The sequence below is a fragment of the Magallana gigas genome, chromosome 8, assembly GCF_963853765.1.
Source record: "Magallana gigas chromosome 8, xbMagGiga1.1, whole genome shotgun sequence".
Lineage (NCBI taxonomy): Eukaryota > Metazoa > Mollusca > Bivalvia > Ostreida > Ostreidae > Magallana > Magallana gigas.
The window spans coordinates 21883933-21990853 of NC_088860.1; the positions used below are offsets into that span (position 1 = coordinate 21883933).

Sequence of the window (106921 nt, forward strand, 5' to 3'; positions counted from 1 at the left end):
AATACCGAATTTTCTATCTGATAAAAAGAGTATTAGATCAATTATTACTTTCCCATGAATCGCGAGAGATGACTTTCTTCTTTTTTTTTTAAAGTGAGAAAATGTTCTCTGTTTAAACACTGATAACAGAATTTTAACACAATGAGTATACTTTTGACTCCGTTTTCAGAGACAGTCCAACCTTCCATTATCTCTAGTTTATACGTAATATTGTAATATTTATCATTAAGAGTGTTGTAGTTTTCAAGTAGGTGTTCTCGTTTCTTATTTTAAGTAATCTTACAGATTTTAATGCATTCATTTCTATTAAAAGTGAGAAAATTTACATTAAGCCTAACATTAGAAAACTGCTAATCAAAGGAATCTGATGTTTTAAAAAAATCCCACAAATTGGAACAATGTGTACTCTTAGAATGTTAATTTCATATGCCTTAGAAGCACATGTACATTTATTTATCAAATGGTCCTTAGTGTATTACATAAAAGCGCGTATGGTGAAATTGTGTTAAGAGCAGTCGATTGTGTTTATAGTAAGTGAATGGAGTGTCATATATCTTTTAACGAAAAATAGAAATAAACGTGTTCTTCCATTGTTAATGTCTGATTATGAATTTTAAATCTTGATTATCTTGTGTATCTTGTTAATCTTGTTTATGAATTTTAATATCTTAAAGTATTTCCTTTCCAAAAGAAGTTTATAAATCAACTCTTGAAATATATATGATAAATGTAGTCGTTAGTTATAATTATGGCTTTCTTCATGCGATTCCCGTTGCCGACCATCGTCTGAATACTCTATGACACTAAACAAAACGTTTGAAAAAAGTGACAAACTGTATATAAGCGATATAAATATTATTTACAAAGAATTCGAAAATGCAGGTACAATTTTTCTAGGGAAAATTATATTTAAAATTAAGGCAGCATAGCTTTTGTAGGGTACTGTGTACAACTTCTTTTCTTTGAAGTACCATAAATTTTCCAAACTTGGACGATTAAGTATATTTGTGATTAATTTGCATACTCAGTAATTTTGAAGAAAAAAAAAACCCCGCTTATAAGCGCTCTCTCTCTCTCTCTCTCTCTCTCTCTCTCTCTCTCTCTCTCTCTCTCTCTCTCTCTCTCTCTCAACCCCGAATGTTGCAAGTGATCTGTTCCGTTTATATGTACAAATTCGTTCCTGTGGCAATGTAAGCAACATAATGAGGCATAATGTTGTCATGGTCATTTAATAACTGTAACTCCAAAGAAAGAATAGTTATTTATGTATGAATATATGTATTTATGTGTAATAAAGTATGGAATCAATAATAATATATAGAGTGCATGTAATTGAACAAAATATCAATTTTGATATCTGAATTCAATTTAAAAAGAATTGCTGACCTCTAACTCCGGTATCGATCCCATTTAGAGTATATAATGAAGTATTTTACCTTTTAATGTCATTTTAGAGGTCTGCATCAATGACTGATATTTTGGATTGTAAATTATGGTGTGTTTTTTTTTTCTCTTTTAATTGTATTGTTACAATATTTCGGTATCCATGTTATTATTGTACAGAAACGGTTCAGACGGAAATTCTGGCTGTAATCTGACTCAGGAAAAAAATCAGGAGAGAAAATCATCAATATTAATTTTTCAAATTATGATCATAATTTCTAACGCCAAGAAGAAAAAGTTAGACTGAAAATGAAGTGAAAATCGAGAAACCACAAATTCATTTCTGCCGATGGTTTATTAGGCACTCCTGTGGGAAAGAATTCATTATTCATGATAATTTTTGACAACTTTTATGAATTATTTGGTCTCGTATTTATGGCCATAAAGCCCAGTTATCAACCACAAACATTATCCAAAATGTATATTCACACAAACATGAAAACATTGGGTGCTAATCGCATCATACTGGAATACACGACAAATTAGTTATATAATAATCAACTTAGTTTTTCTTCCCAAATTTTTCATTGCTCATCTCGAATAACATTCGCTGTGTTTCTGATATTAATCACAACAGTGTCACTCCATTTACAGAAGTGAAAATGATATTATTACTCTCAGTTAATATGATTTAAATGTTGAGCGAATGGATGAAGAGGCGTGCATTTGGCGTCTTGTCACCATATAAAATTAAACCTGTTATGCGATACGTGTACAAATGAATGCGGAGTTTGCTTCATAAATCATTAATGTTAAACCTTGTCCAACAAAAAAAACCAAAACGAGATGCTCACTCGCTCGGATTTGCAAGTCAATCAATAGTTATTTATGTTGACGAATTGGTGGAAGAGTTTGATATGCGAGGCTAATGGCTGGGGTATATTAAAATAAACCATGTCATAATTGGCATATCAAAGTTACACAGACATTGCAACGTGTAATAAAGGAAATGCTGGCCATCATTATAAAACAATACTTCATTACTACAGGGTCCAGTTACCGGGCCTTTTTATGAATTTATTAGACATATTAGTCGCTGAACCATTATCTTTCATTATATTCTACTTAAAGCCACAGAGCGATATTTACATGTAATAAAAGCAGACATTTCTCTCATATTGAAGCAGTGTTTCGAGAAAGCTGGACTTACACACATGTTTAGGCAATTTGATCGTTAATATTTTATAAGATAATGATACGATCACACGAGGAGACCGACGTCATCTACTAAACGCCATCATCCCTTCAACACGAGTCAAACATCAATATCGTCAAAACGTAATATGTATTTATTACTATTACCTCAAAAGACATCAACCTTTAAAATTTATATGGCACTGCAATTGTACAACACAAAGCAAGAAATTCAAGTACATTTGAAGAAAAAATGGTATTTTTGTATTTTGTATTTTACTTTTATTCATTCATCATATGCAGGTCGGTTTTTTAAATGTCATGAAAATTTTAAGAAAAAAAAACAGCAGGATTATTTTGTACTTTATTAAGATGATGTTGTTATGCTTTTGGTATAGTACATGCGAGTTTATAATTATAAAATAACGAAAAACCTAGATTAAGTCAATAAAGAAATGATTTTTTTTTTCAGTATGATCACAGATTTGTTTCATTGAAAAATGCATTCATTAAAGTTTCTTTTTGTGTAAAAAAAAAGAAGAAGAAAGAATATAAATCCGGACGCTCTGTCCAACAGTCTTTATTGTCGGTTTATTAATAAAAGGAAACGATGTCATTTGTTAATAAAAATCGTAAAGAGTACAGTAAAGAATGCTCATTCATTTTCATTTAAACAATATCAAGACTTGGGCGGCAAAAATTGTCAGCAAGAAATAATAGATAAGCAATAATAATTGCCCCTTTGTTGAGGAGGCTGGATGGTAAAAAAAAAATGGCCATCAGATCTACCTAATATTTTGAGATATGATTTAGTTGAGCTATAAACTATTATTTAGTAAAGGAAAAATCCATATATTTTACCTTTTAAAATTTGGGTCTTTTTCTATATTTCAATATCGAGCTCTTTTTTTTAAAGAAGATCAATACAGTCTAAAACTGGTCACGACCATCGAACCCTTTTAAGGGAACCTAGTAATCCACATAAACATTCTTTATACAGATTAATCTACAATAAAATCCTCCATGTAAATGATGATTTTTGATAGTAAGAGTAGAAAACTAGGTTTTTCGCCTCTACATACCTTTATCAAGTTTGTAATTTGCCAAAAAATAGCAGTTTAAAAACAAGAACAAAAACTATAGAACAAGCTTGAGAACTTGATAAAGCCATATTTGTATACTAAGCATTAAAATACAATACTTTGAAACATGTTTTAAAGAACAAATGCTATTTTTAATTTACAGCTGTCTGACAAGAATAAAAAGATTTATTTTTTAAATACCAAGGGACGCTAGATGTTGTCTAGCTTTCAGCCTTAGATCCGCTATGCTAGAGTTTTTGTTTGACTTCAAGCTGGTGTCGTGCAAGGAAGCGTAATTTAGGGCGGCGGCGTAGTGGTGATGATAGAGGAGCAAAGGGTGGATAGGCTGGTGCGCATGACCAGGATTGTGAAGTGAGTAATATGGTAAAAATGGCGATATTGGCGGCAAGCGCTCCACTGGCTCGCGAATAGGAGGCATTGTGACGTAAGGGGTCATTCTACAGGCATCCAGTGGGGTACCTTGGGCTTGGATAAGTAATCCCGCTGCAAATAGGAAATACAATAGCTATTGGAAAAAAAATCAAATAAACTTTCCATGAGCTGAAATATAAAAAAAGATTTCTTGTATATAATTTATAGATCTATATTTTGAATGATTACCCGCGAGTTGAGCTTCCACACTTCAACAATTGATATCGGCTTCAAAGTTTGTATTGCAACAACGAATATCAAATAATGAATTGATTTCGCAATTAATCATAATCTGGCGAAGCATTGGGCCAATAATTGGCTATTGCGGAAATGTTTACTCTAAATATGCGGAGATCTGACAGAAATTATTAGGCGCGGAATCTGACGGGATATTCCTAATGAACTCAAATACGTTAATCTTCGGGCAGGCTATCTTTTTTATGTTTAACTAATTTGCACCCAGTTCTATTCACTTGCCTCTAATAAGACCAACGCAGACGACAACGAAACTTTCAATCGACGGCCATTCGCAGACGGATCAGAGGTCACGTGTTTTTTTTGAAAGAGAAAGGTTCGGGGTTTCGTTATACCATGTTTTTCCGCAATAGTTAAATATTTGCTGACGTCAATTTATCACCATGAGCACCATTCAAATTTGTAATACTGGTTTCCATTGTCAATAAGTCCCGGTTCTTCGTTTATTATTTGTTCATTGCCGCTTCCAATGAAATAAATTATACAGCCAATTTTCGGAACCGTCATATATCAAGAACCTCGTTTCGGCAAAAATAATTCAATTTCTCCAAATAAACTCTTTCTGTTGATATTTTGGTTTATCACTGCCAACAATTTGTAGTTAATAATTGTGTTTTTAGACGTTGGGTGATAATAATAAATCTCAATTTTATAAGAACAATGAAAACAAATCAAGAAATCAAGAGAGTTAAAAAGAGGCCTCAAAATTAATCGTTTGTGAAAGAAGAAGTCTCGGAAATGATTTTTTTTTTTGCAATCTGATACACATTCTTTTGTTATCCATTTCATTAAAACTTAACTGCGGGTTATTTTCCCTACATCAGGATCATCAGTTTGAATGGACATCTTTAGGACATCATTCAAATATTTTTTTTCTGAATTAAATGCAACTATATTTAGAAAGTGGGTCTATAGATATACAGTGTCCTTCTGTAGAGTGAAGTTTTCTTCAGCAATGTATAGTAATGATGTAGATAAATTCATCATTTAATAATAAGGTACATATCTTGTTTTGTACGAATACTAGTATACCATTTTAACGCGCATTTCTACTACAATTTTGGCGAATCATTTTTAGAAGGTAGATATTTTAAAGATGCATGTTACATATAACAGTTTTATAAAATTCTAAAGGAAAATTCATATGTAGACTGTGTCTTTTCTTGAACCCTTATTTGTTAAGATAAAGAGTAGACAATATTCATGTATATAGAGATCGAAACGCAATAGATGTTTGGCAATGGCGGATAGTGCATCACATAGGAATAATTTAACAACTTAAGATATACAAACAATTAAGAACAGCCCGTAAGCAGCAATTGAAACTGATCAAGCGCATTGGTCATTAAGACATCTTTAGATATGTCCATATCAGACAAAACCTCTGACTACCTTGTCGATTTCTAAGCAGTCCGAACACTTTGTTACCCCTTTTCACTTAATTCATCACATATTGAACGAATGAAGAAAGCCAATTGGCAAATTGATCAAATTAGCCCAAGAAAAGCTGTGCAAATTAGTATTGATTATATTAGCGTCACAAGTAAATCCTATTGAAACTATCTTCTCAATTAACGTGATTTGTACCCTATAATAATATAATCGCGATCCGAGACTTCTGAAATACAAGATGTCTTTTGGCTACTAATTTTGTGCGACATTTTCTCTAATTATTTGGACCCTCTATAATTTCCTACCTTTTTGCATTTGACTTTCTTGTTTTCTGCATTTCGCTCTTCTGTTCTGAAACCAAACCTGGAAAAATGCAAAAAAGAATTGTATTAATTTTTGGGGGGTCAGAACAATTTAATTGTAATGATTTTATTGACAAAACAATACACTGACGAAAACTGTAAATTCATAAAATTTGCTCGTATTTTCACATATGAAAGACAATTTGGTAAAAGAAAAAGTATGCTATTTTTGACAATTTTGTCAAAGAAAAAAATTCATTCTGTGGGGGGAAAAAATTCTATATACTGTTGACAATTTTGTTGAATATATTATTCTGTGGGAAAAAAAAAACTTTTACTGTCGATTTTGTGTAAAGAAAAACTATTCTGAGGAAAAATTTTATTTGCGCGAATACGAAATTCTTTTCTTTTCTTTTTTTTAAATCGTACGCTTTCTACAGGAGTACGACGAGTTCCAAACAGCACCAAGGTTCCAAAAGAAGAATTCAAACTACCATTCTCATATTTACTGTGCGTTAATCAAAGGGGATTTCTAATTTCTTCTTCATTGGTAAAATATTACATTTTCTATGATTTCCGACAATCATTATGTCGATTCAATTAAATAGACGCCTCTTTTCCATTCTTTCAGTTGGGAATCCCACACCGAGGATTTTCACCACCTAAATTATCTGAAACATACGAGAACCATTTCCTAACACAATGGAACTGATTAAAGCGATTAGATGAAGCTGTTAGAACGTCAGTAGCGACGGCTACTTTTTCACTTCATCTTCCGTTGACGTCCCGAAGGAGGGTTGCCCTCCATTTTAGAAAGGAATTTAAACTTGAATTACTTTCGCTATTTTAAATCAATGCTTGTTTTTTATCAAAGTAAATTAATTTACAATGAATTGTTGCATAACATATTTTTTTTTTCATCTTGGAAATGTATGGACTTAGAAGTGTGTCTGACTCCCTTGAAATTCTATATTATTTAATGTAGATAAAATATAGAATGAATAATTTATTACTTATCTGAAAACAATTTTTCGGCAGCGAAAAAAGCAAAAAGACCAAATAAAATCTATTAAAAGCAAATATTATTCGAAAGCCAAACTGGCGCAGTTCACTATTAAGAAAATCAGATGATAATTGAAAAAAAAAATAAAACGTAACTTAGAATCAATATTTGGTCCATACGCAGTTAAATCATGTGTACGTGCTTCAAGTAAACGAGATTGGCGGTTTCAAAAGGTTTCAAAAGGCTATTTTAAATTATGGCTAAAGAGATCATGTCTAAGATTTTAAGGTAGATCTGATGGTTAATTTGTTGATCATCCAACCTCCTTAAGAGAATTATATATTTTCCTAATACTAAGAATCGAATTTGTAATGTATGGTCCAATACATTTTATCGACGACTTTTAATCATACAAATTTTTTAAAATTATATGAATATAAGTAATAAGGAATCATTCTTTGAATATTATGAGGTGATCAAATACGGCCAGGGTAATCAAATCTATCACAGTCCTTCAGGCTTTATTGAGTTTGATCACTCCAGACCGTATTTGAGCACCTCATAATACACAAAGAATTATTCTTTATTCTTTGAATTTATTTCTAAAGATTGTACTTTAAGGTTATGAAGCGAAAATAACTTAGTAAATTTTTATTGAACGAAATCAGTAACCGTTTTAATGTTTACGTTTAATTTCTGGGGGGGGGGGGGTATACAAGACCCAAAAAATTAAAAATACTTGTTGGAGACGAGAGATATTTAGCTGTTTTGTGGACTTCAACAACCCCATTTTCTTCCACCATAATGTTGCCTTTTGCCATTGACGTTTTAAGACTGCAGCCACGTGACGCCTTTCAACCAATGACATTGCGTCATGTGTCTTTGATTGTGCTAGTAGATATTAGGGAAAATTATTATGATAGATTTTGGCATCCTGTCTTTAAAAACACCTCTCACACTTTTTAATTGCATTCTTTGATGAAGAAGTTTTAAAATGCTCTCATTCTGCAAATTCTTACTTATTCACTAGATATGACAAAACTGTCCACAATATACACGCTATTTATTTAAATAGTGCCTGTTTGGGATGGTAACAGTTGAATTTGACACCCTGAGTAAACCATTGTCAATCGCCGACTTGCATTTGAATTAAAAATTGGCATTAACCCACATGTAATGGCGTAAATAAATTCGATGAATATCATTTATCCAAAAACTACATGATAATTATAATTTGTTAAGCATACTAATTTATTGGATATCATCCTTTCTGTACCTTATCTTTAAACTTCTGAAAGTTTCAGACAAACTCAGGCCCTTAAACATTGAATCATTCTATCATGAAAGATATAGTCTCATAGCTGCGCTAGTGTGTGCATACAAATTAAATGTGTATACACACCGCTGCAGTTATGAGACTTCTAGTATATCTTTCAAAAAATAATGATTTAATGCTTATGTTTACATTTTTTTAACTCCTTGCCATGTCTGCAAATGTGACTTTTACCTTAATTAAGAATCCTTTTCTTTCCTAAGCATGTAAATGGAAGAGCCACTGCAACAGTTACAAGCATGAACTTTGATTTTCGCTTGTGACGTTCCATTTCACAGCGTTTAATAAAATTCGTAATTTTAATTTTAGTACTCTGTGTGTGTTACAGTGTTATAACTGCAGTAACTTTCCACCCACTTTACATGCAAAAAATATGTGGAATGTTAATATAGTGTTGTAACTCCAGTAGCTTTACACATACTTTACGTGCAAAATATGTGGAATGTAAATATACATGTAAAACGATATCTATAAACGTTGTATCTTTTTTTCTATCGACGCAGATTTTATTTAAGTTGGGAATTTTAAAAGACAAAACCCTTCTACTAAAGTAAAACAAAGGTATTCCACGTCAAAGGGTAATGATTTCACCATACAAAAATCTAACACAACTGTCTCCCAAGTGCAGTTTGTCAACATGTGCCGGTACTTTTTTTCTTTTCAAAAAAATAAAGAAAAGAGAAATCATCTATCTCATAAAAAGAAATATTTTTTAAAGTCAAATGCCCGTATTTGTTAATTTCAAAATAGATTTAAAAAAAAAATACACTTGGTCTACAGATAGATGTAGTAAACAATCGCATAGACTGATTAAAAGAGCTCGGCCTGACGGCATCTTCTCTCCTTGTGTTGACACTCTGACAGACATTTTTTGGTCTTTCCCTGCTCGGTGATGCCAACTCGGGAATTTCACCCATCGATTCTCTCCTCGTAAAAAAAGAGGTTAAAAACTAACATTTACTACGACGATCAATCTGCGCTTTAATTACCTTAATTAAACTTTTTTATCAAATATCTTTGAATGTCAATTCCGGAGACACGGCAGGGCAAGGATAAGGGTGAGGCGTTCAAAGTTATGTTATTCAATTAGGGATTTTGGGAACCAAAATTTCTCCGGGGAATTCCAGGCCTAACTTGATCGCTGGATTGAAAGATACAGATGACAATATATCTCAATAGAAAGTATTTTAGTGGCAGTATTTTAGGATTTTCCCGTTCGCTCAGTCAAAGTTTACAAATACGTTTCTAATTTGTGTGATGTCATGAGTCTGAAAATTTAACCTCACTTTGCTTGGTTTTATTTAACTCTTTATATTTCAATGTAGATGGCTTTTACTTTATAAAATTTCTTGCAGAATCTTTCAAAAGAATATTAATTCATCAAAAGCTGCGATACATTATTCGGCGCCTTCATCAAATTTATCCCCGCCTTTGTTTTCGATTAGAAAACATTCATTTCATTTCTTGTTTAAAGTAATTTGTTTTTATAATTGATTTATAAAAGTAATAATTTTTTTTAATTCATTTTTTTCTAAAATATTTTTTTTCATTTTAATCTATTTCTCAATGTTTTTTTATTAAATAGTCTAGTTACTTTTTTTTTATTTATTTTTTTTTTCATCCTTTAAGGTATTTTTTTTGGGGGGGGGGGGGGAAGCTTTCACTTGGAAAATCGTGGCACAAAGCATCTGTGTAGATCTTACTTGCACTCTGGCCTCCGATAATCCCAGTCTTTGGCTGAGTTCCTCTCTCATGAAAGCATCTGGATAATGAGTCTCATCAAAGAGTCTCTCCAGCTCGTTCAGTTGTTCCAGGGTAAAGTTCGTACGACTTCTCCTCTGTTTTAGCTTTGGGTGGTCCCTCTCTTCACCGGAACCGGAAGTTGCGTGTCGTTCAATCACAGCAGATTCTGGAATATCGGTTCATTTACATTAATCATTTAATATGACAACTTCATAACTTGTCCACATCACTTCGAGGTTTTTCAATCAAACATGAATTTTGATTTGATGCTCATCTAAATTGAGCTAAAAGAACAGTATGAATCGAACCCACAAACCGAGAAGAAATATTTCTTTCCTATGTCATAACCCGCTACAAAAACTTAGCGGGTTATGACATAGGAAAGAAATATTGTATGGAATAGCAGAACAAAGCTATGCAGCCATTCAAACAGGAAAGGTTCTGACCATTTGTTTGATGGCGGCGGTGTTTTTATTTTCAAATCTGCATTTTTGTTAAAAAGTACACCCCCCCCCCCCGATAAAAAAAAAGATTAGCTTCCAAATGCTATCATAGATAAGGTGCACACTTATGACACAATTACAACAGATTGTTTTTTTATTACACTTTTAATAATTATGCCATATCATTATTAATAACATTTGTTTACTTGTTTACTATATAGAATTTTTCCTTAATAGTCGAATTTCCTTAGTTGATATTGTTAAGAGAAAGAAAAAAAAAATTCCTAAATTTTGGGCTTTTCATATTTATAATAATCGGTCTGTCCACTTGGTCTTGAAATTATTTCCAATTACATGAAAATTGCTGCAAGAGTCGCAAATCCGTTCTTGTAATTTCCTAATTCTATAGAAAAATTGGCAAGAATTTAGTCGGTAAGTCTTATTTGAGTTGACGAAAATTAGCCAGCCTTCCGTCTTAAATTACTAACGATTCTTAAAATATGAGAATTACCGTCTCTTTCCCTTTATGCCAATGTCGATACCCTATACTTTAAAAATTATCCCCGAGGCTCAGCACATGCCAAAAGTGGAAGGTTTCTTTCTACATAGGCCATTTTCTTGGTTCCCAGTCGAAAGTTGTAAAATCACAATCATTCATAAGAATACCACAGTGATGATTTTTTAAAATTTTATCATTGAATATGTATCTTATTCAACTTTACAATTATGTGTAGAAATTTCATGCTATGAAATAAACATGTTAAAAATGGACAAAGTAAATATTAAGTTTACAAACTTGCATATATGACAAAAGATTAGATTTTGATGTACATGTATATATCATTTGGTTATTTAATTTAATTAAAAATCTAGATTAAATGAGATTTAATTTTATTTTATATCTTCCCTAAAAATACGGCTATTCATGCGCATTGCTTTGCTGATCACAAAAAACAAAATTATAGATTTTGATTCTAAATAAGACTTTGATCTAATTAATGAATTGAAATTTGGAGAAGTTAAATGACTGCCTTCTGCTAATCACAAACCGGATAACGAATGTATCAAAGAAATCCTTGGGTTACACAAGCGAGGACGTCTCATTTTCAATTATATGGTCTTTTTGCATATGGCGCTCTCTAACGCCATCAGAAACAAAATTCAAAGATAAATTGCCAGGAATTAGACTGAATGGAGACTAAATTATACCTTACTCTAATGAAAGTTCACGATACAAAATAACTTTGAATTAAGGAATGTTTTTGAGACATTACTTGAAATCTTCAAATTGTTATATAAATTATCATTATTTTTACCGTGTATCAAATTTTTTTCATCTGTGTTTAATTTTTTCAAGTTTTTATTGTTGAATATGCAACAAATAACCAAATGTGCTCGCCACTGCAACTTTCATCCATCTACATCTTAAAAGGAATACTATAAAAAATAAATATAGACGAAGAATTCGATTTCTATAAATAAATCAACGTTGATAAAACAAACATGGTCATAAATTTTGCAGAACACCCGCTTTGTACATGGTTTCATCATCACCAATTAGTCATATTATGTAAAATCATTATGTTATGTAAATCAGAATTGAATTGGAATTACAATTATTTAAATAACAGTAATCTGCGGAAATACAGAGTTCAACTAAATATTGGTTAAGCCACATGGGTTATATAATTCCACAGCAGCTCTTTTGCATATTTATTTTTGACTTTGATAGGTATTAATATTTATGAAATAGAGGGTCTAGGCAGCTACTCATAATCTTGATTAAAGGCATACAATATTAACTATTTAGTGACCCTTTGATGCATACACGTGTAGCAGTCTGCACCGGCGAGCAAATTAATTGCATCTTTGGTCGCAAGAGATGTTAAATTAGCAATAGCATTGAAAGTTAACCATTAATCTACAAGAGGTAGTTACAAAGCTTGTGATGATATTTAAATCCATTTTGAATAATTCAGTGATTAGCTTCTACCCTCTAGTGGATTTAGAAATTGAATTGGCAAATATAGGTAATTATCTTTCGTTAGCTAAGTTTAAGATACGATTGCATCCAAAAAACAATTTCTAAAGGAAAAAAAATATTACCTTGACTTTCTTTTTGAAGCTTAAGACATAAAATGTAAGAGGTAATAATTTAATGTAACGACTGTAGTTCCCCCCCCCCCTTCCACTGTATTGAGAGTTATGTCAACCGATATTCCGTAAATCCTTTGAAATATTTATTCGGAAATTGAAAGATTGTATATGTACTAATGATGTTGAAAAAAAAAATCAACAAAATAAATTATTGAGTGAGGTTAATATCACTCGAATGAGAATTGTTTTACTTCCTGAATATTAATGATAATGTTGAGCCTGAAAGGAGTATAGAGGGCAGAATGAACGGTAAGTCAGAGAGATAAGTGTCAAGTTGTAAGTTTTTATAATATAAAGTGATAATGTACGCATAACATTTACAATATGACAACTATTTCCCCCCGCGCAGTTAATCCAATATACAACGATGTAAATATGGAGGGTCTGTTGATCTGTTGTTTTTTTTTAAAGGAATTTTAAAATTATATATTTATCTTTAATCATTTTATCATGGCAATTTCATCAAGTGTCCATCAATGACATTGACATTCAATGACATGTCAAAAAGACAACAAAAATACAAAACGTTGCAATATAAGACAAAATGTCTCAACTCTTAGACATGTATTCTGTATACAAAATTTGTGGACTTTTCAAGTATACAGAATACAAATTATTGACTTAACATCTATAACATTTTAGAAAGTTTACAAAATTCAGACGTATTACTTTGAAAATTAATGTTTTAAATACGAATGTTCTGAATATCAAAGTTGTTCTTATTAGTGAATAGACACGTTGCTTTCGTTATTTGGAAAACAGATGTCGTTGAGCTATATTCGATGAAGCATTTGGTTATTGCCAAAAAATAAATATATACTTTTCTGCAAAAAATAATTTAAAAAAAAAACCCAAAAAAACAAAAAACAAAAATTGAAGAAATGAAAATAAAAACTAAACAATATATAAATCTCATGTGATATGATAAAAATAACCATGCACTACCTGACACCTTCTATAAGATAGTTTAGTTTTCTGTTGGATATTTAACTGAATTTTAGGAAGGAAAGAAACGTTTTTGTATTTCAAAGGCGATATTGCAAATAGAAGGAAAAAAGAGAAAGAATTCACTTACCGTTGTCCGAGTCCTCTGAGCAGTCGATGGTTTCCGTTTTGGGGGGTGAGCTGGGTTGTTGTGGGTCGTCGTTTTTCGAGGACCTAATCTCTGGGCTCTCACTCCTTTTTCGGATCCTCAGGTCGGTGGGTTCCGGTGAAGAGTCGAATTCTTCTTCTACCTTACAAGGTAAAGACCCCAACGACTCCGATAAATTTGTCACGCTGTCTTTAACAAAAGATTTTGACACGAATTCTGTTAATCCCTCCATCTTTCTGAAATTCTAACTGCCATATGCAGGGTTTGTCATCTAAGGTTGAATCCTCCTTAATGCTTATTTAATTTATCATTACAAACCTTTTTTTCAGTTTTATTTGTCTCATTCTAAAAGACGGCCTTGATTAATTTTTATACGGCAGTTTGTATTTTCCTTCAACGTTGCAGAAGCATTAGATTTCCGAGTTGCTGATTGGATACTATCGGATTTGGTCGGAACTTTAGGGGCGGTCTGAGAAAACATGTGATTTTATTTTGTGATCTAAAGACCGCCATTATACAAGTCATATTGCCTTCGCGGAGGGACTCATTGCATAGTGTGTAATGGTTCCTAAAACATTCATTGCATCTGTGTTTTGGTGGCATAAATGTATAATTCAACAATCTATCGTTTTGGTTAAAAGAAATATAACTTACGCGATGCTACAAATTCTAATGAATGCTGTCTTGCGTAATTTCGGTATGTCTAATTTAAAAACAGCCTATTGTAATTTCAGTATATTAGTTCAAAAAAGTCATTATAGTATTTGGTAAGCCTCATAATTGGTGTCAGTTCTTTGCATGTATGTAATATCCCTATCAAATAAGCTTCGTGACTGAAAAAAAGTGATGTAAAAAAAGACCACATATTACAATATTGACTTCACACAGAAAGATTATCAGAAAAGAAAAAATCTAATTAAGGTGACAGAACTACTGTATCCTAGCCGGTATACATGTACCTTGTGACAACATTACTCGAATCATTTAACAGTAAAGAGAGTCTTGTATAATAATGAAACAGTATATCTTTAATCTTTAATTGGAGCCATGAACTATATATTTAGATCCTAACATCATTTTATATATATATATATATATATATATATATATATATATATATATATATATATATATATATATATATATATATATATATATATATATATATATATATATATATATATATATATATATATAAAAATGTTTGGTGCCTGTCATCATGTGACATTAAAGATGCCATTTAATTTGAAACTGACATCATGTGACCTCTATGATACCAATGTTTAGGGTCTGACATCGAATGATATTTTATATATCAATGTACGGAATCTAACACCATTTGACATTTAAGATATCAAGGTTTGGGGCCAGGCATCCTGAGACGGTAGCTACATGTATTATTGAACAATTCAATGAATCAGTTTATTCTACAGTTGTGTGACAACACGAATATGGTACATGGATTTTGAATTTGTAAATGTCTTAAGCTAACTATCATTTGATGTACTCATTATGCTGGTTTGCTAAATGTCACAAGGTGTCACAAGTGTTGTAATGAACCAGATACCCACGGGTCACGTCGCTTACCTGAGGAAAACTATACAACTCGGACTAGACTCATGTAGACATCAAGCTTTACGATATCAAATACAAAAATTATAAATCGAACTCCATTGTGTCCCCTTTCTAATATTCCTTATTTGGATCATGTTTAAAAAATTCAGAACTTTCTTTGTACAGTAAATCTTGCTAACAAAAAGTCCTGGAGTAATGGGTTTTGAATTCTTTAAAACTGAAATTCATTATATCCATAAAAGATAGCATTAGAATATGAGATAAGGGGAGGGGGGTCCTTATAACTGTAAATCAATATTTTTCAATAAAATATAAAATGATGTCTAGAATTTTCTGAACTGGTATATCACTATGACTTTTTAACACACACAATATAAAATCCCATATGAGTTATTGCCCCCCCCCCCCAGTTTTTCCAGTGGTAATATCATTACAATTACATAGTAATTGTTATATACTAGTATAAAAATTATGTGTATATTATGTAAGGGACACATACCGAGGCAGCCCGGCCCCTTTTAGTATAGTAATAATTTTAATTGTACGTACAATTATTGGAAAATGATGCAAATTAAGGAAACAAGGAATAGTTCTATGCTTCCGTTGAATGATATGTAGCTACGATGCTCTCCTTGTAGCGATATCTGATTTCAATTTTTTAAATAAAAAATAAAAGTAGTCCTAAGACCGTCACCTGTGGAACATTAAAATATCAAAGTTTAAATTAGACAAAAGTTTAGAGTGTAAAATTACACGATTATTAATGTTCAAAATTATATATTTAAAAAAAAAACCCAAAACAAAAACAAAAAACCAAAAAATAAAAAAATCCCCAAAACTGTGTAATTTGTGGAATAACTGCACCTAGCTTTTAAATTTCGCTAAGAAAAAGTCTCTCAGGTTTTTTTTCACCTCAGCAGTGGCGTAGCTACCATGTATGCTTATATGCCTGAGCAAGCACATCGTTTGGGAAAAAAAGGAAGAAACTCAGTAAAACAATAAAGAAAAAAAATTAATTAAAAAGATAGACACGCAATGTGGTCTTACAGTACCATATTAAAGAAACAGTACACAATGCATGTACCTAATAAAGCAAAGATTTATTTTGCATTTGAACTTAGTTTTACACATCGTTTTAAATTTACCCCATAGAATATCACAGCTTTATTGAGATATTCATTACATGTACCATAAACTAGGTGAACATGAACTTAAGAATAAAAGCTTTGAGTGGGTCAAAAACAAACGTCAAAAGTTTTTTCTTCTTTTAGCTTTTAATAAGTTTTGTGATTTTATTTTATGCCTAAACTACACCCAAAACAATTTTATAATATATAAAATCTTATCGATTGAAGAACCAAGTTAAATGTTGATGTTCATGTTTTCCGGCTTAGTTGGAATCAGGCTTGGGTGAATTACATTGTAAAATAATGCATTACATTACCATTACTTCGTGAATTAGGGCATTAAATTACCATTACCATTACTTAATTTTCTTGAAGTAATGGATTACATTACCATTATATGAGTAAAGTAATGCATTACCATTACTTTGTGAAAAGTCAATCTTAGGTTTTAAAAAAGTACTTTTAAAAACTAAATAAAGAGTTTTTGAAAATATTTCATAAATAAAACATGCTTAAAATATTTACAGGTTCATGTTCATGTTCACTATCAGGTTCAAATTTAATGACTTATACAAGATTGCTGTTGCACTTGTAGTTCTCAAAGTAAGGTTGGTCCCGTAACATTTACACGCTAATGGCGGAGTTGACAATCTCTGTTATCTATGTCTCTGATTTTCGGAGTATGATTTTTAATGAAAGGAAGGGTTGTATCGTAATTCGTGTAGGTAATGCTCGAGTTTACACAAAAAAGTAGTAAGTGGCGAACGGATTTATTTTTACCTATTTGAAGGTGGCAGAGGACAGTTTTGTTGATACAATTCATTGTAGCCAAGGGATGCATGTCTTCGGAACTCTGTAACTAGAATTTCCTCAGTTCCCATTCAGCACAAATACCTTTAATTCACTCTTTATAAGGCCAATCACCAATTTCTGAAGAAAATTACTGATCAAAACCTGTAAAATTCTCTACATATCCTGGTTTTTATGAGATTTTGACCCTTTGCTAATTTTTCATGATTTTTCAGCTTTTTAGACCTCCCCCAGCATCAACCCTGCAGAGGGTTGCTGCAGGGTTGATATTCCGTACCGCGTGCATGTTGCACTATCACATGTCACAAACTTACCGGTGTATAGTTTACAATGTCCCATCCACCTACCTTTCTAGTTATTTTACCTCCCGTCTGTTACTTGTAATTTCACTGTGTAAAGTCAGCACAACAGTCATAGCCGCAGGTTTCGCATTTTACTTCTGATTCTCATGTACCTAACATAAGGGGCCTACATATTGCATACCAATTTCAACAAGAGACACCCCTCTAACTAATGATAATCATTAAAAATCATTTCATGAATTTTAGCAACACACATATAAGCCTTCAAGTACAGCAACTCTCAATTTTACAAAAATATTGACCGGGTACTTTATTCGAAACTCTCCCTTGCTACCTTAATTTTGCATGAATCGCAAATGAAGAAAATCGTGTCAGATAAGTCGGTCTTAAAAATCAAAATGGCGACCGTGACAAATCATTTTATTGTCAAAGTTCTTGGAATCTTATTGTAAAAAAAAATATTTCTAACGTCAGGTGCCTGTGTTTGTTATCGGTATACAAGTGTTCACTTTGTTTTTTAATTCATCAGTTTGAGAGTTTTCGGGGTTTTCATAAAACTTTTATTACGGATACCGCCGACATGTGGATTTTCCCTTGGATCACAAAATTGAATAAATCTAATGATTAAAATTATCTACTTTGATATAGTTGTATGATTTTCCCGGTTAGGAGTGATTTTTAAAATTTTTCCTTGGGTCTTATTTTACATAATATACCGTTGTGTCAATTTTCTACAATTATGAAGGAAGGGTTTGAATAAAATTTAGACAAAGTATCAGACAATTGCAAAAAAAGCCGAATTAACATAGATTGTAACAACTCATAAATTATGGAAGCATATTCGAGGAAATCCAGGACAATTACAAATTCAAACTTTCAAGACCCCGTCTTTCAGTACTCTCAGTAATTTGATTCAATATCTTATCCGACTGCCCTAGATACGTTTGCACATTTTACCCGCCTCGCTCATTTTCTTTTTCTTTACCTGAGTAATTCACTTCATTAATGAAAATACCCAACAACAAAATGTTCATCGACATGTATAATTAACAACAAAATAATTATTGTATTGATAAGGCTACAAGGAATTAGAAATCTTTAAAGAGTGTCAAAAAACTAACTAAAGCCACAGGGGCTTGGTTGTTGGATAGTGAATTTCCTAATTATTTGTTCCCGAAGAAAAAAATGATTAAAATTGGTAATCTTATGTGTATTTCTGTGTATTGCAATAAATAAATTCACTGAAATCCCCCGTTTCAGTCATGTTAAAAAAGTGTATTCATTGTACATTAAAAAAGTACTTTTTTAAAGTACATTGAATACACTTTTTTAACATGACTGAAACGGGGGATTTCAGTGAATTTATTTATTGCAATACACAGAAATACACATAATATTACCAATTTTAATCTTTTTTTCTTCGGAAACAAATAATTAGGAAATTCACTATCCAACAACCAAGCCCCTGTGACTAAAGCCAGTAAAGGCGATTTTATCGACTGTGAACTTGTACCAGGTCTTTTGGCCCTAACAAAATCTTTCTTTTGTTTTCCATATCAATATGGTGTGATAAGTATATCTTGGTATGATGTTTTATTTTATCAAAAATTGCTTTTCATTTAAATAATTAAACAGCTCTGTTAAACGGACATATCTTTGCTCAATGAGACCAAAAATTTGGTAGGGTGCGAATTGGAGCAGGTGCGAGTTGACCGAACCACACTATTGTGAATAGATACGTGTAAACAATGGAATTTATGACTGTAGATCATGTACCAGAGCAGTGAGTAACTAATACTAATAGTAGTTTTAAAAGTCCAGGCCAATATCATTATTATAAAGTGACAAACCTTCGATTTTTGCATTATGTGTAGTATTTCTTTTTTTTTTAATATGATGTTAAAGTAAAAGAGAACTTTATGAAAGATTAAACCTGCTTGTACGATGAATGCATTGAAGAAAACGAAAGTAGAATGTTTGTTATTTTAAAATTTCAATCTGACACACATAAAAAAAACTGCTGATGTCACCCTAAGTTGAATAACTGTAGAAATGTTGAAATTTTACTCTTCTATTCAATTCCATTACCTAGCTGTCCCCTCTCCCCCCCCCCTCTCTCTCTCTCTCTCTCTCTCTCTCTCTCTCTCTCTCTCTCTCTCTCTCTCTCTCTCCCGGGGTTACAACCCCCCATATCCTCCTTCCCTAATACACACTCTTTTAAAGTCTTTTCGCAGAAAGAATAGCTGTGTATGAGGAAATATTGAATGCTGCTTGGTTTCAAGGAGGAAAACTTAAGTTTAGTTTTCATCGTGCATAAGCTTTAACTTTCACTTTTCTGTAAAATACTTTATACTTACACCTTAATTTTCAGAATTTTTTGTTGGTATCGTTAATTTGTTTTTTGAAATTAAACACAGTAAACAAAATACAGATAATTTTTATAGAACATTTCAAAAGATTTTTTACCTTATTTTTACATCATTCAATGGGTGATCCTCGCCCTTGATTATGCTTTTATATGGCTTTATGATGAAATGAAGCTTTGTAGGTGTATGTAATAAGAACAAATAAAAGGTGTAACCTTATGACATTTTGCAAACGGAAATATTTTACATCCTCAGGCATATTTTTCTTATTTTTCAATGATTTTAAAGTACAAATCTACATTTTTAATCCTCAAAATAAATGGCAAAATTTGGTACATTTTCCAATGGAAAAATCCGGTTATTAATAAAATGGTGAAAATGGCGGGCAGCTACCAAAAGGGTACCCTCATTGTACGGATAACGCGTCCTACAGTTTTCAAGATAGGAAGTTGTTCTTTTGCAGATCAATTGTACATATGTCAGAGGTGTGCATATTGCTAGGATTTTGATTTCCGATAATTTATCGAAAAAACACTAGCTTTTGAACTTAGTCATTTTTTGGCAAAATATTGCATATATGGTACCCTCATTGTACGGATAACTCCTCCTACAGTTTTCAAGATAGGAAGATGTTCTTTTGCAGATCAATTGTCCTTATATTAGAGATGTGCATATTGCTAGAATTTTGATTTCCGATAATTTATTTAAAAAATACCAGCTTTTGAACTTATAGTCATTTTTTGGCAAAATATTGCATATAGGGTACCCTCATTGTACGGATAACTCCTCCTACAGTTTTCAAGATAGGAAGTTGTTCTTTTGCAGATTAATTGTACATATATCAGAGGTATGCATATTGCTAGGATTTTGATTTCTGATTATTTATGAAAAAAATACTAGCTTTTGAATTTAGTAATTTTTTGGCAAAATGTTGAATATAGGGTACTCCATTTCACTGGATATGGGTTGACATGGATTATGGATACAGTTCACATAAAAGAAAACCCGGTTTGCTGTCATATTGACAGCTTTTCACTTGTTATATAATGGGATGACCCTTTTTAAATAAATACTTTAAATGGTCCCTAAAAGAAACACATGGTAGATTTTTATGAAATTTTGCAGGAACGCTAGAGCTGGTGTGTATAACACATGGTTAAAAAATAAAGAGTTTTGCTATTGTAGTTTTTTATATGCGAAACAACTCGAGTCAGCCTCCTTAATAAATTCAATGCATTTTTTCTGCAGAATATTTTAATGCTTAAGTATCATTCACCTGAATATTTAACTGCGCTATATACATTAAAAATAGATTTATTTTACATTTATCAGTATATCTTAAAGGGGCATGGTCACTGTTTTGGTCAAAAAATATTTTCCAGATTTTAATGTTTACAATGCTGCAGTAAGGCATTTTTAATAGACCACCAAAATTTAAGTGCCATTTGTTGATTTATAACTTATAAGTGAGATACAGAGCTTACAATTCATTGCTATGTAAACAAAGCTTTTGTTTACATTTTGAACATTGAAGTAAGAACTCAGGTTTTAGACCAAAAATGAATGTTGTAAAGGTTAAGATCTGTTTATCTATGCTTAAAATGAATAAGAAGATGGAAAAATTACCTTGTAAAGAACTTTTACCGGTATATAGAACTAATGTAAACAAAAACAGGGCACGAGCCTTGTTTACATGGCAAAGTATTGTGAGCCTCGTATCTTTCTTATAACTTCACTACTGATTTTCCAATTTCATTTGGTCATTGCAAATGCATTCCTAAAGCATTGTTAATAATAATAATAATAAAAAAAAGAAGAATTTTACCAAAATCTTGACCATGCCCCTTTAATTATTAAAAGCAAGGAAATGAAAGCTATGAAAAAATATTTCAGGAAACAGTCAACATACTGCAACATCATGGAAGGAAGGCCCTGTAGAGCTGCCTGTTTTGACTGGGATTTCAGGGAGGTAGCTTTTACAGGACCAGCAAAAAGGGAAGGAATATATTATGAAAGACAAAAATTTATGACGATGGTTAAGGAGCTTAACTTTACCATCTATCCTTCAGAAAAAGAAGTTAGAGTAACCCGAAGTTTACCCAAACGAAACTTTATCAAGGAGTTAAAAAAATGTGAGTACAGAGTCAGTATAATGCTTAATTACAAGTTTTGTCTTTACGTTGACTTAATCCATATAGATATGGTGACATGAGTTGTAATACTTAATATGGGTACTCAATCTATTAATTAAAAATAGAACTTCCATCTGCTCCTCGGTTTCCGATATGTCGCATGACATGCATGTTCACGCAACATGTCGAAAACCGTACCAGGGGGCGGACGGAAGTTCTAATTTTAATTAGATTGCATGATGGGTACACTTTGTATTTCTAAAATAATTTATGCATTGCCTTTGGACCTGAGGCTGAAATTGCATGGAACGTGTCTTGATTGAGCTGATACGGAGTGTGATTTGTAAAAGGATTGCTCTGGTTTTATTGATATTTGAGGGCAACAGTTTTCATGGATTCAGTGAAAACAACAGTTTTCGAGTACAATGTATACTTTAATTTGTGGCTAATCAAAATATCATGAGATATATACTGCACCTCAATGAATATTTGATTTCGTTGACCATCTCAGCAACGACATCCACAACAATTACCACAGCTAGGCAATATCTATGAATTGGTGATAGTGTACACCATTGATGTATATACATTTATTATATATAAGTCATGTTTTGAATTATTTTCTTTCTGACAACAAGAGACAAAAATTATACTTGTATTATAAATGTTTGTATTAGCAAAAGACATTGGTGGCTTTAAAAGCTTGTTCTTTTTTTAGGTAAATCCAGCGTTTTTCCAACAGAGTAATTTTTTTAACCAGTCAATCAGACTATTATGAGTTTGTGACAATTGCTCAGTGGTAAAAGCACTGAAGATATGTATCACAAAATCCGGATTGTAAGACACTATTCTTAGTCAAGACAAGATTTTTCACTCCTAGCTGTTTCATGAATCTAGCTCTCATTGTTAAACATCTTTGAAACTTTTTTTTTGTAGTTAAAAATCTGTGTGTGTCAGAACCCTGTGGCTGCATTTTGCTGTCCATTTCTTCACATGGGGTGATTGTGAAAACGGATGACCAGATAGACAGTGGGGATTTTGAAACATTTGAAGATTTCATCCTAACTCACCCTGAGCTTGACCAAAATGAATTTTCCAAGAATTATGTTGATGAACGTGTCTCAGTAAAAGAAATCATGGAAATGTTTAGAGATGAAAGATTGAAAAAGATTCCCAAAATATTCTTTATTCAGGTATAACAGTTCATGATTACATGTATATTTACCGAAGTTTAAAATTATTTGTGACAAAATAAATTGAATAAATTCATTATTATATTCATTGCATGCATGAAATTACCAAATTCATATAGTTCATTGATGGAGGGAATATCAAAATGAATAAACATTAAAATTATTTTGTATAGGCATGTAGGAACCAAATGCATCCAGCTGATCTAGGTGAGTGTTCAAAACGATGTTAATGATGATTCACGTATTCATAAGTGCATAGCTACTGTAGATTCCCAAATAAACGTGAGGAATAAATAATGCGTAAAATCGCAAGAAGCCGCCCTCAAGGATTTTTTAATCTTGCTTTTATTATTTTTTTTAACTATGGGAAATTAAAACAAAAAATTGGTGCTTGCGATTTTATATTCTAGTGATTTGATACAAAATAGCGGAATCGCAGAAGTAAGTACTAGCTCGCGTACAATAAGGAAAATACAGTATTACAATATATCCTAAAGGTTTAAGATGAAGTTCTTGTAAAAAACAGAAGGTTAACTGAGGAGTTTTTGGGTTGGGATGCTAAACTACAGTAGAAACTTTCCATCAATATATTACATTTACTTTATTGTAACTGCGAAGTTTTGTGAAAATCTGTCTTGTAGACATTTTTAGGGCTTTCTCAAATCTTAGCTTCATTTATGAATGGTTTACATGTAGATAGAGATCAAAAGACCCTTTTTGTTTTCAGTTCAAAGCAAATAACTAAAATTACTAAGATTTAATTATATTGCTCAATTTTAATTTGTTGTATGTAATGAGTATTGTTTATTACAGTGCTGCCAGTACTGTGTGTTTATGTTTGAAACACTTTGAATTGCAAAAATGACACGCATGAATAAAAAAATGTTAGTACCGGTACATTTTTACCCTATTTTTGCAAGCTAAATGATACTCATAATATGGAAATAAGCTATACTGTACATAATAAATAAGAAACACAAAAAATTTACTCCTTTTTTTCATAATAGGATTGATATCACTTGAAAGTTGTTGACTGTTGTTTTTTTATATATATACATGTATACCTTTCAAGTTAAATGAGTGCTAGAAATCCTTTTCATTAAGGAATAGTAGAATTTTAGGCTTTTTTATGAAAATTTTCTCTGTGATATTGAGGACCCTTAAGGATGAAGAATAGGTACGGTAATTATTCCTTTGGAAAGGTGGGATTTTTTCTTCTTAATTAATACACATGATAATACCTCTTTCCAATAGAAATCTCGATTGTAATTGGAATGTTTGTTTATATTCTGATTCAGATGCAGATATTGGCTTTGATGTGTGTGTTGTACGAGATAACGGAGAGGGTGAACCATTGCCACAAAATCGTAAGTGTCAGCTGTATTGTAAGAGTATTAATAATCAGTTTCATTTTTAATTTTTCCTTAGTCTTTTTAAAATTTAAGCCCTTACATTTTATTACTTGTTTTGTCAAAATAATAATAACAGGGCTAATTTTAGATAACTTGACAGATATAATTTTTAAAATTTTTAACGTTCTTTGATCTGCATGTCCACATATATATTAAACAAAAGTGAAATTTTTTTATAATAACATTGCTAACAGCTCACAAAAATTAAAATCTGACAATCTGTTTTCATTAAATATGCATGCATTTAAGATGTCTACTGACAGAAAAAAATGCTTGTTCAAAATTTAACTCCATGCTTTCCACAGCATAAACACAGGCAGCTGGCGTCATATATTTTCCTAGTGATAAAAATATATATACCCCCAAAACCAAATAATACACGTATTAGGTTTAGTGGGTTTATTTTTTAATATGAGAAAAAATTTATAATGTCTTGTGCATGTGAGTATTATATAAATAGTGCCTGTTTGGGAGGGTAACAGTTGAAATTGACACCCCGAGAAAACCATTGTCAACCAACGCGAAGCGGAGGTTGACAATGGTTTTCGAGGGGTGTCAATTTCAACTGTTATCCTCCCAAACAGGCACTATTTATTTTGTTATACTGAATGTCTTTTTTAAAATTTTTAAGAAAATTTTACTGCTTTTATATAGGAATAACGTGAATTCTACAGCGAACCGTACGCGCATAATTTTCGCGCATGTAACATTTTTTAATGTTACCCGTTGCCAAGTGCGTTGCTAACGCTGAGGGTAATAGTAAATATTATTAACTGCGTCTTAACCAATCAGATTTCAGTATTTAACATGAAAGTATAACAAATCAAAATGTTCAATTTTGTCTCATTATACCCACCACAAACAAAGTTGGGTGGGGGGGGGGGTTGGTTTATATAGAAATCACTTTGTCTGTATGTGTGCGCAAAATTCATGTCCGGTCCCTATCTTTCTTATGGTGAAACATTGGAAGTTGTTAGTTCACACAAATATTGCTTAAGACCTAAAGGTGTATCATGACCTTGACCTAATGTCATTTGGGCAAGGTTACTGGCTATAAAAGGGCAAAATTTGTGTCTGGTCCATATCTTTTTAAGAAGAAACATTGGAAGTTCTTACTTCAAACAAAGATTGCTTGACCTTAACTCAAGGTCAATTGGGTAAGGTCAAGGACAGGAAAAGTGCAAAATTCATGTCTGGTCCATATCTTATTTAATGGGGAAACATGGGAAGCTCTTACTTCACACAAATGACTTGAGGGTGTGTCATGATTATGTCCCAAGGTCATTTGGGAAAGTTCAAGGTCATTTGGGAAAAAATCATTATTTCTGTCTGCTGTATACTGTTTTTATGGAGAAACATTGGATGTTTCTATTTCATATCAAAATTACTTATGACTCAAGGGTATGTCATGACCTTGTTTACAGAGTATATAGGTGATCACAATTGATCCATGGTCAGTTGTGCAAGTTCAAGGTCATTGTTTAAAAAATGCTTAATTCCTGTCTGGGCCATATCTTGTAATGGAAAATGATCTGAAGCTAAAATTTGACACACAGTTTGAGCTTTGGTCATTTCTTCAAGTTCAATTTCACCATAAGAAAAGGAAGATTCCATTATTTTCTACTCATGAAACACCTGAGTCTTGATATTTTCTTACCATGGGGTACCATTTGTGAGCCTGCTCCAAGTACCTCTAGTTTTAAAAGTTATCAGTATTTCACAAAACTTAATTGTTGCAGAGGGAAATATCTTTGCTTACTGTGTATTGGCCGATGTGTTAGTGTTTTTGAGTTTGTATTGAGTTACTGATAGAAAATCATTGCTCTTAGAATCATTCAACTCAGAAATTGGGAAAAATTAAAGCCCTATACATTTCCAAAGTTGTCAGTGAATTTGAGACATGTGATATTATAGAGTATATTATTTAACAACTTATTTTTTTATAAATGGAACATAATTAAAAAAAATATCAGTGAACTTGATTAATAAAGATAGCTCGGCTTCAAAAACATTTCCATCAGTAGTGAATTTTCTACAGCCTAATGTAGAAATGTAGACCTAATGGAGGTCCGAATGTTGGCCCTTTCCCCTAGCAAGTATTATAACATTGATTTAAAAAGTTAAAGAAAGAAGAGAACACTAATCAAACAATTAATTATAATACAGTGTACAAAAAGTGGACAAATTAGAGAGCAAATCAATTTACAGTCAAACTTCGTTATCTCGAACTAGATAGGACTGATTAAAAACTTCAACATATCCATTGTATTCAAGATATCAGTGATTGAGACATCGAAGTTCAACTTTATTTCTTTTTATCTCACCTGAGCTTAAAGCTCAAGTTAGCTTTTCTAATCAAAATTTGTCCGTTATCTGTCGTCGTTGTCATTGGCGGCATTGTCGTTTTTGTAAACTTTTCACAATATTATCTTCTTCTCCAGAACCACTGGACAGAATTCAACCAAACTTGACACAAAGCATCACTGGGTAAAGGGGATTCAAGTTTGTTCAAATGAAGGGCCAGACCCTCTTTAATGGGGAGATAATTTAGATTTATTGAAAATTTGTTGGTATTTTTCAAAAATATTCTTCTCAAAAGTTATTTGGACAGAAAAGCTTAAACTTGTGTGGAGGCATACTCAAGTAGTGTAGAGGCATACTCAAGTAGTGTAGATTCAAGTTTCTTCAAATCATGGTTCCTAGGGGTAGGTGGGGCCACAATGGGGGGTCAAATTTTAGCATAGGAATATATTGATAAAAACTTTAAAAATTTTCTTCTCAAAAATTATTTGGCCAGAAAAACTCAAATTAGAGTTGAAGCATCCTCAGGTAGTGTAGATTCAAGTTTGTTCAAATTATGTTCCCCGGGGGTAGGGTGGGGCCCCAAGGGGGGGGGTTAAATTTTTACTTTTGAATATAGTTAGAAAATCTTTAAAAATCTTCTTCTAAAAAACTATAATTAGGCCAGGAAAGCTCAAATTTGAGTGGAAGCATCCTCTGATAGTATAAATTCAAGTTTGTTTAAATCATAGTCCCCAGGAGTAGGGCGGGGCCACAATGGCTGGATGAATTTTTACATAGGAATATATAGAGAAAATCTTTAAAATATTCTAGGTAAGTTTTCAGTCCAAAAAGCAGTAACTTGTGTAAAAGCACAGGTTTTGCAGATTAAAGTTTGATGAAACCACGATTCCCGAAAGAAAAGTGGGGCCACAAAAATGGGGGGGGGGGGGGTATATAGGAAAAGAGATAAATCTTCTCACAGGTACATCAACAAAAGGGGCTTGGTATTTACCAAAAAAATATATGTGAATAAAAATTGGCAGATTTTAAATTTTTTCTAGCAAGATCTACTGTACTTAGTTGTCAAGATATTTTGGTTTTGATACTGTAATGCTTATTTGATCAGAGTTAAGGCAATTGTTGCTCAGATGAGCGATGTGGCCCCTGGGCCTCTTGTTTAAATCAGCTTATCTATACATGTATATAGACAATAACATACATATATGATGATATATGATTGTAGATTTACTAGTCCCACAAGCTTCTCCAGGCAAAAACATGGCATACTCCCCACCGTATTTAGAGAACAGTGTCATTGTCTTCTCCACTCCATTTGGTAAGTATATCTTACAGATACATGTACATCTATGATTAATTTCCATTATTTTTCCAGGAAATTTGGCACTTTCAATTTAGAGTTTTGTTGTTTAAAAAGTCAAAAGTATAGGTGCTTATATTTGATAAAAGTTTTGATGTTATGGTATTTAAGGAGTAATGCTCTTTTCTTTAATTATTTTTGGGTATTTAAGACGTACCCTGCCATTCATTATGTATAGTTTTGTCAAGGAGGACTGTCCAAAGTTATTTCTATGTTTAATGTCACCTTCAAAATATCAAACCTACGAGGGAGGGCAAAAAATTAAAACAGAAAAATATTCGAACAAGTTATTTTTATTCATTATATTAATCGAATACATGAGTATTTAAGCTACATGTAGTTTTATTAACTGTTTAATGATCTTTCCTGTCAGTTTAAAAAGACTACATCCCATTGAGTATCCAATGACGTATGACCTATCATGTGCCTTTAGCATTTCGTATTTCTATAAATTGCAGTATTTTAATAGTTGCAAAAAGTAAAATCTAATGGGAAAAAAGTAATTTTTTTTTAAAACAACAATTTCTCCTACACCTACACCTATGTGCATGGGTGACATGAAACATGCATTAATCTTGAATATAGCCTAATGGGGTAACATAAGGTATGTGAGCTTCATCACTTTTTCTTTCATTCATTATGTATTGAAGAAACACATTTGAAATCTACATTATTTTTTTTTCAAAATAATAAAATCTTCATATTGGTCAAGAGAATTGGATTTGAATATCTGAAAACCTTGTGGAATGCTTATTAGCCCCTCCCAAATCCAAAGTTTATTTTTTTTTTCATTATTTGACTGTAGTAGGAAAGATCGAGTAATGAACATATTTACTATGTAAATATATATGGCTGGAATATGAATCAAACCTGGCAGGGCCCTAGACAGGATCTTGAGTTCTACCCAGGTGATATCCATGCATGGTCCATATACATGTAGCCCCAGTTACTATGGTAACTTACGAATGACCTGAATTAGCTAGGGTTCAGATTATAAGCTTGTTTTTTGTGTTTTGCTTTATTATCCCCTCGCGCAACTTGTTGCGAAGGTGATATAGCATCGCTACCGTGCATGTGTGTGTTCGTATGTATAATGACTTGTGTATGTGTGTGTGTGCACTCCATTTCAATTTTCTAGTAAATTAATAAAAAACCTTCCAATAGAATTTCCTCAACCTTTGCTCAAATATGCCTCATTGTAAAAGATTAAAACAAATGCAATGTCATATTAATTGGTCAAATTTTTATTCAAAAACTTGGATAAAATTTCACCATTGTAAAGGAGGGGGGGGGGGGGGGGCATACATTATGACAACATTCGTTCAAAACTAAAAAATATTTTTCATAGATTGCACACTTCTGTAAAATAACAAATAAAAGATGCATGTGCCTTTCCAAACCATTAATAATATTACAAATTATTATTTCATTAAATCAATGTCATAATCAATATTGTATACGAGTTATCAATCGAAATTTCTGAGTAAGAGTTATCAATCTTCCGCTTCACTTCGATGGCAGGAGATAGTTTTTTTTGGTTGAGGAAATGTGAGGCAGATAGTGCATGCTCATATATGAGATTTAATTTTTCAGTGGGTTTTTAAATTTGCTAAAATTGGTTTGCATGCAGGGGACACATGGTCCTGACTCTTGAGAATTTTTAAACATTTCAGAATAAAACAAGTACAACTTACATATAGCACTATAAAGAATAGCCAGGGACGGTCTAAAAATTTTCTGAACATTTGCCCTTTTTTCACATTTTCACGGGTCCAGAACCACGCTCCAGTCCCGAGCAACTGCCATAAACTACCATAGGATTGGTAGCTTATTGTATACCCATGCAAATAATCACCAATTGATGGGGGGTCAATCACCTTCTTTTTGAGTGACATTTCGTGTTCTGAACCCACCCTACTTTTCAAGCACAAAACCGAAAGTGAAAATTTTGGCCACAGTTTCGCATTTTCATTCCATATCTGATGAAAAGTGCTACCAGTATCATATATCAATGAAATTGACATGAGCTCCTCTATCCACAAAATGAATGCAATAAATATTCTACCAATTTATACCCCTCAAATAACCAGCCAAACCCCAGGTTCTCGCGTTAATTCCCTTTATTTCAAAATGAATGCAATAAATATTCTACCAATTTATACCCCTCAAATAACCAGCCAAACCCCAGGTTCTCCCTTTATTTCAAAATTTTGACCGGGTCTTTCGAAGCCGGGTCTTTCCTTCGAAACTATCCCCTGCCACCTTCTTTGAAACAAAAGTGAAAGTAAGCAGTTCAAATCAACAACTTGATATTTTTTGGATTTAGATCTATAGTACAGGTAAAAAAAATGTAGTTTTTGCAGTAATGGAGGGCTAGTAGAATGTGGTCTTCTCATTAACATAATTATATATTGCTAAATAATGCATCCCTACACACAATAACTCATGTCGCGTGGGGATGCTCCGCTTAGCGGTGCCCTTGTATTGAAAATTTATTGCTTATAAAGTTGGAGTTAATTGAATTACACATCAATCAATTTTGACATATGGCCTTTGAAATGTGGTCCAAGAATTGGTATATATACCTTCTACAATAAACTACGGTTATAGCGAAGTCCCATGGACCAATGGATTTACTTTTTTATATCCATAATTTGTTATATCCGTAAAACGAATTTGTAATATTAACTAAAGCGAATTTACTACATATAATTATGTTTTCTTTCACCAAACTACAATTTTTGCTAATTGAGGCTTAGAATGAAAGTACATTCTTTTGATACCTTTAATACAGTGTAACTGAATTGTGAAATGAAGAATTTAATTATGTGAAAATAAATTCATTCAAAAATAAAGTTAAATGTTTGCCCAAACTTTTTAAACTGTAAGGAAATTTGTCATAAAAGTCTTAAATTTCTTTAATATTCCCCTTTACAGGACTCAAAGTCAGTTCGCTTTATCAGAATTCATTATAACTGTAAATTTTGCAAATATTTGTTAAGAATTTTATTTGTTAAGACTCGAAAAAACTTTGCTATATCCGAGATTTTGCTTGCTATATCTGTTCGTACTAAATAAGTTTTACTGTATATAGATTTATTCAGTATGTTTACAAAAGTATTTTTAAATAAACCTCTAACATATATTTCTAAACTAAATGTATTAGGAAAAACTTATCAATGTGCTATGTAATTGATCTACATCAACTATTTGAACCAGAGTGAGGCCACTCCAGCAGAGCAGACACATACCAGAATTCCCTTTTCCTAATACACATCTATTGTTAGATGAAGTCATACATATTCATTGATCTATTTTAATTCATTGTATTAATTGATTAAAATATTCAGTTCACAATTACCCCAATTTGATTTTCATCTAGGTTATGTAGCAGGAGTTGAATCTACAAAACTTGGAAGTCATGTATGGGATGTTCTTGAGGATACACTAAAAAGTATGGTACCAGTAAATGGATCAATAAATCTTCTTGACTGGTTAAAGAAGACAAATGGAGAACTGGCTAAAGATGAAAATTTTGAAATTCAACGTAATGTGAAATACAAACCTCTTCTCAGTATCAGCCATACACTGACAAAACAGATTTTGTTTAAGCTACAGCGCGAGTGATATTCAAATCTGGTCATATTTTTTCTTTTAGAGTAACCATGATTATGTACATGATACATTTTCATTCAAATACATACATCAGTTACATGTAAATCTTTAGGTCAGTGATAAAAGTTCCTCAATCCTCGATCAGCTCAATAAACTATGAAGTGTTATTGTTATTCAAGAGATGTCTAAAACTCGATTTTTTTTTTGTTTGTTGAATTTCCAATGAATTATGTTGTACTATCAGATTACTACATGTACATTTTTTTTTATATATATAGATGTGAAATCTAACAATCATACAAGCAAATGATTCTGGATTTATAATTTATTGATCATTACTGAAGACCTTAGGTTGTCAGACCAACAAAATAAATATTCTCTTGTAAGTGATAAGTTTGATTTGTTTGAAGAATGATCTTTTTGTGAAACAATAGTCTGATTATTATTGCATGTATCAACTGAGAAAAAGAGGATTAAATGGTTTTTAGCAAAATAAATGAACCTTTATCTAACTATTACATTGCTGTTTCCTTTAAATAATAATGTTTACTGTTTACCATTGGTACCTTGATCTGAAAAAATATGAATGATTATCTGAACCGAAAGCTAGAACTTTCCATGTTCATAATGGAAGCTACGTAATTGCTTATATAAAAACAGTGGTATATTTTTTAAAAGAAATTTTTTAAAACCTGATCTGCTTTGCTATCTATAAAAGGATAATTATAATGAATCATATGAATACCTGTAGCTCTACATGTAGATATTTCACGTAAACTGATCTTTGTGTTCTCTTACGATTTTTTTTCTTATCATCCTTTTGAAATTTTATCAAAAATATTTTGTATAAGTTTCATAAAAGTCATCATTGTCCTTTAACTGTTTATCTATGATGTAAAAATGATGGGAAACTCCAGCAATGTATAGAGCGCAATAATTTGTCAATAGAAAAAAACAATATAGAGTATATTTGTGACTTAGTAATTTCAAGGTAATATCAATGGAATGAAAACTTTTTTAATTCATTCAAAATATATTTTAGTTGTCACAGTAGTTGTAGTTGTAGGGGCATTGACCATATAGGATTCGTTTTTGTCATAGCACCAAGCTTCTTTATTGTGCCAAGCAATATGTGAAATGGATAATTTTGAGGCAACAGCTTTATAAATACATGTATACCATTCTTTTACAAAAATACAGTCATTTATTCAATGCTTTTTCTTTGTTTACTTTGTTGCAATCCAAGACAAAGTTTTTTAGTTTTTGGTGTTTATTTGCCACACATTTGTAAATAATTATCATCTATTTGTCCGATGTTTTATACTTTTATTATATTAACTCACCTGAACCAAAGGTTCAAGTGAGCTTTTCTGTTCGTCATCCATCCGTCTGCAGTAAACTTTTCACATTTTTGACTTAATTCTCTAAAACCACTGGGTCAAATTTAACCAAACTTAGAACAAAGCATTCTTATGGAAACGGGCCGGATTCTAAATTGTAAAAAATTAAGGGCAAAGCCCTTTTTAAAGGGGAAATAATTGCGAAAGAGTGAGTATAGGGTGTGTGTCTTTAAAAATCTTCTTCTCTAGAACCACTGCACCAGAAATGCCAATATTTATTTGGCTTTTCTGGTGCAGTGGTTCTTGAGAAGCAGATTTGAACCCTGCCTGGGGCTCCATTTTATGTCCAGGGTCTCGATTTTTATAATTTAGAATCTTCACCAAATATAAAAGCTTTCGTGTAAATATTGGCATTTCTGGTGCAGTGGTTCTTGAAAAGAATATTTTTAAACATTTTTCCTACCTATTTCTATGGTAAACTTTGAACCCCGCCTCGGTCACCAGTTTTGGTCCCAGGGTCATGATTTTTACAATTAAGAATCTTCACTATATATGCTTTTGTGTAAATATTGGCATTTCTGGCATGTATATAGTGAAGGTTCTAAATTCATAACTTTTTATTTGCCGTTTTTGTTTATTTTCTTCGCAGAGGATGCACATATTGATATGAAATTTGGTATAAAGGTTTATCTAAATAATATCTAGGTAAAGTTTGATTTTAGGTATGATAGAGCAATTTTCGACAGAGTTAGCTAGGCCCTTTGGACTTAGAACAATTCTATTTATTTTCAGTTTTCATTCATTTTCTTCGCAGAAGATGCACATATTGAAATGAAATTTGGTATACAGATTAATTATGATAATATCTAGGTCAAGTTCAATATTGCATAAGATTGTGCAATTTTCGACAGAGTTATGCCCCTTGGACTTACCAAATTTTCAATTATTTGCAGTTTACATTCATTTTTTTGTGTCTGGATTTTTCTAAGGGAAGGGGCATAAGTGTTTCTCAAACATCTTTTGATACTATATGGCCATATTGGCCACACCTTACAGCCGGAATCCCTGACCCAGGTGTCATGAGTTTCACATTTTTGGTAGAGGGCTTCCTGGACATCATACCCATGCAATTAGTTTTTAACCAATATATATGAGGGTAGAGAAGAAGATTTTCTATGATTTTGTACATTTTCACTATATAGCCATATTGGCCAATCCCTAGAGCCTGAACCCCTGACCCAGGGGCCATGGATTACATAATTTTGGTAGAGGGCTTCATGGACATCATAACCATGTATTTAGTTTTTTTACAAATATATATGGGAGTAGAGATGAAGATTTTCAAAGATTTAATACATTTTTACTTTATGGCCATATTGGCCACACCCTAGAGCCTGAACCCCTGACCCAGGGGCCATTCATTTCACAATTTTGGCAGAGGGCTTCATGAACAGTCTTTCCTCACTTGTGTGGGAGTGGAGAAGAAGATTTTTGAAAAATCGCCTGTGGCGCCGTGACCCTTGATCTAATACTGGGGCTCCAGAAGGGGTTCAAAGTTTAACATAGAAATAAAGAGGGAAAATGTTTAGAAATCTTCTTGAGGAGATCTACAATGCTTCAATATGTGAAAATTACTTTGCAAGCATCCTATACTAATGTAATGTAACTCTAAATTAATAAAGCTGTTACCACCGGACAAATACTGAGTCCCCAAGAGGGGTTCAAAGTTTAACAGAAAGATATATTGAAAAAATGTTTTAAAATTCTCTAATCAAAAACTACACTGTTACAGTTTATGGCATGGGATTACTATGCGAGGATCCTCAAATAGTGTAGGTTCTAAATTGTTAAAGCCAACCATAAACCATGGACCAATACTGGGGCCCCAGAAAGGGTTTGAAGTTTAAATTAGAAATTTCATATGCTACAAAATAGAATGTTACAAGGAACTGTTGTTCAGGTGAGAGATGATGCCAATGGACATGCCGTTTTATATGGTTCAGAACAAGAGGTGTGAACTGTGTTGTAATAACATTTATAGCCTGTCATTCACTTGAGAATTACCTTTATTTTTATAATGAAAATTTCGGGAATGTTAATTACAAATGTATAATATTATATTGTTAGCATAGCTCTGTTTTGGGGATCATTTAATTACATAAATTATCTGCTTGAACTTTACATTACCCACCCACCACCTCCCACTATATCTATATCTACACCACCATGCGCGGATCAAGAAAATTTTTCCAGGGGGGGTCCGAAGGATAATTGTGTTTGCCAGGGGGGGTCCGAGGCATATTTTCGCGATAATTTTACTACGTAAATTTAATAAATTTTCATTTTCCAGGGGGGGTCGGGACCCCCCCGACCCCCCCTCTAGATCCGCGCATGACCACTGTATCCACTATTTAAACTACGCCTATTACCAGTCTTATTTTTATGGCAAAAGTCAAACGCGTTAAAAATTTTATTTCTATCCGACTTCTTTTTTATTCTATAAATTGTTTATTTACCGGATGGCAGTAAATACAAAATTTACAAAGATGTCAAGTTGTAAAGTTTGCATTACCTTCACCCAGTAAAATTAAAGTGATACGAAATGCAACAAATGACTGACAAATTTTACGTGAATAGGGGCGTGAAAATTTGGCTAGCTATAATTATCTATATAGATGTGCCTTAGCCTGACGGAAACGGAAAGTCATAAAATAAATTTTGTTCAAATTGTTATCATCAAAATATGCATTAATTAATGCATACAATGTTTTCTATAACGAAGTTTGATTTATTTCCCTACAGTCTTATGCATTGCCTAACAGTGTACAAGTAGTTTGAAGAAAATATAAGACATGGCAGTATTCATGTCGATAAGCTTGAAGTATTCTGATACATACAGTGTCACTTAATTTTAATTCACAATGTACATGTGTCTTGTAGCATTTTAAAAATGTTTTTTTTTTCTCAGATTTTTGTATATCATCATGTTTATGGGTAACAATTAAATGACTTTTTTTTTATATAAGAGTGTACAATAATTGATTATGCATATGAAATATCCGAATATGAAATTTGGAACAAATGTACGAGTATAAACAGGTCATTAAAATATTAATTATAATTTTAAATAAATCGTAATAAATATATGGGAATGGAAATTATATTTAACACTACTTTTGCTATAAGAATAAGACTGGTAAAAGTCGTAGTTAAATAGTGGATGCAGTTGGATAATGTAAAGTTCAAGCAGATACCGGTAATTTATGTAATTAAATGATCCCCAAAATAGATCTATGCTAACTATATATACATTTCAAATTACATCAACACTCCATTACATTACATTACATTATAATACAGTCAGATGTTTTGCTGCGAGGCAGGTGCGAACCATCGAGGTGGGAAACATCTCAGGGCGAAACAGAATAGGTGCGAACCATCCCGGATTCCAATAATCGATGAGGTATATTGCTTCCCCCCCCCCCCCCCCCCAAAAAAAAAAACGCCACCTGGCGTTTATTTGTGCGTCCGCTTGTTTCATGTTGATGTATGTTCGTTTTACATTTATGTCTGTTGGTTTAACTTTTCGTGTTTGATTTGTATTTAAATATCTTTGGTTGATTTTATGCACATTTATTTTGCAAAGAAGAATGTTGGTTTTGCACTTATGGTCATTGATAATACTATTTTAGATTGCTGAATTTAGTTTATCGTTGATTTTGTAAAAATGTATTTTTTGCCTTTTCCGCTGCCCATAGATTTTATAGGATTGAAAAAGCCGATATGAGCACATGATGTAGACAAGTATGATTAAATCAAAAATATTTAATCATTATGATTCTCTATATATCACAAAACCAACTTAACTATCTATGATTCGAAATTATGAAAGAAAAATGAGAGTAACAGAGGAAATCAAACAAATTTTAGAAATCAACGTATTTCGTATAATCATATGTTGTTCGTTTTTTGCATTAATGTTCAGGGAATATGAAGATTTATTCCCCAAGAAAAAACTAATTTCCCGTGGGCGATGCCCTGGGCAAATATGATTTTTTTTTTTAGAAATAAATCTTTATATTTCCCTCACCATAATGCAATAAATTTATATTGTTGAATTGTGGTCTGAAACAGAGATACTTATACAGGATATATATACCAGTGCCAAAGCATGGTATATTACTGATAAGTCGTGCATTGATTGTAAAACGTTGCAAGATAACACGAGACATGTTGAGCAACAGTCTCATGGTCGCACAATACACGCATTAACAACTGCAAATCATCTTACGACCTTTAAAAATCGTGTAACACTCTTGCGAGTACACAAAACGTTGTAAAACGTTCGTACTAATGTTCGTGCGTTGCACTGCGATGATTTGGATCGCATTCGGTAGCGTCTGAATAGTGTGCATGTCCTCTATTTTGAGGAGACTTGATGCGAGCACTAAAACGCATGCAACGAATGCGAGAGCTCGTGCAACGTACGCGATAGATAGTGCAACGTGTGAGAGAGCTCGTGAGAATCTAAAAAATTCCGGTGTTATATAGTGCCTTTCCCCCCTAGCCATCTTTCCCCCCGGAAAAATAGCTATATAGCAGTTCTTCCCCCCGGAAAAATGGCTATATAGCAGTTTTTCCCCCCACGGAAAGCTGACTATATAGTGGGCTTTCCCCCTTTTTATAGCCAGATTACCCCCACGGAAAACCTACTATATAATGGATTTTCCCCCATTTTTACTTTCCGGCCATGTTTATTGCGGACCACTCGTGACAATAATTTGCAATAACTGATATGATATTAATTTCTCACAAAAAAGGATAATTATGGCATTTATTAATACATAGAATAAAATACATGGTTTTTCAACCCCAAATATGAACTAAGGCATGCGCCTTCATAACATGCATGTGTCATCATCGTTTATTTCACCTGTTCTCACCCCTTTTTGGAATACCTTTTACACAGATTTCGGATTACCTCGAATCTTTTTCATCTAATCGATGCTTATCCACAGTTTTGACTTCGACGTTATGAACATGCAAGAACACATTTGAGTGAAAATACGCTGGTTTGGAAATTTAATTTTCCAATGTATTACCATCAATGTATAAGCTTCTCCCAGGGAACTAACTGACCAATCTTGACTTAATTTTGTAGAGGAAGGGAATAAAAAGTGGAAATGTATTACTCCCTTCGTCCAAAAGGTTATCAATTTTAAATTAATACCGTTAGAATTGACGATCTTAAAATAATATATATTTCTTCTGCTAAATATCAAACGGGAGACAGGATGCAACGATATGATGAGAAACTGAAATGTTTTAGTTTTACTTTGATTGAAGGGGTTCTAAATCATGGGTAAGGGGTATTTTAATTATGTATTAAAAGCATATGTGAAGTTAGTGTTTACCATTTCGTTTTAAAGTTACGCATGTTCATATTTTTAAGCACATTTCTACGAAACGCGAGATATTATGATTTAAACATTTAAAAAAACAATGAAATGTCTTCACAACCAGAACTATGTCGGTATCTTTCCTGGTTACTTTGGAAAATGTGAAATGGATCCTGAACTAACTTTATGTTTATATTGTCACTCACTATTTGCTAATTTTTCCACTTTTAAGTTTGCAATGTGATTTATAAATATACAATTTTGAAAACGATGCCATATAAATCAAGATGTACGATTCCATTACCTAAAACTTTATACTATTTGTTTCATATTTTTGCAATAAAGATTTACTTGTGTACCATATTATTTCTTCGAACAATTAAACAAGGGTAATTAAAAATACAAAACAAAAAAAAAACCCTCAAAAAACAACCAACACATATATTGTGATGAGCTGACTTTTTTTTTTTAAAATATAAGCTTGTTTTTCTAATCAACTAACAAGTAAATAAAGTCGTATATGCGTTTAGGTTGGTTATTTTTTTTTTTTTTTTCGGTTTTTCCTTTTATGAATAAAAGTTCATTGTTTATTTATCTAATTATTCATTATATCATTAGTCATCTTATGAATTGATCAAATGTTTTGAAGAATAATGAATTTTACCCGCGTACCTTTTTAAAAAAAATTGTTTGTAAATAAAAAAAAAACAGCAGAATTAAAGTAATTTTCAATTATTTTGATAAAGAAATATATGAGTGGTTGTGTATTTTTTAATGATGGTTTTACTTTTAAATGACCGTAAAAATATGTTCATGTGGTCATCTATAGTTTTTGAGATATGGGGCCCTAAAAATACATATTCTTTATAATTGGATTTCAAACATCGGGCTCGAAAACAACAAAGGCTCCTACCCTGCATGGGGGATTAAATTTTCGGTGTCATCTAATAGTGGTATACCACTATCACTGTGAAAATATGGTTAACTTGTCATCTCTAGAATTTGAGATTCGGGTCACCACTCATAGAACACTATTCAATCATTATAATGGGGTTTTAAACATCGGGCCCTGAAACATTAAGGGCCCCTACCCTGAGGGCTGAAATTTTCAGAGTCATCTTCAAGTGGTAAACCTTTGCAACTTAAAAAATATGGTGATATGGTCATCTCTAGTTTATGAGACATTGGACCCTTAAGAATATGCACTCTAAATATTATAATAGGATTTAAAAAATCGGGCTCTGAAACATCGGAAACAAAATTTCTCTAAAACAGAGGTTTAGCGTGGATGAAATTTTCACAAACAGACAAACAGTCTGATAGATTTATCAAGAACTTCTTAAAACATTCTCGTTTAATACAATTTCAGAACACAGAATTATGAATATAAGTGTTTAACTTGTAAAACTTTTTTTTCAATAAATTACCAAAATTAAGTTCTATGTGTAATTCCATTACACACATGTTCAACTTTCAGCATCGTCTATAAAGATAATAAATCGGCAAAACGAAACTTAATCTGTACAGATGAATGCAGATATACATGTATGCAACAAGGGAGTGTAGAAACATTGATTTTAATCCTTACTGGATTTCCATAAATATTTTTTATAAAAACCTTTATCTAACTATTACATTGCTGTTTCCTTTAAATAATAATGTTTACTGTTTACCATTGGTACCTTGATCTGAAAAAATATGAATGATTATCTGAACCGAAAGCTAGAACTTTCCATGTTCATAATGGAAGCTACGTAATTGCTTATATAAAAACAGTGGTATATTTTTTAAAAGAAATTTTTTAAAACCTGATCTGCTTTGCTATCTATAAAAGGATAATTATAATGAATCATATACCTGTAGCTCTACATGTAGATATTTCACGTAAACTGATCTTTGTGTTCTCTTACGATTTTTTTTCTTATCATCCTTTTGAAATTTTATCAAAAATATTTTGTATAAGTTTCATAAAAGTCATCATTGTCCTTTAACTGTTTATCTATGATGTAAAAATGATGGGAAACTCCAGCAATGTATAGAGCGCAATAATTTGTCAATAGAAAAAAACAATATAGAGTATATTTGTGACTTAGTAATTTCAAGGTAATATCAATGGAATGAAAACTTTTTTAATTCATTCAAAATATATTTTAGTTGTCACAGTAGTTGTAGTTGTAGGGGCATTGACCATATATAGGATTCGTTTTTGTCATAGCACCAAGCTTCTTTATTGTGCCAAGCAATATGTGAATTAAATGGATAATTTTGAGGCAACAGTTTTATACATGTATACCATTCTTTTACAAAAATACAGTCATTTATTCAATGCTTTTTCTTTGTTTACTTTGTTGCAATCCAAGACAAAGTTTTTTAGTTTTTGGTGTTTATTTGCCACACATTTGCAAATAATTATCATCTATTTGTCCGATGTTTTATACTTTTATTATATTAACTCACCTGAACCAAAGGTTCAAGTGAGCTTTTCTGTTCGTCATCCATCCGTCTGCAGTAAACTTTTCACATTTTTGACTTAATTCTCTAAAACCACTGGGTCAAATTTAACCAAACTTAGAACAAAGCATTCTTATGGAAACGGGCCGGATTCTAAATTGTAAAAAATTAAGGGCAAAGCCCTTTTTAAAGGGGAAATAATTGCGAAAGAGTGAGTATAGGGTGTGTGTCTTTAAAAATCTTCTTCTCTAGAACCACTGCACCAGAAATGCCAATATTTATATGGCTTTTCTGGTGCAGTGGTTCTTGAGAAGCAGATTTGAACCCTGCCTGGGGCTCCATTTTATGTCCAGGGTCTCGATTTTTATAATTTAGAATCTTCACCAAATATAAATTAAAGCTTTCGTGTAAATATTGGCATTTCTGGTGCAGTGGTTCTTGAAAAGAATATTTTTAAACATTTTTCCTACCTATTTCTATGGTAAACTTTGAACCCCGCCTCGGTCACCAGTTTTGGTCCCAGGGTCATGATTTTTACAATTAAGAATCTTCACTATATATGCTTTTGTGTAAATATTGGCATTTCTGGCATGTATATAGTGAAGGTTCTAAATTCATAACTTTTTATTTGCCGTTTTTGTTTATTTTCTTCGCAGAGGATGCACATATTGATATGAAATTTGGTATAAAGGTTTATCTAAATAATATCTAGGTAAAGTTTGATTTTAGGTATGATAGAGCAATTTTCGACAGAGTTAGCTAGGCCCTTTGGACTTAGAACAATTCTATTTATTTTCAGTTTTCATTCATTTTCTTCGCAGAAGATGCACATATTGAAATGAAATTTGGTATACAGATTAATTATGATAATATCTAGGTCAAGTTCAATATTGCATAAGATTGTGCAATTTTCGACAGAGTTATGCCCCTTGGACTTACCAAATTTTCAATTATTTGCAGTTTACATTCATTTTTTTGTGTCTGGATTTTTCTAAGGGAAGGGGCATAAGTGTTTCTCAAACATCTTTTGATACTATATGGCCATATTGGCCACACCTTACAGCCGGAATCCCTGACCCAGGTGTCATGAGTTTCACAATTTTGGTAGAGGGCTTCCTGGACATCATACCCATGCAATTAGTTTTTAACCAATATATATGAGGGTAGAGAAGAAGATTTTCTATGATTTTGTACATTTTCACTATATAGCCATATTGGCCAATCCCTAGAGCCTGAACCCCTGACCCAGGGGCCATGGATTACATAATTTTGGTAGAGGGCTTCATGGACATCATAACCATGTATTTAGTTTTTTTACAAATATATATGGGAGTAGAGATGAAGATTTTCAAAGATTTAATACATTTTTACTTTATGGCCATATTGGCCACACCCTAGAGCCTGAACCCCTGACCCAGGGGCCATTCATTTCACAATTTTGGCAGAGGGCTTCATGAACAGTCTTTCCTCACTTGTGTGGGAGTGGAGAAGAAGATTTTTGAAAAATCGCCTGTGGCGCCGTGACCCTTGATCTAATACTGGGGCTCCAGAAGGGGTTCAAAGTTTAACATAGAAATAAAGAGGGAAAATGTTTAGAAATCTTCTTGAGGAGATCTACAATGCTTCAATATGTGAAAATTACTTTGCAAGCATCCTATACTAATGTAATGTAACTCTAAATTAATAAAGCTGTTACCACCGGACAAATACTGAGGCCCCAAGAGGGGTTCAAAGTTTAACATAGAAAGATATATTGAAAAAATGTTTTAAAATTCTCTAATCAAAAACTACACTGTTACAGTTTATGGCATGGGATTACTATGCGAGGATCCTCAAATAGTGTAGGTTCTAAATTGTTAAAGCCAACCATAAACCATGGACCAATACTGGGGCCCCAGAAAGGGTTTGAAGTTTAAATTAGAAATTTCATATGCTACAAAATAGAATGTTACAAGGAACTGTTGTTCAGGTGAGAGATGATGCCCATGGACATGCCGTTTTATATGGTTCAGAACAAGAGGTGTGAACTGTGTTGTAGTAACATTTATAGCCTGTCATTCACTTGAGAATTACCTTTATTTTTCTAATGAAAATTTCGGGAATGTTAATTACAAATGTATAATATTATATTGTTAGCATAGCTAGCTCTGTTTTGGGGATCATTTAATTACATAAATTATCTGCTTGAACTTTACATTACCCACCCACCACCTCCCACTATATCTATATCTACACCACTGTATCCACTATTTAAACTACGCCTATTACCAGTCTTATTTTTATGGCAAAAGTCAAACGCGTTAAAATTTTTATTTCTATCCGACTTCTTTTTTATTCTATAAATTGTTTATTTACCGGATGGCAGTAAATACAAAATTTATAAAGATGTCAATTTGTAAAGTTTGCATTACCTTCACCCAGTAAAATTAAAGTGATACGAAATGCAACAAATGACTGACAAATTTTACGTGAATAGAGGCGTGAAAATTTGGCTTGCTATAATTATCTATATAGATGTGCCTTAGCCTGACGGAAACGGAAAGTCATAAAATAAATTTTGTTCAAATTGTTATCATCAAAATATGCATTAATTAATGCATACAATGTTTTCTATAACGAAGTTTGATTTATTTCCAGTCTTATGCATTGCATGACAGTGTACAAGTAGTTTGAAGAAAATATAAGACATGGCAGTATTCATGTCGATAAGCTTGAAGTATTCTGATACATACACTTAATTTTAATTCACAATGTACATGTGTCTTGTAGCATTTTAAAAATGGGGTTTTTTTTCAGATTTTTGTATATCATCATGTTTATGGGTAACAATTAAATGACTTTTTTTTATATAAGAGTGTACAATAATTGATTATGCATATGAAATATCCGAATATGAAATTTGGAACAAATGTACGAGTATAAACAGGTCATTAAAATATTATTTATAATTTTAAATAAATCATAATAAATATATGGGAATGGAAATAATATTTAACCCTACTTTTGCTATAAGAATAAGACTGGTAAAAGTCGTAGTTAAATAGTGGATGCAGTTGGATAATGTAAAGTTCAAGCAGATACCGGTAATTTATGTAATTAAATGATCCCCAAAATAGATCTATGCAAACTATATATACATTTCAAATTACATCAACACTCCATTACATTACATTATAATACAGTCAGATGTTTTGCTGCGAGGCAGGTGCGAACCATCGAGGTGGGAAACATCTCAGGGCGAAACAGAATAGGTGCGAACCATCCCGGATTCCAATAATCGATTACGTATATTGCTTCTCAAAAAAAAAAAACGCCACCTGGCGTTTATTTGTGCGTCCGCTTGTTTCATGTTGATGTATGTTCGTTTTACATTTATGTCTGTTGGTTTTACTTTTTGTGTTTGATTTGTATTTAAATATCTTTGGTTGATTTTATGAACATTTATTTTGCAAAGAAGAATGTTGGTTTTGCAATTATTGTCATTGATAATATTATTTTAGATTGCTGAATTTAGTTTATCGTTGATTTTGTAAAAATGTATTCTTTGCCTTTTCCGCTGCCCATAGATTTTATAGGATTGAAAAAGCCGATATGAGCACATGATGCAGACAAGTATGATTAAATCAAAAATATTTAATCATTATGATTCTCTATATATCACAAAACCAACTTAACTATCTATGATTCGAAATTATGAAAGAAAAATGAGAGTAACAGAGGAAATCAAACAAATTTTAGAAATCAACGTATTTCGTATAATCATATGTTGTTCGTTTTCTGCATTAATGTTCAGGGAATATGAAGATTTATTCTCCCAGAAAAAACTAATTTCCTGTGGGCGATGCCCTGGGGTAATATGATTTTTTTTTAGAAATAAATCTTCATATTTCCCTCACCATAATGCAATAAATTTATATTGTTGAATTGTGGTCTGAAACAGAGATGCTTATACAGGATATATATACCAGTGCCAAAGCATGGTATATTACTGATAAGTCGTGGATTGATTGTAAAACGTTGCAAGATAACACGAGACATGTTGAGCAACAGTCTCATGGTCGCACAATACACGCATTAACAACTGCAAATCATCTTACGACCTTTAAAAATCGTGTAACACTCTTGCGAGTACACAAAACGTTGTAAAACGTTCGTACTAATGTTCGTGCGTTGCACTGCGATGATTTGGATCGCATTCGGTAGCGTCTGAATAGTGTGCATGTCCTCTATTTTGAGGAGACTTGATGCGAGCACTAAAACGCATGCAACGAATGCGAGAGCTCGTGCAACGTACGCGAGAGCTAGTGCAACGTGTGAGAGAGCTCGTGAGAATCTAAAAAAATCCGGTCGCAAAGTGATGTGAAGTGCTCGTGCGCCAATTGTGAAAGGGGCTTTATGCTGTGTTGTGCGACCATGCATGAGACAGTTGTTCAACGTGTCTCGTGTAATCTTGCAACGTTTAACTATCATTACAAGATTTATCAGTTTCAATTTCCATGCTTTGCCAGTAGTATATACTGGATACATGGTTATTTTCGCCCCGTGATATTTTCGCTTCCACTTAATACGTTTTTGCCTCGTCTTGAATTCGTCCCCACAATTTTGTGGTAAGAGATGACGTGGGACATTGGAATTCGCCAAGTCTTGATCCGCTAACTGACAAAAAGAGCGAAATGACTAATTCTAAAACGGGGGCAATAGTTCGCCGTATAAGCATATCTGTTTCAGGCAACAACTGGTCTTGTTTTTGCTGTTGCTTTTGTCATCTTGGGCGTGATCTTCTCTTGCATTCAACTATGTCTACAGAAGAGCTACGGAAACGGGCAGTATATAAATGTATGCCCCCTCTTACTCGTACGAACATTCGTACAATGTACAATGAAACGAATGATCGGACGAGCTCCGCTTGTCCTATCGCATTGGCGCACGTTCAATCGCCCGATCATCTGGTCTTTCGTACGATCCTATTGCATTATCTTACAACACTCGCTTTCAATGTACAACAGTCCCATATAGACGCAAGATATATCGCAAGATTCAATGCATTTACATTGCACAACGGTCGCTCTGAATCGTGCGAGTTTCGTACAAGTACTTTTTTATATGCGATTATTTTGGCAACAGTTTACGAACCTTGTCTAACTTTTTTGGTTGCACGAATATTTTGTCGTTTCTGCTCGTGTGCCAATTGTGAAAGGGGCTTTACATATTAACAAAGAATTGCATGCCCTGTATCTTGCTTATACATGTATGTATCTTGCTTATATTTTTGACTGACCGTTATATCAGGGACGTACATGTATAATTATACTAATGATATATACGTCCCTGATTATTTAGTAACAGCGTAGGGGAAAAGTGTGAGCGTTAAAAATGTACAAGTAGAATTTAAGAATTTTAAGCTTAAATCGTGACCATAGCCCATTTGAATTTAAAATATGTAGTCCTAATTTTTTTCTTAAGTTCAGAAAGTGCGGGTCGGCGTCGGGGTGAGCATAATACAGAGCTTTGCGTGGGATGTTTGTCATTTTCCTTTTACTACCATGGCTGGAAACAGGTGAGAATTATTTTTTCGTCTTCCATGGTATTACAATGATCTTTGCATTAAAATTTTATTGTCTATTATTTACACTGTATAATGTAATGAAGTAAAAAAAAAGTACAGCAACCTTAGTTAAATTCTTACCTATTAAAACATGAATTTAATCACTTGTGAAATCGAAAGTAGGAAACTTGTTTTTGTTTGTAGTTTTGAAAATAAAGAAATATGAATGTGACATACAAACAAAGGAATATATATAGATTACTAGTAGAATTTCAGATGCGTGTTCAGCACTCTCGTCAGTCTCGGTGCTCACGAGAGCTCACCAAGATTCCTTATCCCTGTAACACACGAATTAATTTAAAAGGATATTTTTCTTTGTTCGCCATATTTCTCAATAGATCTCAGCTCACATATATTTCTTCTAGCCCCTGAATCCATATATAAGTTATCAATATAAATCTGATTTAAACCAAATCATTTGACCTGCTTGCGAATATTTTAAATTACCACACTTTGTGTGGCAATTTTCGTAGGCGGATCTAAGGATCGATTGCATTTTAATCATTGCGAAAATACGGAAGTTATTGAAACTTTACTCTTACCCCTGTAAGAAAAACCACAAAATCATTTCTCCATAATTATATCTGTTAACACAATAAGAACATTTTCTGGTGAGGTAATCTGGAGCATCAACGTTATTTTAATGCGTCTTTTTGCTCCACAATTCGTACTTACTTGTCCTCTCCGTGGCCTTGGGGACACATGCAATGAGGCTGTTCAACAACTGACGCCACTTACGACGGTCGTTTGCAATAACCTACGCTTTCCTCCAATTTTTGTTTGTCCTTTCACGCTTCATCTTCCTTTCCGTTTTCCACGTCAAAGCAGCTCTGGCCCCAGGATCATAAAACAGCCTTAAACTTGGGTCAAAACTTGTATGCTGTCTTATTGTCTTCATCTTTCCTAGCCAAGGGTTTCTGATTCGCACCGCTTCTCACTAACGTTAGTGAGAAGCGGTGCGGATCAGAAACCCTTGGCTAACAAAAATGTATTGTCTTGAGATTGAATACATCGAAAAAATGAAATACTTTTAAAATACATTAATAAATGTACGTCTATTTTACTTTAATAGTTACAAATTTTAAGCGTTATTTCACTATATATTAAATAATTTTATGAATGATTGAAATTTTGACTTAAAGTCTAAAAATGCTTGAACATGATCCCGAGGCCTGATTTTGAACTCGTTTCATTTGGAGAACATGGCCCATCCACTTCCACCGTCTGTATTGATGTATTGGGTTGTATCTACTTTTAGAAAAATTAATTGTTACGTAAAATCTGTACGTTGTGTGTACTGCTTTGAAAATTGTAGATATAAGAATAAATTATTTTAGAGAGAATGAACACAAATCAACTTATTGCCACATCATGAAGAGGGGACCATGGAGAGCTGTACATTTTGATTGGCATTTTGGAGTCGATCAACCTGAAAAAGAAAGGAAAGGACTCATCACTGAAAGATTGGAAATTAGATCGATGGCAGAGAAGCTCAACTTTACCATCTATCCATCAGCAAAAAATATATTACAAACCAGGAATTTAACGAAACCAGACTTCTTAAGGGAACTACATAGATGTAAGTATGGTTGTGTAACATAATTATGAATATTGATAACTTGAGGTTAAGGAAGTTGTCACCTGAAATAATAGTAATGTCAATCATCCGAAAACCACTTGGATATCAAAATGGGGACCTAAAATGTTCATTTATTTTATTTGTGACCTATGTCACATGCCATTTTTTGAAAATATAAGGCCCCAAACAGAAATGATAATTTTCCTGAAATTTTTGCAAAATTTGACATGGAAATTGATAATTTGAAGAAATCAAACAAATATTCATAGTTTGAACTATTATTTAGTTGTGATTTTAATACAGTGTGAAGTTGAACACATGTAGTGACTATAAAAGTAAAATCTATGTCAAAGTTTAAAAATTCTTGCTTTACTGGGTGATTCAATGACCACAACAACAGCTGTTAAAAAAGTAATCAAATTATAACGCAAATAAAAAAATATAGAAATGTCATCTTTCCAAAACTTTGCACACAAACAGACATACATTTAATGTCTCATTTAAAAGTAAAACAAGTAGGGGTCACATCTCAAAAGTTTGAGATATAGCATGAAATATTATAAGCTAATTTTAGGCCAAAATTGGAGTAAATATTTTCTTAACTTCTATGAAATATAGGCTAAATATACCAAAATAGATCAATAGAAATATCAAAATATTGTTTAAATATGTTTTTTTTAGAACATCATGAATATACCGTAATACACAATATAGAAGATTGGTCTGCGCTGAAAATTAGGGACCTAAAGTAACAATACTCTAAAATTATTGAGTTTTGAAAATTGTTCATTTCCTTCTTGAAAACCTTCCTCCACAAAATACAGTCCCTTACTAAACTCTATAAAAATGTATTTTTTAAAAACAATTTTATTCAATAAAGTTTATTTGGCATTGTAAAATAGAAATATACTACTAGAATTAATATGTGCTGCAGAATTTTCAGACTAGAGGTGATCCAAAATGGCTACCCAAAACCTAAGAAGCGAACCTCTTTAAGGAAACTTGAAGGGTTATCACTCCCAATGGCTTACACTTTTAATGACAGTGTCTCACATCATGACGATTTAATTGCTTTGGAAAATTGTTTATCTAACTTTGTAGTGTAGTAAATTAACATCAGACCGCGGATTCGTAGATTACGAGATCAAAACATGAACTGCATGGCCATTTGTTTAGTCATATGATACAATAATGTTGAAAATATGCCCCCTCCCAGAAAAAAAATAATACCGTATTTCCTGTCAATTGCAAATCGTACATATGCTAGAATATCATACCTTTTGAAAATAAAATAAATTTTATTTGAGAAACATTTTTATGAGATGTATTTCAAATTGATCAATTTTCAATAAAACAGTGTATGTTAAATAATAAAAATAATGATTTGGAATCAAGGATGATGCGTGCGAGCGAGAATTGATATGGAGAGGTTTGGATTTTTTAAACTGTTTCTTTTTTTGACCAGCGATAAGAAACTTAATCCTATGAACGGAAAATGTTCGTCGGGAACATTCAATTTGGGTTTGTCGATTTATGAACTTAAAAATAGAACACTGAACAGCAATAATATATCATAAAACGCTTAAATGTGCAAAAAGTTTTATCATCCTTGTCATGATCGATGTCAATTATTTTTTCAACATTAACATAATTTTCTTGTCCGGTTGAAGTTTACTTTGCGACATAATATAAAACTTTTCCGTTGTTTAAGTAGCCATGTGGGTCTTCCAGTCGTAATTTTGGAGTTCTATACCATCTACATTAAACAGTGGAGCAACTTACCACATAATACAAAGAAAATAAATACAGGTTTCGCATTAAAGAACATGTTTTAAAATATTGATAAAAAATTTTGGTTAAAATTTTTGGTACAGGTGAACTTGGATGGTACGTGATCAAATCTTCTCAGAGGCCCTTCGGGCTTCACAGGATTTGATCACGTGACCAACCAAGTTCATATCCCGGTGAACTTTTAACCTGCTGTTAATTTCTTAAATAAATATATCATTTTCACAAGTTGGTCAAACTTCTTTGATTGGTATTTTTGTTTACTTGAGGCAAAGTATCATGCATTAATTTGGTTTGTGGATTGGCATGGTCATTGAGGTTTGGATATGCTGAGTTAGCAAGTATCCAATTTATAGGCAATTTTTAATTTTATTTTTGCCGATTTAGTTGGTCTCCGAATTTGGAGACAATTTTATTTTTGCTAATTTGGCAAGGCTCCGATTTGGAGGCAATTTTTAATTTTTGTCCGATTTGGCAGGTCTCCGAGTTGGAGACAAGTTTGAATGGTCTCCAATTTGGGGGCAAGTTTGAAAATTTTTGCAGAGATGGCATATAACGTTTTAAGAAAATGTATTTTTTCTCCATTTAATTGAGGTATTCCTGTCAAAATGCGGTCGATCAGTTGGCAATAGGATTTCTAAGAAATCCATTTGGCACAATTTTGACAGTAAAACATTTGCGGTCGGATACTTTTATTTCCAGATCTGACTGTACTTATAAAGCTTTTGTGCTAATTTACCACAAACATGCACTTGTTTACTTAATTAAGATATTGTTATCTAATAAAAGTCACGACATTTCTGCCATCCATTTGTTTAATGCTCTATTTTTTGTTAATTTTTTTGATAAAGTAGAGCACATAGATGCTAAACCCTTTTCCTTTAAAATGCTCATGTTCAATATTTAAAACTTATATTGATTCTAATTAATCCCATATGCATATTTGGCATCTCTTTGTTTTGCTTTTAAGCAATAGTCTTTTCGTAATAACATTATGATACAAGTTTTACCATTATGAGCATGCTATTTCTCTCAATAGCAAAGTCGTCTGTCTGAGCGCTGACACGGTCTGTCATTGGTTCAAGATTCAAGTCTATCTTGAAAATTTTCACTACCTGATTATATGTACATTGTAATTAATACATACATTTAAGCATATTTTTAGTTAAAGAGCTGTGTGCATCAGAGCCTTGTGGCTGTATTTTGATGACCATTTCCTCACATGGAGAAATTGTAAAAACAGATGACCAGGGAGGCAGTGAAAGCTTTGAAATATTTGAAGATAACATCTTAACACACCAGGACAGTTCGGCCTTCTCCAGAGATGATAGTAGGGTGCCAGTAAGAGAAATCATTGAAGTGTTCAGGGATAGGAAATTAAAACAAATTCCCAAAATATTTTTTATACAGGTAACAGTATACATGTAGGTAAACATATTTCAATAACCCCCCCCCAAAAAAAAAAATTGAAATCTTAGGTGTAAATATACATATGTGACATCTTGGGTGAATCCAATTTAACCAACTTTTGTAATACTACAGTTAAAGTTCCGCATGCCTAGATAAGACTCTAGGTATGAAATAAAACATACCATGTTGAGAAGTGTTGAAATATGTTGGATTTGATTTCTAGAAAATTGCTTTTATCAACATTTATTGTTACAATTAAAGTAAATGACAATGATTAGAGCATTGATGATTTAGTTATCTTTTTTATCTAGCCGATTTCAAGAGTTGGAATTTGTATCATCTGTTAATAATTCTTTTTTACGAATTTACGAATAGGCATAAAAAGGGCTTCATTAATCTAATCATACTAGGATAATAGGATATATAAAGTTTAAAAATAAAAGCCTAAATTATATTGTCTATACATTTTAATACAAAATCAAACAAAAAACAATCCTCACATATATTTGTAACTCGTGTTGCTTAATCGTAGCATGCAACCAAAATTAGAACAATTACATAACATTTGATTTACGAAGAAAATTTAAAGAAAAATTGGTATATGTTACGTAGGCCTGCAGAGCTGAAGAAAATAGCACAACTGATGTAGATACAGGCATTCGTGTTGGTTACAGACAAGAAAATGAGTTTCAGTATCAAGGTAAGTAAAAATATTTTGCATGGATTTACTTTATAGAAGCTTCAATTCATCCCTTCAATAAATAGAATATTACAAATCATATATGGACAATTGTAAACGTGATTGACCGAGCAAATGAAAGAAGGGATTTCTTGTCGTTAGTTTGAAACACTGCTTGATAAAACTATTTCTCTGAAGAAAAGCTAGTCCGTTTCCTCTGACATCTATGCACCTTTCAATAGGACATCATCGATGCAATAATCCCTCGGTGATTTCAAGGCAGACATGATTGGTTTTGCATTTTTTGAAGATACTTAAAGCCGATTTTCGACAATAAAAAACTCTTATTTTATTTTAGATATTAGTTTCCAATGGTGCAAACAAAGTCTAGAGTTTGCAATTGTCTTAGCCATGTTTTTTTCCAGTTATATACATTTGTATTTACAATTAATTTACCTCTGTAAATTAGGTTCTAAGAGAGAAATGAAACTTTTCCATCAAAAGATTCGCTGGCATAAAACATCAAAAATGTATTTTATATGTTGATATATATATATATATAAAAAATTAAATCATGCGGGGAGGGGGGGGGGGGGGGTAAAGCTATTGCCTTTTTTTTAAAAGAATTTTCTTTAGTTTCTTTTAATTATTAAAAGTTTCCAATAATTTTTGCACCTTGCCAAAGTGTTGGATCAATTCGTTTCAAATTCATTTTTTAATTTATTAATATATGTAAATGTTGCTTTCCAAAATAAATTGGGTCCCTTTCTGCATTTTTTTTATGTGATAAAAGAAATGTATCATCTTTAGAAATAGTTTGCAAATCATTGGTGATTTTATCTACAGGATTTTAAAAATCGTTATATCGCGAATGTTTCGCTTAACATCGCGAAAAAAAAAATTCCCCACGAAATTAAGCTCAACGGGCTTTCGTATGATCGAGCTGCGTGTCTGTAGCTCTGGGTCTGAAAAAAATCGGATGGACGACCTGGGAGTAACAGTGCCCCCATAGAGAAAAAACTGCATTTTAGGGCGCACAAAAATGCGCTAGTTTTGGACTGATAACCTTATTTTCACACAGATTCTGTGAAACCAATTACTGCCATTAAATTTTCTATTCAATTTTTACTACTGATACCGTCACTTTACTTGCCTCAGACTTTCTCCTAAATAGCTAACCGACCTCGGAAATAAAGTATTATTCTGCCTTGTGCATAGTTAACCGAAAACACAAACACGATACAATGAGCACTTTTCTTGATCCACTTTATTTCATGTGCATGTGTACGTGCGTACGGTAAGAAGATTTGTGACCTGGCTGCAAACTACTGGAAGAGGTGGTAAAACTGCACGGACTTACGCTCTTCAGTTAAAGAAGTCAATTTATATACCCTAGAAGTTAATAGAATTTTGAACCTGACGAAAAAACAATATTGCGTATCGTAAAAGCACCAGTATATTAATTCACGTTGAGATCGAGAGTCGCCATTTTTACATGTAAATAAACATCACCACTTCTCTTTACAAGGTTGGTAATGGTGTTTAAAAGAATATCAGAATCAAGTGAATTGACGATATATGTAGTACATGTAAAATGTTTGAGGAGTTTTTTGAACTAAAATATTTGTACAAAACGTGATTTGAAATGAGATTAATCAGTCCAAAACTAGCACATTTACTGCGTAAATTGTAGTTCTTTACTATATGAGACACTGTAGCCCCAAGATCGTTTTTGCCCTGTTCACCTCCAGTGACAGATCTAGAGTGTGTATTTAATTTGCGGCTTAAACTTCAGTTTTAGCAGACAAAAACAAACAAATCGAATGTTTTACAGACGTAACCTTTTAAGCATAATACACTGGAACCTTATTGATCAAGACATCATTTATCGGGATGATGCCTTCTTAGCAAATTCTATTTGAACATATTTATTTTGTACATACATGTATGTATGTATATATATATATATATATATATATAAGATACATATACAAATGGTTTGGACACAAGTTCTGACAACTTACTAGGTCTTTACCAGCAAATCTCTAATGGGAAGCTGTACACACAAAAAATCAAAAACATTCTACCATACAATAATCTGATGCAGCTATTATCTACTAATTAGGTCTGAAATAAAACTAGCCTTCATTACACCTGTATATATAAACTTTTAACTCAGCTACTTAAAAAAAAATATTGTAGATGACCCTCTTAACAGATCCCACTCAACTCCATATTTAGAGAACAGTGTCATGGTTTACTCCACTCCATTTGGTAAGTAAAAATCAAAGGCACTCCTCATCTATAGTAAAAATATTATTTTCTGATAAAGATGGGGATTGTTTATATAAATATATGCACTGTGATTATCAAATTCTAGGTCACCTGGGTCAATAAAGTAATCTACTGTTTTCCGTCGAAACTATTTTGAAATCAAGCAAACAAACTAATCAAAGTACATATTAAATATATAGCAAGTCTGAATTCCCCAATATTGTAAATACTTTTCTAAACCAATTGCTTTTCTAAACCAATTGCTTTTCTTTCATGTGTTATGATAAGTATATTTATGCATAAGACGGTGATAAATTGGTCATTTTATTCATCATCTCCTACACAGCTTACTATATGGAATAAAAATAAAAGTTTATAAATGCATCATATTCTAGTATGCGTTCATGTGTGTAATTTCTACCTACAATACATATATTTGATAATGTTTAATCATCTTTCCAAACCATCAAGAAAGATAGTAAATACACTTCATATATATATATATATATATATATATATATATATATATATATATATATATATATATATATATATATATATATATATATATATATATATCGAATTACTCCACTGAGGTGAAAGTGAATTTTTTGCTCTGTCGGTTACATTTCCTTAAAGGTTATTCTGCTGGGTTCAGCTATCGCATTGGAAGTCATGTATGGAAAGTTCTACAGATGACACTAAAAGAGATTTTAGCACAAGTACCTGTAATTGGACCTGTGAATCTGCTGCATTGGTTGAAAGAAACAAACAACAGACTGGCCAAATCAGAGGAATATGAGATTGATGATATCGAATACAAACCTCTGCTCAGTATCTGCCACACACTGACAAGGAATATTATTTTTGATACAAACAACAACTAAAGAAATATCAACACCCACCTTTGGTCTATTTTTTATAGTCATGAATTAAACAAAATCACTTATCTCTAGAATATGTTTTCTTAAACTTAATTCAGATTTTGAACTTATATTTGATTATCGCCTGTGTACTATTATCAATATGAAATGTTTTTTAAACCATGCATTAAATGGACATGATCACAGTTTGTGCTGAAAATGTTATATTTCCTGTTTGAATGTCAAGAGTACTTTATGAATTTGTTTCCAGTAATCAACATAAATTTGATCATCTGTCGATGGAGTTATAAGCGAGATATAGTGGTCATAATTCTTTGTTATGAGAAAATAGGTTGGATTTGCTATAGTTTCGTTTTCATATGTTCATAATGGTAAAAACCTCATTTAATTTGAGTAAGGATCTTCTTGCAAGTTAATTATTAATATTAACACTAATAAAAAAAGATATACATGTATAATGCTTTTCACATGTAATTTGTTTTGAATATAGTGTTTTTGGCATTATTAACAAAACAAAGAGTGATAAACCCTGAATCTCGGTTTAAAAATGGAAAAATGATATTTGAAATATTTTTGTTAGCTCAAGCCTTTAAACTGAAATACTAATGTTATTTATGTAATATGCCTCTATATTAAGGAAGAAGACTACTCTGGTTATCGACTTGTCAAAAGTAAATTTGGTTACATGTTCATTAAATCAAGATGAAAGGAAGTTAAAATATCATTTTTTTTCTTTTTTACCGTCTTACAACTTGGCATAGAAACTATCATATAACATTTTTTTAGCTTTTTATAGTGCTTATTCTATAAATATATTTATATAATCCCTGAAATCGAATTTTCTCTTTTATTTAAAGGTCAATATGTAAGCTTTTTTGTCATTTTCACATTTATATAAGGTCTTCATAATATGTAAAAATCAGAAATATTTCAATATTGGAAGCATAAAAAATTGAAATATCTTCAAAATTTTAGAAAAAATAGAGGAAATGCGGGCTAAGCAATATTAATTTTATGTTAAATATATAATCCAAATTAGTAGTATAAGCTGATAGACATTCCAATATTTTATCATATTATAAAAGAATAGAATCTTCATATCTTAAACAAATGTCTACATAACTGTAGACAGCTACATTTATTTTTATCATCCTTTAAGTTGTGGAAAAAAGTAGTGACCTTGACTTGGCCTTTATGCGAATACAAGATGGCCAATTTGATTAAACTGATACAATAATTTGGTGATATGATCTGCTTAACCGTGTCAAAATTTTATGAATTTCTTAATATAAGAAGTATGTTTGATAATGAGAAGACTCCTTCCTTAACAAGACACCTATATCACCCCTGCGAATGTTATTGTCATTCAAATTTTAGACCACGTGGTTTTATTTAACCCTTTCAGTTTCACAGTAACAATCGTGCCTCGTGTTTATAGTCTATTTCACAGAATCTAGGTTCTTGTAGTCAATTATAAAATCTAGAGGTTTATTGATTTTAAACTTTATCTTCATTAATTGGTGAATAAAATGTGGTCTAGAAATAAATGTGACAATACAAAGATTAGTTTTTGTCTGCTGTTGCAACAACTAACATGCTTAAAAGAGATCCCTTCTGAGGATTAATTTTCGATCCGTGCCTGGCCTAGTAATAACATCAATAGTGAAATAGACTATACTATTTTATGCAGAATGTTCTTTGAAAATGGCTCGATATACTAAGTTTTTATGCAAAACAGAGACCCATTATTTTTTTTAAACATGGTATTGCACAATACAAGCATCAAACATGGCTATGATTTTATTAAGCAACACAATGTTTTTATTTTCAATCACTCTACACGTGTTTGAACATGAACGATAACTCTGTTCTGAATATTATCGTTTAATATAAAAAACTGTTAGATGGTGGAATAAGACATACATCTTAAAAGCTTTCCACGTTTTAACATAAATCAAAGTAGGATATGATATGAAAAACGACCAGTACTTACGTATTTTGAGAATTTTATCCGTACACTTATACTTCCGCTCGAAATTTCACAGGAATTGAACACATCTCGGTGAAGTCTCGTGAACTTTCATTCGAGCACCTCTGGATTTATCACGTACTTAGCAACGATAAAGAAAACATTCCGAACACATTCGCAGGGGTGTATATAGCCTTAAACATATTCTCATTGCTCCTGTAAATTGTTTCCCTTACATCTGATCATGAACTGCAAAGTTTAATTTGTTGAACAAGAAAGCTTATGCATAAAATTTCAGTTTGCATTAGTGATCAACGTTTGTTAACAAAGCTAAATATATAGCAAATGGTTTTATTAAGGAAGAAAAATACATTGCACGTGCATTTACAATCATGTTTTGGTGCCCATTAGTGATTAGTCTTTTAGTGCATCAGTCAGTCTATATCACTTATTATAATAGGAGCACATTTTTCTCTTCACTAGATCATGTTGTTGGCTCTAACATTACTCTAAAAGAGTAGTTGTAGATAAAGGGCGTGCATTAACAGAGTTCTACATGTAAGTTATTTGTTAAATGCCATTGCAGGTTTGAGTGTTGTTCAAAGCATATTTTTTCCCTTTTACAGTCCGTAAGCATTGTTACGAATACTGTTTTCCTCATTTCAAAAGAAATGGGCGTGTCTTATTTAACAATTGACGTTCGATACAAAGTGTAGGACACTCCATTCAAACGAAAACTTTTACCAGTTCAATGCGCTTCATTGTAGTACCTCTCCTCAGGTCTATTATTATTTATTATAGGTTTGTTACAGATCAACTACGGAAATATATCGGGTTGATCAATCATATACACGGCAAGGCAAAGATAAAACGTTTATGAGATTGATCAACCTGATATATTTCCATAGTGAATTAGTAACAAACCCAAATTAAGTGTTTTGTTTTCCGGAGGACTATCGTATAAAATCTTTTTCAAAAGAATGGATGATCTTCAAAAAATACATGACCGTAAAAGTGGCCTTACATCTTGTCCAATTTAACAAGGTCGATTAACTCTTTAAAATCTAATTCTCACCTTTCAAATATAGTAATTGAAAATCTTCGTTGCACCCTTGTTCACTTATAATGTTTGTTGCTCTTAATTTTAAACGCTTCTCCCTTACAATGTATCTCTGCAGAGGTTTGACGCTGTTACTTTATTCTGCTCGACACAACGTGACTTCTATTCAAGGGCAAACTTCTCTAATTTTAATGTACTTTCAAAAGGCAACTACTTCAACTTACGGAACGCAGTTTATATTTTAAATGTTTTGTAATGTCGACATGAGTTGGCGAAGCGTCGGCAATATTGCTGAATATTAGCCATCCTGACATAGAAATATATCTGACAGTCACGTGTCATATTTGAACCAATCAATGTGTGACACTTTAGTTTAAGGGAAAACAACTGAAGTTTTATGGTACATCTATTATAAAATTAAGTTAAAGTGTCGAGTATGGGACTGCCTTATAAGATATTAAGCTACACGGGTTCATCAAATATTGTCGGTTATAGAAGACTCGAGTGTGTAGTAATCTGGAAGGGTTCTGTTTGTATATGAATTTTTCTTAAGAAGCATTAAAAACTACACGAATTTTGTGCAGAGTTGGATTTGCTGGTGCATCTTCCCCGCTATATTTTGACCGAATTTTCCCTCCGTCTTCGAATTTTTTCTATACCATGGCTGAAAAAAAGTGAGTGTAACGTTTTAATAATTGACGCATTATACATCAATTGTTTATTCCAAATACTGCTTAAGTAATAAAAAAAAGAGTGTGGTTTGACCAAAGTATCTTTGTTATTATATTTGTAAGTGATTTTAATGAATATCGAACGCGGAAGTTATCACATATATACATGTATGCAGTACAGAATTTGAAAAGAAAGCGGAAGTTAAATGGATATAAGATTGTAGTTTTCGGGGAGTAAAACATGCAGCGTAGATGCTATTTCTGGATTAATATGCTTGTGGAGTATAATATGTCGGCTTATTTAAATTGTAATGTTCAAATAACAATATCTAGCGATTCAAGATGACACGCCCTTTTCGTCGCTTACTAGAATCAAAGTACTGAAAGTGGTGAGAAGCGCTAAGCATGACACCTTACATAAGAATGACGCTTGTCCCGGCAAAGAGATGAAAGAAACAGCTTGCTTTTAATTCAAGTACACAGATCTGAAGTAATATCTTCTTTACATGACCAAATATTTTCTGTAGTTATTCAAAGAAACTTGGCCCCAACCACGAGACTGACATGTTTTTTTGGGGGTGGGTGGGGGGGGGGGGTGGCCATATCAGGTCGATCTATAGTTAAACGATGCTTTAGACACGAAAATATTACATCGGCTAAGAGAACGGGTAATGAAATGCCGCCTGAAAAATCGTTGGACGTTAATTAATTGGTTGTTTTAGGAAAAGTGTGGATTGGGTGTTAATAGTGACAACAAGTTGTCAGAAGCTAACCGTCTGTCGTTGTTAATGAATTTTGATGGGTTTTCTCGAGATTTTTTGTTGTTGAAAATTTATGTTTTATATTTATGTTTTGCTTATTTGTAAACTTTTTTAATAAACGTGATGATATATATGCCTTTGATATGATTCGATTTTAAATACATGTATTTTAAATATACCTGTCCCGAATATGTGAGGGACATTGACGTAATTCCCGGCATAGGATGGTAACTCCAAAAAATTAATTGCAGGATAATTATTCTTACATGGTAACTATGAAAATGATTAAAGGGTTTCCATCGCACTCATAAGACACATAAATATATATATATATATATATAATATCAGTTTTATTCTTTTTCAATTGTAGATCCACCAATGCTAAATTATATATTAGTGCAAACAAAAAAACACCTTTACGATATATATATATATATATATATATATATATATATATATATATATATATATATATATATATATATATATATATATATATATATATATATATATATATATATAAAAACATGTAACACGTGCGCCTCTGCCATAAAACCTGGTCATTTTGCATTTACATCTACTTCCACTTCCTGTAACCAGAAATTGATATCTTTAACATTTTAAGTTAGTCGAAATACTCAGTAAAAGGAAAATGATAAAGAAAAAAGATAATCTTTTTCTATCAAAATCTATGTTATTAGATTAACTATAGCTACTTATTTTTATAAATCGTACATGCAGTATCACACAAACTACATGTACTTCCTTATTTGAACAAATTAATTTTGAAAACGTGCAAATCATTTTCTTATACAGTATGTAAAAACAGTTTTAAAAAATAGCTCAAGTGATTTTATTTAAAACCGTAAAACTGTTTTTTATATGGTTACTATTCTCGTATGTAAATGATTCCAGCGTACATAATTATAGATTTATAGAGTAAAATTATTATAGGAAGAGTGAATGTACTTCCACATATTATGACCCATTATTTTAGGAAAAGTGAATGTACTTTGACATATTTTGACACATTATTTTAGGAAAAGTGAATGTACTTTGACATACTGTGATATCATGAAGAATAAACATTGGAGAGCTACATTCTTTGACTGGCAATTTGGGGGTAGAAATGAATCCGAAAGACCTGCACTTATACAAGAAAGACAGTGCTTTAATAAGATGGTGAAGAAACTTAATTTTGAAGTTTATGGTAGTGTTAAAGAAACAAGGAGTTTATCAAAGACAAACTTTTTAAAGGAACTAAAGAGATGTAAGTAGATTATTTTTACACTTGTCGATCGATGTTAAAAACTATAACAGTATTTTCCACTGCATATTCTGTAAAAAAAATATATAAGAATAAAAAATAAAGTCCCTTTCTGTACCAAAAGCAATTTTTTTTTTTATAAACGAAAGCTCTTATGGTTTTCAAACTCACATTTCTTGCAACTTGCAGTTTACGAACTTTAAGTTACTGCTAGACTTTAATTTTTATCAATGGAGAGCTACTGAAAATACATCTATTAAAATATTTGTCGATCTGCGTGATTCACTGAAGAAAAAACTAAATACTCCTTATATTACAATGTTACCATTATCACTACAACTACTTAAATGTATGAGGTCAGTCCGTTCAAAGAATCTCATTGTAGCTAAGGCCTAAAAAAAATTTGTGTGTTTAGGGTAACCCGACCTAACCTACAAAAATGCCCCGATCCTACCATTTTTAGATGTCTGTTTTTATCTGATTGTGAATTTTATATTATTTCTATTAAAAAATCCGTTTTTAAATATGACACAAACAAACATTCTTAGGATTCAAGCAGAAAAAAAATTGATAAAATTAAAAAAAATTCCCTACCTACCTAACCTAATTTTTTCATCAGTGTTACCCTAAACACACAATTTTTTTTTTTTATAGGCCAAACGTTTCAGTTGAAAACGAAATTACCAACGCATTAGAACTTGATGCACATTGCTTTCGTTGATAAAGTTCCTGTACCCTTTTCGAATTGTTTTAAAAATATAACTGTGAATAAAAAAAATGACAATAACAAACCGTCAACCATCTCAAAAATCCATAAAACGTAATACAAATTCAAAGCAGAGCTACACGGACCTCCAAAACTTATCTTCCTCGATGATTCTCCAGAATTTGTATTCAATATTCTAAGCTTGGACTTAGTGCTGTATTGAGACGATTCCCATAGTTTGTTCAGGGAAAGGCGCTCCTGGATGATCCTTGAATTTTCATTATATCTTCTTCTGTCCCTCCAGTCTTGTCCATAATGGCTTAAAGGTAAAGGGATTTTTTAATCACCTCTACTTCTTTGCTGTTTAGGTTGATAGCATTGTTCTTTTTCATTCATCCCCATGCCTTTTGTTTTATTAACATTAATATTTAATCCTGTATATCTCGCGGCATCGTTCAGTCTGATGGTCTTCTCTTGGATGTCGCTATGTTAGCTGTATATTAGTACCAGGTCGACTTTTATTTCAAAGATAAATTTCCAGCGTATACTACGTGTTCTATTGTTGGTGTTTCTCATCATCCAATTTGACCACAATGATGAGTAGGATTCCATTTATTACACATTGCTGTCTCTATCCTTTCTGAAAATCGAACCAGTCTTGTTTTCCGTTTTCGACAACACAGCTGGTATCTCAGTTTTATATTTTCCTAGTGATGATGACATGTATATCAAGAATTTATACTGCTTGAGTATATTCTATTACTTATCCCTTGTTATGCTGTCAAATGCTCTGTTGAAATCTATAAAACTTACGTACAAAGGTGCTTGTCTTTCTTTAGACTGTTCCAATATGTTTCTCAAGATGTATACTTGTTCTAATGTTCCCCCTCCTCCCCAATATGCAGCTTGTTTTGTACAATTGCGAATAAAAAAGTAAACATTTCTTGAACTGTCTTGTTTCTGCCAAAATTAGTCAAAACTGTTCTCTAGTGATGAAAAAGCAATAAATTTAGGGTTCTGTTCATGTTTTTGTATGCAAAATACGCATACAATAACAGAAAAATGCTTTTTTTAATTACTTACATGTAGAACAACTGTAGGAACTGCGCAGCTACAGACTTATTTTGAAGGTTCAAAAATGTGGGAAAAATAAGAAAGGGGTTCATTAGTGTCCTTCCTACATCCATTTGTTGATAAGAACGTTGAATATTGCATATTATTGTAATAATTTTGCCTCGATATAGGATATCCTGTTTTTATCAGTCGGCATGGGATTTTTAAAACAAGGAAACAAACTTCAGTCTATATTTAGAACTCCTGTGTCTATGGAGGCACATTAACGTTTTATTTTCATCGAAAATGAATATAAATGTCAATATCTAAACAATCTGCTTTGAATGTGACAGACATATCTATAACAGTTCCAATAGGGTTTTTGCATTTCTATAAGTGTAAGTTCAGTGAAATGTTTTTAGAAGAAGGATAGGGTTACAAAACATCAATTATCTTAAATATAAGATATATATAACTTTTTCAATGAAAATATAACTTGTACTCCAACAGACACACACAAAAATATCTCGTGCGATTTGATGGTTTTTGAGACCCATTCTAAGAATAAGGTACCCTCTTTTGAGACAAATTTACAGCTTAAATAAGCAAATTCAGATCTTTTCCTTGACAAATGGTTGTAGAATGGGCACAAATGACCTCTTTTCATATTTTTCAGATTTTGAATTTTTTTTAAGTCCGTAGCTGCGCAATTAAAAGTGATTAAAAAGGCAGTGTGCTACTATGGTATGCGTAATTTGCATACAGTGTAACACGTGGAACCTCATATTTATTGCTTTTCATCATTTGACAACATTTTTGGCAAGTTTGGAATAAAACAAGCTTGTCTAAGAAATGTTTAAATTTTTATTCTGAAATGTACAATATTGCCGCACCTCCCCCTTAATGTTTTGAGAAATAAACAGAATGTATATCGTTTGATACGTGTGTATTGTGCACTGATGCACATTCGATTGTAGGACGTTTGCTGCCCTTGTATTCTGAATTCGGTATTAGACAAACCTCGTACCCGTGTTATTTGTTTCATCTATTTATTCCAAACAACGTATCTTATTTAAAGTACAATAGAAGGATAGACCTTGTGATTTTTATCTTAATCATGGTTAAAATGCAATTTGGTTTTTAAAAAAACCCACATACTTATAAGACTCGATAGGTTAGAGTACAATTTCTCAGAGCTGGGTTAAAGAATACACTTGTATAAATGATGAATTCTCTATACTATTACATAAATCATTCACAACTTTCTAACTATTTTTCAGTTAAGGAGCTGTGTGTATCAGAGCCTTGTGGGTGCATCTTTCTGACCATTTCTGCACACGGAACCTTTGTAAAAGCAGACGACCAAAGAGATGGTGGAGACTTAGAATTTGTTGAGGATTGCATCAGTATACCCAACAGAGAACTAGTCCCAATACAAGAAATAATTGAAGTGTTCAGAGATGAGACTTTGAATAAAATTCCAAAAATATTTTTTATACAGGTGCCAGAAAAGTTAGATCATCTTGTTTATAATTAATATTCGTTTTTCCAAAATAAAAGTAATCGATGTGTTCTTGGGTATATTCATTACATCCATTGCGTACAATTAACCATGTCTAACCATACAGTAATTTCATTATTGCATGTGACTCGTGTAAGAAATATCTTTAAAAATAAATATTTATTTTGCAGGCATGCAGAGGTGAAGAAGTAGATATAGGTCATCCTTTGGATGGCAATAAAAACGTTGGTCAAGATCAGAACGATGGTAAGTGACGCTTAAGATGGCATCAGATCACGATTTGAGCAGACAATTTTGTTCTTTGTTAACAATGATAAATTAAACCAAATTAAATGTCAACCATTTGAAGCTATGGTGAGATTTAGAGCTTACAATTGTTTGTAACATGACTGTATTCAGACAGAGCCCTTATTGTAACTTTGTTTACTTATTGATATGATGTGACACTAACTTTTGTTCAAATGTGTTAATATAAAGCTTATATATAGAAAAATCAAATATCTGTATTGCTAGAATATATTACAAAAAACAATGCAAATAAAAACCTGTCGTAATGCTTGTTATTATATCAAAGAATTGTGAGCTATTTAATATATAATATCGCTACCTGAAGTTCAGAAAGACAAAAGCCAAAATTCAAATGACTGATAATTAGAAACATGTCTTTTAAAGGTGTTTGGTTCGATTCTATATCAAATTTTGTCTGCGTCTTTAAACGATTGTTATGCTAAGTATGTATACAATAAAATAGGCATTGCAGTACTTTTCCAAGCCATATTTCAATGAAGAAATAATGATGTACAAAATTTGTTTACTAAAGAAACGACATAAAAGGGCATCGCGTTATTTTGCGTTATTTTGCCTCACATTAAAATTCGCCCCTGACGTCGAGGCATCTATGATGATATATATTATCAAGACTTCCACATCGCTATAAATAAAGGTTATAGTGTTTTGGCAAATCAAAAATCAAACATGTGTATATGTTGTTTACTAATACAGTGTATTCTGGAGTTTGCTTTGTTTACAATCTTTGCATAAAATGCGGATTATATAAATCCAATCATTCGGGGAACGATTGATTTTCTAAACATTCACATGATACAATTTGGTTTGTCTTTTGTGTTTCCCAATGCATAATGATTTTTTTTATTTACATTAGAAATTTTGATTTCGAAAAAAGACCGATCTGCTGATGTAAATGGACGAAAGCCTATAACTTTCTAAGATAATTATTTGATGCTAAAATAGCTAAAAAATCGCCATACTTTGGTTGCGTCAATGATCGTATCAGCTACTATACCTAGCTCTACGTATGTTAAAACGCACTTTTAAAAACAAATTCAAAGTGCGTTAATTTTGGGACCAAGTCAACGCATGTTGATTTTTTTTCAAAGTGCGTTGATATCGTCGATATAAAGGTGGAATAACACATCATCACAAAATGGCTGACCGCTGATCGAGACGACATTTCGTTTTATTAAAAGGATTTTATCAACTGCAACATTTTTTTTTCTTTTATCATTAGCTTATGTAGATTTTTTTTTACATAACGAACAATTAGGGAGGTCGGGAGATTTGAATTATCCAAATATTATCCAAATTATCCAAATATGATATCGCCTAGAAAATGCCGTTTTCTTTTTTGTGTATATATATATATATATATATATATATATATATATATATATATATATATATATATATATATATATATATATATATATATATATATATGATTTATTTGATTTGAATTTGAATAAGGGTTTATGTTTAAACACATACCATTGGAGAAATTTTGTTTGGCCAGCTCGTTTTTTAATATCACTTTACTTAAACTACAAAGCGTATTTCTTTTTCCGTTCTTAAAAGTTTACTCCAATTTGCTTAATATCATGTTTTTGAAGGAAAGATGAGGGGTAGGGGATCTTCTTCCTGTAATCAGTTAAAAGATGTACTGGTTATTGACCTGTATCTGGGGTTAATCCTCACCCCGCCCCCGTTCTCAAAAACGGTAAATTAAATTCACTAATGTTAATATATCTTCATACTATCAACAAATGTGAAAATCAATTCCAAAACTTATGATTCATACATATTTTTTTAAAGTGGGTTAAGCGTCTCGATAAGAAAAATGTGGATGTAGCTTCATAACACATTTTCAAAAAATTTTCAAAGTGCGTTATTTTTTCAAAGTGCGTTGCCAAATACGTAGCCGCTATGATCTTGATCGGTACGCTAGCTCGTCAATAACAGCATTTATTCATTTAATATGACCTAGATAGCTAGCAGCTATGGTAGAAGCTGTGATCTTGAATGCATCCATATGTATAATGTTATTCTAAGTTAAATTAATAAAAAAAAAAAAAAATATTGTAGATGAACCCAACAGAGCACACTCAACTCCATATTTGGAAAACAGTGTCATAGTGTACTCCACTCCGTTTGGTGAGTATAGAAATATATTGTGATAATAGTATTCCATTATGAGGTTATTTGAGTCAATCAGTGACCATTTTTTGCAGGAGGGGAGGGGTGATTGTAGATCGTTAGTAAACTTTCTAAAACATTTCAGTTGGTATGGAATTTGTCGATGTTGATGTGAAAAAAAAGTACATGTAACCAGAATGCTTACACCGTTTTAGAATTTTCAAATTTTAATATACATATTAATATCAAGAAATAATTTGCTTATCTATTTTAAAACCAAAATCTTTCGGGGATAAATCCAAGGCCGTAGCGCACCTCTTTTGCAGTATAAGACTAAAATTTTCATTTCGATCAAGAAAATAGGGAGAATAGTTCTCGAGAAAAGTAACAGAATAATCCATATGACAAAAATCCGTTTCTAACGGAAGACCTTATACTAATTCTGATGGTAATTAAGGTCTTCCGTTTCCAACGGAAGACCCTACTGTTTGTTCACATTTGTTCAGATATATTTAAAAAGGTCTACAATTCCTGAATTCCTGAATACTTGTTCTTGTTGTTTAGACACCAGTATGAAGCTTAAAATGGCATGGTCAAGATTTTGGTCAAAATTTTTTGTCCAATTTTAATATTTACAATACTTCAGTAGGGCATTTTTACTAGACAACGAAAATTTAACGTCATTTGTTGAGTTATAAGCGAGTTACAGAGCTTTCAAGGCTTTGCTACGTAAACAAAGCTTTTGTTTACATTTTCAATATTGAAGTGAAAATTCCAGTTTTAGACCTAAAATGAATGTGTCAAACGTTAGAAACTGTGTTTATGCTTAAAAATGAATAAGAAGATAAACAAATCAGCTTGAAAAAGGTATTTTACTGGGTTATTGAACCTACGTAAACAAAAAACAGGGCACGAGCCTTGAATTGTAAGTCCAGTATCTTTCTTAAAACTCTACGGCATTATATTTTAATTTTATCATTAGAAATGTATTATTAAAGCATTGTAAATAATAAAAACAGGGGAAAAAAAGAATTTGACCAAAATCATGACCATGCCCCATTAAAATGAAACATGAGACTTCCTGACAGGTGAGTATGGTACTCAGATGACCATCAATACCTATGGCCCTCTTGTTGATGCGATACAACTGTCAGACTTTTATAAGCTTGTTTGATGATCATTTTGTAATGGTAAATATCATCCATTATTTCATTATTTTTGCAGGCTATTCTGCTGGATCAAGCAATAAAAAAGGAAGTCATGTATGGGAAGTTCTGAAAAATACACTTGACGAAATCCTAAAACAGGGAGATGAAAAGGGACCGGTGAAACTTCTCTCTTGGTTGAAGGAAACAAACGGGGTTCTTGCCAAATCCGAAATGGACATTAATGATGGAAGTAAGGAGATTCGATACAAACCTCTCCTCAGCATCTGTCACACACTGACAAGGGAAATCCTTTTCGCAATAGACAAGGTAAACAAGGACCCTGTGTAAATGTCACAATCTGGACATTGTTAACTCATTTATTCAAAATTGTAAGCTAGTTACAAACTAAAATATTAAATGATTGCGATGCCTTGTTAGATCTCTAAATGTTAAATAGGCTTCATACACACTGATCAACTATTTAGCGAATGAAAATTTTTTTCTAGGTTTACTTTTTCTATCAAAAATGTATGCATAATTATTCATCAATTGAAGAGGTAAAATAAGACTGTCATCAAAATATGTGTACTTGTATTTCAAGTTCTGTAATTTCTTTTACTAGAACATTTGTTTCTTCACTTTTGTTGTTTCTGTTCACACTGCGTGAAGATGATTTGATTAGAGTACTGCATATATTTCATTTGAAATTTTAATATAATTATAATAATATGGTATATATCAGTATATAAAAGCAGAGCCGTTGAGGTGGTTACAATCTCAAAATAAATTTCTCTAAGTTCTTTAAAAAGGTTTGCTAATTCATAAATCCATTGCTGTTCAATGGTTAACAGTTTAAAATATATGTTAAAAACAGAAAATATTTAATCGATTCAATGTTCGTTTATTCTGAATCATATGTGTTCATTGTTCAAGAATATAAAAAAAAGATGCGATATTCCAGTTAGTCAGTTACTAGTGTTCTTTCTATACAATTGTTCATTATTTTGTCAAACCTTTTAGGAAGACTTTTGTAAATTGTTTGTATGTACACGTAGCTCTATTTAGGCTTGTTGGTTTTGTTAAGAGAGATGGATGGTCATGGCCATTTTTAGGACATATTTACCTCATTTAGACAAAGAGCTCTGTATAAAAGATATAGGAAAATGTTCAAATTTTTAAAACTAAATTGTTTGGAATTAATGATAGTTTATGGCCAAACATATCATATTTAAAATTTTAAGGCAGATCTGACGGTGGTTTTGTTGACCACCCAGTCCCCTTCAATGTACTCAGTGTATATGACTACAAGTATAACAGCAATAAATTGTATATATTTTTATCTAACAAGTTCAAATTTGATGTTTATTTGATCAACACGATATATGTATTTTTTGTTCATTTTTTTTAAAATCAAAATTACTACAATAAAGAAATCATTCAATATGTCTGTTTGAATACAAAGAGAATTGCTTATTTTCTGTATGTATATACAATAGAAAATAAAACAAATAAATCGTTCTGAAGCAAAAAGAGGCTATATTTTCATGAATGATGTGAAAGTATAAGTAAGTAAAGAAAAGTTGAATTTTTTACCCTTCACCATTTGATAAGTCATTGATTTGTACTATGGTATTTAAGGATACAGGCAACATTTTTCAATTTTAGATAAATTTCCATGAAAAAGTTTTTTTTCTTAAAATGAAATATAATCTTCACTTTGTGAAGACAGAAAAATAATTGGTAAAATTGTAAAAGATAAGTCGCGTCTGACCTTTATGTAATAAAACTATCAGTTACATGCAGCCATACACTTGTATTAACAAGATGGTGTTGCTAAACTGAGCAATGTAGCCCAAATTCCTCTTGTTTTACATCTAAATGATTCTAATGCACTCTAAGCTTTAAATGTTACAAATGAGATACTGACTCAAAACTGTTATCTCATTTTTTGCACGACATGCATACATGAGTTGTCCTACTTCCAGTTCATAATAAAGTATATTGTAAATAAAAGTCTTAAGTGTCTTTAATAATCGTTCATATTTGACTTGAATTTGCTTAATGGGTTCAAAGTTCTGACAATAAAAGAAACCATTAACTTATCACTAATAATTCATGGAGGGAGTCTTTACTAAAAGAAAAAGAGAAAACAATTACAGTCTCAGATCTTTATTGACAAATAATGATAAATATTGACTTCTTACAGGAAGTGATACAATGATATACAGATCTACAGACACAACAAAGACCATGCCATCATTCCATTCATTCATTTCTGTAAAAATGTTCGCAGCCTGTTCTGCTGGTAAAAAGTGACTGTAAATAATGTAGACTAAGCACTATAGTTAAAGTAACCACACCTAATGCAGCTCAAAAAAGTTATAAATATGTCAAAATAGCCAACCTACAATACCAGTATTGCTTGCAATTTCAATAACCTAAATACCTATATATATGTATATAGTAATGATTTTGTTTAAAACAATAAACTATAAATACATTTACATGCATACTTAATTTTCTAAATTTCTGATCAACAGATCTTAAAAGAAAAAAAAATTAAAAATCTGAGAACCAAATTTTTGCAGCAAGTTACATGAAAATGGACAAATAAGATCACCACTTTTGTTTTCTGAACAACTTATGATATCATGCATGTATATATGGTATAACAATAAATAAAACGCTGCCTTTTCATAATTCAAGGCCATTGCCTACCTTGAACGTTGTTTCATATGAGATACCACAGAAATCTGGGTAAAGTTTACAAACAAATTCACTTGTCTCTGATTCTCTTAAATGTATGTAATGTCATCAATGCAACCAGCATCATAAAGTGTAAATCAAAATATATATATCTTAAGATTGGAATTTTAGTTAAAATAAATAAATGTAATGTGCCGATATTGTAACTTTCTGCTCCAAATCCAGCGTTGCATCTTTACAAACACTTTTCAAACGGACACATATTGTACTTGTTATCATGTCATTTACTAACCATGATGACCACACCTGGGTATCTGACAATATTTCAAAAACAAAAGTTCTATAAAATATCATTCCTTAAACCATTTGAACAAATTTAAACTATGCTATTCATTGAACCAAAAAAAATAAGTCACATGTATGAAATTATAACACATGGGATCATATATGAAACATGTCATAAATAATAAACTTTGATTCAGTACTGATGCACGAGAAGAATGTGAAAATAACACAACAAAGATGTCAAGGTATCAGTTGCCATATACTGCAACATAAAATCCTCATTCAAACGAACTGGTATGACAAGCAGGAATATGTACACTGTACATGTTGTCTTTGAGTAGTGTTCATGCAGTTGAGATTAATCATTCCACTTTGACCTTTGTTTCCTCTGAATTGGGCTGCTGAACAGCCCCTGGGGTCCCTGCACCACTATTCCCCCCTGTGGGGGTCTTCTTGTCCTGACCCCAGGGACTTTGTTGGAGACTGGGAGAGTTTTGAAAGTCTTTATTGTCCTCCTCCGTGTTGTTTGGCTCGAACTGACTGTTTTCTAGTCGTGTGATCAGTCGCTCGTCTTCATCGCCAAACTCCCCTCCCATCAGGGTGGGTTCCCCGACAACCATTACATCCTACAAAAGTATTGCCACATCAGACATAATCTCATCTACCATTACTGCACAGAACCCAATTGAAATACTGTAGAAACATATATTTTTGTTGGGTCAAAATTTCGTTGTTTTTAAACCAAACATTTCGTTGTCATTTAATTTCGTCATATCGTAATCTTGTTGTATTCATTAATACCAGGGTTAAAAATTCGTCATAGATTTAATTTCGTTGATTTATATTGCCAACGAAAATAACGAAATTAAATCCTCAACGAATATTTCTGCTTCTACAGTATATGCTGAAAAAGCATCTAAAGCAAGTTGATAAACTGAATTTTTTTATCTCTTAGTGAGATTGAAATTAGCAGACAAGGAAAACAACAGAAATATTTCACAAATTAACATTACTACTTACCCCTGGAGCTGAAGGGGGCATACCCTGAGGACCAGGAGACCTCTTCTTTCCACCTCCTCCCCCAGGATTCATGTTTCCTCCAGTACCAGCTGAAGACTTTCGTTTTCTTCTTTTTCCAGCTTGTCTTGGATTTTCTACACAACAATGATTAAAATACTTTAAAGGTATTTGAATTGATTTTCCCACATTCAATTATGGTCTTTTTTCTCACTACATAATGTAAACTTGTGTTCCAGATGATATCTGTAAGCCAATGTTCACTCGTGATAACACCGCTCTGATGTGAATACTGGTATACAAAATAAGCATAGTCAACTTTTAACAGGAAATTGACATCAATTTTTTTCAAAAATAAATCCCACCATATTGCATGCCTAAACAAAGAGTTTTCACACAATAACCTGCGAGAAATAGTTGCTGAGAACAGGAAGTTGACATCTGATTGGTACAAAAATCCATCCTACCAGATGGCATAACTAAACAAAAAAGTTTTTAAATTTCTAGCATCTGCAATTAATAGTTGCTGAGAAATCTTTGAGGAAAACTTGTTCAAAAATTTAGGCTAAAAATAAACAAATTGCCATTTAACAGGAAGTTGTTTAATTGGTACAAAAATGGATCCCACCATATGGCATACCTAAGCAAAGAGTGTGTTAAAATTTCAAGCATCTGCAATTATAGTTGCTGAGTAAAATGTGACGAAAATTTGTTATAAACAGACACACCGACAGACAAACCGAAAGGGGTAAAACTCTATACTCCACTTTCCTTCTGATCAGGGGTATAATAACTTGTTAGCCTAAACTCTAACTCACAAACTTCATGTCAAAATAGTATTAACAAACTGCTTAAAAGTTACTTTAAGACGTAACATGTCAATCAATAGATGCACCTTTACGATGACAACTTACCTGGTTTCCCCTTTCCAGGAGGTGCTACCATGCGCTGCCATTTCTGGAATAAAGTTGTTTTGAGACAGTCCCTAGGATTCAACCCATAGGCCTTGTGACGAGACATTAACTCCTGCATGGGTTCCAGGATCACGCATAACTACAGAACAAAAGTTAATTTTACTACGTATTGAGGGATAAAACTACAGCTACTGATGGTTTGATCTAACCATTATGTTACTTAAATACTATAACCAACTTTTGTTCAGAAAGACTTTATTTTGCAAATTACCACTGATTTTTGCTGTGACTAACTTTTGCAGCCAAGGCTTTTTAGAAAAATTAAAGAGCAAAAAATGACCAATACATGTAATAACAAACTCATTTCCAGCAAGTTACATGACCTTTTTTTCATACATCTTGATAAAGATGTTGGTTTATATTATATACTGAAAACCAACTTCAATTTATTTTAAGATCATTCATCATCCATTCCGGTAGCTACCTGTCATTAATATTTGTAGTTCCCAAAACCTAATAGTAATGAAGCCTAATTAACAAAATTCTAATGTCTAACAGATTTGTAAAAGGTTTAAGTCACTTATAAGAGTTGGTTTACAATATGCACAAGAAATTGTCAAGATTTTCCTATAGTGACTGACCCTGAGGAAATTCAGTGTGTAGTTTGTCAAGCCCTGTCTGGTAATATTCTTGGAGATCTGTTCCACCATAGCTGGATCCTGCTGTAAAATATTCAATTGTTTAACAGTCTTAAGATACAGTGGCTGTGTTTCGAAACACAGTGAACATAAAACCAGTGATGGTAAAAAAACAGTTCACTTATTTTTGGGCAAGTTAATATTACTTGAATAATACCAGCTCGGGTCTTGTACATGTGAATACCTGATTTACCTGCATAGCAATCACACTTCTGGGGATTAGTTCGCGGTGCTGACGGACTTGGAAATGCCATGACCGTATTCGCATTAGGTCGTCAAATGTGAACTCCAATATCAGCCTGCCCTCAGTCACCACCTGCACAAAGAAAAAGACTCAGGTATTCCAAACAGGTTACAGGACTAAAGAGAAATTTTCACTTATATGCAAAAATGTTTTTTTTATCATTATTTGACAGCTTATTATCAGTTACGCATTTAAAAAGTGCCAAGTGGTCCTGGCTATTTTTACACTATTTTGTCCTCTTTTAGACAAAGAGTTCTGTATAAGATATAGGAAAATATTCAAATTTTGAAAATAAAACATTTGGATTTTTTCTTTATATCATATCTCATTATCTGAAATTTCAAGACAGATGTGATAGGTAATTTGTGGACCATCCAGCCTCCTTAAATTGATAAAGATTTCTGTATTGCCTATGAGATCCAAGTAGATGCAGATCTGTAGCTCTATATACAGGAAAATTCAGGTTGTCATGCCATAGAGCTACAGTGCCTTACATACAAAAAGAAACCATGATCAGTATAAGCATAAGGAGGGTTTCGGACGATGCTCGTGCTCTGACCTTTGTAAACATTGGTTTGCCGTGATGGGTGATCATGGTGGCCTGGTCACAGTCCAGTGTGATGGAGGTGTTGTGGAACGACTCCTTCGAGTGTTTCAGTATGTAGTACAGGTCCGTAACCCCGCCCTCAAATATACTCCGGAAGTACCGCGGCACCAAGGTACGACCAATGGCTGAAAGTAGGTCAATTCATCTTCAATCGTTCATGAATAAAAATTATTATTGAAATAACTGTACCAAAGTCCCCCCTAGGTCTTGTACTGCTTAATGATAAATACAGCATAAAGAAATGTGTCCATAGATTTTGACATTAATCTATCAAAATGAGTTCTAGCCGGCCACCAGCATAATTATAAGGTATCCGAAACTTGATCATAGATAAAATATAAGTAACACATTTTCTTACGATGATTAAATTATAAGTAACCAGTCAAGCTATTTGAGGCAGATTTACAATTAAAATTAATTGTAGGAAGTCTGGTCTGATTTTCGAACAACTTGGTTAATTTGATGTATAAAAAGTTAAGAGTTCAAAACTGTTCTGATAATTCAACAATAATCAAAATGACAAAAGGATTTTACTAGCAAATGTATATCTTAATCATACTATTTCCAAGTAAGACTCATGGATAATGTCTCTAAATTCCTTATAAACTTCTGTGCCAAAACAATAGCATCTTACCAATAACTTTTAGCATCTTGCCAATAACCTCTATCATCTGAGGTCACGTATGCATTAGCCATATTTATCAAAAAGCAAGTTTAAATGCTTTTCGAAAATAAGTATAAAATCATAATAAAGTTAATGCATCTTTCGATGTGATTTAGAAGACAGTATTTAGACACTCACTGTATCGTTTGGGGCCGTCCTCTAGGTAGAAGGAGAGGGTCAGGCTGGCATCGTCCTCGAAGAATTCGGTGGCAAAAGCATCCCACCACAAATTGTCACTCTCCTAAACAGAGAACAGGGCAATTATAACTGAAGAGATCAATCGGTCTAAACAATGAATGTTAAGAATTATTTTAGTGCACAAGTGTGTGTGAATAGATTAGTTTGATAATGAGCATGAGAGGGAGAAGTCTGCAAAAATTGAAAATCAACAAAACAAGTATTGGATTACTATTTCTAACATTTCTAAGAAAAGCAACAACAAAGTAAGGCAATCTATTGTGTCTTTAAAAATGTCTATTAAGATATAGCACTGGTATATGAAATGTATATATAGATCAGCTTTTTTTTTTTTTAATTCTTGTTTACATCATAACAATACTTTCTAATTCCCACACAGCTCAATGCTTCAACACTACAGCACTTCACACTTTGTACAGGAAGTAAGAGTGCTCTCTGTGCAGTGAAAGTTGCTGTGAGTGAATTGTTATATATTATATAGACATACACCTACCTCACTCCTCTGCTGTAGTCTCTTGTTGAGCTCGTGTATTCTGTAGTCCGGCTGTCCCATATATGGTGTGTGTCGCCTGTAAAGAGCAGACATTAAGTGAGAATACACCGAATCCATGGCTGATCCCGACCCAGACACACTACGCAGCCAGTACCCCCCTCTCTCTCTCTCTTATTAGCATGCAGCAGATCGGTGGGGAAGTGGTGTAATTTGAAACTAATGGTCTGATTACCATCTCTTTCAAAATTTAAAACAATGTGCTTCAAAGGCCTGGTGATAAGAGTAATTACTATCAATTTGTTTTCTGCAGAAATTTGATTAGAGGTCTACAATAGATGAGGTGTGTTACTGGCCAAGATTCCCTCTTCTCCTTGTCTCAGACAATCTAATTACTTATTTTTCAAACTCCATGACTCAGGCCCAGATTAAATTTCACTACATGTATCACACATTGATGCTATTTGTAGACGTGTGAATGCATTTCTCTCATTCAATATGTACTGGTACTTCATGAATGAAATCCACTTGCAGCGTTTACAATTTTAAGGTATGTATTCAATTAAATTCTTCAGGGGCTATCAATGAAACATCTCTACCTTTCTTTTACTGTTAATTTATTATATCAACGAATAAATTTTTTTAATCTGAATATACTCTTGCAAGTACAGCATACATGTATGGGTTTAGCAACACCATGTTTAAACTTCATAATTTTTGTCATTTTTTAAAGAAATATACATGTACTGGGACATGTATATTGCCCAAAACAATGCTGGTTCTAGTTGTATTTGTTATTAAGATTAGTCAATTTACTTATACATGTATTTTATATTATCTACAAATGATTATTGCAGGGCATCTGGTCATTTAAATACACTTTATGACTTAAGTCAATGTACAAATTTTCCCAATGACAAATTTTCCCTCTAATAGTTTTGTATATTTATATTGGTCTGGGACACTTGATTAATAGGGGAAAAAACAGTCAAACCTTTAAAATTTCAGTATAGTTCCACTTGCTTACTTTAACTACCATGACATGATTTTTCCAGACATTTTAACAATCACATGTTTTATATATATATATGACTAATATTGAGTCACACGAGCGAAGGAGCTCCTATTGACTACCAGATTTCTGTGCATGAAAATTTTTCTTAAGGATGCATGACAGGACCAATTGGGGGGGGGGGGGGTTGTCATGAACTTCACACACAATTTATGTTCCCCTTTCCCTTGAGATTTAGTCTATCGTAAATTGATGAAGTAACTTCTACAAAAGAAGCTTATAGTCATATATATATATATATATATATATATATATATATATATATATTAGTGTTAAATCTAAAGCAAACTAGCGTGGCGCCATGCCCCATTTTGTCAGCGCCATGCCATTTTCTAAACGCCATGCCCTTTTAATAATAAATAAATGTGTCGCCCTTTTTATTGAAAGTAAATTTTATTCAAAACCACCAAAACTAGTCAGCTGCAGACCAATGCCATGACTGTTCTAAGGGATAAAAATAAATGTAAATCAATTTAAGAAAGAAAAAAAAAGATTGAAAATTAAATATTGAATAAGACTTATGTGAATGCAAAAGCAAATCATTTATTGTTCATAATCTTGTTTCATTACAGAACTCGAGATAACACTCGATTACAATGCAAAATTTTCCTTAAAATACGCTTGTTTCAAGGATTAGTGATTCATAATATTGCCCCAGAAAAAGGTGCCCTTTTCAAGGTTTTATATTTACCGCAGAGAAAAGTGCCCTTTTCACCATTATTTAACATGCCCTTTTCAAATCCTAGATTTAACACTAATATATATATATATATATATATATATATATATATATATATATATATATATATATATATATATATATATATATATATATATATATATATATATATATATATATATATAAAAGCCGAATCAAAACTAATATATATATATATATATTGAAAATATAATTAAAAGTAACGTAGAATGATTCCTTTGCTTTGATGAGCTTACAAAAGACCCCATGACAGTAGTATGGTCTTTGTTTTTATAAAAAGTTTCACAACTCATTATAGGTACTAATGAATTATCTAAAATTAGCAATGTCTTTTACAAAGATTAAACCAAATTCATTATTCTTTCTTATCAATTAACAGGATTAACTGGCTCTTATTTAATCTTTCCTTCATTTTTTGATTATGCACCAACTCTGTAAAAATCTTAATATTAGCGGTATAAAGCATCCATGACAATTTCTATTATTTTTACCACTTGCTCCAAAACTAAAAATACAATATTTTGGTCTGATAGTGTAAAAAAAAAAAGCCAGCAAACTATACGCAACTTACAGCACAGAATGATCAAGTTTAGCCATAATCAATGAATTTCCTCGCAGCAAGTGTATGACACTTACAGTATGCAAGACTTGTATTTTGATAAAAAAAAATTCAGACAAAGATACAAAGATACAGTCAACCCTAAAAACAAAATTTCTTCACAAACAAGTGTGTTATCAATCTAATACAAGACATATTCCACCGAACACTGGGCTACTTCCTGTTTTAATTTCCCTGTCAGAGATGAAACTGAAACTTACATTCCTCCGTGTTCCCTGTCCACCATGGGACTAGTCATAGGCTGCCCAGTGGGCATCCTTGGCCCCAGGTATGTCCCTCCCCTGTCCAGAGTGACGAAACCTCAGCTAACGCAGTGTCCAATTGTCTGTTGGCAACAACCGTGACTTTGGCCAATTCACCGACGTTTTACATTCAGGGGAGCTAGAGGCAACAGGAAAGCATGGCCTGTGAGAAGAAATGAGAAAATACATGTACAATTTATATATATTTTTTGAAAACAAGACTTTAATGTACTCATATAATGATTACATGTTATACATGTAGTGTGTTTTGTGTAAACATATTCTGTTGTTAAGTTCTAACAATAAAATATGTTTACACAAAACAAACTGCAAGTAGAACGTTGTTACTTGTTAAGTGGATCAGACACAAGATAATGTTTGCATGCAGCTACAGGGAGATAACTCAAATTTTATGAAGTGACATGACTTTGTAGTTTACCGTGAAAACAAAAACAGGACATTCACCAAATTCACATTATATTAATTTCATCAGAAATAATGGAATGAGTTGTTATCCATCTTATTTTACATCAAAACAAATTTCATCCAAGAATCTGATTTCTGTTCATCAGAAATAATGGAATGAGTTGTTATCCATCTTATTTTACATCAAAACAAATTTCATCCAAGAATCTGATTTCTGTTTTCTAGGTATAAATTCTATCTAACTCTGGCCAATCAAATTGCACATTACATAACTGACATAGTCAATAAGAATCTTAATATTTTAGTTTTCTTAACTTATGATCACCAGCAAATAGATGAATTGATGAAATTAATGAATCCAGCAGGCTTGATGGACATGACCACTTTAAGACCATATTAACCTCCTTGAAAAAGCATATTAAATATGTAAATGATGTGACCACTGTATTGAGCACTATTTTTTTTTTAACAGAGACGGCACAAAATTAATTTGAAACATACTTTTAATGTATACAGTTCACCTGCATACAAAATCATAGGCCCAAGTATTCTCAATGTTGCATGCTCAGTCAAGTTGAACAATTATGAAATGATCATCATATGTCATGCCAAAAAAAAAAAAGTTTTGTCTTCAGAAATATCCAAGCCCAAGGAAAGTGATTCTAATTTTTTTTTTCAATAATCAAATTTCATTTATCTATGAAATGAAATTTGATAACTCATTCATTATCTAAAATATCACTCCTTTGATAATTTGATAAGACATACATGGACTGAGTGGTATCTCCTGATTAAAGCACTGTAAGTCTTGACGTGTAACTTATCTGGTTTGCATTATCAATTATTTTTAAATTCAAATTACTGTAGATGAAAACCTTCTGCCTTCATTAATAATATGCAAAATATTAAGAATTTTTCTTGACTACATGTAACAGTATATAATAGTTTATGAACAAAAATACCATATAGGCCCTTTCATGGTAGCTGCAGTACTAGTCTTTTCCAGGGGAAATTGAATAAGTGTAATGAAATACTACAAACGTCAACTGTTTCATTAACCTCATTTAATAACTTCGGCAAAGTATATCATATCAAAAGCAGTACCCCAGTCATTTTGATTAGGCGAATAAGTTTTTATGGTAGATCTGAGGATCAATTTTGTTGACTACACGAACTACACAGCCTCCTCAAAGTTTGGATGTTCAGAAAATATACTGTTTAGTGACCATCATACTTAGTTCACAAAGTTTTCTTTAGAAATGTGGCATAAATAATTAATTTTGATGCCACTCATGATGGCTTAAATCATAAAATTAAATTATTGTACACTTGCAATGCAGGCACTTTTTCTAACTGTCTAAGTGCGAAAAAGCTTGGAAACGGTTTTTATAAACAGTACATGTCCAAACACCGCCCTTTTTAAATGTGACTTAAACATATCATCGACACTATTCACGTTCCCTCTATTATCAGTTTTCCGCTGTCATGTCTCATAATTTTGCTCGAGGCTAACGGTCCGTCGTAAAACTGCAACTTGATTGGTACAAGCTTAAAAAAGCAGATAATTTAAAGATAAATGAATGCAAAATGCTATACATACCATTCAACAGATTTGGAAATCTTCAAATCAGAGTAGAAGACCGAATTCTATCGAGTTATTGACAAAATTTGTACAAAAGAAAGATCTATAATTACTACTTCCGGGTGATCACCATTGGGAATTGTGGGAAAATTACGAATCGCGCTCGATAAAGATAACTTTTTCCGAATTGCTCACAAAAGGGGGGGGGGGGGGGGGGGGTCACCACCCGTCTATCTCCAGCTGTTTCTGTGGCAAAGGAGAAAATTAATATTTGACTGTAATGAAAATAGTAAAGTAGTGAGTCTGAAGAAAAAAATTCTATTTCTTTGACTGAAATAGTTTATTGTTTTGATTTGTTTGGGGTTTATTTGTTTTGTTTTTACCAACAGTATTGTTACTTCAACAAATAGGGGATCCAACAATTCTATATGATTATTTTTTCGAGATAATTATTTCAGAGATTATAAATCAATACACCGCCAGACATAATGAAAGAGGCTTTACACAGTGGGGCGTGGTCATGATTTTAGTCAAATTCTTCTTTTTTTCCCCTGTTTTTATTGAGTCAGTATAAATTTACAATGCTTAAGGAATGCAATTATAATGATCAAATGAAATCTGAGAGTCAGTCGTTGAGTTGTAAGCAAGGTACATGGATCACAATTGTTTGTCATGTTAACAAGGCTCGAGCCCTGTTTTTGTTTACAAAGGTTTAATATAACTGTAAAGATTTCAGGATTTTTTTTTTCAAATTGATTTGTCTATCTTCTTATTCATTTTAAACATGAATAAGCAGTCCCTAACGTTTAAAGCATTCATTTTATGTCTAAAACTGGAATTCTTACTTCAACATTTAAAATGTAAATAAAAGCTTTGTTTACATAGCAAAGAATTGTAAGCTCTGTAACTCGCTCATAACTCAACGAATGACACCTAAATTTTGTTTATTTTTAAAAATGCCTTTTTGAAGCATTGTAAACATTAAAATAGGGAAAAAGTTTTGGATCAAAATCGTGACCATGCCCCTTTAATGAAACTATATAGAGGCAGTAGTATATTTTTCAACACATATTGCATTGTGTATTGCATTTTAATGATTTGCGCCCCTGTAGTTCTACGTGATTATTTGACCTACATGTAGATACACTTTTTAACAATTATTTCAATACAAAGAAATACAACTCTGATTAAAAATTTTATTCATTTTTGTCACCGGGAAGAAATAAAAAAAGAACTACACTGTCCGACAACCGAGCCCCAGTGAACACAGCGCCAATGTCACACAAATTTATCTTGTAGATTTTAACAGCTGTGTGGCAACGCACTTTGAAAAAATTACGCACTTTGAAAAAATATTTCAAAGTGCGTCAAATTTAGGACCAAATCAACGCACTTTGAAAACAATTTTCAAAGTGCGTTAAATTTTGGACTAAGTTAACCCACTTTGAAAATTTTTTTCAAAGTGCGTTAAGATGGTACATCAAAATTTTTTAGTATCGACACTCTTAACGCACTTTGAAAAAAATGTATAAATCACAAGTTCTGGAGTTGAATTTCTAATTTGTTGATAGTATAATGATTTGTTAACACTGGTAAATCTTTAATTTATCGTATTTGAGAACGGAGATGGGGTTGGGGTGGGGTGGGGTTATCCAAAGATACCGGTCAATCACCAGTGCATCATGCATTTACTTGATTACAGGAAGAAGGACCCCTACCCCTCATTTTTCCTTCCAAAACATATGATATTCAGCAACTAAAACGCTTTAAAGCGGAAAAAGAAATATGCTCTGTTGTAAATTAAGTACATGGAGTGATATTGAAAAAACGAGATGGCCAAACAATAATTTCTCCATTGGTATGTTAAAGAATCTAATATACGAGTTTTAACATTCTGATTTTGTTTTCTTATCAAATAAATCACTTCAAAATAAAAAGAAATTACATTAACAAACATTAAATTATTATAAACTTAAAATGAGCATTAGGATGTGGGGTTTTTTTTCTCGCACTGATCTTCCAAAAGATCATATTGTTTTTGATAAACATAACTAATGTATCCTTTTATCATATTATGTTTGTTTACAAGCACATGCAGTAAGCCAGTTTAAATACGTTGTACATTGATCTCCATTATCAATATATCAATATATACAAATCACATTCGTTCTTGTAAGCTCAGTATACTAAATAAGAAGTAAATTTGCTGCATACTCAAAATAGAAAAATGCAGTTGCTAAGCGATGAAGTTTATGTCACATTTGGATAATTCAAATCTCCCGAATTGTTCTTTGTGTGTAAATTGTCGATATTGTCTTATGAGAAAAAAAATTCTCATCTACAAACTGTTTATCAAGTTAGCTGAGAATGCAACGGGTTCTTTTTTCAAATTAAACTACACAAGGTTAAAACAATCATTTATTGTATATAAAAGTATTAATTATTTTGACTAAACCCTGAACAATTTCTTTTTCAAAGTGCGTTAATATCGACGATATCAACGCACTTTGAAAAAAAATATTTTTTTTTCAAAGTGCGTTGACTTGGTCCCAAAATAAACGCACTTTGAAATTTTTTTTCAAAGTGCGTAATTTTTCAAAGTGCGTTGTAACACAGCTGAAAGAGCCACGACTGAATGACTGACAGTGAAATAGGCATGCCTACGCCACATCGCAGTTTGAAAAAATATACCCAAAATCTATGGTATTGTTAAAATGTTTCTAGTTGAAGAAACTTGCATTTTAAGAGAAGGTTGATAGGCAAAACAAAGTCTACGGTAGTCAAATCAAGGGTTATACATAACAGCACATTCTGTGATGTTTGAATGGTAATCCGCTTTCTAATTTCTAACCGTCCAGATTCAGTTCTACCATGCAGATGAATGAATTCAGCCAAAGTTGTTCACGACACAGTGATATTATTTTCTCCGAGTAAGCTTTTAACATATTAAGGTACATGTATCCGATCCATAATAGAACCTTATTTTTCGAACCTTAAATATCCATCATATATTAAATACTCTGATATTAGTTTAAGCAATTTGGGTGGAAAGAGATTTACGAAGAGAAATTTTCAAATACTTCATTAACTAATCAGTAATCAATTAATGAGATTGTGCATTCAGGTCTATGGGGACAAGCACATTTTTAAGTTAAAAGATTAAATACTAAGAATATCAAAGAATGTTTTGGTGGAAAGGTGTATTTTATCATTAGGAATACAAAAACTATTGAAAATAAATTTTACACCGGATAGCATTTTTTTTAAATTAATTTTTATAGAATAAAAACAAAGGGGGCAACTCTTAAGGAAAAGGTCATTAAATAGGATCATTCCGCTCAAGATTACACATTGATACTTTAACATGACCATTATGTCCACGTATACTGAGAATAAAGCCCATACATATATGTTATGCATCCAGATTCATTGAATCTGGGGTTAATATGGATCGGATACCTTAAATCCATATTGTTTTGTTTTCTCTGTATGCAAAAATTGTAATATATTATTTCAATATATTGTCAAGATAATCTGAATAGGCCGCCTATCGATTTAAAGTTCTTCCCATGCATTTTTAATATACATGTATCTCTTTTGTCACCGATTCTGGTTCCATAAACTGAACCATAAATATGTTATTCTTTTAAAATCTGAAGTATTTTTATTTAATCTTTCCGATCCCCATAAATTGTAGAGAATATAGAGTTGAAACTACAAAACTATTTTTAGATTTATTCCAAATGAAATACAGCATAAATTTATTTAAACAATGTTATAAATCTGGATCATACAAAAATCCATTAAAAAAAATCCACACCATGTCAAGCTGAATAATAATCGATACACTCATTGTATCTACAAGACTTTTATACATAATTTAAAACATTGAGACAAAATCATTAATTTGTGGCATACAGTATTAATGTAAAACCCATTAAAAATCAATTCATGTTATACAGTGAAAAAAATTGCTAGTTGCTCGACTCTAGCTCCATGCAGTCGTTCAATTCAATTTTAATAAGTTTTTTAATAGTCATTTTTTAGCCAACTATATGCTGAAAGGCTAATATTTCCAAGAACCGAATTCTCGCTGTTATAGACTTTTACTCATAATTTACATTTGCCTGTATTTCATTCAATGTAGTTCGCTACTAAAACGTCACCAGAATACGTCACGATCCACAGTCTGTCTTGGTCGTCTGCTGCAGCGCCCCACACTGAGATGATGCCGTCACTCAGGGATTCCTTCATGTTGTATGTCTGTAGATTGACCCCGGTCTCACTGATTACTTTCACGAGTCCTTGTAACCCACAACTTAAAATCACATTCCTGTGATTGTCGCATGAAATGTTCCAAATCTCGTCGACATCTCGCGGCAGCAACGATTCCCGGATGATCCTGTCGCCGTCCATATTCAAAGTCTTTATCGTCCCTTTATCCAAAATACAGAGCGTCCCGTCTGAAAAGGACGAGATAAGACGGGGTCTGTGTAGAAGCAGATCTCCCTCACTGTTCACATTTAAGCACTGTAGAACTTCACCTGTGTCGGATAGCCTAAGAAGCTCACGCCAACCTGGAATAGGGCCACCACACACTTTCAGGATGACAAATAGATTGTTACGGCTAGTGTGAATACCTTCAATGTCACAGTCCGAGAATTTCGCCAAAACGGTTGTTTCGTCGTTTTCCTCCACCTGAAAAACTTCCGAAACACCCGCGAAAACTGGTTTTAAGTTCAATACCCCGCCAAACATCGCGGACACGAAGCGCAATTTGACAACCCTGTGGACAGTTCCTTGACAGTCTATCAGTTCCAAGGAGGGTACCCTCGTGCATATCCAGGCCTTACTATCGCCAACTGGGCAAACAGAGAACACTGCTTTCCGTTTCTGTTGGCGAAATCCACCCACCCTTTGAAGAACTGGCTTAAAACTTCGTCCTTCCATGTAGACAAAGCGGCAACATGAGCAACTAGTACATACCCTATTATAGTACATGCAATATTGGCTTCCTAGTTCCAGCGCACGGGTAATGTAATACTTGAGCCCAACTGATGAAATCTTGGACACACGTAAAATTGCTATAAAAGTATTAATGGCACATGTTCAAAAAGCCTTCGATTTTCCCCAGTCGTTTCCAATACCAATTATCAGATTGTTCTGTACAAATCGTTTTTACAATCCAATGCACACATTTTTCTCATCTATCAAAATTGATTTTTCTCTTTCACAGCTCGAAAAAAACAGACAATATTTAATACGCCTTTTAAATGGAAAAACTTATTGAATTAAAGTCTCTCATTTGCTAACAAAAACAAATAAATAGTCTCGTTCAAATAATAACAAGGCGAGAATTAAAGATCTCTATGTAAATAGAATTTTGTTCTGGTGGTGTTGAAATGCTCAAACTCTTTTTGAAATGATATGAAATTCATATTGGGGATTCAAATTAAATCATAAATGCTCCTTATACCAAATACAATTGAGTGAACATTCCCAATCATTCTCAATTCTTTATTAATCCACCCCTTTTTTCATGTATTTACATAAAATTAACTTTTGAGGTTTTTAAAGGGGCATGGTCACGATGTTTTTGTCAAATTCTATTTTTCTATTTTTATTATTTACAATGCTTTAGAAATGCATTTCTAATGATCAAATGAAATTTGAGAGTCAGTCTTTAAGTTTTAAGCAAGATACAGAGCTCAAAAATCTGTGTCATGTAAACAAGGCTCGTGCCCTGTTTTTGTTTACATATGATCAATTTGCCAATTAATAACCTTTTTCAAGCTGATTTTTCTATCTTCTTATTCATTTTAAGCATAAATAAACAGTTCCTAACGTTTAACACATTCGTCTTAGGTCTTAATTTGAAATTTTTACCTCAACATTTAAAATGTAAACAAAAGCTTTGTTTACATGTCAAAGAATTGTAAGCTCTGTAACTCGCTTATAACTCAACAAATGACACTCAAATTTTGTTTGCCTATTAAGAATGCCTCACTGAAGCATTGTAATTATTCAAATCGGAAAAATAATTTTTGACCAAAATCGTAACCACGCCCCTTTAAATGTACAAATATATAATGGCTAGTAACTCATAGTTCTTCCTCATAAAGTATAATTTACAATATTATATGTGGCATGCCAAAAAAGAGGAAATAAACGAGTATAAACATAATAGATTTTACCAAGTTTACTTTGTATAATATGTAAATAGGACGAAACATACAACTTTAACATCAATACAAATTTCATGCAAAATCATTCAAATTTGTCAAAAGGGTAGTGCGCATGCTCCCTGCTATCGAGTTGAGCCCGGTGATGCTTTGTGATAGAGTCCTGCACGTGTAAGGTACCATTTCACTGATGTCCATATCGGTCACGCTCTGTCTGATCCTGTAGACAGACTCGGGCATCTCCGAATCACCCAGCAGTGACTGAAGGAGACAGAGAGTGTCTCCAATGTCGGATGTCAAACCGGAAGTGACGCCAATTCGCGAACTGTTGTGGTGTTCGATGGTGTAGAATTTGAGCGCGATTTCTGTCAATTTTTGGTAGGAGTATAGAAGAGCGCTCGTCTGTGTAAATAGAAGAATCAATGAATATTTACCTTTCCTATATTTTTTTCCAAACCAATTTCAATTCAATTACCACATCAATAAAATATAGCTTTAAATTGTATAAAGACCATGTACATACAATGTTCCCATAGCTGACATCAATGTCACTATGTTGCGCCTGTAAGCAAATTTCGTTTCCTCCATATATTGTCGACGCCTTAAAAAATTAAAAAAAACAGCATTGAAAAAAATTCAAGTACCTTAAAATTAAATTGTACAAGAAAGTTACAAAAAAGGTTACAATGAAAAAAATTGGGAAGGGTTACCGTATAAAAAACTCTTGATTCCCAAAACAAATCTTTTACACGCTTTTTTATGAAATCCTTGACAAGAAACAGTTACTGTTTTGAATCATACAAGTTAATGAGTTCCGAATGGAATGAAGCCGAAAGCTAAATTTGTCCGGGTGGTTAAATATGGTAAACTTATGGTGTTTTTCCGTCTTATTTAAAGAATCATGCAAGAAAAAAATGAATTCTCTAAAAGACCTTCTAGATGTCAATGGATAATTTTAATAAAAATCTGACATGAAAAAGTTATCATATTATTATGATCATAGAGATATGTTTTATCCTACACGACCGTTTTGTTATTGCTACATGTAGCTCTTGCAGAGAGTGTACACAAAACATCTTTTTCTAAGCAAACTACTGTAAACTTACAAATTATTCAAAATCGTTGCAAGATGGATTATTAATTTATAAACCAATATTGTTAATGGAAATCGAAAATTGCCCACTGCCCAGGGTTTTATTTTCGTTTAGCGTTCAAAGTGACAGCGAATTCTTCTAATAAGTAAAAGTATCACTAAAATTGTAACAAGTTAAACAGTCTTCTTTATATGATATTAATTAGACAAATTGATTTTGTTTAAATAAATGTATAAAAGTTATTTACTTTGACGAAAAATGTTGTTAGTTAAAAGAAGCACCTACAAAAGACTGACGAACACCGCTGGTCTCTGACGTAATGTCGTTGATCTTTTCCACAACGTCCACCAACCCGCACATTGGAAGCTGGTATCGGATTGGCTGAGCACGACAAGGGCAACATGCGTTTATAGAAAAAGTCAGATGGGTCTCGGACGTTCGTTCCACGTGGTACTCCAAACCCAAATTATTTGTACAGATCACACAACGACTCACTTGTATATTCATGAATAGTTGAATCAAAGCCAGAAGAGAGGAAACTAGAAAAACACAGAACATAGCATATTAAAGACAGAGTACATTATACTTTACGTAGAAATCTGCACATTAAAGGTGTTCGACAATTTAAAAAAAAAAATATTACCTTTTACCATCATTTTAGTCTGTAAATTTGTTTTTGATTTGTATTCGTAAGACGAACCAAGTCTGTATTGGTAATGTGTAAGACCATTGCTTTTATACAACATAAATGTGATTTCCATCATTTTCGAAATTTTTAAGCCTAGTTAGTAGTTTGAATTAAAACAAAAAGCTATAATTATATGTGTTTCTGTGTATTTTTTATTCTGATTAAGTTTCTATTGCCGAGCTATTGTAAAATTTCATTGGCTACCTTGGTACAAAGCTCAAGCAATATAATTGTGGTTTTTGATATATAGCTTGCTTTGATTGTAATAACCAGCCCCATTCATATTCAATGGATACGATTCTTGTAGATATATTGATGATAGATAATTCATGAATAACCTACTCAAGGTAACATTCTTTGTTTTGTTTTTTTAACTCGATATGATTAGATCTGTATGGCGTACAAACAACAAATATATAAAGTTATCTAAAATCTGGTATTAAAAATCTACACCTTAGTTTGAAAGGGGAGTGCGTAAAGGGAAAAAGAAATACGATTCGGGAAATAAGTGCATGGGAGGAAAAACACTAGACCAGAACAGGTAATGGGAAAGGTTAATTTCTTTAACCTTGGTTTATGATATAGTCATATTCATTTAAGATTTTTTTGATATTTAATTAAAAGGTTAATTTTAAAACTTTATTTTAAGATATATTTTTATTTACACAAGTTTGTTTTAAATGTTTAATAAAAAATATTTATTGTATTAATTTAATCATTTCTTTTACGAAACTGATCAAATATCAATCATCAAATATGAATTATCTTAGAACATATTTCACCAGGTATACATTAACATCAAGGATATGAAGAGCGTAATACAGATTTTTAGTGTGAGAGGTTTTCATAACTATTGACTTAATTGATGTTTCTGAATAAAAAGCTGTAGTTTCTGTGGAAATGAACGTCTATAAGTCAATGTATTTTGAAATAAAATATGTTTTCGTTTCACATTGACAATGTATATGAATGAATATAAAATTGAAAGTCAGACAATTAGGAATAAAAATTGATATTTTCAAACCAAATGTCATATTGGTTTATCTTGCAGTCTTCTGGTGAAAATGGGCAAACTTATCAATATTATAAAAGTTGTATATACATGTATGATTCGTGGAAGCTACATGTAATTGGAAATAATACTGGACTCGTAAAATATAAACTTTTTGTCAATTAAAATACCTGTCATTTGAATTAAATAGTATCTTAATGTAGTGAAAATTTTTGGGGTGGGAAAATCTTCTTCTTTTTTTAAATTTAAACATTAATCAGTAACAATTTCTGTTGCTCTAAGAAAGCAGTAATAAGAATTGAAATTCTTTAACTTTCTGGAGCTTCGTTGGCCCGCTGAAGTAGACAAAAGACACTCTAATAATCATTGCTCGCTCCTTCAAAATATTTTGCAACCCTGACAACAAATCAGTTTCATATCTAGTATAATTTTTTGTTTGCAGTTGTGTACATGTACGTATATAATTCCTCGAAATATACAATTTCAATGAAATATTCGACTTGGAATTCAAAGTAGTCGCAATTCTCGTTTAGATTACACTCAAACGCAATCAATTCCATAGTGTTCTTGCATTCTTGAGCTAGGATTAGTTACTTAGAATCAAAAAATTGATTTCATTGAAAAATTCATTATGTTCTTATCGGGAGTTGAAAGAGTTTAGAAATATAATTTTAGTCTCAGTTCAACAATTTTTCCTTGATTTTTTTTCAAGGAATTTTTTGAATCATGCATTCGGTAGGTATGTTATATTAAGGGCATTTACACATAGTTCAATGTACTAGTGCTTTATTTCGTCCCATATCATTGCAGTTGAATTGGTGCTACACCGGTAACAAATGCATGCATATCATGCAAAGCAATAATTGAACAGAAGTTCTATTCAAGATCTTTTTATGATGAATTTCAAACACGATACATGTAAGAAACTTTGGTTTCAACAGAATTTTCTTGCAGTAAAGGTAAATAAAAGCAATTGAAACCATGTTCATCGTCATATCAATTAGAAATCTTTTATATAATATATATATTTTGAAGAAAACTCTATAGGTCAGATATCATAAATAACACACGAGGGTGTGTTTAAATTTACTGACAGGCGTTTCTTGCCTATTAATGAGTGACACTCCCCGACAGACTAAAATAATAGGTAAAGACATTTAAACTTAGGTATGGTACTACGCAGTCCAGCAATCAGATTAGCTGCAGAACTGTAGCTCTACGAGAAATTCGGGTTGACGGACCGTGGATCCGAATTTCCCGTAAAGCTATTATATAATAGTTCATCAGCTACAATCTGATCAATCATCCATGATGACCTTTGAAAATGTTTGACAGTTCTCCATTCTTACCCATTTTTGTCAACATTCAACCCTCATTTTTGTACATTTATGGTGTTTGAAACATTTAAAATGGCATAGTTTGATTCATATCTACATTATTATCAAGGATACTGTACGTTAATCAAGTCTATCCCAACACGTTAAGAAGAATGACATTTTGCTTCTAAGTTATCTTGGTCTTTTTTCAGTCCGGTATTTCCTTTCCCATCCGAATCACTTTTGGCCTTTATCTACATTTAACTCAAAACCTTTTTAAGTATGCGTGCACGGATGCAAGTACTTTTGCCACTGTGTCTCAAATCAAATACCATTTCGATCATTTTTCCAATTATTTTTTTCATCAAACTGATAAATTACTTTGCTTCATCTTAAAGCTTTATGATTCGGAAAAAACTGCAAACAACAAGCCATTGCCAAGACTACTCCGAGCCGAGTAACTATTGCTGGACGGTGTATGGCACAGTTTTGACAGCTAACCATTGGTGGTCAGATACTGTCATTTCTATACGTCCGACTACACTAAAAATGGATTCCAGTTCAAATTAAAAGCATGGTTTCAATATTCGCCCATGCTACAGACAATTTTTTTATACTTGTCATAAAAGTATGATTAAACTGTTAAAGCAAAGCTAAATATCATAAAATTCTGTAAATATGTGAAAGGAAGCAGGTATCTTATTCTTATAAAACACTTCTTTGATTCTTTGATGTGAAAACATAATAAAGTAGATGCAGGTTGAATTGTAAATATTTTATTTTTATTTTCAATATCTCAGAATTTTTGCTCTTGATAAGAGTTATACACATTTACAATACATTCAGTTTTTCATGCATTACAAGTCATTAAAATCATAATACTAAAAACATAATATTGTCTCCATTCTTAATGCCGAATTAACTAAATTTGAAAAGGAAAATTTGCATTCTCAATCATTAATATCAAAGTAATATAAAGTTATCACCTTAAAATTGATTATATTGTCTTAGTACTTCATAACGTATTAACTTCATTTGAAAAAGATTTAAATATTCATCTAAAACGACTGTAAAACGTTTCCAGAATGTCGGACTTGACTTGTCTTAAAACATGGAAGGCAGTTTTGAGTTTCTGGCACGTGTAAGGGACCATCTGTTCAATATTCTTGGGCTCAAGGGTCACTGTGTGAGCAGTAACTGACGGACGAATGTCTGTGGTCAACAACAGCCGCTTCATATAGCATAAGACACTCCCCAGGTCTGTTGTAGGCAAGTCTCGAACTCTGGAGTTGTCGTGATGTTGAACAATGGCGATATCAAGTGTCACTTTTGAAATTGTTTCATAGGATTCTAGCAGGATTCCGGTCTGAAATAAATGGAGATAAAAAACAATATTTTGTCAAGGTTCTTCACAATATATCGCAAATATAAGGCATTTTAAGGTTGATGCCGGTTTCTCATGTTGTCTCGATTGTTTCAATATTCTTTTCAATATTCTTTCAAACATCGGGATGTAGAAGGGAATTCCTTTCCAGGATATCGTAGAAATATTTCTGAAGATATTCGATTTAATCGAGCAGTTACACCATCTATTTTATGTGCAAATAAACAACATGTTACAATTTAAAAAAAAAAACCCAGCTCTGACTTTACTTGATTGAGGAATTCTAACTATGGCATATTTCTCATATATTGCAATGCAACACATTTGAAGAACATATCTTAAGCAAACGGATAGGCTCCGCTTGATAGCTTACTTTTTCAAATGGTACAAAACACTCTTACCAACTCCGGATGGCGTCTGGGGACTGCAGAGTGGTGGCGTTCTATGTTGGTACAAGGAGAAGGGTGCGGGGATGCTATGGTCGATTGCTGAATTTAAAATAAACAAAATGAATACGTACGTAATCAACTCTCGTTTTGATAAAACATCGACTTTGCATACTGAAATATATTAAAGATGTCACTCAGAAACAATCGCTTCAATCATTTAGATACGCGTCTTGCATTTTTTAGCCAAGAGGTCTAGATTATTTCAAAATAACTAATTAGTTATTCAGAACTAAACAGCTGGTTTTAGTGAAATTTCAGTACTAATCGGGCTGTAAAATATTTTAGAACAACGATTTTATTCTTCATTCAACGGTATTCCTGGAAATTGTTATCGTGCATTCGGTAGATGTGTTATACCAAGAACATTTCTAATATTTCAAAGTGCTTTATTTCATCGCATATCACTACAGTTGAATTGGCAGTTAACCTTTTAATAACTGCATATACCCAAAGCCATAATTAAACAAAAGTACAATTCAAAATCATTTATTGATGAAACTTAATATATTGCATGTACTAAACTAAGGTATCAAAAAAAATATGCAATGAAGGTGAGTAAAAGCAATTTAAACCACGACTAGATGCAATCAAAACTTAATGCTCAATATAATATCAATCATCTTAAACCCATCTTTTTTTATGAGATCTTGAAGAATACTCTGCTGGCTAGTTGACTGGTAGCTAAAATTGCAGCAGCATAATGGATCATATAGGTAAGATAAAATACACGAGGGTGTGTTTAAAGTGATCGACACCCAGGGATTTTTGGTCTTTAATTAAGTGGCCCGAGCCATTGGATTAAAATTAAAGGTATATAAATTAAACTAAGATATGGTACTGCACAGTTTAACGATCAGATAGTAACAATCATCAATGGTTTTTGGAAATGCATGACAGTTCTTCTTTCTTAACCACATTTGTTCACCTTTAACCTTCAGTTTTGTACATTTAAGGTGATTCAAACATTTTTAATGTCATGTTTTCATTCGTGGTTACGTTATCATCAAAGATACTGAATTTTAATTACATCTATTTCTATCACATAAGCAACACTATAGTGATACTGTATGATAATTAATCAATTCTATCCCTACACTTTTAATAACATAAGTAAGGAATAATGACTTTTTGCTTCTTTATCTTACTAATAGTTGGTTTTTTTAGTCTGCCTTTTCAGTCCGACATTTCCTTTCCCATCCGAATATCTTTCGGCTTTTATATAAACTCAAATGCAAATTCTTTTTACTCTGTGTCTCGCCTTGCTTCGTCTTTACAATACGAAAAAGACAACAAACCATTGTCATTACTAGCCCGAGTAACTATTGCAGGGTGGTGTATGGCACAGTTTTGACAGTTAGTCATTGGTAGTCAGATACTGTTGTTTCTACAGAATGTCTTACTGTACCTTACGACCACGTGTGTTACATTGACATGATTTATTCTCTACTCATAATTACCGAATAAAAGTCATAAAATATTTGCCAGTCATTTATTATCAGTGGGTTTTTTTTTTTAACTTTTTAAAAGTGAAGCACATCTATGTTAATCTAATGTACCAAACCATTTTCTGTTAGAATTTAATGCTATTTTTTTAAAAATTATATTAAAATTCATTAACTCTGCGTCTTTTGATTTGCTTTCGAAATGATAGCCTTTTCACAATAAAAAAAAAATCAACGTAGTTTCACATATTCCATATTTTTTTTTTAATTTTTAAAATGAATTTAAAACCTTTAACAATACTGAGTACACTTTTATTAATTTTTTAAATTCTTATTGCTTGCGTTTTGAAGTAAATGAACCAGCGAGTTATTAATCCTATGTTATGAGGTAACTTAAAATGATATCCAGTTTATTTTAAAGCGTGGTTTCAATTTTCGCCCATGCTACAGACAACAATTTTTTATACTTGTCGTAAAAGTACAAATGATTAAGATAAAGCTTATCATGAAGTTCTGTAAATTCGCGAAAAGAAGCATATATTTTTTTTAAAAACTCCCTCGCCTTGAAAACACAATAAAGTAGATGCGGGTAGAAATTTTTTATTAATCTTTTTTTTCATTAAAAATATCAATAATTTCTACCATTTAAACTAGAGTATAATTTTAAAGTAAAATCAGAGGACGTTTATATCTCAGAATTTTGGCTCATAATAAGAGTTATACACATGTACAATACATTGAGTAATCCATGCATTACATTTCAAGAATATCAAATATTATCAATATCAAAAAGAATTCTCAAAACGCGATATTGTCTCAACTCTTCATGCCAAATCAACTAATTTAAAAAAAGATTTAAAACAATACATTGAGCAATTCATGCATTCTCAGTCTTTAATATCATAGTAATAAAGTTATCACCTAATATTGAATATATTGTCTCAGTACTTCATAACATATTAAATTCATTTGAAAAAGATTTAAATATTCATCTAAAACGACTGTAAAACGTTTGCAGTATGTCGGACTTGACTTGTCTTAGAACATGGAAAGCGTCTTTGAGTGTCTGGCAAGTGTACGGAACCATCTGTTCAATGTTCTTGTGTTCAATGGTCACTGTGTGAGTAGTAACCGACGGACGAATGTCTGTAGTCACCAACAGCCGTTTTATGTAGCATAAGACACTCCCCAGGTCTGTTGTCGGCAAGTCTCTGACTCTGGAATTGTTGTGATGTTGAACAATTGCGACATCAAGTGTCACTTTTGAAATTGTTTCATAAGATTCCAACAGGACTCCGGTCTGAAATAAATGCAATATTTTATCAGGGTACTCCATAATATATCGCAAATGTAAGGCATGTTACGTTTATAATAAGGTTTCTTATGTTGTCTGGGTTGTTTTAGTATCCTTTCAAGCAACATGACGTGGTAAGGATTTTTCTCTCTCCGAGAAATATTTCTATGAAAATTCGATCATGTCGAGTAGATACAAACTCTATTTTGTGTCAAAATAACGACACATCACAATTTAGAAAAAAGAAAAGATTCAACTTTACTCGATTATAGAATTCAAACTAAAGTATATTTTTCATATTTTGCATCGCAAACATTGAATTTCGAAAAGCGTTAACTTTTCGAAACGAAAGGGAATGATCTCATGGCAGCACTCTTGTTACGTTTATTTTTCAAATGGTACAAAAAATGGTACTCTTACCAACTCCGGATGGCGTCTGGGGGCTGCAGAGTGGTGGCGTTCTATGTTGGTACAAGGAGAAGAATGCGGGGATGCTATGGTCGATTGCTTAAATAAAAAAAATGGTATAAATAAAAAATTATCAAAACTTTAAATAACTTGATCTAGCCCATTTAATAATTTGTACTTACAAATGATTTGTATGCCCTCTGTATACTTGTTATAACGTGGTTAAGTCGAATAATAAGATGGTGGATATGACATTGAGGAAGAGTGGTTGTCATAGCAACACACGGGCACGTGGTATCTATATCAAATTTCTCCATTTGGTTCCACAGCACTGATGTCGAAAAATGGTATCCAGATTTTGAGGAGCATTTTGTTGAAAACGCTCCTTTAAATGTCAAGAGTAGAATCAGAGCTGAAATTAAAGTAAGATAAAATAATATCAATTCAGAAATATTACTTTAAGCAATTACATCCCTTCAAAATAAACTGAATTGATCATTTATAAATTAACTATAAAAATAATTACCTAACGGTTTGAACATTTTGAAATACTATAATGGGAGATACTGAGGAAATCGTTTTTATAACAGTTGGAGAGAAAAATTCCAAAAACGGATCACGAGTTTTGTCTTTTGGTAGCATTAGCACTGATTTCCAGTAATTCTAAGATATGGTAAGAAAATTAACAAAAGGTTTTATCAACCACTAATTAAGAACAATCAATTTGATTTGATAAACACTGTATTTTACTTAAATTAACTATTTTAAGAAATCTAAAAAAAAAAATATGGAAAGAATTTACAGCTTGGACTATTTTCGGTACCGTTCCTACTTCTACTTTAGATATCCGGACTGAAAATGATAAATTTTAAGAAACACCGATTTATCTATATTTAACTATTCATCTTGAAAGGTTGTCATGGGTACAACTAATTGAATGGGTTTGATCTGGGTCAGCATACTTTCTGCTGGGTATTTCTGTACATTGCACACAAGAGTGCACAATGTCTATATCATTCCTTGAGATTATTCATGCATTAACACCCCCCCCCCCTCCCAATAGAACGGGTGAAAAGAAACTACATTTTTTTCATCTAGTAATCAATCTTGATATAGTTGAATCACCAAAGAGAATACATCAGAAATTTAATCAGGTGAATATTAATTTTGTTTTATGGATTGAAGGAAGTATTATTTGCCAAGCAAATTATGATTTCCCTATAGATTTTACCAGACAAATGTAGTCCGTTGCTTTTATGCATTGTAGAAAAAATACTGGTTAAGGTGGCTCTATACACCACTTTTTGATGACGCAGTACGCAAAAAAGTAAATCTGGAAACAAGCATTTCCGGTACTGGCTGATTTAAACTGAGGTGAATTGTATGGGAACCGCTATTTTGAAAAATTTGTTAAATGGATAGATTTAATTTGATAATTGGAAAATTCATTACTTACAAGTAATGTGGTATGTGACACCTTCACGTTGTGTGGTATTATTTATCGAAATAAACAATAAAATCAAGTATAAATTTTTAAAGAGTTTCTTTATAGCATCATTGATATGTGACACCGTAGCGCAGTGGGTAAGTGGGTTCACTACAAACCAGTAGGTCATGAGTTCGATTCCCGTTGAGAACAATAAATTTTTTAACTTTCCAAAAATTTCCAAAACGTATTTTTTGGTTGAATACCGTGAAAGAAAATTCTAAACAGGTGAAGATATTTCAATTATAATATACGTTAATGCACATTAATATCGACACCTAACGGGGATGAGAGGGTTGCTTTGAATTTCTCTCAGGTTGGGATATATAAATTCTATTAGCCTAGTCAATGTTCCCCTTTATTTATTTGACTTAGTTTTGCACTAAAGCGAATATATTCACTTATACAGGGCAAAGTCTATAATGAAATATGCATGTATTTATCATTCCAACATTATATTTAGGAAATTTTCTTCAACTCAGAAATGAAAAGTCCCCAAGGTGTTTGGGCCTTGGGACTTAGGAACGATAACCCTTACATGAGGAACTTTCATACCAAATAAAATTTAAAATATTTTTTGTGTTTATTTGCAATTGTTTTCATTCAATTTTTTATTTCACATTTATTAAAATACATTTTCTTATAACATCAAGCAACTTTTTCAGATGATTTGTCAACAGAGTAAGAAAATATGAAAAAATATGTTTTGGGGAAATACTTAAAAAATTGCAATAATAACATTTTTGAATGTTAAGAAGTGTTATATTTTTTTTTATGTGTCCGAAGGAAATATCCATCATATGACAAAATAATTTCTCTCAATTTGTTGATAGCTGTCTTTTTAAAAAATATTTTACAAAAACACGAAAAAACATTAAAAAATTCTTTTAAAATACCTATAGTATCCCTATCGTCATTTTAATATTTGATAAGTATATGTTTTTTGGTCTTCTATTGAAAATTGGAATAAACTGTGGGTGTATAGAGCCACCTTAATATTTTAATGATATGCATATTATTTTTTTTCCGAATTGTCCTAAATTTATCGTAATTGAGATGCAGTTTTTGCAGCCTTCATAAGGCTCATTATATATATTTTCCAAACATATACTTCAATTTAATATCGACACATACTGGTAACCCATATATGAACAATAAAAAATGACTGACTACAAAGGTTTTTAAACATTGATCATATATTGATAGTGATAATTTGATATGCATCAAATGGCACCTGATGGGATTTACCAGGGACGTATAATATAATATTATATACACGATTATATACAAGATTTGCAGTGTTGATATTTAGAAGAGCTTTTGTTGTTTTTAAACAGCGTCAACTTACTAATACAGATAAAGAGTATACTAGATCACTTCAAAGTCTACCATAGTCATGTAAGTCGTTGTTGTCCCATTATTGATTACCCTTATTTATGGCAAAGATATAATGAAATTTTTAACAGATGGTGAGCAAGAAATGGCAACAAAACCTATTCAAATGTTTTGCCACTATTCTCAACAAAATAACCGTATACTATACTGTATAGAAGAGATCTGAGAAAACTTTCTTTTTCAACAGATTAATATTCAAAGTTTTCGAGGACGAAGTAAGTAATGTGAATCAAGTACATGCACCATAAATATTTATGCAGAGTTCAAAGACTATTTTCGCCAAACATTAGGGTTGAAATAATGGAAACAACAACTTTATATCATTTTTAATTGATAGAATAAACATCACGACTGATTATGTTTCATCTCAATAGAATTTCTAACGAAAGTATGGTTTCAACTCCATTTATACAAATATTTATAACAAATTGATATACTGTTCAAATACTTGTTTGTACGCTAAGCTAAGGAAAATTGTAAAAATTCTGAAAACCTGACAAAATGAGTCAACATTGTATAACAATTTAGATAATGACTCTTATGGATATAAAGGAGAAATGTTTAATTATTATAAGTAAATTTAGATTCAGAAAGAGGACTTATATCATGCCATCAATAAACAATTTTATAATCATACAACGTCAGTTGGTATTATGGATTTTTTTTAAACAATGAGTAAATCAAAGTGTGTAGGAATTGTCTCAGAATACGAAAGGCATTATTCTCGTAACATTACATTGCAGCAAAGTGTTTCCTAAGGCTGATGTTTGTTACCTTTCCTGTATTTAGGTGTGTTAATGTCTTAAATTGACATGAGGATATATTTTCTAATCTATTCTGAGTGGTTTGGGCTGTCTCATATAATAGTAGTGCCGATTTATGTCTGTACAAGGAAAGTATGGAAAGTGATAAAGGGTTGGGTTGCCATGGTAGTTTGAGAGAATAGATATGCATGCATACATCTTTAGATTAATCAGAAAGAAACAGCTTTTATGTAGTGAATACGGGAATCAAACAATTTGTAATTCCCCCTTAATAAACTTGATATCATAGTCATGTTTTTTTAAAACTAGTATTTATCAAATATTTTGGATGCAAAAAGGTGGTATATCATTATTATCCATTTGGTTCCATACCATCGTTGTGGAAAATAGTATTCAAATAGTATCTGAATGCTGTAAAGCATTTTGTTCATTATTCACAATACAGAGGTGAAAAAAATATTGTGATGACAGACAAAAAAAAGTTTTTTTTTTAAAAAGAAATTAAATAGGTAAAGTTAAAATATCCCCAAAATATGAAAAACGGTGAAGAGTGCCCTTTGGTATTCTGAAACACTATTGACTTCCAGCTATAGGCCTACCTAATCAACAAATATACCAAAATGCTCGTTCAACCAATATAATAGAATTCTTGCTTTCATTTGATTAACACCCAAATTTACTGAACAATCATAAGAAACTAAAACCTTTAATGAAAATGATATAAAGTTTGACCATTTCCGATAAGATTTCCAGCTACAGTAATTTCTATTTTAGATATGGGAATACTAGTATAGATCTTTAGCAATATCATTATCTCTTGATCTGTAAAGTTTGTCATGTGTTGACAATTTTTAAACAGATTTGATCAAGGTCAGGATACTTCCGACTGGGGAAGTCTGTACATGACATACAAGAATGTATTATTAATATAGAGAGCCCCCGGCCAGTAAATAGGCAACGTACATTTCCTGGTCAAATAGCTTCTTTTTGCAGGGTTTTTATGTTTCTGTATATCTCGTATTAGATCTTGCTCTGTATCAATTGCCATCTTTTGATAACACAAAGACAACGCATAGACTCTAATGCAATAATAGATGAACTTGAAGTTCATTGCATTATGATTTAGATTTTAAAGCGGTTTTATTTCACCAAATTACACTACATTACAACTTATAACCATTCAAGAAAAGAAATGTTTTTTTATATGCATTAATGTTTTACCAACACAGTGCATAATTAAACAGAAATTTATGTCCAGCAATACAGTACATATGGTCTTCTAACATTATCATAGTTGCTGTGCACGTAATTACATGAATATTTTGTCGAGTTTGTCACGAATGCTTTTATTGTTAAATTCCATTTCGTCAAAGTCATTGACATAATTACTATTACCAGATCTGGTACATTATTCCCAATATTTAAGCAGACTGTTTTTTGCGCCTTTAAATCAATGCTAGTAAGTAAAATTTAAAGGCAATAGAAATAAATACTGGCATTTTAAAAATTGTTCAATCCTAATGTCAAATTTAGCATCATCCCAATATGATTCATTGCACATGGTATACATGTATGTATAATATTCTTCGAATTATTTAATTTCAATAAGATATATAGAATTTAAAAAAAAAAGTTAATTTCTCGTTTTGATAAAACATCGACTGTGCATACCGAACTATTTTAAAGATGTCACTCAGAAACAATCGCTTCAATCACTTAGATAAGCGTCTTGCATTTTTTAGCCAAGAGGTCTAGATTATTTCAAAATAACGAATTTGTTATTCAAAACTAAACAGGTGGTTTTACTGAAATTTCAGTACTAATCGGGCTGTAAAATATTTTAGAACAACGATTTTATTCTTCATTCAACGGTATTCCTGGAAATTGTTATCGTGCATTCGGTAGATGTGTTATACCAAGAACATTTCTAATATTTCAAAGTGCTTTATTTCATCGCATATCACTACAGTTGAATTGGCAGTTAACCTTTTAATAACTGCATATACCCAAAGCCATAATTATACAAAAGTACAATTCAAAATCATTTATTGATGAAACTTAATATACTGCACGTACTAAACTAAGGTATCAAAAAAATTATGCAATGAAGGTGAGTAAAAGCAATTTAAACCATGACTAGATGCAATCAAAACTTAATGCTCAATATAATATCAATCATCTTAAACACATCTTTTTTATGAGATCTTGAAGAATACTCTGCTGGCTAGCTGACTGGTAGCTAAAATTGAAGCAGCATAATGGATCATATAGGTCAGATAAAATACACGAGGGTGTGTTTAAAGTGATTGACACCCAGGAATTTTTGGTCTCTTATTAAGTGGCACGAGCCATTAGATTAAAATTAAAGGTATATAAATTAAACTAAGATATGGTACTGCGCAGTTTAACTATCAGATAGTAACAATCAACAATGGCCTTTGGAAATGCATGACAGTTCTTCTTTCTTAACCATATTTGTTCACCTTTAACCTTCATTTTTGTACATTTAGGGTGATTCAAACATTTTTAATGTCATGTTTTCATTCGTGGTTACGTTATCATCAAAGATACTGAATTCTATTTACATCTGTTAGTACCACATAAGCAACACTATAGTGATACTTTATGATAATTAATCAGTTCTATCCCTACACCTTAAATAACATTAGGAAAAATGACTTTTTGCTTCTAGCTAGATTATCTTACTAATAGTTGGGTTTTTTCCCGAATTACTTTCGGCTTTTAAATAAACTCAAATGCAAATTCTTTTTCCTCTGTGTCTCGTCTTGGTTCGTCTTTATAATACGAAAAAGACAACAAACCATTGTCATTACTAGCCCGAGTAACTATTGCAGGGTGGTGTATGGCACAGTTTTGACAGTTAGTCATTGGTAGTCAGATACTGTTGTTTCTACAGAATGTCTTACTGTACCTTACGACCACGTGTGTTACATTGACATGATTTATTCTCTACTCATAATTACCGAATAAAAGTCATAAAATATTTGCCAGTCATTTATTATCAGTGGGTTTTTTTTTTTAACTTTTTAAAAGTGAACCACATCTATGTCAATCTAATGTGCCAAACCATTTTCTGTTAGAATTTAATGTTATTATTTTTTATATCATATCAAAATTCATTAACTCCGCGTTTTTTTATTTGCCCTCAAAGCGATAGCCTTTTCACTTTAAAAAAATCAACGGAGTTTCACATATTCCATATTTTTCTTAAATGTTTAAAATGAATTTAAACATTTAATAATACACTTCTATTCATTTTTTAAAATTCTTATTGAACCAGCGAGTTAATAATCCTATGCTAAGACTGAGGTAATGTAAAATGATATCCAGTTTATTTTAAAGCGTGGTTTCAATTTTCGCCCATGCAGCAGACAACAAATTTTTCACACTTATCGTAAAAGAACAAATGATTAAGATAAAGCTTATCATGAAGTTCTGTAAATTCGTGAAAAGAAGCAGATATTTTTTTTAAAACTCCCTCGCTATGAAAACACAATAAATTAGATGCGGGTAGAAATGTAAAAATTTTATTTATTTATTTTTTCATTAAAAAATCAATGATTTCTACCATTTAAACTAGAGTATCATTTTGAAGTATAATCAGAGGACGTTTATATCTCAGAATTTTGGCTCATAATAAGAGTTATGCACATGTACAATACATTGAGTAATCCATCGATTACATTTCAAGAATATCAACTATCATTATCAAAAAGAATTCTCAAAACGCGATATTGTCTCAACTCTTCATGCCAAAACAACTAATTAAAAAAAAGATTTAAAACAATACATTGAGCAATTCATGCATTGTCATTTATTAATATCATAGTAATAAAGTTATCACCTAAAATTGACTATATTGTCTCAGTACTTCATAACGTATTAACTTCATTTGAAAAAGACTTAAATATTCATCTAAAACGACTGTAAAACGTTTCCAGGATGTCGGACTTGACTTGTCTTAGAACATGGAAGGCATCTTTGAGTGTCTGGCAAGTGTACGGAACCATCTGTTCAATGTTCTTGTGTTCAAGGGTCACTGTATGAGCAGTAACTGACGGACGAATGTCTGTAGTCACCAACAGCCGTTTTATGTAGCATAAGACACTCCCCAGGTCTGTTGTCGGCAAGTCTCTGACTCTGGAATTGTTGTGATGTTGAACAATTGCGACATCAAGTGTCACTTTTGAAATTGTTTCATAAGATTCCAACAGGACTCCGGTCTGAAATAAATGCAATATTTTATCAGGGTACTCCATAATATATCGCAAATGTAAGGCATGTTACGTTTATAATAAGGTTTCTTATGTTGTCTGGGTTGTTTTAGTATCCTTTCAAGCAACATGACGTGGTAGGGATTTTTCTCTCTCCGAGAAATATTTCTATGAAAATTCGATCATGTCGAGTAGATACAAACTCTATTTTGTGTCAAAATAACGACACATCACAATTTAGAAAAAAGAAAAGATTCAACTTTACTCGATTATAGAACTCAAACTAAAGTATATTCTTCATATTTTGCATCGCAAACATTGAATTTCGAAAAGCGTTAACTTTTCGAAACGAAAGGGAATGATCTCATGGCAGCACTCTTGTTACGTTTATTTTTCAAATGGTACAAAAAATGGTACTCTTACCAACTCCGGATGGCGTCTGGGGGCTGCAGAGTGGTGGCGTTCTATGTTGGTACAAGGAGAAGGATGCGGGGATGCTATGGTCGATTGCTTAAATAAAAAAAAATGGTATAAATAAAAAATTATCAAAACTTTAAATGATTTGATCTTGCCCATACCATAATTCGTACTTACAAATAATTTGTATGCCCTCTGTAAACTTGTTATAACGTGGTTAAGTCGAACAATAAGATGGTGGATGTGACACTGAGGAAGAGTGGTTGTCATGGCAACACACGGACACGTGGTATCTACATCAAATTTCTCCATTTGGTTCCACAGCACTGATGTCGAAAAATGGTATCCAGATTTTGAGGAGCATTTTGTTGAAAACACTCCATTTAATGTCAAAAGTAGAATCAGAGCTGAAAAAAAGTAAAAGTAAGATAAAATAATATCAATTAAGAAATATTACTTCCAGCAATTACCAGGCTTTTAAAATTAACTCAATTCACCATTAATAAGTAAGTTTTGGAGATAATTACCTAACTGTTTGAACATTTTGAAATACTATGACAGGAGATACTGAGGAAATTGTTTTTATAACAGTTGGAGAGAAAAATTTCAAACGACAATCATGACTTCTGCCTATTATTAGTTCTTTCACTGACCTATGGTTTCCAGTTATTCCAAGATATGGTCAGAAAATCAACAAAAGGTTTTATCAACCACTAATTTTGAACAATTAATTTGATTTGTTAAATATTCTATTTTACTGAACTATTTTAAGAAATCTAAAAATTTACGTAAATAATGTACAGGTTGGACTATTTTCGGTACCGTTCCTACTTCTAGTTTAGATATCCGGACGGAAACTTATAAATCTTTAGCTACACCAATTTATCTCTTGATCTTGAAAGGTTGTCGCGGGTTAAAACTAATTAAAAGGGTTTGATCTGGGTCAGCACACTTCCTGTTGGGTTTTTATGTACATGACACACGAGAATGCACAGTGCCTCTGTGTACAGCATTTATTAAGAGTATTCATGCATTAGACCCCCATAGAGCATTTCCAGGTGAAAAGAAAAATCATTTCTAGTCATATCTATTTATTTAAAATTTGTTTTAGGCCTGAACTAAAAGATTTTTTTCTTAAAATATTTCATAGATTAATAATGAAATATTTTTTTATAGATAAGTGCTATATATGCTATAAATAATTATAAAAAATTAAGAAATCAATAACTTAGTTTTTCAAGAAAAAAAACAATTTATGAAAATCCTCAGATGCATGCACATGCATTATATCGCGTATTTGAGATCGTTTTCAAATTTTGTTATATCTTTGAGCGTTGGTTTTGTAAAACTGAATAGAAGGCAGTGTTATTGGCTTGGTATATTCTGCTTTCTCTCAGATTTTTGCAAGGCAAGTAAACTTGCTATGATGTTATGATATCATAATACGTTAAAGCTTTCGTTGCCATTCTGTAGTGTAGTGTAGAGAGCTGATGCAAAATCACGAATGATAATGTTTCTTCTGAATAACATTTTTCTAATCTTATAAACACGATGAGGATTGTCCTTTGATATTCTGAAACACTTTTAACTTCCAGCTATAGGTTATTTATTTGACAAAAATACCAATATGCTCGTTCAACCAATGTTATAGAATAGTTATTTTGATTTGATAAACACCCAAATTTACTGAACATACATAAGAAAACTAAAACCTTTAACGAAAATAATGTAAAGTTGGACCATTTTCGATACGATTTCTGGCTACAGTAATTTCTACTTTATATATCGCAACTTACATGTCATAATATAATGTATAGATCTTTTGTAACACATGTATCTCTTGATCTTTAAAGTTTGTCATGTGTTGATTATATTTAAATGGATTTGATCTCGGTCAGGATACTTCCGACTGGGGAATTATGTACACGACACACAAGAATGCACTCACTGCTTGTGCACAATACCTCCAGTAAATAAGCAATAAATATTATTCCTGGTTTCTTAAAAAAAAAAACAGGAAAAGAAAATATCAATCTTTTCATACATTAAATTGTTTCAAAGTTTAGTTTACATTGACAAGTTCCAGTCGCAGTTTTGTAAGATTCTATCTTATCAACTGTTACAGTCTTAATTAAACAAAGAGTTTTTCTTGAATGTTTGTATTGATTACAACTGAAATACTTATCAATAGATTAGTTTTTAAAGCACATTAACACATATAGAGTGAAAAAAACTTCGTCTTTAAGCAGAATTATTAAACATTTTTATATAGCAGTCTTCGGGATGAAAAATGTTCAGACTTTACTTCTGTAAAACCATATGCTAAAGAATGGAACATTATAATATTTGATGCAATGCAATGCCACCGAAGTCAGTATTATCAGTCTTGAAAACACATTTTTTTTTATTTTGCTAGATATATACATGCGCAGATCCAGAATTTTTTTCCTGGGGGCCCGATGGTTATTTGAGTTTAGTTATTTGAGTCTGCCTGGGGGCCAAGGCATATTTTGGGTAAATTATAATGAAATTTAAAGAAATTTGAATTTGGCAGGAGGAGCATGGACCCCCTTGCCCAAAACGCCTCTCTAGATCCGTGCATAATAAATATTATGCATTATAAATTTTTGAAGCATTGGTTTGATATTATTTACCAAACTGGCAAGGCGATGTTAGAGATGAACAAATTATGAACAAGAAACGGGCTATACGGCAGTTTCTAACCAATAGCTATTATATATAAAGAAAAAATTAGATTTGGGCAGCACAGTTGTCGAGACATTGCTAACATGTTTGAAATAGGGTAGTGGTACTGAATATGTTACATTTTCAACAGATGGCTTTTTATCTATATACACTACTAGTATATTTG

General features: G+C 32.1%; 7 protein-coding genes across 8 annotated transcripts; 3 read left to right on the plus strand and 4 right to left on the minus strand.

Moving 5' to 3' along the window:
* Positions 1 to 3141: 3141 nt before the first annotated feature.
* Positions 3142 to 14215, minus strand: LOC105343095 (short stature homeobox protein 2). Its single transcript, XM_011450292.4, has 4 exons — positions 13795 to 14215; positions 10080 to 10285; positions 6044 to 6101; positions 3142 to 4163 (listed from the first exon to the last, which is right to left on the minus strand). The coding sequence occupies exons 1-4, from the start codon at positions 14042 to 14044 to the stop codon at positions 3853 to 3855; spliced, it is 825 nt and encodes a 274-aa protein (XP_011448594.3). The 5' UTR covers positions 14045 to 14215; the 3' UTR covers positions 3142 to 3852.
* Positions 14216 to 19291: 5076 nt separating this feature from the next.
* LOC105325615 (uncharacterized) lies at positions 19292 to 32357 on the plus strand. The gene is made up of 7 exons (XM_034472362.2): positions 19292 to 19409; positions 21886 to 22124; positions 23061 to 23317; positions 23491 to 23524; positions 24616 to 24684; positions 28256 to 28348; positions 31773 to 32357. Exons 1-7 carry the CDS (start codon positions 19375 to 19377, stop codon positions 32015 to 32017), a joined length of 972 nt encoding a protein of 323 aa, XP_034328253.2. The 5' UTR covers positions 19292 to 19374; the 3' UTR covers positions 32018 to 32357.
* Positions 32358 to 46424: 14067 nt separating this feature from the next.
* On the plus strand, positions 46425 to 55600 carry LOC105325616 (caspase-7). The gene is made up of 7 exons (XM_066069693.1): positions 46425 to 46443; positions 46659 to 46752; positions 48138 to 48379; positions 51333 to 51577; positions 52190 to 52277; positions 54459 to 54530; positions 55170 to 55600. The coding sequence occupies exons 2-7, from the start codon at positions 46739 to 46741 to the stop codon at positions 55415 to 55417; spliced, it is 909 nt and encodes a 302-aa protein (XP_065925765.1). The 5' UTR covers positions 46425 to 46443; positions 46659 to 46738; the 3' UTR covers positions 55418 to 55600.
* Positions 55601 to 56855: 1255 nt separating this feature from the next.
* Positions 56856 to 69442, plus strand: LOC105325617 (caspase-14). Its single transcript, XM_011425261.4, has 6 exons — positions 56856 to 59117; positions 60916 to 61145; positions 64182 to 64402; positions 64594 to 64669; positions 66803 to 66871; positions 68078 to 69442. Exons 1-6 carry the CDS (start codon positions 59104 to 59106, stop codon positions 68347 to 68349), a joined length of 882 nt encoding a protein of 293 aa, XP_011423563.3. The 5' UTR covers positions 56856 to 59103; the 3' UTR covers positions 68350 to 69442.
* Positions 69443 to 70154: 712 nt separating this feature from the next.
* Positions 70155 to 80638, minus strand: LOC105325618 (LIM domain-binding protein 2). Of its 2 annotated transcripts, none has more exons than XM_011425263.4 (10): positions 80502 to 80638; positions 78434 to 78638; positions 75828 to 75903; positions 75275 to 75377; positions 74425 to 74597; positions 73815 to 73937; positions 73565 to 73642; positions 72924 to 73062; positions 72013 to 72146; positions 70155 to 71618 (listed from the first exon to the last, which is right to left on the minus strand). In XM_011425263.4, exons 2-10 carry the CDS (start codon positions 78487 to 78489, stop codon positions 71355 to 71357), a joined length of 1146 nt encoding a protein of 381 aa, XP_011423565.1. In that variant the 5' UTR covers positions 78490 to 78638; positions 80502 to 80638; the 3' UTR covers positions 70155 to 71354. The 2 variants fall into 2 exon arrangements, with proteins under 2 accessions (XP_011423565.1, XP_011423564.1); XM_011425262.4 differs by having other exon boundaries at positions 73565 to 73645.
* Positions 80639 to 86245: 5607 nt separating this feature from the next.
* LOC105325669 (uncharacterized) lies at positions 86246 to 88533 on the minus strand. Its single transcript, XM_011425331.4, has 4 exons — positions 88403 to 88533; positions 88045 to 88298; positions 87189 to 87266; positions 86246 to 87067 (listed from the first exon to the last, which is right to left on the minus strand). The coding sequence occupies exons 1-4, from the start codon at positions 88521 to 88523 to the stop codon at positions 86741 to 86743; spliced, it is 780 nt and encodes a 259-aa protein (XP_011423633.3). The 5' UTR covers positions 88524 to 88533; the 3' UTR covers positions 86246 to 86740.
* A 14540-nt stretch (positions 88534 to 103073) lies between these two features.
* On the minus strand, positions 103074 to 105100 carry LOC105324015 (uncharacterized). The gene is made up of 3 exons (XM_066069505.1): positions 104227 to 105100; positions 104056 to 104142; positions 103074 to 103641 (listed from the first exon to the last, which is right to left on the minus strand). The coding sequence occupies exons 1-3, from the start codon at positions 104359 to 104361 to the stop codon at positions 103330 to 103332; spliced, it is 534 nt and encodes a 177-aa protein (XP_065925577.1). The 5' UTR covers positions 104362 to 105100; the 3' UTR covers positions 103074 to 103329.
* Between the last annotated feature and the right edge of the window lie 1821 nt (positions 105101 to 106921).

Excerpts from the sequence above, each read along its gene's own strand:
- LOC105343095 (XM_011450292.4), bottom strand. The coding sequence starts at position 14,044 with ATGGAGGGATTAACAGAATTCGTGTCAAAATCTTTTGTTAAAGACAGC. Across the intron at positions 10,286-13,794 it reads CTCAGAGGACTCGGACAACG|AATCTGCTGTGATTGAACGA; the intron begins GTAAGTGAATTC and ends CCGATATTCCAG. Across the intron at positions 4,164-6,043 it reads AGAAAGTCAAATGCAAAAAG|CGGGATTACTTATCCAAGCC; the intron begins GTAGGAAATTAT and ends TCCTATTTGCAG.
- LOC105325617 (XM_011425261.4), top strand. Across the intron at positions 64,403-64,593 it reads CAAAAATATTTTTTATACAG|GCATGCAGAGGTGAAGAAGT; the intron begins GTGCCAGAAAAG and ends TTTATTTTGCAG. Across the intron at positions 64,670-66,802 it reads TGGTCAAGATCAGAACGATG|ATGAACCCAACAGAGCACAC; the intron begins GTAAGTGACGCT and ends AAAATATTGTAG.
- LOC105324015 (XM_066069505.1), bottom strand. The coding sequence starts at position 104,361 with ATGGAGAAATTTGATGTAGATACCACGTGTCCGTGTGTTGCCATGACA. Across the intron at positions 104,143-104,226 it reads AGAGGGCATACAAATTATTT|CAATCGACCATAGCATCCCC; the intron begins GTAAGTACGAAT and ends TTTTTATTTAAG. Across the intron at positions 103,642-104,055 it reads CCAGACGCCATCCGGAGTTG|ACCGGAGTCCTGTTGGAATC; the intron begins GTAAGAGTACCA and ends CATTTATTTCAG.
- LOC105325616 (XM_066069693.1), top strand. Across the intron at positions 48,380-51,332 it reads CTTAAGGGAACTACATAGAT|TTAAAGAGCTGTGTGCATCA; the intron begins GTAAGTATGGTT and ends GCATATTTTTAG. Across the intron at positions 54,531-55,169 it reads GGTTTACTCCACTCCATTTG|GTTATTCTGCTGGGTTCAGC; the intron begins GTAAGTAAAAAT and ends ATTTCCTTAAAG.
- LOC105325615 (XM_034472362.2), top strand. The coding sequence starts at position 19,375 with ATGGAATTTATGACTGTAGATCATGTACCAGAGCA. Across the intron at positions 23,318-23,490 it reads CCAAAATATTCTTTATTCAG|GCATGTAGGAACCAAATGCA; the intron begins GTATAACAGTTC and ends TATTTTGTATAG. Across the intron at positions 28,349-31,772 it reads TGTCTTCTCCACTCCATTTG|GTTATGTAGCAGGAGTTGAA; the intron begins GTAAGTATATCT and ends ATTTTCATCTAG.
- LOC105325669 (XM_011425331.4), bottom strand. The coding sequence starts at position 88,523 with ATGATGGAAATCACATTTATGTTGTATAAAAGCAATGGTCTTACACAT. Across the intron at positions 87,267-88,044 it reads GCGGTGTTCGTCAGTCTTTT|GCGTCGACAATATATGGAGG; the intron begins GTAGGTGCTTCT and ends TAATTTTTTAAG. Across the intron at positions 87,068-87,188 it reads ATGTCAGCTATGGGAACATT|ACGAGCGCTCTTCTATACTC; the intron begins GTATGTACATGG and ends CTATTTACACAG.
- LOC105325618 (XM_011425262.4), bottom strand. The coding sequence starts at position 78,489 with ATGCCCACTGGGCAGCCTATGACTAGTCCCATGGTGGACAGGGAACAC. Across the intron at positions 73,063-73,564 it reads ACACACTGAATTTCCTCAGG|TTATGCGTGATCCTGGAACC; the intron begins GTCAGTCACTAT and ends TTTGTTCTGTAG. Across the intron at positions 72,147-72,923 it reads TCCTGGAAAGGGGAAACCAG|AAAATCCAAGACAAGCTGGA; the intron begins GTAAGTTGTCAT and ends ATTGTTGTGTAG.